This window comes from Python bivittatus, unplaced genomic scaffold, assembly GCF_059951505.1.
Source record: "Python bivittatus isolate LINGU-HERP-01145 unplaced genomic scaffold, Pbiv_v1 ctg000610_np1212, whole genome shotgun sequence".
Lineage (NCBI taxonomy): Eukaryota > Metazoa > Chordata > Lepidosauria > Squamata > Pythonidae > Python > Python bivittatus.
Genome location: NW_028277088.1, coordinates 20,307,505 through 20,451,683, shown reverse-complemented (window position 1 = coordinate 20,451,683; position 144,179 = coordinate 20,307,505). Strand labels below are relative to the sequence as shown.

General features: G+C 38.6%; 2 protein-coding genes across 3 annotated transcripts; one reads left to right on the top strand and one right to left on the bottom strand.

The window, feature by feature from the left end:
• The first annotated feature begins 74,640 nt into the window (after positions 1-74,640).
• Positions 74,641-109,062, top strand: PTER (phosphotriesterase related). Of its 2 annotated transcripts, none has more exons than XM_025166277.2 (5): positions 74,641-74,792; positions 95,891-96,352; positions 98,493-98,758; positions 104,458-104,598; positions 108,348-109,062. In XM_025166277.2, the coding sequence occupies exons 2-5, from the start codon at positions 95,921-95,923 to the stop codon at positions 108,556-108,558; spliced, it is 1,050 nt and encodes a 349-aa protein (XP_025022045.1). In that variant the 5' UTR covers positions 74,641-74,792; positions 95,891-95,920; the 3' UTR covers positions 108,559-109,062. The 2 variants fall into 2 exon arrangements, with proteins under 2 accessions (XP_025022045.1, XP_007427635.1); XM_007427573.4 differs by having other exon boundaries at positions 74,666-74,945.
• Positions 109,063-111,596: 2,534 nt separating this feature from the next.
• C1QL3 (complement C1q like 3) lies at positions 111,597-120,894 on the bottom strand. The gene is made up of 2 exons (XM_007427575.3): positions 120,286-120,894; positions 111,597-113,075 (listed from the first exon to the last, which is right to left on the bottom strand). The coding sequence occupies exons 1-2, from the start codon at positions 120,871-120,873 to the stop codon at positions 112,896-112,898; spliced, it is 768 nt and encodes a 255-aa protein (XP_007427637.2). The 5' UTR covers positions 120,874-120,894; the 3' UTR covers positions 111,597-112,895.
• Positions 120,895-144,179: the final 23,285 nt, after the last annotated feature.

Below are 144,179 nucleotides of genomic sequence, written 5' to 3'. Positions count from 1 at the left end.
TTTTTCCCCCTCTGTAATACGAGATGCTATAGTCAGTGAGCAATCAGTAACAGAGTAGAAAAGTGGTCAAGCATTGGACCAGAACCAGGAAGAGCCAGACTCAAAACCTCATTTGACTAGAACTTTATCAGTTGATCTTAGCCCATTACCCTTTCTCAAATTTAGTAAAATCATAGGGAGTGAGTACAGTCCTGTGAGAAAGAAGAGGTCCACTGTCATGATAATTTTCATCAAGAAAACTAGAATATATAGAAATATAGTTAATAAGCATAAGGATTATATCTGATGGTGACTTTCTGCTTCCAAGACTATGCACCCAATTTTTGTGAACCTCCTCCCATGTTATCTGTGCCATGACACTCTTTTTCAAAGGACCTCTCAGTGTTCTTTTTAGAGCTCATGAATAGTTATAGTGCTAGTCAGGGAAATTTAATAGAAATAAAGTGCCTTGCACAGACTGAAATAATTGTCTTAGACTCAAAGTTATCACTGTATAGAGCTCAGTTTTTGGTATGTATGTACATATGTATGCATGTACGTATTTCATTTGTATAGTATCAGATCAACTACATATTCACAGTGGTTTATAACAGTCTTAACAATAAAAGATCTGCAATCTACAATCAAAATTTAAAACTCCATGGTAAGAATATTGCTAAAAATAATAAAAAATAATCAGAGCAAGCTTAATGAATGCACAGTAAAAATACATATTATATTGGTAATAATACTTAAAGAGAAGAGAAGGCCATGACAAAATACCCACCAAATCCTTTGGAAAAGCTAAGTAGCTTCAGGAACATTAAAAGAGATGGGGCAAGACTTAATTCTAAGGAGAGATTATTCCCCAGGGCTGAGACTGAAAAATGGCACCTCCAGGCCTTAATTTCCCTACCTTCTCTGAAGTAGAGTATATCCAAGAGCTCCTCCTGGGAAGGATGTACTAGACATAGCAATTCAAGTAGAAGAAGGTAGTCCTGCAAGTACTTAAGCAACCATAAGATGTTCTGAAAGGTGTTTCACACTTTCTGTTAAGCTATGATTGTTTAATCATGGTTTGTTAACTATAGAATTGGTTGGGGCCACCCAAGATGCTAAGCCCTAAGTCAATATGGGGACAGTTTACAGACCATATTACTTGGATTTAAATGACACACTAAGCCACAACCAGACAAGTCGCATTATGGGTTGGTACAATGTGTAAAGCTTGTCTGTGTGTATGAACTAGTCTTTAATGTTTCCCTTTGCTTTAGAGGAAGACAGTCTTGAGGCTATTCTTGCTCCATACTCTACCAGAACTAGATCTATGGGACTGAGGGGAAACACACATTGCAAAATACTACAATGTGTTGCCTCCCAGCCAAGAATCTAAGTTAATGGCCTAACATAAAATGCTGACTGCAGGACTATTCTTCTCCACTAGTAATAGCAGCGACAGAAGGTCTGCTACCTATTTACCTAAAAGAGAAGTTATGAACCTCTGGCTTTTGTGGCTGAAACTTAGCAAATGCTGGAGGGGCAGCCCTGGATTTCTGATCTATTGTTCACACTGGATATATAGCACTCTGTTAAAAGTGCTATATATGCTCAGCCTTTCTGGATTTTATTCATGAATTATACAGGGCAGGGATAAGATTGGCAGTTAAAAATAATTGTATATGATGATCATGACGACTTTTTTTTTTATTTATTTATTTATTTTATTATCACCCTCATTTTCTGCAGTATCTCTTCCAAATAGGTTTAGAATCATCCTGTGGATTTGAGTGCTCCTGAGAGAATGGCCAGGAAAAACATACTGGCTAAAACAATTTAAGAATTTATTGACTTAGTGTGTTTTTATTTAACTAGTTTTAGTCATGAAGAGGCTTTTCAACCATACTGTAGCGTGTTGTGAACAAATGATACACTGAAACCACAAGCATGCAATTAAGTGTTGATATTATTCCCATAAAAACATGCCCCAGGAAAATGTAGTTAGGAGAGGAGTAAAAACAGGTCAAGAAAGAGGGCTGAATTTCCACATCTTTCCTCTTGCTCTTCAAAACCTTCTCAGCCCCAGCTGCTTTTAAAAATGCATTTACAATGCCCAGAGCTTTCAAAACCTGACCAACCACTAGATAGCAGCAGAGAAATACACAACCTCCCAACTCTGCAGCCACCTAGTGGCCATCTGTTGTTTTGCAGCCCAAATCCAAGAATATTTAATGTACTGTAGAGTATGACAAGGGGAAAATTGTAAGCATCTCAGAATCTATTGCCTCCAACTTTAGTGCAGTTTCCTATTTTCTTTTTAAAAAATACACCCCTAGGGTTCATTACATATATGGATATATGACAGAATTTTCTGCAATGTTTCCTCCCTATTACTAAAAATTGTATTCAGCAATACTTGGAATCTAATTAGATTGATATGGAAACTAAATTGAGCACTATTACACATAATTTAGCAACAAGACCTAGGTTGTCACTGATTGTACATATTAAGCATCCCAGTGACATAGTTTTCATGGATATGCTTGAGTGATATTTGTATTTTTCAAATGCATACCTGTCATTTTCATACTTCCTCTTTGAAAATGGACAGTGGGGACACATTGATTTTGCTTAATGTTATGTGTGAACCCCATCATTGTTGTTTATAAGCCATGCTGTATGGTTGAGTGTTATGGCTAAATAGCCTCTAGAATCTACTCACTAAATCATGATTAAAATAAATAATGGTTTAATTTTAGGAGTGTTTGAATACATGAGATTCTTGTGTGGAATGAATGTACCTAGTGATCCTCTCATTCAGTGATTTCTTAAAATTACTTCTTCAAGTCCTATAGGACAAAATTTATTAAGACAGAAATAATTAATTGGATTAGCTAGCAGAATCATGAATTAATGAAAGGTATGTGTTAGATTTTAATTAGAGATGATTCCTTATAAAGTATTGTTAGAATCTGATGGCATCCTATCTGGAATACAAAAGTGGTATATTTCATGATTCATTCATTGAATGTACTAAAAATAGTTTTTCATATTATATTCTATTTCCTGGATTTTATGAATCAAGAATAACACATGTCTTCATTAGATCTTCTTGGAGAAGCACACCTGTACTCAGGATCTAAGTATATATGATGGTGTCCACAAAACAATAATCTCTGGTACCCAATTACCTTTGGAAAATGGTTAGTCTAGACCTCTGTGCATTTGGCTCTTAGTTCATTCTGGAAGCAACAAATTAGGAAGACTTGGCAATGTGAAAAACTAAATTTGCAACGCTGATTTGGGTAGTCAACCAACTTGCTCATGGGATGAAGCCATGATAGAATTTCCCTTTGGCCACTACCCACCTGAATGCTAATGTGACCATGTGTGGTACTGTAGATCTCTAAATGATTGTTGTTGTTTTCTAGCTTCATCCTACCATTTTTGAGGACAGGCTTTACATTGCTTCAATAATGGTTACAAAGACACTGTCAGTTTTCTAGTGAGGAAGAATACTAAGACTGAGTCATTATTTCCAGCTCCTGTTAGCCACAATAGGCAAAGAAGCCCCTTTAACAGCTAATTGAGGCTTATTTCGTGACATTTGAAAATGCAGATATATAAGTTGGAATGGAAGTACTTCTTCAAGAGAATGGTTCCTTGTTACAAGAGTTACAACTTGAACAAGTTTGATCAACAAAAGATTGGCTCACAATCTTGCAAGAAGCCATTTAAAGTGACCGAAGTGCTTGTTCTATGGCTCTGAATTACTACATCACACATTCTCACTCTGTTTTGCTAGAATTAAGCTATCTTGGCCATTTCTGCTGGGACATCTGCTTTCAGAAAGCATGGAAATAAAAAAAGAAAACCCTAGATAAAGGTCTCAGAAACTTAAATGAAATGTAAATAAACACATTAATTAAAATTAATGGCAACATATTAACTTCCCAAAAGCAAAATTGATGAACTTGCTCTTCTCCCCTATTCTCCATTCTCACACAATAAGCTTGCTAAAACATATCTGGTGATATTTTGTTTAATTATCACAACAAATGAATGAAGCAGGGAGAATTGAAATATTTCAGAAGAGTCACCCAGAGAATTTTGCAGAAGGACAGAGGTGTGAATTTAGAACAATGGTCAGCTTCTCCACAGAATTAGGAGAACATAATTCTATCAATGCTGACAGGCCTCCTGAAGTAACAACACAGAGCTGGAGAGTTGCAGTAAGAATTAGTAATCTTTAATTTCAGATATAATTTCAGAATTGGGGATTAAAGTTGCCAGTTATAGAGCCAATTCAGAGAACCTCCATCTGTAAAATCTATATAAACCACCTTAAGGATGAGGTCCAGTATGAGGTCCATACAAATAAGAATAGTAAGCTGTCTACTTAGAGAGTGTATAAGGAATGAGATCCAAAGTAGCATCTACTGATATCCCTTTGTATCTGCTACTGACAGCCAGCTCAAAGTAGCTCTAAAGCTTAATGCACTGTACATACGGTCACCTACTTCATATCCTGCTAAAGAGGTTTGAACATATGGAGATTACCTATGCCTGATTAGTTTCAATAAAGACAGACTAGTTGCATGGTGCCTCCTACTAGTCAGTAGCAATTATAACACCCGTCTAACCTGTCATTCCATTTTCCTGAGTTTTGCCCAGTACGTTTGCTTGCAGTGAAATTGAATTATTGTAGACCTTCCTTTAAAGATATTTCCATGTTGTTCAAAGCAGAGGTGTTACAGCAGCATACCTTTATGAACTTTTAAAATGACATATAGTAACAGGAATATACTGTATATGTTGCCAATAATGTGGTTTGTGTGTGTGAAAAAGCATGGAATGCTTGTATCCAAGCGGCATGCTCTAGGACTCAGATTAATACACAGAAGGGCATCCCTTGTGCCTGTGAGCAACATGCCTTTAATTAGTGGCAGCTTTGGTCTGTCGGTCATTACCGTTATCAATTTGGGAATCTTGAATTGCAGTATAATTCCAAAGATCCCCAAGAAAATGTAGCAATGGGGAGAAGTTCTGGAAAGGACCTGTTCTTTTCATTAATCTAGAGCCAGACATGCTGCATAAAATGGCATTAAATTATAATAGACTTGTAGGAAAATTACTTACTTACACGTAGCTATGTGCAGGAATGATAAATGTGCACCAAAGGACAATGAACCAAGGACAAACACAGTATAGTGAATTAATGTAATTGAGCACTTCAGGACTGTTGGAATTTCATTGAGAGATACTGTATTGTGTCTAAACTGGCAACAGAGAACAAATGAGCAGAGAGGAAAGAGGAGAGGGAAATATACATGCCACATTGCCCTCACCTGCATTTGTTTTTCAGCTGCAGTTTTTGTTTAATATGACCACCACTTGATTTGTTCTTGCCACAACCACTGTCTAGTATACGAATCGTAAGTGTGAGAGAAATAAAACTGATATTGGTAAGCAAGAAGTGGGTATGATGGGGGGAAATCTCAGTTTAACCAACAGCCAGATCTTGTGCTCTTCTGCTATCAGGAAGAGAGAATAGGAAATGGTACAAGATGATACCCTCTTTCCCCAATCTGTTGCTCTCCAGATGTTTGGCAACTGTTGATCGTGGGACTGCAATCCCACACATATAGAGGACATGTCATTGTGGAAGGCTGCAGTACATCTTACTTAGACTACTATATTTTTGCCCTTTGTTCCTGGGCTGGGATCTGTAGAAGGTTTTCTTTTGGTAAGGTAGAGGAAGTAGAAAGGAAGAATAGCCAAAACTGCAGAAGATATTATTTAACTAGAACCACCTTTCTGAGGCCAATGGGTACATTTGGTCCCTGAATAGGTGATGGATATCATTTTCTCAAATATGGGGGGAGAAAGAATCTCATTTAAATTTAATTTTAAAATTAAAGTTGAGTTTTGGTGTTCTCTGAGTTTGGCTGTTTTCATGCAGGCATATTGTTACCAGACTAGGTAACATCCTCCGTGTACCACTGACGATGTTACTTAGCCTGTTAACAAACTGATGATGATACCTAGCTGGGTAATGAACTAAAATTAAATTAACAGCTAATGTCTGTTTAAGAAATTCCTATTTCTTTTGTGGAGGTAGCTCCTTTTCAGAGTGACTGACTGCAAAGTTAAAATAGATGGACACTGTCCATTCCTCTGTAGGCGTTCCTATTTATACTTATTGACATATTATCCATATATTTGTTTGCTTCAAACTACACAAGTCATGCTTTAATACCAATAAGTGTATTTTGAAGTCTGTTTTCTGTTTTCTTGAATGCCCATGTAGACCTAGACAACTGTGGAGCATAAGAGCTGCAGTTTGCCCTTAATTTCATACAGCTTTCTGTTAGTATCAGCTCAGATTCCTAGGAAGAAGAGTGATCAGGGAATGAAAAAAAGAAAAAGAGGAAGGAGAGAGAAGTTGGCATCCAGTGCAGACTTTAGCTCCACCTTCAGCAGATGACCCCAGATTTTTTTTTAAAGGGTCTCACTCCTTCATTAAAAAGGAAACACCATTTCCAAAGTGGTTGAGGTCGACTCATCTCAGACCGATGAATCTAGCCTGTCTAAATTTCCCCAACTAAAACAGAGTTTTGTGAAGCATTTTATTTATTTTTAATGATATTCTACCTTTTCTCTAGGACAGTGTTTCTCAACCTCAGCAACTTTAAGATGTGTGACTTCAATTTCCAGAATGGCTGGCTGAGGAATTCTGGGAGTTGAAGCCCACACATCTTAAAGTTGCTGAGGGTGAGAAACACTGCTCTAGGAGGTTAAGGAGGCATGTCCAATAATGAAAAGAAGAAACGGGCTGAAAATCCTATTCTCACAACAACAAACCTATGAAGGACATTGGGCAAAAGAATAATATCAGGCCCAGAGTTAAGTATTGAATTCCAAAGCGGAGTCCCTTGTTTTCTTTATATAGCAGGACAAACCACCTTCTCTGGATCAAAACCCGCCTCTGTATAGCCATTGCATTTGAAATGATTAAACATTTGGATGTCATTTTGCCCTAGGTTTACTTACTTTGTTTTAAAATGTCAGATGTTAACTACAATTCCCTGTGTATTCTGAAAGCTTTGCAGGAAGAGATTAATTCCCAGGGTCAAAACTGGGTGGCTTTTCCCCACCTTTTATTTTCATGAGTGAGGTCATCCTTACTTGAAAGATCAGCTTCACCTAACTTTACTTTGCGTGAGTATTTTCAGAAACTATGGAGTATAAAGGAGTAATTAAACCAGTCTGTTTCTACAGCACATTCTGTCTGTTTCTTCTTTTCATTATTAGATGTGATGTCACATTTGCCTGTGTGGCTTCCTGCAGATGGCACAGAAATTTTGCAGTCAACTGGAGAGAGTAAACTAACTGTCATTTCAGAACACAGCTTTGCAGTTTGTTTCTTTTTTCTAATGGATCCGATCCTACTTTTAAAAAAGGATTCTGTGCTTTTTTTCAACTGGCATTGTAACAGGGAAAGATATGAAGTTGGAAAATCATTTTAAAGAAAAATGGTGGCTGAGAAATTGATGCAATGTGGTCCTCTAGTTTGATCAGAGCAGAAGCAGGCCTACTGGGTGGCTAAAACTTTCAGAGCTAGCAAAGGTCCAGGGCAGATTCCAGCCTTTTATCCATCTGGATCAAGAGAGTTTGCTTTTCACATTATGGATGTGTAGCCCAGTAGAAATCTGGTATATCATTGTTGGTCACACAGTCAGCCGGATGTTTAGACTGGATTTGGCATTTTTATCCACCTATCGAGTCTTCCCCAAGGACCTGGAATAGGCAGATGTTGTCATCTGATGGTGTTAAAAGTATTATGGTTGGTCACACAGTCAGCCAGATGTTTAGACTGGATTTGGCATTTTTAAAAATTATTATTTTATTATAGTTATTATTAGTGTTAGCAGTACAACATTCTGCCCCACGGGTCTTTTTCCATTCAGCTTTTTCTAACATGTGGAGCTTCTGAATGCAACTTTCTCAAGTGTATTCAGTTGTTATGTAAATTCTTTGACAACTTTTTTTTAAAGCACACACATTTCCCTGATGCTTATCATCATACAGGAATCTGCAGTGTACACTTTTTAAAAATATTTTTTTTTCTAATGTCACCTATTTCACTGTATGTGTGTGTGTATAATGGGAGGGTTAAGGTTCCCTATTTATGCTGTTATTTTAGGGTAAGCATTGACTACCCCTCTGAAACCATTGCCACCTGCTAAGGAGCAGAAAGAAGACAGATCTAACAGTCAGAGAGGGCTCAGATGACAGAGGCTCCCCTCCTGTCAAATAACAGGGAATTACAATCAGTAGAAGGAAGAGGATGGGAAATGCCATTGCAGAAGAGGGTTCGTGGAGAGTAGGAGTAAAGAAAGCCACTGACATTGGTGATGTTTTTTTTAAGAATTATTCTACCCTTTCCATTCTGACATCATTGTCTTGGGCTCCACTTGTTTGCTCTCTTTCTGAACTGCTTTAGAAAATACAAATATAACATTTGTCTTACATTTTGCACATGAGGGGTTTGAAGGAACGTACAAGACCATTTCCAGTCCTCAATGCCTATCCGCTACAGCCTTTTTTTGTGTGTCTTATTTGAAGAGATGGGGTGTCCTGCATAAAGGATCAATAATACTTTCAGCATTGTAATCCCAACCAAGAGCCCCCGTGTTATAGCAGAAAGCTGATGCTCTTTTTTCTCTCCTACTTCAGAAAAATTAACTCTGTTGCTGAAGGCCAATTTGTTCACATCAGGCATGGTTAAGGCAGATCCTGCCGAAGGCTCAATCAAAATGGCACAAAAATAAAAGGTGAAATATTTACACAACCTGAAGGAACATTTTACCAGTTGTGGTGGACGTATAAAAAAGAACCCTCAAAAGTACTGGAAAGAAATACATTGCACAATTCAGAGAATTTTAGAAACCAAATTTGAATTGAAACCACATTTTTTAAATTAGGCATAATTTCAGGACATATCACAATTTACTAGATACATGTTGATGGTGGCAACGATAAACTTAGCACAACCTCGGAAGAGATACGTTGTGGATGAATTTAATTTGAATTTAAACATTTAGAGTATGTTTTTAAGAGGAAAAAGAATTGATTAAAAAACTGAAATTAGAAATATATGAAAATTTTAAATGTTTATAAATACTGTATATTAGTCAGAGGACAACAAAGGGGAAGTTAGAAACGAAGTATTTATTAAATAATATTTGTAGTAGTTTTTCTTTTTTAATCTTTTTTAATCTTTTTTTCCTGTTAGGTGTTTTATGTTTAAACAATAAAATAGTGGAGATTCTGATATCTTTAAAGCTCAGAGATGTAAAAAGAGCTTTACAATTCTTATCCTTTTTGTTAAAAATAACTTAATGCATTCTGTTTTTATGGTTAATTCTTATCAACGATACAGTATACTGAGCACTAACTATATAACTTCTGGAACTTCTCTATTCACTTATTGATATTATATCTTTGCATGATTTTTTCCTTGTTTCTGTTTGTTTGTTTTTTTGCTTGTCTGTTTTCTTTTCTTAAAAAAATATTAATTAAAAAAAAAACAAAATGGCATGAAAGAGTGTACAATATAAGCATTTCAACTGAACGTTTCATTAGGCAAGCTATAGCAAAAAGCAGGAAATGGAGAAGATCAGACTTTCCAAAATTGGTATGTCAGCCAGCCATGAGCTCTGCAATTTAAAATCAATCTCATGAAGGAGATTATAGATCTGGTGCATGAACCTCTGGTAGATACTGTCAGTGTTCGGGTTACAACTCATATTCAGGAACAAAAAATAATGGCTAACCCTCTAATCTTCCCTTCCTCTAATTCTGAAAAAAACCCAAAACCAAAGGCTGTTCATCCTCAGGGTGTCTCCTGAACTAACAAAGAGGATAGATAGATAGACAGATGATAGACAGACAGACACACAGATAGAATATAGTGTTGATATGAATAAAACTGCAGCACGGTTTTAGATTCAGAGATGTCTGGTCTCCTTATCACTAGCTCAATTAGGTTCCTATCTGATGGCTATTATTCTAATGTATTTCCATAGGTACATAAGCTTGTCCCCTTCTTCCTTTTTTCTTTCCAAACATTCCCAGGTTGTTCTACCCATTTCAAGGAGCCCTAGGTTCTCACCTTAGCCCAATAATTGCCAGTTCCCATTTGATTGCTATTCATGTGATAATTTATTCTATTTTTCCAGTAAACAGTATAATGTGAGTACTTTCAACACCCTGGTACCCACTTATTATTACTGTGTGCTCTGGGATTTAGTTAGCAATTATAACATGTGTTATTGAAGTAATAATGTATATGAAAATCTTCATGTAAATAAGCATGTGTGGTAGGAGGGTACTGATACAGGATGAGCAGAATCCCTTTGCTCTTTGGATCTGCTAGAAATTTTCCTTGTTATTTCAAGGTTCAAGCAGGGCTCAACAAACTTGTTGTGATTCATTCTTTGATATAATTCTTCCTGATTCTCCCACTTTTGCAGATGATCCACAGATAAACTCTGAATTTGACAAACATGTTTGATATTTTAAATGGTGCTCCACCATCCACCCAATCTGTGTTTTTGTGTTTTGTTTGCCAACTATTCCCTTGAGAAAATGGCACTTCTTAAAAGAGCACGTAAAACCTGCAACTGCACAGAAGCAAGGGGATCTTAATTCTTCCTTCTCAAATCCTCTCTTGACTAATATTAAGTCCTGAGATGAACCACTCTCTGGCTGCAATAATGGCTTAGATCAAGGAGTGGATTTGACACACGTATATATTACGCTCAAGCTGGAAGAATCGCTCCCTGCAAGTGTGCTTCCATTTTTATGAATTCTGCTTATTCAGACATCTGTGGATCTCCTGTTTTGGATTGTAGACTCCACAGTAGTTTGAGATGCTTTGGGATGATAGGAAATGTAGCCACCAAATCAGATTGCCTGTCCTTTTCCACTGTATAATATGTTACACCCATGCCCAATTACCAGGCACCAATACAGTTGTGGTGTTCATCTGATAGGCTATCTGATAATGTTATGACTCATAAATAGTATTCATCATGGATGTTTATAACCCACCTTTCTACTGAATGATCCTCAGACTGGTTTATAATCTAACGCTATAATACATGCAAACACCAGAGCCAGGTTGGTCCCTCTTATTACGGATGTTTTTCCTGGGAGGTGAGGTACGAAGGCAGATTTCCAGTTACTTTACTCCTCTTACTGGGGACAAAAAGCCTGAGAGTGCTTTCCTCCACCTCTGCAATCCCAGAGCAATGCTATTATGAAAACAGAGTTAGGAGAAAGAAAATATATAAGGTCCCCATATGGCCCACTGAGACCTTCATGGCAGTGAGCGAGTGCTTTCTTATCTCCCTAACCAAAAACTGATTAGAAGGAGAGGTAAGTCTGAACTCTTCTATTAGTTCATACATAAACTGACTTACTCCCACATTTTTTCATCCTTAGACCAAAAATGCTTTTTGTTGTTGTTGTTATCAGTTAACAGCTTTGAAACACAAACCACCACGCCACATTTGCTTGCCAAATTTGCACTCTCTTTGGATGGTGGGATTCTGCTGCAGGAAAAAGTGCAATATATACATATCTTAATTAAAGGTAATGAAGTTTAAAAAGGAGAACAGTCTGGAAAGAAAATATTAAAATTAAATATCTGCCCCATAATTTGAAGCAATGGTTTTGGTGTTTTGTTTTGTTTTTTTAAAAAAACATTGAAATAAACAGCTTGCTGCAAAATCAAATATGCTTCCCTGGGGTCTTGTTAAATTGCTGAATGTAAATTGCAATTGGAACTGACTATTAAAGATCTTGGTAGAGTAGGTTAAACATCTGCTCAATTTATTACAATTTTATTTGTACTTTAGCTGTAACTGGCGCAATTAAGCCAATCAGAGCAAGCGAATCAAATCTAATTTGCTCTCTAATGGACTAAAAAGGGAGGAATGAATACAGTCCTACTAGATCCAAATGATTAAATATGTCTCTAAGGGTATTCCCTCCCTTCATCTCAGTCAACAAAAATCAGGGAGCTTGTGTTATAATTAACCACTTAGGAGTGAGGTAAACTAGTTTGAGCAGGGATTCATTTTTCATAGGTTTTCAAAAAGATACACAGCAAAGACCTGTGAATATAATGAATTGGATTCTTGTGCAAAATTGGATAAGTTTACATTTCTTGTAAAATCATTTGCTCGCTATCCAGATTGCTAAGTGGCTGGGAAGGAAATAGGCATATGTTAATATACAGCTCCTTCTTTTCATTACTTCTGTCAATCATAAGGGCAGCCTGCGTACTGTAACAGGCTGGGGGGGGGGTTTCTCTTCAGGGATTCCAACACCCAGCCATGCCCTTTTCCCGAATACTCCATTTCCACTCTAACCCACTCTCTATTCTGGGGTCCTTATCTCCACTAATCTCAGAATTCTTTAGTCGCTGATTATGTTCAGCCTTCGTTTTGGATTTTTGGACTTTGCTCTTTCCTTTGGTTGTTTAATTGATTTTGTGTTTGTTCTATAAATAGGATCATTTCTCCAACTCTGCTGAAGCCTCCGACTTGGGTGTGCATGGTGCATTCTTGGTTGCATACGGATTGGCACTTGAGAAATAAAGTTATTAATAATAAGCGGCCTACCCTATTTAAGTGTACTCTAGATGGTGGTGTGTGTGTGACAGGCTGGAGAAGGCTGCTCAAAAGGATTCTTAAGTTTATTTGCAACTGAACTCAGTGTTGATCTAATAAGTTGTTTTAGATTGTCAAATGATAATGGAAAAGATTAAGGGAGATGAACGGGAGACGACCACCTAACTTAGAGAACAGAGTTTAATTAGTCACCCTTTATTTGACTCTGGGGAAGGCTTTCAGGAGTTTCTACTTTTGTTTTTGCTGACCACCCCATTAAAAAAAAAAAAAAAGATGGATTCTGGTCTCCCACACATTCCCAATAGGACTGAAGCGCGGGACAACAGATCTGGGGCCAGAGGGAAGGGGGTGGTCCTACAGAGGACCAGCAGAATCAATTGGAGCAATAGGTTTGCTGATATGGGGCTGCCTACTTCTGGCGCATTGACATTCCACCAGCTGGGGAATTCTGGGAGTTGAAGTCCGCATATCTTAAAGTTGCCAAGTGTGAGAAACACTGATCTAGAGGCTATATAGGTAAGATTGGAGGCTCACTTCTAGAGCAGACTACTTAAAGCTGGCCTTGGGCTGCCTTGCATGCAGACGCATCGTCTGAAAATCATTAGTGGGCTATGCTTGCACTGGAATAAAAAGACTGGGTGGATTTGCTTTATATTAAGACCTCTGTCAAACTGCCCATGTGTTTCCAGGGGGGAAAAATCCTACATATAATCTGGCATTGCTATTAAATGATAAATGTCAGTGCAAAGCCAAAGCATTTGTTAGAAACTGAATCATCCCGAAGAAAGAAAAATATGTAAGCATCCATGCTATTTTTTCAGGCCAAGCAGAAATGTAAAACAGTTGCCTTCATGTTCCCCCCACCCCCACCCCCGTTTCATTTTCTGCAACATTATAATTGGAAGCCAAGCATGGACAAATTGCCAAGGCAAAACCAAGATGTTTATTTTCAAAGTAGCAAAAACCAATTTGTAGTCACGATGCATAATTAGCTAACAAGAGAAATAATCCATGTTATCCTTCCAAGTGCACATTATGTGTGCGGCTTCAAAAACATAGCATATTTATTCTAGGATTTATTTGTTTATTTGAATTATATCTCGCTTTTCTATGCTGGCAAGTACTCAAGAGGGCTAAGACATTTTTTTAAAAACCGAAACAGAATAGAAAAAGCAGTATAATCATTCACTTGATACCGTACATAAAAATTTTAAACAACTTGGGGACAGTTGAAATAACAAATAGTAATGCTCTTTATTCACATGTACAGCTTCAAAGCAATGGGATATTTTTGCTTTCTTGTGAATTAAGTAGCTTGTTTTAATGACGTTTTAAAGAAAAAATGTGCTTCATTTGAAGTAAGCCTCATTCAATTCTATGAAACTTACTGCCAAGTAAATGTGCATGGACGGTTGCAGGTTAATGTGCACATTATAAAACTGCATTAACCTGCTGTATGTTTATCATTAATATTGTTTACTATACATTTTATAATTCTATAATATATTTACTGTTCATGATCCTGGATAGTGGAATGAGAGCTGTAGAAAAATGATTTAAATTAAAATAATTAATACGAGGGTCTTTATTATTGATACAGTTTTAAAATGTACATGCCTGATCTAAAATATGTTGGCCTTCAAAAGTCTATATTCTAAAACAGGATGAAAATGATTTCAATAAATAATGGCTAAATAAATAATGTTTGAAGGTACCAGCATACATTGCATATCCTACACATATGAACATCTAAGAGAAAAAGGTTGGACTAGGGTTTTCCCTGGGATACGTTTATTTCCCCCACATGCACAGAATTCTTTTTTAATTTATTTATTTGGTTAGGGACCATTCCACCACACTGGCCTTTTAAAGATTTTAAAAGCTATAAAATTGAGACATAGCAATATCCATGAGAGCCATTTAAAACCACTGCAGGCCTACACCCCATTAAAACCAACTTCAGAAATATTAAATTTCTAGAAAACTATCTCGCTCACCTGTAAACCTGAAAAGCTGGAGTAGTAAAGCTCAGGAAAAAAAGTCTTTCTGTCTGTCTGTCTGTCTCTTAGGCCTGCTAATACTTTTTTTTTTTTTGTCTGCGCTCAGTCATTACTGACCCTGCAATGACTGCCTGGACGAGTCCTGGCAGTTTTCAAGGCAATTGTTTCGGAAGTGGTTTGCCAGAGCCTCCTTCCTAGAGCAGAGCCCAGCTGGCAAGCGCAGGAGGCGGGGTTTCTGTTGCTTCGCGCTCTTTTCGGGCAAGCGTGGTTTTTCGCACTTACCGGCAACTGCTCCCTACTCCCGTGCAAGCGCCCCCAGCATTTTTCCTCCCACCAGAGTGAAAGTACCCATTTATCTACTCACGTGAGTTTTCGACCTGTTGGGTTGACAGGAACTGGGGAGGAAACAGGAGCTCACCCCATTTAGCGCAAAGCCTGGACTCGAACCGCCAAAGCGTCAGCCATTTCTGGCCGGCAACTTTCAGCGTCATTAAGCCGCTGCGCCACCGTGTCCCCCTCTGCTAATACTAGCCCTTGCTCAGTTATAAAATCATATTAATGAAGTTTTTTTAAAAAAAAAAAACTTGCAAGAACTATATTACTGTATTATAACATTTAAGAACAATTAAATTAAATACAGGTAGTCCTTGCTTACCTATGGTAACTGGGATCAGGAACTCCATCGCTAAGCGATGTGATTGTAAGGTAATTGCGACCTCACCTGACCGCGCCAACTTACAGTGGCAATTTCAGCAGTCCCAGTTGCCATCGTTAGGCGAATCCTATACAGTTGCAGAGTCCTGTGGTCAGGATAGTGACGGTTGTAAATGGCGATCACGTGACTATGGGAGGCTGTGATGTAGTTGCAAGCTGTTTGCCGAGCACCCAAATCACAATCACGTGACTGCAGGGACACTGCGGTGGTCACAACTACGAGGACCTGTCGTAAGTACCCCTCTTTCAGTGCCATCGTAACTTCAAACGGTCACTGAACAAGTGGACGTTAAATGAGGGCTACCTGCATATGAATAAGCATTTGGGCTTGGGGTTTTTTGAACAAATGGTTATTTGCATTTATCAGTTGTGACCCTACCTGGACAGCAGGACCTAGCTACTGTAACTCATGCTCTTATCACCACTTGGTTAGACTACTGTAACACACTCCACTTGGGGCCACCCTTAAAAACTACTCAGAAATTACAATTGGCCCAAAATACAGTGGATCACATACTTTCTGGCTTCTGTTGTTAGGAGCATACAACACCAATTTTGTGGACCTTGAATTGTTTATCAACTGGTTTTTGGATCCAGTTTAAGATGCTGGTTTTTGATTTGGCCAGCCCTCTTGACCAAAATGGAGGATATTGTTGTCATTGTGCTACATATGGCTTAGGTCAGTGTTGTCCAAACCTGGCCACTTTAAGATGAGTGGACTTCAACTCCCAGAATTCCCCAGCCAGCATGGCTGGCTGGGGAATTCTGGGAGTTGAAGTCCACTCATCTTAAAGTGGCCAAGTTTGGACAACACTGGCTTAGGTAGATAGACCTTCCTTTAGCAACACGTTAAAATCTGTTACAATCATGATTAGTTTTACCCATGGGAAGCTATTTACATTTTTTTTTTAAAAAAAGACCTACAAAAATGTAAGAAGTGGAACAATCTGCCAACAATTAAATTAAACATATTTCTACCTTTGGTTGGTAACACTCTATGTTGTTTCTCCTTTTTGCTGCTACTGTTTGCACTATTCAGAATTTTCATATTCTCTGTTAATGAATGAACAATCTGTCTGCTTGCTAAGTGCAGTCTCAGCTTTTGTTTTGACCATTCTTCCCCAGCTGTGCATCCTCCGGATGTGTTACAGTACAACTCCATTATCCTTGGATGGCTGTGCTAATGGGCATTGTAACATAACACACCTGCATACGGAGGCTACTTAGACCTTTATTTTTAAGACCAGGACTTTTAATGGCAAGGATGTTTGCATGGTGTGGCCAAAAAAGTGAAGACGGTGTCCACAATGGTGCCATTTTATGTGTGTTGCATATAAAAAACAGGCAGAGCTTTGACCACACTGTTGTGGCCACCATCTTCACTTTTTTTTAACCATATCCTGTGGATACCAGTATAGTGGCTGGTATTTTCAGGCCTCTTTTTTTCCCTGTATGGATCATTCTGCTTTTTTACTCTCATCCCAAATTACTCTGTTTAAACAATCCTGGATTCACACATAACACGAAGGGCCTTTCCCTACTATTGAGCTCTTCATCTACCTTTGAAATGGCTGAAAACCATCTTGGCATGAAATGTGTTGCCCTCTTGCCGATGCCTATCCTGCCTATATTGCCTCTGTTCCTAGTCACTGCCAGTCCTCTGACTTCTGTCCAAGTAGCAGGTAAGAAAGCCCAATGGATTTTATGCAACTTAAGGCTGCCTTTGGAAGGGAGAAAATATATCTTTAATCCTGGTCCAGCTAAGAATGGCTCAAGGCCTTCTCATTTGTGGGCTGAGGATGAGACAACAATAACACCATGACAGCATAATGAGATCATGCTATGGTTAGAGGCAAGTGGGGACATCATCTAAGCCAGAGACTAATATTGGTTTACAGTTCACACTAAGAGGAGACCTGACTTACTGCTTGTCCCATCACCAGTAGGGGTCACTCCCTACTTCCTTGACTGCAGGAAGAGATGTATCTTCCACCTTCTCCCATCCCATCACAAATGAACCCCCATGTTTTGAAGTTCTACTTCACTACCGCTGTCCTCTATCCTAAACTGTGTCAAACCCTTTGAAGCAGATGGCCTGCAATGTGTCCTTCTGATGTAGTGACAACCTCAGCTCTGGTTGGTTACATTACCTAGCATGCTCCTTCACCTCCAACACCTGATCACTGCTCTATGCAACCATTTTATCCTAAGCAGCCTGGCTGCTGTGCTTCATGCTGGTCAGCAGCTGCCATTTTTTATCTTGTGGTTGATCCAACAATGACTCAACTATTGAAATCCCCCCCATCCCAAGAAGCATCTCACTCCATTCAACCCTTACATGCTTTCATTTTCTGTCCAGGCTAGGTCAAGCATGCTCCCTTCACTTTTCGACCCCCTGCCCACAGTACTGCAAAGCTCCCTTTTCTTCCCCACTTCTTTCCTCCCTGCAACATGGGCATATTGGAATGAAGCTACATGAATGCTCCTTCGCTTCTTTGAGGCTGAATCTTCAGTTCTTTGCTTGAAAGTTTCCATGGATCTACAGTGAAACACAAGAGTGTAAGGACATTCTGTTCCCTTTGCTTTCATCATTACAGTATCAAAGCATTCATGATACAATAAAGGGAAAATAACGAAAGAACAGAGTTTGCATTACTGTCAAAGGAGAGACCCTGGGAAGGGTGTGTGAAGACATCCACTTGTGCAAACATCTAGGAAAGCAACAGAAAAGAACAGGACTAGGGAGAAGTGAACAGTCCCTAAAAGAAAAAGATGGACACTAGGATACCCACCCATACTGGTGTCAGCAAAGGATGGGAAAAGCAAGAAATGGGGGAATGACCTTCGGGTCCAGTGGTGGCCATAATCTGGACTGAGCGTCAGCCTGGTTCCATTGCCAAACCACTGCATTCAGCCAGGAGCAGCACAGGAGAGGAGCAGCTTTGGTGGCCATGTGGGATTGCCCTAAGCCAAGCCCACAAAATCATATTATGGCTTAGTATGATACAAATACCTAACACTGTCCCATTAAGACTTAAATATTCTCCTCTTCCACTCCTGTAAATTTATAACCTTCTTAAATGCATCATCAGCCTTCTTAGTTGTTGTTATTAACTGTATGTAAAATAACTCCTTGATTTTTCTTCTCAGATTTGTTTTCTATGAATATTCTATTCTTCTTATGGCTTCCTCCACCATCCTGCAGTTCTCTGATTCCTTCCCTCTCTGTTAATTAAAACAACCATGCCATTGGTTTGGGTTTTGTTTTTGTGTGTTGCCTGTTGTGGTATAGGACTAGGATCAGGGAGATCCAGAAACTGGCAGAGTAACTTTAGACTAGTTTCAGCCCAGCATGTATCCCAGGACTCAGGATGTCAGGGTGGGGTGGGGTAAGCTGTCCAAAAAGTCAAGATTGCAGTTGATTCCCCAGTTTTCTACATGCATCACATAAGCAGCAGTCTAGAAAATGGTGGGCTTTCAGTCTCATGGTTGCCGCCATCATCATGACATTTTTGACCTACCTTCTCCTGTTGGTTATCCCTGACAGAGTAGCTGTTGTGGGGGGGAAAGGAGAGGGCACTGTCTTGAGGTCTTCAGCTCCTGAAGGAAAGGCAGGAAATAAATCAAACATAAACTTAACTTGGAGTTTATATTTCAAAGGCAAAGGGGAAGTCAGGGTGCCCAAAGGGAGGGGAGACAAAAACATCAAGATGGCAGCCACAACTATGCAAAGCCACGCCCTTTTTTTACAGAATCATTAAAAAGGGTGGGGCTTCAATTGCATAGTTGTGGCTGCCAGCTTGACTTTTTTTACCCCCTCCCTGTGCACATCCCTGGGGAAAATATAATAGATGGCCATCTTACTAAGCCTTAGCAAAGGGACCTAATTCTGCAGCATAATTATAGAAAATAATAAAGGTATTCCCCCTCTGTTGCTGAGAATACTTATTTGATCACTCACAAGGTTTGGCAGCTAAGTACTTGGGTGTCTTTAGCAATGCATTTGCTTTTTCTAAGGCAGCACATGTTCTAGGAAACCTGTACAAATTAAGAATAATTTTTGCTCCTTCTTAAATACATGGGCCAGAATCAGTGGAATGCTGGAGCTGGCTCATTTCAGAGAGCAATGGCCATCGTTCCAGAGAATCAAACCAGGCATTAGGCTGTAAAATAGGCCTACTTATCTAGACTGCAATTGTCCTGTCCACCACTACATAGCTGCAAATGGATACCAAAAACTCTCTTTGCTCTCATGTAATACTCATCTGGATTTTTGCAGCTTCAATATGGTAGGCCCAGGACAAAGTGTTTGTAGGAAAGCAAAGCTAAAAGGGGCAGGGCCAGATATGCTGCATAAGTAATAAATGCAAACTTCCAGAACAAGAATGGAACTTCTTCATTAATTCATTAAATTTTACATGCTTGGGATGGCTAAGAATACTTTAAGAGTTGAAGATGAGGGTACAGTGTGAAAGTTAAGTGAAAAAATGTTCTGGAAGTTACTCTGCCATTTTTGATCTATGGAGTCTGCAATAATATATATTGTATATACAGTTTTTCTTCATTAAATGCTGGTGACATAGAACAGGAAATAAGCTGTCGCAACCTTTTTCTAAGCCTTTTCCATAAGCATCCTTTTGGACACTCGTGGAAATACAAAACTGGATAAGATGATCAATGAACAGCTAAAGATTATGATGGCTTTGGATAACCTACAGTATCAGAGACAGTATTCTCTGAATGCCAATTGCTGGAGAACATATCTGGAAGGGCTATATCACTTATGGGTGGTATTGGTGGTGATATTCCTATAGGCTGGTCACAATGGAAAAAGCCTTTCATCCAATTTATCAGGACATTATTTTATGCTCTTATGATTTTGGTTTGACTCAAGCAAAATGAGTGCCACAGTATGTCTTTTTAACACAATATGATTAAATATGCTCCCACTGAAGTTTAAGAAACATTAGCATGTGTATCAAAGCCTTAAGCTTTGATTGAAATAAGTTATTAAGCACATAAGGGAACCCTGCTGTGTTAGACCAAAGGCCTACTGAATCTAGCACCCAGTTTCCCACAGAGGCCAGAGGCTCTTGGAAGCCCAGCACAAACAGGATACAAGGACAACTAGTAATCTCCAGCAACTGCCTTTTGAGGCTTGATCATCATAGGTACCTCCAGATCCTGCCTTGTTGGATTAATCATAATTTTAAATCTATACAAATGTAATATGAAAATGCCAAAACAGTCTTCTAAAATGCTTAATGTATCAGATATTCCAATTAGTTATTTCATACCTCCTTATACCCCTGAACATCTAATTTACTGTATTCTAATAGCCATTTATAATGGCCATTATAGGCTTATTGTTTTTGCAAAAAGCACTTTAAATCCTCTAATGCTGGAGGGGGTTCTGAAACACTTTTGCCCATACCTAAACATCAAAAGGTGTTTTGCTTGATAAACTTGCACTTTTTGGCAAATAATACTTATACTGCCACCTCTAAAATAATAATTAAAAAATAATAATTTAAACCTATTAATCAAGCTACACTCTCTGCTCAAGATCTTCAACAGGATTGCTTTACTATTTTAAAGTTTTGATTAAACTTAATTTGATTTGGTCCTCCAGCATGAACACAAAGAATAAACTGAAGTTGCTTTCTTGTTGTATGCCATACGTTCTGCGTAGCTAATACTGTCAAGAAGGAATTTCGTATTTCCCAAGGTGGTTGGATTAGAGCACCATCCCATTTGTAAGGTATGCCAAATATGACAATTCCAATATGGTACATGAGAGCAGGTTGCCAGCTGACAAGATTTGTCATTTATTAACCTTAGAAAAAAGATGTGTTTTATGACTGAAATCTAAAAAATAAAGTTCTCCTCTACCCTGACAGTTGAAGCTTCCATTGAAACTATCCAGAGAAATCTGATTTTGACAACTTAGTAGCCCCCAAAGGCATCAGTTCAGATTAGACAGCTATATTCTACCTAGAGAAGACTCCAAATTCATCAATTAATTTTATTATTATTATTGGGATGATTCAGATTTATTAATATATACCAACATACCATATGTGATTCCTTATACTCCTTGCCTTCATGTATCAATACTATTTTGCCTAACTAGACTTCCATGATTTTCCCCTCCCATTTTTATAATAATTTTCAAAGTGGTATATAATGTCAGAATTCCATTCTGTACAGCCATATCAGTGATCTTATCTTTCAAAACAGTAACTCCTTATGAATGTTGTGAAATATCAAATATAATGGGCACATACTTAGGATCATAAATCAGGGAAATTATAATAGCAAAATAATTACTATTATTCCTATCCCAAACACTGAACTTACTTGCTTTAAAACTTCAGTTGTATTGTACATAGGAGAGGAAGACAGGAAGCAATTTACAATTCATTCTTATGGATTAATTGGACAAGCTAGAGATTCTTGCCTGGACAATTTTTCTTCCTGAGCCTACACATTCAAACCTGATAGAATATCTGAAACTCTGGTTGTCAATGGTTACTAGGCAGTTCTTTGATGATTTTGTATAAACAACAATATCACAATTAAAGATTACTGAAACTCACGCTGCACAGAATAGGTTAGACTTCTTAAACACGTTCAGTATGAAAAATGCACATCTGGGTTAAAAGAATGAAGTGCTGAAAAACCTGATGGTTTAAAGCAGCATTTCTCAACCTTGGCAACTTTAAGATGTGTGGACTTCAAGTCCCAGAAATGCAAGTATATCCAAGACTGAGAAAAGAGGATGAAGAACATCAATTTTATCAATGGTTGAAGTTGATAAAATAAAACTATTTTAATGTGTTCTGTTGTTTGTGCTCTTAAAGCATTCTTGATAGCAGTTACCTTATGCACAGCATATGAAGAAGATTACAGATCGGTCCCAAATCTTGCCAGAAAAAATTGGGAAAGACTTCCACCAGAAATTCTGGAGACCCAGTGCAATCTTCTCTGACCTAATGCCCTCTAGGTGCATTGGGATAAATTTTCCAGTCAACATGCAAAAGAACCTGCAAATTTGACATTATGAGAGTTGAAATCTAATGCCTCTGGAGGCAATATTAAGCTAGAGGGATCAACAGCCTGTCTTGCTATAAGCAGTTTCCCATGTTTCTATATCTGAAATAAATAAGGTCCTACATTTGGAGACCAGAAAGAACGAGATAAGAGTAGAGTAGAAATAACTGATTTCTTTAGTTTAAAAAAAGCTTTTTTTTTTTTTTTGGTGATTGGTAGGAAGGAGACATATTGATTAGAACCAATATTTTGAGATTAGCCAAGCATAGCTTGGTGCTACTATTATCTCCTTGCAGTTCTTCCCAAATTAACAAGTCCCTCCTGCATTCTTCCCTTTTGTGGGTGAAGAGACCTGCCTCCTTGCTGGTTCACTGGATGGCTTGTAAGACAGGAATCAGAAAGTCTCTGCTCTAATGTACACAGGGACATGTTGGTTCTAACTGAAAGTAGTTCGGTTGCTTGGAATTGTTATAACCTCATCCCATTCATCTCAATAAATCTTGTTTAGGAAAACAATCACTTTCAGTTTAGGTAGCTGCTAAAGCAGCTGACAACACATTGGAGCATCCCCTCTGCCTGTCTCTTCTATGCCATCTATCCATCAGCCACTTTGGCTTGGATGCACAGCTTCTCTCTAATATTCTGCATCCACCTATTCCTAGTCTTCTGGGAAAGGCGCATTAGGTGCTCTCTCCTCTGTTCTACACAAACTTTTATAGCCATTGAGGCTGTTTCTATAAGTATGCATGAGTGAAGTCCAAGGGTTAATGTCCCACCTTTTGAATGAGGGGACCCTGGGAAGCAATTCTGGGAAGCAGTTCCAAGAAGCCACGCAAGCTGGGGAGACAGTGCTGAGCTAGGTGAATCAGTGCTGTAGCTCACGATAAAGCAGCAGCATTGCTTATGAAATCATCATTCCTGCTACTTTGGGTGTTAAAAGGCTCTCTGAAGATCAATCTGAACAGCTTTTCGAGACACATGGATTCCAAATGTTCCCCATGAGGGGAAAATATCAATATAGCACACAACACCCTCAATGGCATTTGCAATAGTTGATCTTGCTAGCCTAGCTGTGAAGCTGCTGGTTTGAGGGAGAAGGGGGTGAGTGAGTGTGAGTGTCTGTGGAGAGAGGATATAACAAGAAATATTTTCTGTTATAAAAAATATAGCAAGGTGAATGGAAGCTAGACATTTCTTAAGCAGCTGTTTAAAATAGCAATGAGAAATTCATGGAATTCTTGGTGTAATTTTTAAATCATCCTTTTAATTAAGTTCTGAAGAACAGATGCAGGAAGGAAGAAAATCATTGCAGCTGTTGATGCTTTTTTTTTAAAAAAGCATACTCTCTTTATTGTAGCATTAACAGGTTAGATAAAATGTTGAGAATCAATAGAAAAGCATATCCCAGTGTTTTTCTTTCCTTCAGTTAATACCAGAGGAGGCTGCTTGGTGGATAGAATCCATTAGCACCTATGAAGTGCTCAGACACTCTAAAAGATCAGTAATAGCCTTATATACAGAACTGAAGAGGTGGTGACATGGGATACTGTTACCATGAAGCAACATGATCACATTCCATTAGGGAAACTATTTCACATCCCATCAGTTTTTCTGCGCATCTTCTTTTTTCAACAGAAGAGAATATAATGTAGCTCAGGGTTGAACTGTGGAGTCCTTGGTGGTCTCTGAGCTTGGCTGTTTGCTTGCAGATATTTCATTACTTGACTAGGTAACATCATCAGTGCTAGTGGGTGTGGGGTTTGTTCCCTGTTTCTATACAGTATTGCCCTGCCAGTGCTGGTGGGGGTGTGGTTTTGTCCTTGGTAGTTCCTTAATTAGGATGTTGTTTTCTGCTTGATTGTTTGTCTGGTGTTAATCCTGCTTATCTGGGTGTTGGTTGCTGGAGAGGATGTGTTCTGGTCTTTTTGTTTCCTTCTTAGCTTTTTTATTGTTTTTTTTTAATGGTGTGTAAATGTGGTTTATCTCTATGTGTCTATTGATGGCTGATCTTTTGATGGGTTGATCTTTTTTTAAAAAAACCAAGGAAATGCTTCAATCCAAAATGTGGGTACTATTTCATCTTTAAATAAACAATAGAACAAAGTGTTGCTGGGATGTTCCAAATAATTATTCTTCAGGATGATTAGTGATCCTGCCATCTCTTAAGGAACTTGTTACTAAAAACTAAGTCTCTAGTGGGTAAGCTGAATGCAAGAAAATTCATTCATTCATTCATTCATTCATTCATTCATTCATTCATTCATTCATTCTCTCTCTCTCTCTCCATATTTTGCTTTGATGGAAAAAGAAAGTGAAGATGCCACCAGACCCACACCCAAAGTGCCTATGAGATGGAGATAGTGTAAGACTAATATTCAGTAACTATAAGGAGGCATTTAGAGGGCATTCCTAAAGGTGTATTGGGGGCACTCTTACTATAATTCCTGAAACTATCACATCCTAATGTCATTGTTTTACCATGATGTTCCCAAGCTGGCAGAAGTTTATTTACTATTTACTGCCAAGAGTCCTTAGTATGAACAGTTATGGGACAATCAATTGCTTAATTATTTACAGACACATTTCAGGATTCAAATCACAAACCTCAGTATTAAATAAATAACTAACAAGTCCTTAATACAAATACAAATACAAAATACTTTAAGGACCAAGTATAAAATATATACATTTGGATAGCAACAGAAAAATAATAAACAGTAACAATAACACTACACAGTAAAATAACTTTTTCAAAGGGAAAAGCCACTGTCTAGCACATATCGACATGCTGATGGTATACGTTAGCTCCTAGTTATGTTGCTGCCTATATTAATAAGATACTTGATGAAAACGCCATTGTTGATACATTGTATAATAACGTACTATAGCCATTTATGTACCTTCATGACTATCATTTATATGCACATCTTGAGCCACTATATGCTTCTGACCCAAAGAGATGAGACATGAGATATTCTCTGTTTGCCTTTCCAAGTTTGCTATAAAACACGTATATTCATTTTACAGATGGGGAGCTAATATTAAACAACAGTAACTTGTCCAAAACCAGGATGATCAGAGATGAACCCATACCCCAAAGTTTCAAGTTCAATATATAAGCCCACAGTATCTGTCAGTGTATTACCAGACAAGATGATAAGAATGAGTATATAGCCCCTCTTTCTAAACTTAAAGCTATGAATAGTTTTATATTATAGTAACTATCCTTACATTTGCCAACTGTCATCACATTTTGATGACATAGCAAGCCAACACCTTAAAGCAGCCGCAACTCTTTTTAAGGCTCATGCAGAAAACTGAAAAAAGTCACACTGCTTTAGAGATTAGCAGAGTAGGGCTGAATGATGCTTGCATGTGGTCCAAAGGTCTCCTCCAAACCATTTCTGAACTACACACAACCCCAGGATACCCTAAAAGGAATTTGCATATTTCTTGGGAATACCAGAAATACAGCTTGTAGTTTCATTATGTACTACAGTAAAACAGTGTTGCCCACCATTCTTTAAATATTTTATTTATTTATTTATTTATATTTTAAATTTAGTCACCGCCCATCTCACTCAAGAGTGATTCTCAATATCCCACCCTTCTATCCAAGCAGGGTATCCATGACAGTGTAAGACAGTCACAAGAAATGCACAGATTAAACTTAATGAAATAAAACCCATACAATTTGAAACATAACTAAAAATGCTCTGAATACATAGAAAAAAAAAATTACAGATGAATGTGTATATAACAGCTGCATTGTCTAAAATTACCTTGTCTTCTCACGGTTTGAAAGCAATTGAAAGCTATCAGATCAGTGCTTCTGTGTTCTATGTATAGGTAGTAAAATATTTATGAAAAATTGGTCCTGTTTTATATATGTTAACTTGAAAAGAATGCATTTTTGTCTTTTTTCTGTAATGCATCTAGAAAAACCTACCACCTTCAAAGAAGTAGAATAAATTTTTCTAAGGCAGTAATGCAATTCAGAAAAGATATAAATGCTCCTCACAGCCAGATAGAACTGTTAAATAATGCCTATGATTCATATACAATATATTCATCACATATGGAAGGACCTCCATATTGCTCTGCCAAATGCATTTGGAGTGGAGGCAAATCAATTAATGGTTTATGACTCAATGTAGACTACAAGCAAAATTTTTTGATAATTAACACAAAATAATATTAACAATAAAACTCTCTGTAGGCATTTGAACCTCCGTCGTCACCCACTCATTCTGGCATAATTTCATCCATGAAATATTTGTGTCATTTGAGTTAGTAATATCTTCCCATATTTCCACTGCAGGCTTAACTTCAGTTTGTCATCCGGTAGCATTCATAGTTCATCTGTTTGTCAATTTTTAAACATTTCTTTTGCAAAGTAAGAAAATGCTTAGTTCTGAAAAGAGAGAATGCTTGGAAGTCAATCTACACATTATGCGGAGTCAGATGGTAGATTGCAATGGTAAAATTCTGGATTCTATCAGATGAAAAACATACAAGTATAAGATAGCTGTGTTGGATCAAATCAAAAGGCTCATGTTGCCCAGAAGTCTGTTTCTATAGCAGCCAACTAGAAGCCAAAAGGAAGGCAGCAAGACAAATCTGAAGGCAAGAACATTTTCTTATTAATGGCCTTCAATAATGGGGAATATGTTTTTTATAATAATTTTATTAAACATTACAGTTAAACAGATAAAAACTAATACAAACTACAAAAGAAAAAAGAAAAAAATAGAAAGTGCAGGAAAATAGTAATAATATAGAAAGAAAAATAGAAAAGAAAGAAAAAATAAGAATATAGCAAAGAAAATAAATATGTAAAGACGTGACTTCCCCCTTTGTCAAAACAAGTATAAACAATTTTAACAACTTACCACGTTCTCTTAAAATACAACAAATGATCTCTTCATCCCATATCTCATCTCTTATCTATAAAGAGATCCTTAAAATCTTGTTATTCAGTCCTGGTTAGCAAAAGTCCATTCATGGTTACCAGAAATAACAACATGTCTATTTTAACCGTGATTCAATAAATCCACTTTATATTCCTTCCTTTTAACAATCTTTAATCCCTTCAAATAATGTCCTAGAGCTTGTTTTCTTTTCATTTTTTCTTTGTCCCTTCTCACAAAACCCTTCAGAACTTTAACAGGTTTCTTTAGTAAATCCAATATAAGCAAGTTATCCAAGTTGTTCTTTTGGATTGCCATTTGTCTATCTCTTTTAATTATGAAGACATCAGCTGGTTTCATTTATATATCCAGTGTACCATCATTTTCCATACAATTTTTGTAGCTTATCATTTTTAAATCCATTTTCAGATTAGTCTCAGACTTGTCTGGCAAAATGTGTTCCTCTTCCTTAACATCTGAACACAGTCTATCTATAACAGCAGACACTTTTAAGATTTACTTCTGGACTCATTGCTCACAAATATCCTCTGATATGTTCAATGTTGAAGTATTTTGCTCCATTCTGTATTCATAAATCAAATTTAAGTGTTCTTTAATTGTAATCTTTAGTTCCTTCTGGTTCTCGCTAGTGTCCAACATTCAAATTCCCATCCTATCATGTTTTCTTTTATGAATTCAAAATAACAGCATTTTCCTACAGGAAGGATTCTTATGATTAATTTCAAAATCTGATTTCAAGTCCATCTGGACCCTTAGTCCATTTATAACTTTCCAAAATCACCTTTTTGCTGTTTATTCCAAAAAGAGAAGGTTTTAAAAATATCCTTAAACTTATCTTTAAAGCTTCTTTTGCTAAGGATTAAAGGAAACTCACCTTGTGCATATTATAAAACTTGTCAATCAAAAGGTTCTTAATAGTTGAAAAGCAGTTAAGAAGCAATTTCCAAAAGTGATTAAGAAATGAGGCTTGACAGAACTTTGTGTCCATAAGGCTACATTGTGGATGTGAGCTTGGTGGAAATCCCTCAATTCCCAGCCACTCAACTCACGAGCCAACTGCAGAAACCTCAGTTCCTGCAGTTTACTTACAAGGAGCAGCTGTCTGGAGTGCAAGTGGGTGATCTCACAATCTCTCCTTTATCTGGAAAGACTTGGCCAACCAGAAATCGCCAAGTGGCCTCCAGTCTCGCTGCAGTGCCATCTCCGCTCCTTCAGAGACGTCTAGTTCACCATGAATCCTCAACAGAAGTCCAAGGGAAGTATGTTTTTTGGATACTTCATCTATTAAATAGTGTCTTATATGTACAATTTAACCTCTCCTTGGAAGCTTGCTTAGACGTATGGCTGGTCTGCCTGACCAGCTTGCTCCAGCATGAATATGGGCCATGGAGTGCTTCTGAAGGGCAGGAATACACAACATTGCCCTCAACCTGCTTCCAGCTCATCAAGAAGGCACCCTCTGCCCTTCTTTTTCTGCCCTGCATCAAAAGTTTTGTTGTCTTAACATTGCTGCCTGCAATGTCTACAATGACCTCGCCCCTAGTTGGGTGCACTGTGACAGGAATGCCCCATCCTCTCCAGTATATGGACACTGCCATCCCCCTTTTTTTAGTTTTTGGCAAATTCATCAGTGGAACAGTTAGTGAAAAGCTGAGTCTCTTCTTCTTCCTCTTCTTTTCTTCCTACCCACACTCTCCTCCTTCTCCTCCTTTTCCTCTGGAACAGTGAAGTAGTGGGCCTTACCTTTTTTTTACCCAGGTGAAAGTATTGTTTCTTACTTTGTTTTGCCATAATCCTCTTTTAGCCTAAGAACTGGAAAAAGAGTAAAACTGTTGTCTTTCCTTTCTCTTTCTCTTTCCCTTCCTTTTTTTACCAGTCCACTTTTGGATGCACCAAGTGGAAAGTACAATGGAAACTATGCCCCCTAGACCCATCCACAAAAAGAAACTGATTGGTGCTTGCTTTCCTGCCATGAATGGGATATATAAAAAAACAGGGGAATCCACCAACAGGGGCCTATGGTAAACATAATCCGGATAGAACATCAGGCCATCCCTGTGGCCAAGGCAGAAGAAGGGATGGAAATCTGGAAAAGGATTTCTTAGGTCAGCTTATTTTCAAACTGGCTTAGGCCTAGGGGTCGAGCAGCTTAAGACTGCAGTACAGAAAATCTCTTTCTTTCTGGTGTGTTAGTTTAGTATACAAATGTGGTTTCTAAGATATAAAATCATTTTCAACTATAGAACTTCTCAGTCTATCATCTCATGTGTTGCTGGAGACTGTGATAACTTCTTCAGCTTGGTAGCTTTCAGATACACTGGCCTTTAACTCCCATCATTGGATAGCATAGGAAATCTGTTTGCTGGCAGACAGTCCAAAGGGAATACTTTAGTTGATATTATTAAAGGCTGCTAAAAGGTGTGCCAGGACAAAGATGGTTGCACTTCTTCCATGTCCTACTATAAGTCGCCCATGAGAGTGACCAATGCAATTTCTACTTCCAGGCCACTTTCTCCACAACCTTCCCCAAGAAGGAGAAGGTTAGAGATAGGATGGTAGTTATTCATGACTGGCCTCTTGAGGAATAGGTGGACCAGTGTCTCCTTCAAGGCAACCAGAACTTCCTTTTCCTCAGATAGGCATTGATTACTGCCTGAATCTAGCAGCTGGTCTCATTCCTGGATGTCTTAACTAGCCAGATGGGCTGTGTTTCACTCCACATGTGGTGCAGCTAACATACAGAGAACCTTGTCCACTCCCTCAAGCTCCACTGGCTCAAAGTCTTCCCAGATGACATTGCAAGATGTTGCTTTTGTTATCTCAGTAAGCTCTAACTATTCAGCTTACAACTTGGAGCACATGTGAGTGACCATGAAATATTTGGCCAGCCAACTGTAACTCAGACTAACTCTTCCAGTCAGTTCTTCCCTAAAAGGTTTTGGGACAGTTTGAATAGTGTTGTTGGTTGACATTCTGCATATGCAATAAGGTTAGAGAAGTAAGTTCACTTCACTGTCTTTATTGCCACAGAATAGATTTGGATTTGAGCTCACACCTATGCCCAGTTGTTTTTCTTCTTGTTTCTTCTTGTTTTCTGCAATGCCACTCCAGACATCTCTTCTCCATTTCCTTTTCCACAGCTTTTCAGAGAAACAAGGAGCCCCTGAAGATTGACAAGGCTCCATGCAAAAGCAATCTTTTCTAGTCAATAGAACTGCCCTCCAGATTATCAGAAAAGTCTAGTCTTTCCCATCTAAAGGGCACCTATTTGAACAAGGCCAAAGACTATGCTGGCTCAAAATTCTGCGAGTCATATGCCTATCAATATTGAAAGAACCAGTTTGGAGAAGGCTGTTTTATTCTATAGAAAAATCAATTACATTTTTCAAACAAGTCCAACTTTAGAAATAAAGTTTGAATTGCCTTTTTGTACCTATATTACAGGAATAGCCAACCCATGATCTGTCAGCCATTTGGTGAGCCCTGTACATAAATGTGGTCCTCCAGTTTGAGATTGTGCTGCTGAATTTTGGCAGAAAAATCATGGATTTTCAGCATTAAATTTGTATGTTTTTTAAAAAGACAAATTAAGGGTGAGAATGGGAGCAGAAAAGTGTTGGGAGGCAAATCACTCCTATTTCATTCTTAACTGTGCCTCCTCCACTGAAATCACAATGTTCAGCTGATTTCAGCCTGTTATCAGGTCCCATTCTCATCCTACCATCTCCATTCTCCAGAATCCCATTTCTGATCTCCAGCTGTCCCATTCCCACTTTTAAAAACCTAAAAAGGCCCCCCAGATTGGCTCTATACCTTTCAATGACATCATCACATAACTAGATCGTTCCACACAAACCCATGGAAGGTCTAGAGGCTGAACTGTGGCCCCAGTCCTTCAGCTTCTTCTTCCTTCAATTCCCAACATTGTCTTTTGTATTCTCAAAGACAATGGAGGCAGTAGACTTTATGCATATCTAGGTAGCTTATGCAAAGTCTTCAAGAGTCCAAAGCCCATGGTAGTAAAGGTAAGTAATTTTAGACCCTGGAAATATTGATTCATGGGCTGTGTTTTTCTTTTTTGTATGTTTTCTTTTTTCCCATAGCTATGTGCATTCCTTTACTGGTTGAAAAGCAAACAGCTGATATGTCTCTCCTCCCCACCTCTCCAACATTCCCTTTTTTCCACATGCTTCTTAATGATCATCTCTAACAAACAATTTAGAAAACAAGCTATGCACCAAACTTGTGGGAAAAAAGAACAAAGCTCTCTGAGCATGTGTAGTTTCCTATTTTAAATTCTCTTAATTCATACTACATCATGACTAAAAAATACCCTCCCATCCTTGGCCTGAAACTGTTCAATGACAAACAACATTTTGCTATTAAAAACTGTAATGTGTTTCTAAGATGAAAATAAGAAAACAAGGACATGGAATCATGAATGCAGATTGTTGCCCTGCTGCCTGATTACAATGTGTTTTTAATCTATGGAAAGAAAGTATACAGAGGTAGTGGAAGCTGGTTTTGAAGAGGTCAAGTACATGTGATACAGACCATGTGTCCCACTACTTTGTCCCTGCCTTATTGCCTGCCTCTTCTATTTGGCTTTGGGGATCCAGTAAACTCTGAACCCTGGACTTCAGCTTCAAGGTCCTATCCAGATTGCATCACTGGGCCCTGTTTGATCACCTAAATAATGCACAGCTTTCCTTTACTTCAGATGTATTAGAATTCATGATCTGGAAGGTAAAAGATGGCAGAGATGCTTGTTCAGTTTTTGAACATCTATGTTAGTAACTCTGCAGTACAAAACTTCTATTTCTTTTTATGAGCGTGGGAGAGTGTGAATATTTCTAGCTCTTAGAAGTGAATGTTTTGGCATGGATCAATGTATGAAGTGTTCCTTAATGTTATTCTGAAATGTTCAACTTTCCAGAGCTTATTACTGGACTCAGATTTAATTTTCATTGAGCATAGTTGCAAATTTAAAACAAGAGAACCTGTCCAAACTGCAGTCTCTCACATATTCAGATGGTAAATAATAACAGATTTCATAAATGCACAGAATGTGTGGAAGAACTTATGGGTCATCTAGTATAATTTTCTGCTCAGTGCGAAATTACCCCCAACAGGTGACATCCAGCCCCCTCTGAAATCCTCCAGAAAGGGAGAATCTACTATGGCTCTAGGTAGAGGCATGTTCCACTGCATAACAACTCTAGCTATCAGAAAATTTTGCCCAATATTCAGCCCATCAGTCCTTGTCCTTTATTCAGTTTCAGCATAGAAGTAGTCTTTGTCTTCTTGAACATGACATTTTAGATATTTCTAGCTACTTCCATAGCTCCTTTACCATTCTTCATAGGGCTTGGTTTCCAGAGCCTTTAATATCTTGATCACTTTCCTTTGAACCTGCTACAGTTTTGCCATATCCCTTTTCAAGTGAGATGCCCAGAATTGGATACTGTACTCCTAGGAAAATCAAGCCAGTGCAGAGTACAATGAAACTATTATCATCTATGATCTGGAGTAGTGTTTTTAACAATGTAGTGCAAGATTGCATTACCTTTTTACCTGCTACATCACAGCTCAACTGGTGATCAATAGTACTCCTAGATTCTTCTTGTGGGCACAGCTGCCAAGCCATGTCTTTGCCTAGGCACTTGATTTTTGTTAAACAGACGCAGAATTTTATTTTTATTACAGTTGAACATCATCTTGTGACAGAACACTGAAGCCTGTCAAGATAATTCTGAAGCATGATTTTTGGGCTCAAAAATATTAATCCATCCTCCAGGTTAGCATCTTCTACATATCTGATTTCCAACCCCCTTCCCCGCATGTTAAAAAAAAAAATAATATCACCAAGAAAAGTTGTTTGTGAGGACAGGCTCATAGGAGTTATGAGCTTATAGTAGGTAATCGGAAGTTTGCGGAGATGGTAGAGGTCTGGTGACTAGCTGGAAGTTTTTCGGGTTTGTTCAGAGTTGGAAGCCAGTACAAGAATTATCAAGAGTCAGCAAAATAAGAATTCCTTGAAAGTGGAGTTGCTTGACAGCCTGTGTTTGACTAAGAGCTAGCTGGGTTTGCACAACCAGGAGATGCAGTTGCAGAAACAGTGGTGGAGTCAGTGGCAGGGCGGAGGCTACACCAGCAATGCTCATCAGCCATGCTATGTTTGAAGCACTGTTACTTAGCTGCAGTTTTGATGGCACAGTGCCAGTAGTGGATCTGTTCTTTGCCCAGAGAGCAGTGTTGGCAATGTGGTGAAGTGTTCATTCAGTACTGGCTGCAAGGGACTCTTCTGAGCTGTGTGGTGAGGATGTTGGTGACTGGAGGAGAACTGACCTTGGGGTGCCAGAGGATAAGAACATCTGGAAGCCAGCACAAAATGGCAATGGGAGCTGAAGTGGATCAGGGGTCTGTTGTTTATGCCCATCCCACATGCTCCAATAGTGCATGTGGGCAAACTCCTGGCCCCTTCCCCAAAACAATGGCATCTGATGGGACCTCGGAGGTGTGACTTTTCAGATATGGTGCCTGCCCTATGGAATGATCTCCCCCCTGAGATTTGACTGACCCTGTCCCTGTTAGCCTTCAAAAAAGACTTTGAAGATCTGGATGATCCTTCAGGGTCAGGGCCAGAATGTTTGGTGAGCATGTTGTGGGCAGTGGGGTACATGTTGTTATGCCCTGTGTAATTTGTTCTTGTTACTGATTTTTATTGTTGTTATTGTTAGGACATTGTGATATGTTTTTATAGTTGTATACCATCTAGAGCTGCATTTTTATGAGTTATAAATCTTTAGATCAATAAATATTTCTCTTTTTCTTCTCAGTTTTTCAGGGAGCTTGCTAATCATCCATACATCCTCTTATTGCTGTTGCTATTTTAACTCATGTTTCTGCTGAGTTTCCTGTACATTTTCCAGGATCTCTGGTCTCTACTCAGCTTGCATATTCCTTAGGGCAGTGTTTTTCAACCTTAGCAGCTTTAAGATGGGTGGACTTTAACTCCCAGAATTCCCTAGCCGGCATGAAATGGCCAAAGTGATAAGTGGTTGATGTGGAGTACTTCCAGTTGACTTAACCAGCCAGTCTAAGCATCCACCTACACTTGCCCATCCCTGCTCCCCCCAACATTAAGGAGAGTGATTGTTGTATTGTCGAAGGCTTTCATGGCCGGCATACGATGGCTGGTGTGGGTCTTCCGGGCTGTGTGGCCGTGGTCTTGAATTTTTGTTTCCTAACGTTTCGCCAGCACCTGTGACCGGCATCTTCAGAGTGCAGGAGCACAGACAGGAGCAGTTCTCTCTGTGCCTCTCTGGGCACAGAGAGAACTGCTCCTGTCTGTGCTCCTGCACTCTGAAGATGCCGGTCACTGGTGCTGGCGAAACGTTAGGAAACAAAACTTCAAGACCACGGCCACACAGCCCGGAAGACCCACACCAGCCATCGAGAGTGATTGTGTTTGTTTTGCCCAGCAGCTGATGACACAGAGAAAGGGAAAACGAAGCTAGGAAAATCCATCACTTTTCTTAACTTGTTCCATATTAAAATGATACAGAGAGCATCAGCAGTCAAGAATGAAGTCAGTACAGTTTATGCCAGCATGATTTTCTGGTGACTTACAGACTGAAGGAAAGCACTTCCAACACAGACATTTGGCTGTGTCCATATATGCTGTCTCTCAGGGTGTCTGACATCTTCAGTCTATCAACTAATTCCCCTCTGTTGGTTAGAATTAGGCAGGGAAGTTTCTGGAGTGGGCTTGGAGGGGAATTGTCTGAATTTTAAAAAGGGGCTTCTTCTCAGTTTTCTCCCATCATGGCAGCTGATCAGCAACACCACCACAAGGCTTCAGCAAGCTGTGGCTGAGAGCAGGAAAGAAGATGGTGGAGAGCAGAAAGGAAGCCAAAGGTGATAGAAACTACTGACAAGAAGAAGAGATTTGGAGTAGTCGGGCCATGATATATAGGAAGCTGTTGCAGAGCTACAGAAGGAGAAAGCGGAAGAGAAGAGAAAAATGACAGCAGTGGCTGTTGTGAACAAAGAGGATGGACTTTGGCAGCAAAACAAACATGGAAGAAAAATGAAGAGAAGATGGAGAAAGAAGATGTTTGTAAGAGGACAAACATGGAATATGGTTTGGGAAGTTAGTTGGATTGTGGAAGGACAGGGAGAACAATTTGTTTTGTTAGACTTTGTGGTTTCAAAATGAGAAGACCAAAAACATTATTATAGTGAAGTAAATCAAAACTGACCAATCGATCACTGTCGAGCAGAGGGCTGGTTCATAGATGATGATGATAGATACAGAAAATTCACCCAGTACAACAAACAGCTCATTTGAAATTCCAGATTAAGGGTCTTGTTGGTGGGGGGGAAAGAGGCCCAGTATTTCAAGAGAAAATATGAATGGTTAGTTGTTAAAAACAAACAGGCTATAATGTATATTGAAACAGTTATAGTTGAAGTTAAGGAAAAAGCTAAGCAATCCTTGAGTACAAAAAATGAACAGACTACTGTATTTGGTGGGTGTAAATGGAAAATCCAGAGAAAGCCCCCAGGCCTCTCTAAAGAGAAAAATGGGGAGAAAAAAATCAGTCTCAACACACATTTTAAAATGAAAAATATTTTTAAAAACTCAAAAAAGAAGTTATTGGTTTCACTAATTGACAGCATTAACAGAATAGAGATGGACATTTTGATCTATATATTTAATGTAGTTTACAGTATAGTAAAGCAAAATATTTCAGATATTGATGCTGCTTTTGAATTGCAAAGACAAATAGAGTTGATAGCAGCAATTGTCTTCATTCAAGATTTCCAGCAACTCATCTTGAAATATATTGAGAAAGATTATGAACAAAAATGCAAAGATGTACATCAATGAAGCATCAGGCATAGCTAAAAAGTATGTTGGTAATAATTTTCCCGTGTGAATTTGATTCAGCAACTGAACCAATGATTACTTTTATTAATCTAGTTGAATTTTCTTCTACCACAGCTGAGAATATACTCAGCAGTTCAATTGAATGTTTAATGCTGCACTGTTTTGATGAGCAATATTTGTCAAAAAAACTCATTGCATTTGCTTCTGATAGTGTCACCACAATGCTGAGCAGAAAATCAGGTGTTTCCCAAAGCCATAGTGAACAATTTGCAAATTTCATCATATGGCACTGCTTAAAGCACTGCTTGCAATGACTCCAGATTATATGAGCAACATCGAGGAAGTAAATTACTTCTAATATTTTTGGAGAAAATCTACTCTATTTACTGTATCATCAATCTAATAAAGTGCAGACAGAACTCCATGAAATTGAGATTTAGAGAGAAAAATTATTAAATTTAGATGAAGCACCATGTAATTTAAGAACAATACTTGCCACCTGGACAGCATATCCAAGCAAGAAAAACATTCTGTAAAGCTAAAATGTGAGTTAGCTCTAACAATTGATAAGTTGTAAGACATTTCCATGCTTTGCAATCAAATCTTATAAATTTATATTTAAAAACCCACACTTTTAAGATGCACAATTAGAGTAATACAAGTCTAAAGGAAAGTACTGGTAAACACAAAGAGCATGTTTATCAGTTAGTCAAATGCAAAACTTTCAAGGGACTATCATTGAAAAATACTGTTCAAGGAAAACTCCATCTCTTTTGAGGAAAATAAACATATTCAATGTGCAATTGTCAATTTCATGGCCAGATTTTTAATCAACAAAACATTTTATTTTTAAACTAGAATCGATGAACATGAAAACCACAATGAAGAGCTTTTCATTCTTTTCAGATTGTTGGATCTAACTATATGGAAATTTGACCAAGTGCTTTCATTGTGGTTTGAAGATAAAAATAAATTAACACATTTGAAACAGCAATCAAAATTTGAAATCAATCTTAATGACTTTGGGGTTTAGTAGATATAAATCAGAAATCATAACTATATATTCTTATTTTTTTACCGACAATTGCTAAAGCAATTTTTTTTAAAATACAAAAGCTGTTAGCAGTACAGAAGCAGAACAATTATACCATGTGAAAGAAGTAAGTTAAACAGTTGGCTATATATCAGACTTAATGACCATCAAAATAATAGAAAAGCCTTGGCATTTTGGGATGCGGACCCTTTTGTCAAGACTGCACCAGCACCATCATTTAGCAACTAACAGAGTTTGTCCCAAAACATTTGAAGGACCATCAGATAGGCTTACTATACTGAACCTTTTTAACCAAAACAGTTCATATCTTTCAAAGTGCAATAGTTATGTGTGGTCTCATGTTACATATGTTTAATTTGTGAGACTGAATATTGTGTTTTATGCATTTTATATAGATCCTGCAAGCATGTAGAGAGCGAGAACCCTTTGTTTAACAAATTGGCAGCATACTCTTGAGAACAGGTCAATGATAGCCAGTGTACTTGATTCCCTTGTTTCTTCTTTCATCGTAAGAAACTTTTCATCATTGAAAAATGAAATGAATTTGTCAGAAAGGTTGATCAGAAGTCTGCTGGACTTCTTACTTCTAGCTGAGTTAATTTTGCAGCAGATATTGGAGCAAAGTTTCCCATTACCACTATAATTTGTCACTTGAGAAGCTGGTCAGGTGACTCAGAAAGGCATTGTCTATATCTTCTGCCTAGGCAGTGGCTGTAATATACTCTACAATGAATCAATGTTATTTCATACTATTTTTAAGCAAACCCAAATGCTTTCAAAAGGACTTCCATATTTAGGGATTTGAATGTCTTCATAATTATATAGCTTCTTTATACAGAAAGACAATCCACCTTCCTTTTGGCTGGATCTATTTTTTTTTTCCTTTTTAAAATAAATTAAGTGCAAGCAATAGAATAGATGCTTTTGGCTCATAGAAAAGAATTGGGTTTCTAAATAATAAGCCTATCTTAATATATATGTCATTCAATTATTAAGGTCTATACATTCAGATATATAGTCATGTATATGTGTATGTGTGTATGTGTGTGTGTGTGTGTGTGTGTATATATATATATATATATATATATATATATATATATATACATACACACTGTGCTGTATCTTTACCAAATACTTGAGAAAAAAATCTTTAATTGGTGGAAAATATCTTGCAATGGTTTACTGTGTGCAGCATAATTAAGTTACAAGGAGAGCATTCTTCCAAATAATAGAGTACATAATAAAACTGAATGGCTTTAGAATGTTAATTGCCTTCTCTCTTAGATTTCCAATGCCAGGGGTCTGAAACAAATAGTACTTAACCTTTTGAACCTTGGATGAAAAGAGAAGTAGATGTTTGCTTTTGACTGTCATGGTCTTTTCCTGAGCTGAATCAATAAATACACTCTTATAGCTTTAAGTCATGATTCTAATTAGTCAGCCTCTTGGGTCCCATTTACAATGTAAAATCTAAGTCCAATGTGGATTGAAAAGAATTCAACAAGCAGTCTGAACCAATGCCAGCTCAATAAAATAATTAAAACGCCATCAGGCTGTTAACATGCTCTCCTCTCTGCCTGCCTGCCTGCCTGCCTGCCTGCCTATATATATATATATATATTCTCACATACACACATATAATACACACACACACACACACGTTCATATGCATGTACATCCTCTCTATCTCAAATGTCAAGCTGAACTTGAATTTATAAAGAAAAATATATTTTGAAGTTCTGTTGGCTGAAATAAATTATCAGATTTAAAATACAGATGGAGATCCATGAGAAGCCTCATGAACAGCTCTGGAGACATGAAATTTTCATTCTTACAGAGCTGTGATGTGAGTGACATGAAGAATTAGACTTTTCTCTAGGCACTTCCTGGTGAAGCGGAAGAGAAGCCTGGGTGGAAGAAACATCTGTTAAGGATTAAAGCCATTGCGGCAAAGGATTTACTGATCTCTGAGAGGTTCCGAGCTGAAAATACAGAGCAGAGCAAGGAATGGAGAATTTGGAATATGAATGGAAAATCACCCATAATGTTTTCTTGCCTAAGGAGAAGAACACAAGGGGACTCTTCCCTCCCCCCACCTCCAGGCACTCTTTTCTCCAGAAATTAATCAAACAGGTCAGTTGTCTACTCAGAAAAGCCATGATCTCATAATCTGATTACAAAAAACTAACTCTAGTTAATACCTTGTGTAAGTGGGCAAACTATGGTCTGCATACACTTTCTGAACCTTTTTGGAAGGGGGATGAACTCATTGAAAAAATATTTTTTTAAATATTTTATGAATAGAAGAGAATATATGTAGCTCAGGGTGAACTGTGGAGTCTTTGGGGTTCTCTGAGCTTGGTTGTTTGATTGCAGATGTTTCATTACCCGACTAGGTAACATCTTCAGTGCTCGAAGGGAGTGTCCTTCAATGCCCTGGCACTGAAGATGTTACCTAGTTGGGTAACAAAACATCTGCAAGAAAATAACCAGCTCAGAGAACCCTAAGGACCCCACAAAACATTTTAAGCCTTAAAGAAGCTTAAAAAATGAACCTGTGTCCACCCAAGGCTAAAAAAACCCAGGAAAATTGTGAAAAGCTGTAGTCCCACCCAATGAAGTCCTTGTTGTTGGGGTAAAAAAAACCCAGAAAAATAAATGTATTTTCTGGCCAAATTTAGGCTGTTAGGAATCATTTACAAAATCCCTGTTTTATACATGTCTACAATATTTGCTAACACCCCCCCCCCTTTTCTGATGAAGAAGAGAACAGTAACCCTGAGAAACAGCAGTGATTGAGGAAACCAATGTTAGTACCATGTTTGAACAATGTGAACTGCTGATGGATGACTGTGGTGTACAGAAGTACAATTCCACAACTGAGATCAATGCCATGAGAAAGCAGTTCTATTGTTTTGCAGTAAATGTCATCTGTTTAAGATGTAAACTGAGTAGAACCTGAGACTTCACAAACCTTGCTTTGTTCCACCCTGTGGTGATTCTGCAGCTATTACAAATGTAGTGATAATAATGATGACAACTACAACCACCACAATAATAATATGAGGCCACAGATGAAGATTTAAATGAAGAGCCAGAAAAATGTTTAAGTATTCCTGGAAGGTAGCTTGCTTAATACTACCAGGATCACTGCAAATGAACAGGCTGAAGGCCTGCATCGACCTATAAACAAGACACTTTTGAGATTTATAGGCCATCCTAATCTGTTAGGGCTTTTAGGATGGGGGTGAGCAATGCAGTATTGCCCCATTGGTCAGTCCCAAGAGATGGAGGGAGCCGTATCTAGTATGGTTCAGAATCTGAAATAGATAGATAGATAGATAGATAGATAGATAGATAGATAGATAGATAGATAGATAGATAGATAGATACCAGCAGCTGCTGCAGGGGCAGAAAAGGGGGAGAGGATGAAAGAAGCATCATGCACCATCTTGATGCAAGCCCTGCCCCTTTTGTACATATATTGAGATGCTGCACTCATGTATGAAAGGCACAGAGCTTTCCCTTTGACAAAACCATGTCTGATACTTTTTATTCAAGGTAGTACAAATGGCCCACTTAGATTAAAAACAGTTCCTATTTACCAGGCTATTGACTTCAAGGAACAGGAGAGGGGGGAAAAATCTGCATAGGATGCAGTGAGAAGAAAGTAGAGATGGATTTTTAATCATTGAATCTGAAACTATGAAATACGCTTGGCATCACCCAGTCCAGCTCTGTATCTCACTGCACGGATCCTTCAGTTATATCCTGGGTGCCATATACATAGGTTGTTTTAAACCATGAAATGGCCCTTAGTTTGGTCTTCTTTTTAGATATTCACTGATCATAACAAACTTTTGTTGGATGTAGCACACCACATTGACACACTGCCAGGGTCAAGGATAATAGCAGCTGCTGTCGTAACCCAATGCTTTCAATCTTATGCTTGGGAGTACACCTATTAAGCTTCCCAAGCCTATAAATTGTCCTTATTGTTAGAACTCCAGCCAAGCACCCAAGAGTCCATCTGAAACAAGGACAAAGTAAATTGCAGATCTGAAAAACTTAAAGCAAGAGATGGCTCTTTATGCTATCATGCTGCAGCAAGCCCATTCTGTCCCCCAACAACCATAGCTGGATCGGAAGAAGCTTTGGCACTCTGTGTTTTGAAATAATTATAAAGACTTGATGTGTAATGTCAAAATGAATGAAATTTAGCAGAAAATGCAGTAGAAATGACCAGATCTCCCTATTAGCACTTGCTGTACATCTCAGAAGACAGCTGATTCCCAGTTCTATATGGGTTCCAGCATCCAGTGATTTATTGGGTAATTCAGCATTTGCCAGTATGTCTTGTGCTAATTAAATGCATCGCACTCTATTCAGAAATGTCACAATTGATTTGTCTTCTGCAAGCACTGACTTTATTTCAATCTTCTAAAAAAGATTTTATGAGCCCCAGATAACTTAACCTGGCACATTCATCTCCCAGGGAAGCTTCTCTGTGTAAGGTTAGCATGAGATGAAAAAACCAACAGCCAGTGTTGGACAGCTTGTTTATCGTCAAATGTTCTGCATCCAGCCCTACATAATGTATAGGCATTACCCATTTTATAATAATCTATAAAAACCTCCAAATGAAGCAGAAATGAACACGTGCTACTGGTAAATTGCATTGGCTGACAGAGCTGGCAAACAAGATAACTTACAGTCAGTTCAAAATACGTTGATTCACTGTGTTGCAGTTTAATGTGACGATTAATTAAACAATAAAAGTGGAAATAATCAGAGACAAAGGTTTGGATCTCAGCTTAGTCATAGTTATTTATTACAATTATTTATATCTTGCCTTTCAGTATAGCAATCCCATCAAAGCAGCTTACTGACAATAAAAACAATTCTAAATAAAAATGCAATCAATATTCTTTCATTCAGTAAATAATTATAATAAACAAATAAATAAGTTCTGCCTTTGCTCTGATTCCCTGGCGTAGGTGATCTTTTATTAACAACTGCTCCTCTAAATTAAAATGTACTTGGTGCATGAAGATCCATTATGTCATCACTCAGTTTCTTGTCCTTCTACTAAAAGCAGTTGTGTGAATCTGTCAGCCCTTCAAGGTAGACCAGACTAGGAAACCAAAGTCATGTAGACCAATACAACTGTTATTGTGAAGTAGTAACAGAATGTGTGAACTAGGGAGGGCTTGTTTGAGACATCTGCCTGTGTTACACTTCTGTCCTGGACTCTGGTTTCTTTTATCTGACTGTTGCCTTGGCAGCGGATCTTCCACCTATCCCTCATGGCCATTCCCTCTACCTTCTACATGATCCTAATTTGGAATGTGAAATCAGAACACAGGGAAAGGAGCATCTAATACTTTCCCCCTTTTCTGCCCCTGCAGCCCAGCCCAAGTCCATTCCTAGAGCAACCTTTATCCATGGAGAGAGCAAAGTAATAATGGAGGTGGGGGTAATTTAGATCAAAGATACTCTGAGCTGTCCTAATCAAATATGGCTCTTTGGGATATAAGGGAATCCAGTCAAGGCTTTCCTACATCTAAGCCACCATTAAACTGAGAGAGGCGATCACCTAAGGAGGAGATCTTGAGGAGCAGCTCTGTGTGCCCCATAACTTTTAAAAAGCTGCCTGCCCACAATGTTGACATCATCCAGCATCTGTTTGTGGATTAGAGGGGAAGGAGCTCCATCTTATTTTTCCCGTCAGGTAGCAAAATACAAAACATTTGTATTGTTTTATTTTAAAAAGTATTTTAAAAATTGTATTGTTAGGATGAAATTAAGTTTGTGTTAAGCCTCAGTGAAGTCAACGGTTCGATTTAGTGTCACAGTTAACAATAGTTTTTATGGTTAGCGGTGGGTAGAATTGCATTTATATTAAATCTAAGAATGATTACTAGAGTCAGGATAAATATTTGCATTGGTAATAAAGTAAATTTAGATTTAGAGTTGGGGTTCCACAAGGTCTGTGATGAGTGTTAGGGGGAGGGTTAGCTTTATGGTATGCTTTTATGGCTAGTCACGAAGGTGGGTTGCTATTGGGAGTGAGATCTGAGATAATGCTTAAGGTTAATATTTGTATTGGTATTAGAATGAAGTTAAGATTAGGGCAATGTTTCTCAATCTCAGTAACTTTAAGATGTGTGGACTTCCGGGAGTTGAAAGTTGCTGAGATTGAGAACGCTGGATTAGGGTTAGGCTTGCTTGAGGTTTATAGTGAATTTACTGTGAGGATTAGCATTCGGGTGACTTTTTGTGGTTATTTATGGTTATGTTATGCTTCAGAGTGAGTTCTGGGGTTCAGGTTATAATAAGTATTTCTATTGGCATTTGGGTGACATTAGGGCTAGGCTTTCTTGAGGTCAATGATCAAATTGATTGGGTTACCATTCTAGTACCAAACCATATATTTAATTGCTATTAATTAAACGAAATTGAAAAAGAAGGGTTACCTCTGCCTCAGGAGAGTGAGATGGCTGTCTCAAGGAACAGATTTGGAATCCCATGAAAGTGAAGCAGTTGTTAATTATTTTCTATATTTAATGTGTTTTATTACTGCTGCTAGGGATAGAAGGACATACTTGGAGGATTTATGTTTACGTGCACCTTGACCACTTGAAGGGTGATAGAAGGCTATTTGCTACTTCTCCTCAGACAACAAAATGTCTGGGGCCTGTGGTACACTATTTATTTTTTTAATTGTCTTTCATTGGAACGTGTACCTCAACTTTCCAATATCTTCTTTCCCAAATCCCCTGAAATAAAGCTGCATCAAGACATAGCTATTAGCCCTTCGAGGTAGGCCAGGTCAAGAGACAGACACTGCAGGGATTCTTGGAATGCTGCTTTTTTATAGCAGGGTATAATGATAGTATCTTGAAAATCTGCCCAAATATCTCTCTGCTTCTCTTGTACTAAAAAAAAAGCAAGGTAGGATTATTCTGAGTTTTTTTCTCTTGCTTGCTTCAACTTCTGGACTATGCAATTGTTTCTCCAAGTCCCCCCTTAACATTTCTTTCATAACAAAGTCATCTCTAAATGTCTTTACAGTATCAGGGCATTTGTCTGGAGTGGGATAACAACAATAATCCCCAGTGAGGCATTACCTTGACGTGGTTGTGGGGTTTGCATGCTCCAAGGAGGATGAGAGCTATGCCAGAGGTTCAACCATACTGGACAGGTCTCATCAGAGGAGCCAGATGAAGAACGTCTCTCCCATAAACAGTTTACCCAAATATATGAAGACTGAAAACAAAGAAATAATGATCTACTATTACAAATCAAGTCCAACGGGAAGAGAATATCTGAAAAGAATGCACCAGTTCTGGAAAGAACAACATCCAGAATCAGAAATAACAGAACAGAGGCTAGCAGATCAACGTTGATTTACTGTATAATACGAAATAAAGTATTCACAAAAGTAGAATTGGAAGAACTGCAAAGGTCTACCCAAGATAAAGAAATCAAAGCTTGCCAGAAGTAGCTCAGACTGTAGAGGCAAACCAAGGGGAGTTGGCAGTAGAGGAAACCAGCATTGAATCATTTTCATTCCCAAATTAGGCACCCTCTCCTCTGTCTTCTTCTCAGAAAGAACAAAGTCCACTAACTAAAAAACAAGAGGAATTGAAACAAAGAATAACTGAGCATCTAGAACAGCACAAAAACAACAGAATAAGATTGCTTGCATTGAAGCTTGTTACAAAGAAATAGCTAGCACAAGTTTCAAAAGATGCCAATATCGTAATATCAAATATAAGCACCAGCTCACTGCAGGAAACAAATTAACTAATGTACAGCACGGCTGCAGTTATAACTGAAGATCTTGGATGCAAAATCAACAAACAAGAAAAAAAGCCAAACAGTGCACCACCAAAACAGAAGATCAGGTTGGAAAATAAGATCAGCATGCTAAGATCAGATGCAAGCAAGCTGGAACAGATGAATGAAAAGAAGAACACCAAAGAATACCTGATCAAGAAATATCACCTAGAAACAAGGAAGATCAAAGAAGCACTGGAAATAATAAAGCAACAAATAACAGCCATAGCCAAGAAGTTCAGTAGATACAAATCTCCAATTTCAGTTGAATCAGAAACATTTCTACCAATTCATCAATGGAGAGTCTGCAATGAACCACTCAATACCTGACAAAGAAGAAACAGTACAGCTCTGGGCGTAGCTATGGGACAACCCAAAGAAATACAACAAGAATGCAGCTTGGATAAAGGAGGTGGATAAGAATAAAAAAGAAGCTGAAATGAAAGAACTTGTAATAACAGCAGAAATGGTGGAGGAAAGGGCAAGGAAGATCAAGAATTGGTCAGCGCCAGGTGAAGATGAATTACATGGTTTTTGGTTGAAACATCTGACTGGTCTGCACCCACTCATTGCCAAGCAGTTTAACAACATACTGCAAGGAGGTGAAATTGAAGATTGGTTAACGTCTGGCAAAACCTACCTGATAATGAAAGATCCAACAAAAGTGGCAGCAACAGGTAACTACAGGCCAATTATATGCTTACCAACAACTTTCAAATTGCTAACTGGTGTCGTAGCTGATGCAATCCAACAGCATCTAGTTAAAAACAAGCTCTGAGCAGAAAGGAAACCACCCAAACAGCAGAGGAACAAACAATCAGCTCTTAATTGACAAGATGATTTTGGAAAACTGCAAGAGAAGGAAGACCAACTTGAATGTAGCTTGGATTGATTACAAGAAGGCATTCGACTCCCTGCCACATGACTGGATAGTCAAGTGCCTAGAAATAACAGGAGTCAGTAGAAACATCAGAAGCTTTGTGCAAAGATCAATGGTGCAATGGAAGACATAGTTGCCAGTCAATGGTGATAGACTGGGAGAGGTTAACATCAAGAGGGGAATCTTTCAAGGAGACTCACTATCACCACTACTGTTTGTCATTCCATTAATTCGTCTGTCAACAATACAGAACAAGTCAGGCCATGGCTACCAAACATCAAAAACATCTGCCAGGCTATCCCACCTCCTTTACATGGATGATCTGAAGCTGTATGGAAAAACACCATCTGGAATGGAATTGCTGCTCAACACTGTCCGAATATACAGCCAAGATATTGCAGTGGAATTTGGACTGGACAAATGTGCAACAGGGGAAAGATGCCCTATAGAAATAATATTGAGAGTCTCAATGAAGAAGATGACAGCTGGAGAAGTGGACCATTTTTTAACTCTTTTCCTCTGTTGCGGTTGTGCCATTCCTATGACTGCCACTAGCCTCCTTGTTGTCTTTGGCAGTACCCCCTTATTGACTGCACCCAGGCAGACCACCATCCCCACCCTGCCCTTGGTACGCCTCTGGAAAGAGGGTCAAAAAAGTCAAGGTAATAGATTTGATTGCAAAGGCAGGGGCATAATCTTGCCTTTCTTGACCTCAGCCTGTGGACACCCCTGGATCTGTTCATCGAAATTAATATATATTTCCCCAAAGTGAAAAAAAAAAAGACTTTTATTTCTGTTATCCATGACAACACCAGACTCCTGTGGTGAGTGGTGGGAGCCTTGGGCAGGATTTTGCAAAGTCCTTTTGGGGGGGTATCAAATCGCAGATCCACTCTTTGGAACTACTCAGACCATTTCTGACTTAGCAGACTTCTGAGCTGAAAAGAAACCACAAAACATTAAATAAGAACTATTTTATATAAGACACAGAATAAAATGTTTTATTGACTAAGAGTCAAGAGGGGTTATATAATATAGCCTAGAAAAACAGTGCATGGTTGCAAATGTAGATTTTTACTGAAAGTTTAAAATGTGATGAAGAATGTGTGTGTGTGTTATTTTTTCAATCTGTAGTCTACAAATAACTGAAATCAAAGCCTGTTTGTTTAACCCAAATAAAATGTGGTCCACATAAGGCTTTTTTTCTTTTGCTCTCAGAATAGTTCCTGAAAATCCTGCTTATAGAAATAAATGTGTTTACTTGGATAATAGCCTCAGTACTGTTTCTATAGTAAGATCAGACAACTGCTGCATGTTTGATCAAATAAAATCCTACCTAGATATTATTTTTTTCAGGAGATAGTAAAGTTTACGGTAATGCAGTGATTCAGCTCACTGTTACCCTTTGCTTTCAACTGGTTTCACTTATGCAAAAGACTTTTAAGGTCATAGGCAGGGACAAAAGAGGAGGCAAGTGGTTTGACAGAAATAAGCCCTTGAGTTATTTTCTGTCCCCGCAGCAATAATAATGACAAAGCTCTGCTTTTTTTGAACTGGAGCATTGGATAAAAAAAAGAAGAAGCCAATAATAGTTGCCTCAGAAAAGATGCAGAGAACTTGAACCACTTAAGTTCCAAGCTGAAACATAAGGGCAGCACTTTGAAGAAAGAATCTCACATACACACATATACATATATACACACATACATACACACACACACACACATAAACACATACTGACACACAGAAATATATATAAACACACACACAGTGTTCAACGCATCAGAACATTTTTAAAAGCATGGATCCATTTAAAAGGCACCCCCATTAAAAGCTAGCCCATTTAATGATGTCCCTCTTTGTCCTTTCCAAAACTCCTTTTAAGGCCAGTCATTTACATACATAGAAGGAATAATATGCATAAAATGTGAATGTGTTGATTTATACATATGTATATACATTTAGAATAATCCCTATAATTTAAAAAAAGATGAAGAACAGAGTTTGAGTCACCTATTAAGTTATCTATTTAAGCCATCCTATTCAGTCTGCAATCCAGATGTGAACTGATGATGAGAAACCCAAAGCTTTCATTTGTACCTTGTGTGAATCTATTGGTATAGGACTTGGCGGGCTGTACAGTGGAAGGACTGAATTCTTAGGACTCAACCTAAGACTTAAACCAAGACTGGATCATAGAACCCTGCCAAGAGAGGGTATTTTCAAGCCAATTCCAATCCTTTCTGACAGGCTTTCCAAATAAAAAGCAGCTTGTTAAAATAGCCCATGAGCCAATGTAGTAACTCAGCACTAGACTCTTTGTGCTAAACAGTTTCTGGGGAAAGAAGGAAAACTCAGGTCACTAGAATGAAACTTCTGGTATTACTTCTACCTTTCTGCCTCCCTCTCTGTAGGAATATAAGGAAAGTCCACCATCAATTCTGCTGGAAGTGAGTCTGAGTGCTCTACTACCACAGAGTTACAGTGGATTGAACACTAATGTCAAATAATGTCTGGCTAAGATAAATCTTTTCCTACTCAACAATTTTAAAAAGCCTGAAACAAAAGGTACATTACTGAAAGTTGCATGTAGATAACAGTAGTTACATTTTAAAGAAGTTTATCATGGAGGAATGCTTACTGAAAAGTTTGCATCAAGGACATACATACTTCAAAGACTAAAAGCAGAGTAATTTGGCTAAATTAGGGGAGGATGGTTAGAAACTAGGGAAGAGGCTCACCAAGACTCCATATGGTACAAAATTACAAATGTAAATGGTTAGGAAATTTTCTACAATAAAAGAACAAAGCTATAGAAAAAATGATGATGATGGTGATGATTTAACAACAATGAAAAGAAATTGGAATTCTGGTCCCCTAATGCAAACAATAAAGCAGATGGGATTTTTAACAACTGCATATTCCTATTCTTGTGTCCCTTCACAGTTTGGTGGCAGACGGCCCATTGCATAGAAGGTGACAGTCCAGAAGCAAGAGGAATAGATGCCTACTGGACACTTTTTCATTCCTGAATTGCTTCTCATGGGGGACTTGATTTTATGTATCTCTCTGGAAGGGATTGTCTAACTGAGCAAGAGCCAGCAAGCTTTTGATGACTTTTTTCTCCCAGGTTTCTTCTATAATTTGTCTCTTGATATCATGCAATATCATCTCTAGATTGATTGATTAGTGTCAATCAATCAGTCAGTGTCGACTCTTAGCAACCACATAGATAGATTTTCTCCATGATGATCTGACCCTAACCTGGTCTTTCAGGTCTTCCAACAGTGCACCCATCGCCACTGTAATTGAGTCTATCCACCTTTCTGCTGGTCTTCTTCTCTTTCTTTCTACCTTTCCCAGCATTAGAGCCTTCTCCAGAGAGCTAGGACTTTTCCTAATGTGTATGAAGTAGAATAATTTGAGCCTGGTCATTTGTGCCTCACGGGGATGTGGTGGCGCAGCGGCTTAATGATGCTGAAAGTTGCTGGCCAGAAATGGTCAACGCTTCAGCGGTTCAAGTCCAGCCTTCGCATTAGCAGGGTGAGCTCCTGTTTCCTCCCCAGTTCCTGTAAACCCAACAGTTCGAAAACTCACGTGAGTAGATAAATGGGTACTCTCACTCCAGTGGGATGAAAAATGCTGGCGGCGCCTTGCACAAAGGAGTTGGGAGCAGTTGCTGGTAAGTGCGAAAAACCGTGCACGCCCAAAAAGGGCGCGAAGCAACGGAAACCCCACCTCCTGCGCTCGCCAGCTGGGGTCTGCTCTAGGAAGGAGGCACTGGCAAACCACTTCCGAAACACCTTGCCTTGAAAACTGCAAAGGACTCGTCCAAGCAGTCACTGCAGAGTCGGTAACGACTGGGCGCAGATAAAAAAATAAATAAATTGTGATAACTCTGTGTTGATTTGTTTAATGATCCATTTGTTTGTTTTCTTTGTTTTCTCAGGAGTCTTCTCCAACACCAAAGTTCAGAAGTGTCAATACTTTTCCTATCCTGCTTCTTCAAAATCCAACTTTCAAAATCCAACTTTCACTTCCATAGAGTGTCACAGGGAATACCATTCTGATTTTTGTAGATATAAGCACATCACGGCATCTGAATATCTTTCTAAGGCCTTCATGGCTGCTCTACCAAGTGCTGGTCTGTGGTGTATTTCTTGACTGCTTGTTCCTTTACTGTTGATGGTTGATCCTAAAAGACAGAAGCTACCCAGCACTTCTATATCTACATTACCAATTCTAAGGCTGGTGGGTGTACCTGTTGTCATTAGTATGGCCTTCTTTATATTTAACTTTAATCCCATTTAGTAGACCTTGCAGATCCTTTGCATTTTTGGCTATTAGAGTAGTGTCATCAGCACAGCACAGGTTAGAATCTCTAGACTAGAATATCAGAATTACAGCCGTATTGGAAATGAAAGTTGCTTATAGCAGTGTTTCTCAAACTTGGCAACTTTAAAATATGTGGACCAACTCCCACATTCCCCAACCAGCAAGTTGCCAAGGTTGAAAAACACTGGTTTATAGTGACAAAATATACAATCAGAAAACTCAGTTCCCAGTTAGAAAGTTCTAGTTGCAGTCAGCAGGTCATTGAAATAATTCCTGCAGCATTAGAGGATAGAGAATAGAACAGATTTTCCCTCAGTTGGGAGCCTGCAAAGGAAAGACAGTATGTACATATTTTTGCATGTCCAACTAGAGTTTCCAAATGCATATCCTGAAACAGAAGGCAAAGCAGTACTGCTGTTTCTCCTTTTCTATTTAATAACTAGTTGGTTTCTACTGGACAGAATATCTAAAATTTTGTCTTGGGCAATCTGAATTTTGGTCCATACTATCCCTGTTTTTTGGAGTGGAACACACTATTCAAAAGCTAAATGTCATCCTTGACCTGAAAAAGGTTCAGGAAAAATGAGAGAGAGAAGAAAATGAGTAGGCTGCAGCAAGACAGGGGTTTATGGAAATGATCTTGCCAACAGAAATGTACATTGTGACATCAGAATAGAAACTCTGCCCCTTACATATTTGGGTACGATGTCATGATGCACGTACAAAGGGGCAGCGTGTATATCATGACATTATAATTCATGTTTTGTTATTTTGCTGTCACTGAGGTTGGGGATAGACATCTATGCAGAGGGCTTCTTCAGAATCTTGAACCAGTACTAGGACAACTTTAGTATAATTCAAATCCTGATATACAAAGCAAATCAATAACTTATTCCCCACTGATCCTGAAAAAAAATGTTTATTTCGTGGGGAAATTCCTTATATAGCAGCAAGCACTGTCCCCATCATTTAATAGGCCTGTGGCTTTTGTCAATAGGGAGGAGGGAGAAAAAATCCACACTCCTTGTGATGGTCAGCAGTTGCCTGGAAGAAATATGAATGAGACTCGAGTTCTCCAGCCAGCTGGAAAACAGAAATAATTTCTTAGAATAAGGCCTGGTGTTTTTCCACTTGCTCTTGCAGGGAGTAATATGATAGACAGGATGAACAGAGGAAGGTCAAAAGTGATGCCGGAAGAGGCTAGAATGGATCCTAAAATGTTTGCATCAGGCAATAACGGAGGAGTGAATCAAAATAAGCAGAGGAAACATGGGGTTCCTGGGGCCATTGACTGCAACTGGTGAGGCACAGACCACTAGAAATCCCTGTCAGGTCCAGGAACTTGCCCTTTTTTTTCCACCTTAGAATTCTAGACTAGGCCTGATCTTGTGAGGCACCCACTCTGCTCTGTAGGTGCCTGTCCAGCTATCTCCTGCTGATTCAGCCACAGCAACAGTCAATTCCATGTCTAGTAGATGAGAAGGAGGCTACTATCACTATGTCTGTGTAGAGCGATGCTCTGCTTTCATGCAAACAAGTCTTCCTTGCAGGAAAAGCCTTGTGGCTACCAATTGGTCAATCTAAGAAGTTAGGCTGCAGAGAATTGTAGAACAGCACACCCAGTCATGCTGTACTTGCAGGACATCCAAGTAATGAATGTCCTGCAATGAGCAATGAGATTGCCCTCCAAGGCTCCTACCAGCTGTGATCCTATGATGTTTTAACTCTACCCTCTGGTCCTATCAGGTCCCTAGAAGCATGATCATGAATAAGAAAAATAAAATATATAATAGAAATAATTCTTATCCCATAAAAACAGAGCGAGGGAGGTTAGATGAGCTTTCTATGGAAGATCCAGAATTATGGCTGTGTCTGGGAAGCTGCATTTTGGAACTTGTTGTTTCTGGCCTAATCAGGATACATGAGCAGGGGGACAAAGACCAGAGCAAATGAGCATTTCCCCAGACAACTGCCATTCTTCCTTTAGTAGATGTACAGCAAATTTTGGAAACATATTATGTATGGTATTTCCACAGCGAATCGCCCATGTTAAATAAACCTGCGGTTTAAAATAGCTCCATTTGTGCTGCTGCTTCTCTTTCAACAGTGATTGCCCAGCATGTAGAAAATATTCAACGCAATTGAGGGGAAAAAAATACTATCGCTAAAGACAATCAAGAGAGAAAAATTATTTCTTTATTCTCATGGAAAGGCTACCCTGCCTCAGTAAGGTCAATGGATGACAGATAGACCTGTGTGACAGTTAAGACACAGACTAGCAGTTAGATTGCATCTCCTGGGAAGTTCACAGAATCAGCTCTGTGTCCTTTACACAGCCCTAATGAGCTTACCGTGAAATTTGCTGAACCCAAACATGCAGCAATTTCACAATTAGGAGCTGAAAATGTCAGATTGTCTTACATATTGTCACACGTTTGTTTTCATGATTTTGGGGTCCTCCTTAATTCTCTTTTTTAGTGTGTATACTCTCATTTCTTTTAGGCCAGAGGAAATAATAATTAACAGACAGGCAACATGTCACGGAAGGCCTCTAATCATAATTAATTAATTTGGAGTTGCATAAGTTCTTAAACACATGATGCATTAATTTAGCCTAATTATGTATCTAACTCAAGAGTCCCCAGATGGCAGCTATAACTGAGCATTAATTAATTTGCTTGCTATACTTATGGTTAACAAAACCTCGCTGAAAAGAAGAACTGTGGGGAAACTTTAAAAAACACCCTGACAGCTCTATCAAAATCCAAACCCACAAGAAAAAGAAAAAGTAAGAGCTTTTTGTAAAACTTACTAAGTATACTTGGTCTGGTCCCAGGAAAAGAAAGCATTTATTTTTAAAGAAGCTTGACTCTGAATTAATTCCTTGCCCTCAATTAGCTGAGTTTGGGAAAGTTGGGTATTCTCTGATTAAGACAATGATCTGAGGGCAAATACACTGTTGTGATATACAGGTAATTTCCTGGTTCTAGAATTCTCTGTTCTAGAAGCCTACCCAGTAAACAGGATGCCCTTGGTGGAGATATGGAAGATCCATTATCAAGGCAATGAATAGACAAACACTGCTTAAGCCCAGATGAGTGGGGAGGGTTATGAAAATGTCTCAGATGCCTCCTTTCTCCCACCTGCCCCCAAATTCACATGAATATAAAAGAAGGAGGAGAAGCACATTCAGCCTTGCAAGATTCTGTTACTATAGCCATTCTTAATCAAAGTAGTTTTAGGCACATGTAGCGTCTGTTTCTTGGCCTGGTCTACCTTGTAAGGCTGACAAGAGGCCAGATACCCTAGTGCTATCTCTACAACACCAGGCAAAAATGATTTTATTCCTCCGGGCTTTCAAGATTTTCATTGCTGTATGGTGAGTTGTATTTACTCATTCATTAGATTTACAGCTCACTTTTCTCCTATAACTATAGTTGATTATATGGCATCTCCTTTTCCAATTGCTGTCCACAATGGCAACCTTCTGGGGTACTGGTGGTGGGGGGACTCAAACCTGAAACTTCCCAGTTCTAATACAGCATCTTAACCCCTATACCACACTGATTATCACTGGTTTCCAACTGCCACTATCATTTTAATTGTGTTTAGTAGTCTATTATTTTGTTTTTTTAGGGCAGCAAGCAAAAAATGCCAATTGCTAGGGTGCAGTGGTGAACGAAGGCTATCCCTCCTTGCCCTATTTGCGACCTCCCTGGAGGCATCTAGTCAACCAATATGTGATGCAAAATGCTGGGTCAGATAGATCTTTGGTCAATGCAGCAGAGTTCTTCTTTTGTTCTATGCTGACATAAATTGCTTTGGGAATATGACAGGAGGACAGTAGAGGACATTTTTAATATAACATGAATACTATATAATCATGGGAAGGTAGAAATTTGCTCATGACAGTGACAATTGTTATGCATAGATACACATTTAGAAATACTACCAAACTGTTACTGACAATTAGGAGTCACCAACCTTTTCAGCTTCATCATGATCTTGTGCAATGGACTGAATGCCCAAATAAATAAAAGGAATAAGCCAAATTGCACAAAAACCCAGTGATTTCCCCTAGAGATCTAGTATAAGAATGCCAAAAGCTTGTGGGTCTAGTGACCTTGTGATTGTTTAGCTATTAAAAAAATAAATAAATTCAATAGTTATTATTAATGAGGAGGAGGTTATTGGTGCCATTTTAGGGTACAATGATTGTCAGTGCCCCACAGGTCATCTCTAAGCTAGCCCTTGCTTTTATTATTAAATGTGATTAAGCAACATATATCTATATCAAAATAAGTTTTATGCTACTCGCATTTTTCCTCTCACAGCATCTAAGGATTCTGAGTCTGTACCCACTACATTTAAGAATTGCCATTGGTCAGAGTACATAAGACTGGGCTGCAAGATGGACAAAGGGTCAGATCTATTAATATGTATATGGCAGTTTCTGTCAGCCTCACTAGGCAGCACAGACCAGAAAATCAACTCTGTAGGAAGACTAGAAATACTTTTATTGAGATTGACTATAATCTTGCAGGTCTAACCAATTGAACTGTGGCTAACCAATTGAACAGTTAGTTCACTCCTTAAAGATTAGCATCACTTTGCCTATAACCATCAAATCTAAGTAGGTCACTCTGCAACAAGTGAGAAGGCTTAATTATGCAATTGTTTCATCACTCCATTGTTCGGTACCTTGTCAGTTATCTGTCAATTACATCTTTTGTAAAGGACATGCTATTATACTCCATAATAGAATTCTTAATATCGTTGACCCACTAAAACAAGCACAAGATAATAAATAATTTACCATGACCAGAACTACCGGATCTCATTATAAGTTCAGCAAGAATTTACATGGTCCTCAGCCATGTAGAAAGAAAGAGTGGGATACCAGTAAACTTGGAATTCATGAGAGAAATCTTTTAATTTAGCATTTATTTGTTTCCAGTGCCATGCATCAAGGTAAGGTTGCTATATTTAATTGCTTGAAGCTTCACCCAGAACATCTATGAAGTTTTTTCCTACCTTGTCTTCAAATCTTTCTTCAAACTTTAATATTTCTAGAAAGTCTTATCTAGGAAGGCCAAAAGTCCAATTTATAGAAGAATGGAGCTCCATTTTAAGGTCCAATTCAGTTCAGTCCTGTGACTGAAGAGTTATTCTCTTACAATGAATTATAAGAAAGCTGAACAGGAGACTTGAAGTCCCCATAACAAGCCTTGCCACATTCTTCCTCAGTATAGTGAGATGAATTGTATTCTACTTAAAATATAGTAATTATATCTCAATTTACACCTCTATGCATATATCAGCATATGCACATTTTATGCAAGTCTACCTATTTCTTTTCTTTTTCATCTTAGCTGCACACACATCATTTAGTATTTCACTCTGGTTTTCTTTACCTGTGCTGAGTTTAGACTCTGTAAGATTCTATCTAAGATGTCTTCATGGGAAGTGCATCTCCTTGTTGCTGTATCCACTACCTGTTTGCTTGTACTTTTTTTCCTCTGTCCAATCTGAAAGGTAGAAACAAGGTGAGGGAAGCTATGATTCTCATCTTTGACTAGACTATGGTCTCTCCTTGAGGCTGTATTAATGTGCATTTCCCTAGCCCTTGAGTTGGCAAAAAATATGCCAGCTAAATTTGCACTGTCCCAGAGTATGCAGTTCATCCTTACTGTTTTACTGCAGGAAGATTTAAGGGCAGTGGTTGGTGGATTTCTCTGGCTTTGTTTCCCTCTCTCCCTGCATCACCAGCCAATGGTAAATGCATCACCAGTCACTTTCTTGATGTACTAAGTGATTAAAAATAGGTCTAATGCTCTTTCAGAAGAATGCTCTACCTGTATAGGTAAGGATGGCTCTATGGAAGCCAGGTGTGTGATCTCTCTGGCAGTCCAAACCAAAATAGCCATGGAGGACAATGGCCAGTGGGAAGAGACATGCCCACAGCAGCCAAGAGTAGTCAATGGGAGTTTGGCAGATCTCAGACCCTGTATCATCACCAGCACTGACAATGAACATTCATGTAGCAAGACTTATGTTTGGAGAAGAGGAAAAAATATAGCTAAAGCAGAACAGCTAAAGACAAATGTAAACTGTCTCTGTAGTGGGCTGGGAATAAAAAGAAGGCTGATCATGAGGACATATCTTGTAAAAACCCCATGGTTAGTGGGGTGTGAAGATGAGTCCTATAACTCATACATTATGTTTTCACAGGAACTGGCATACTCAAATCATCAATGAAGTGTAACACCAACAACAAAAACACAGGAAGATGAGTATTGTGTACAATCATTGTTTATCATAACACAAAGTAGCTGAGGTAACTTCTGAAGAAGACTACAGTATTGTTGAATATTAGAGGACCAACACTGGTGTTTGGCCTAAGGGCTTTGTTACTTGGCTGAGATAAATGCTTTGAAAATAACAGTGTATTTCAGCAAAATGAATTACTGAAAAAGCAGAGGGAAGGAGGTGGGTGGAGACCATTCCATCCGATGACTGAAATTTGTTCAATATGATATGAAACTGAGTGCATCTTGCCTATAGGGATAAAAATCACTGAAATATCTCTCTTTAAAAATTCATGCATGTTTGTGTCAGTATTCCTCTCAAGAAAACAAAGTTAATAATAAGGAGAGAAAAAATACACACGAGCCCATGTTGCAGTGTCTTTGAAACAAATCTTTGCGTAATGCATGCAAATCTAACATGTTGAAACTAAATAAATAGAAGTTATTTCCCACAGTGCAAGTGCTGCTGAAGTTTTCCCATTAAATGTGAACCAGATGATTTAAAGTTTTTTAAGAAGGATATACCTTCTGATTTAAGTCTCTCATTCCATGCTGCTGAGAATCTAAAATAATATGGGGCAAATTAAATGTTCTAGAAAGACAAGAGTCTTTGGAAATGGTATTACATCCAATTTAGTATCTGCCTGACCGGTTCGATCTGGCAGGCTTGGTATGCTCCAAGTTTCATCGATTAAACAATGCCACCTTTTGGGACCCCAGAAGCGCCTTCTCTGGAGCAGCGTCTGCCCTCTGGAATGAGGTTCCTCCCAGGATTCGAATGGCTCCCATGTTACTGGTATTTCAAAGGGCCTTAAAGGACTGGTTTTTCGCCCAGGCCTTTGGAGAGCATGACTGATGCCTCTTTCTTCCTTTCTGTTTCACTCTGGGTTTATTTTCTTTGCCATTGTTGTTCTTTTGTCTTGTGCTGTTTTTGTGATTTTTTTTTTGTATTGTTCTTTATTTTAAATGTTTTAACAGTTGTAAACTGCCCAGAGTCACTGAAGGTTGGGTGGCATATGATGATGATGATGATGATGATGATGGTGATGCGTGGAATGTTGCAAGTACACCAGACAGTTGAAGAAGAAAAAGGGGCATTAGAAGAATATCCGAAGGACAGTGAAGAAGATGCATTGAAGCTAGTACACCATGAAGGCTTACTGAATACCAAAGAGACCAAACTGGCCTATAAGAAAGACCAAACAAAGAATTGAAAAGAGACATGGCAAAGGAAAGTATTACATGGCCAGTACACAAAAAAACTAGCAGGCAAAGCAGATAATAAACAAGACCTGGCAATGGCTAAGAGCAGGAAAGTTGAAGAAAGAGACAGAGGGGCTAATTCTGGCTGCCCAAGATCAAGCCTTAAGAACAAATGCATATAAAGCCAGAATTGGGAAGACAGCAACAGACAGCAAATGCTGCCTCTGCAAAGAAGCTGAAGAAACAGTGGACCACCTAGTTAGCTGCTGCAAGAAGATCGCACAGACTGACTACAAACAATGGCATGACAAAGTAGCAACAATGGTGCACTGGAATAGCTGCAAAAAATACCATTTGCCTGCAAGCAAGAACTGGTGGGACCACAAAACAGACAAAGTAATAGAAAATGAAGAAGCTAAAGTGCTCTGGGACTTTAGAGTTCAAACAGACAAGCACCTGCCACACAATACCCCAGACTTAACAACTGTTGATAAGAAAGACAAAAAAATCTGAATAGTGGACATTGCAATACCTGGAGACAGCAGAAAGGAAGAGAAAGAACTGGAGAAAATCACAAAAGACCTGCAAAAAGAAGTAGAACAACTATGGAAAAAGAAAGTAAAGTTAGTACCAATAGGTGCCTTGGATGCAATCCCAAAACATCTGGAGCACCACTTGAAGACTATCGGCATTGATAAAATCACCATCAGTCAATTGCAAAAGGCAGCTTTACTTGGAACAGCTTACATCCTGCGACGATACCTTTAACACCATCAAACAACAACATCTGCCTATTCCAGGTCCTTGGGAAGGACTCAATAGGTGGATAAAAATGCCAAATCTGGTCTAAACATCTGGCTGACTGTGCGACCAATCGTAATAATAATTTAATATTTAGTACTGTTTATTCTGACCTGCAAAGGCTTTCAGTGTACCAGTGGCTACCTGATCACTAAAGCAGGGCACAATCTATATTGCATCCCCTTTTGTTCCTGATGCAGTGCCAGTTATTTTTTTAAAATACCATTGCTGTTCACTGGGCACACAGTCATGTGGGTAACACAGTGTCTGCTGTTTCTCATGCAAGCTACTGATGCACAGCAATTGTGGAAGCAGTAAGCAAGATTTTAAAAATTGCACGTGTTTTATCTTTTTGTTTACAGCATGACTGAATGCCAAAAGCTACATGTATCACTGCAACTGTAGGAGAAGTAGAAAATTCCACTGACAGTTCAGCCTGTGCAAGAATGTACAGTTGTCTCATCTGATTGCACCAGAGTACAAGAAGTTTCATTTTAGTAACCTTTTTCCAACTGAATTTAAAAAAAAAAAAATCAGAGTTTTAACTTCCTCTCTAATTGTGCTATTTCAGGTTGCCTTAAAAAAAATGTGGCAAGCACATGTGTTCCTTTGCAGTTCTGCAGGAATGTATGTGTAAAAGAAGGATTATGTAGTTTGCAGCTATGAAGTTGAATAGGTGCATAGCAGGCAAGAACTCGGGGGTGGGGGGGGGGGGATAATTGCTAATTTTCTGCTTGCAAAGGAGAAGGTGGGGCAAAATTTACAACACCTGAAATGGGGGGATTTTTCTGTCATTTTCCAGTGCTCTAGAATTTAACCCCCAGTTCCCATAGGTTTAATGACTCAGTATCCATGGTTTTGTTATGCATGTTTGAACATGGAATCATAACCCCACTGGATGAAGTCCACTTGTGACAGGTCCTAACATTACTGCATCCTTGGATATTACTTCATAAGGTTATATTGGTGTTGTTTGTTTCTATTTTAGGAGTGTGTGTAAGTTTACTTTGGAAGATAGCTAGTGGTTCCTGATCAATTCCTATATAAAAACTTTAAAGGGTTTCTGAAATGTTAACATATTGTGCTTGTGGCTTTCTTTTTTAGCGAGAATTCATGAAATACAGATTCATATTCCTGAAGATGAAGGATTCATCTCTGTATCTCTTTCTGAAAGGGTAGCAAGGCATGGAAGGCTGAATTGTACCAAAAGTTCAGATGCTCAGAGTCTGTGACATTTCCTGCCAGAATACATTGAATTTAATAGATCCCATGAAGCCATCGCCTGTGATCCAGTGAACATTTAGCATGCTGACATCTCTTGAAATAAAAATCTCCCTTGCCCACAAAAACAACTGTTATCTGCATCATGGAAATTGTTAAGGATGTTTAGAAAGTGAAAAGGTGCCATTTAAAAATCAAATACCCCTTCTAGACAGTGTACAACAGGGGTGAGAAACTTTGAGGGGTTCTGGGTCACACATTTTGTTGATGGGTATGAGGGTCAGAGCGGGCAGCATTAACAATTCAGAGTGGATGAGACAAATCATATCTGAAAACATAGTGGGATTTTCTACTCCATTGTATGGAGTGGGGGAAGGCTTGGCTTCCTTGTTTCTGTTTTTTAAAACTGTGTTAAGTCTTTTTTTGGAGTTGCACTACCCACGAAGAGTATAGGCAGGAAACAGCCACTGATTTTCAACAATCATGCTGCCCAAACTTCAGAAACTTTGGACATTTCAACAAACGGGAAATGTAGAATTTATGCCATGGGAGAGAACACTGGGCAAAGGGCAAAATGTAGTCTACTCTTATAAAGGCTGACTTTAACTTAATCCCTTTTAAATTCAAAGAAGTGACATTAGAGTGCCACCTGAACATCACATGCGTGTTAGAGAATTTGTACATTAGGCCTAAGTCTACTAATCATGAGTGCATGGGTGTCTGCAGGGCATGGTCAAAGAAGTCAAGATGGCGGCTGCAACAGTGCAATTAAAGCTCTGCCTGTTTTTTAATGTGTGATGCATATAAAAATAGGCAGAGCTTCACTCGCACTGTTGCAGCCATCATCTTGATTTTTTTGACCACATCCTGCAGATACCCCTGCGTGAGTGTCTGTCTGCAAATCAAAATGCTTCCATATAGGCGAGGCGATGCTCATGCCATGAGACCTGGACTTTAAAAAAGAGCCATCCCATTCTTTTAAAAACATGTTTAAATGGATACCAAATAAGATCATGCTGAGAATGTATGTCTTCTGATCCTAATACTAAAAGCTTTCAGGGAAAGCAGAAGTTCTCAGTAAGCCTTAGAGCAGGCATCTCTTACAGCCTTTTGTCACACCGTGTTCCCTAAAATCTGATTTATATTCCCAAAGGCATGACTACTCTCCCTAAGCAAAGTTGCCATCCGCATACTTTTTCTGAAATCAAATATAGATGATGACATTTTATTTAAGCAATTAAACGCTATTAATTGGTTTGGTATTCACAGGAACAATAATAATTAGCTCATCCAAATAGAAGACGTCCTTCCCCTGAAACACATGGATTGCCAGGCAGATTCCTAATCAGACTTGATAGAGAAGCAGATGAAATCTCCTGGGTCAAGCCTCCCAGGAATTTCATTTTTCCTTATGAAATTAAAGTGAGATAACTTTGAAATATAAAACCCCTTAAAAAATCTGCAGATTTTCCTTTGGATAAAAAAAGGCAGGCACCTTGATTTAATTGGTAAAAACAAAATTGTTTGCATTGAAGTTTGGGCAAGAGAACCTAAATTATGAAGCTAAGATGGATGTGTCATCCCATTTGTTTGTTTCATACCACTTGCCTACTATGTCTTTGGAAATCTGACAAATGTTGAATATAAGTGATATTTAATTAGCCAATTAATTTAATTATTCAGGTTCTACCCTTACTTTTCAGCTCAGTGGGAGTTATTCTCTGGGAAGCAGGCATTAGTGGAAAACCCTCTTGAAGAAGACACTCTGCTTTGTGTCTCTACTACGATCCCATTGATTGTAGGAGAAAATATAAGCAAATTCACTGGCATTGGGGAAAAAACATAGGAGGATTCTTGGATTAAAATAATGAATTCTTTCTCTCATCTGTCTGGTTGCCTTTGCCTCATGGAGGGGTATCACTTTGAATGCCAAAAGCTCGATTTTACAGTGGTATTACCACAATACAAGCAGCACTAGTAACAAATGTACTATCTTCACTAACAAGATCCCAGTTTGGCATTCAGATATGCTGTAGCCCAAGATGCTATTAACCAGAAGAGCCATATATTCACCTCTGAGCATATTTAGTCCTCATTAGGCTAGTTGTTTTTATAAGTATCTAATGAGCAAGTTTGCAAACCTTGGACTTTTCCTGAACATCCTGATGCCTCCCCCTGCCCCCCCCCCCAGTAGTACCTTTTTGGCTCCAACCCTACTGATATTTACCCCTGAGTTGGCTGTTAGAATTGCTGTTGTTTAATTATTTACTTACTTGGGGCCTGACACCTCTCTGTATCTATTTTCTTCTGCTATACTCCTTTTTTCCCCCGTACATCATTAATGTAGAGAAATCACAATATCTTTATATTATTATATAGTGATCAATATTACTGTTAACTTTTTAGAAGAAGAGTTGCTGTGCATTAGAGGACACGCCCTTCAGAGGCCAACGTCTAGAAAATGGCACGACTTCTATTTGCTAGAAAGCAGGAGTGAACACCTCGTTATGCTAATATTGCATGCTAGAGGTTTGTTGTACGGTCTTCTGATGCATCCATTCCTGGGCATTATTGGATATAGAATGACTGTGCAAGGTGAGCCTTTGATGTGACACACACTGGCATTTCATTTGCTCCATCAGTGTTACATGCAATTGCTATAGCAAAGTGCTAAACGCAGCCCTGCCACTGGTCATACTGTAGCTGCTCTTCAGATAAATAGAGTTAAATCTCTGGGGCAGTTAATCTGACACTTTTCATGAAAACTAAATTCACACCATAAAGAGGCAAACAGGAAAAATAACCCAGCCTGATTTTAAAAAATGATGCTGAGTTGTACAGAGCTGTAAGAAAGTAATAAAATTGGGGAAGCAGCTCTATTTTCAGAACTGCTGAAAAGATGTCAGACTAGCACTCTAAACAAAACTAATTTATTCTGCTAGTGTTCGTAGACGGACAAAGGCATTCTGAAAGGAAGCCCATTTAGATTTAGTGGTAAGCTTGCAAAGTCTTTGTGGAACTGGAAAACAAAGGGAGTGGTCTGCCTTTTGCAAATAATAGCAGAGATGGATATATATGTGTGTCTGTGTGTGTGTACATACACACACACATTCGTGCATACTGTTCTTGCTATATGTGCAATAATTGTGTTTCTGTATCAGCCGCATCCTTAATAAGACACAACAATGATTGTTACGTGGAGCTTTACTTCTTCGATCAATAAAATTAGAAGAGACAGGCAGCGTTTTAAGGCACTTGGTACAATTTACTTTGACATAATATGGCTTTTCTGGAAGACTGTGGATAAAAATACATGTCCTGCAACAAATTCCCATTTTATTTTGGTAAGTTGCCCCTACTGCTTTTCAAATTACTGATTTTGGAAACTTTACCCAGAAGAAATGTGGGTCAGCTTTACAGCACAGGATTCTAGTTATCATTGTATGTAGTTTTGGTTCAGTCCTTTCTCTCTGTTAGTCATCTCAGTATAACCCAATTAGATTTTCTTTAAACTCAGTATGTATCTTTTTCATCTGCTACTGTACATGGATGCCATAATGTGTTAAGCTCACAAATTATATTCATTTTTTAAAGCTGGTTGTACTGTTTTTGAGCATTAATTTGGTCTCAGAGGTTTGACAATCCCAGCTGAATGAAATATCACATACTCATGAAATAAACAGCACATCGGGCATTTGGTGTGTATTATGATTTAAAACAGTGGCTCTCCACCAGTGAAACATGTACCACAGAACCTCAGAAGCAGTCAGTTAATTAAAAATTAAATTAAGTCTTTAAACCATAACATACATCATAATTATATAATGACAGAATACTTGTAAACAGATAATACTTTCATAAAAAGTGAGCTTTTTGTTCCTATTGTAGGGGATAAAGTGAATAGTGGGAATCAGGGAAAACACTGATTTGAAAGATTTGAGGCAAAGTTTATCATTGTCTTCTGCTCTACTGGCATTATTATCCTCACCCACTTTCTCCAGATCAGCACCTAGCCAAACCACCTAAGAACATATATAAAGCTGCTTAGTGCAATGTCAGGCTATTTCTCTGGCTGGCAATAGCTCTCCGGAGTCACAAAGTATCATCTTTTATCTAATTATTTTTTACTGGATATGCCAGGGGTTGAACTTGGAATTTTCTACATATAAAATACATGCGCTACCACTGAGCTATTACCCTTTTGGACATTCCTGGGGTTAACAGACTATCTACTCATCACAGTTGTCCTGCAACTATCTCCATACTGGCAAGTCTGGGCAACAGCTACAGCTGAGGGAACAAAGGTTTTTTTGCTTGGTTCTTACTTGCAATAACTTTCACTTTAGAGTACTGCTTCAAAATAACAAAATATTGCAACCTTACTAGCATTACTACCAGGACTACTACTTATAAAAAGGATAGACAACCAGAAGCTTAGAAGCATATCCTGCACTTAATATATCCCTGATTTCTAGAATTCCCACCACCACACCTACCACATCACCAGGCACCTTTGCAACAATTTTCTAAGCAGAGACCTAGGAGAGCATTTTCTTTAGTTGAGCTGTTCATTGCTTTGGAAATAGTTTAGAAAAGGTATTTAGATCATGCAGGAATTTAAATGTAACTGCACAGATCTTTAAAGTAGCTGCATATTTTCCTAGGCTCATGCGGCTAACGTGTACTCCTGAGAAAAGATGCAGTTGCCTTAAAGAGTTGCAGAAGGTGGTACATTTGTTCTTGTAGGCCCTCCTAAGCATCTGTTTGGAATGAGAACTGAAACACTGCCCAGCCCCATTCTTTAGTTCTCCTTTCCTGGACAGAAAACAGTAATACGGGAGTGTCTCTCCCCAGTGGTGTCTACCCGTTCTGTAGGTCCAGCAGGAGAGGCATGCTCTGAGTCCCGTCTGCTAGAGAGCTACATCTGGTGGGACCCAGGAATAGAGCCTTTTCTGCCCTGGTGCCCACCCTCTGGAACATCATTCCTCCTAAGATTATGGTTCCCCAACTCTGCTAGCCTTTTGCAAGACATTAAAAATCTGGCTTTGCCATCTAGCCTGGGGCCCTGATAGTATGGGTGAGCCCATCTTATGGCTGATTTGAATGTGGGACATTATGAATGTTCTTAGCAGCTATTCTTTGCTTTTGGTATTGTTTTTTAAACTGTGATTGTTTTATCTTGTTTTATTTCACTTTTAATTGTTAGCCGCCCAGAGTCATGTATATGAGATGAGTGGCCATATAAATTTATTAAATAAATATAGAATTGAGCCTAATTCTTGTCTTTAGGAGGTCTGACAGCTACCTAGCAGTGGGCATGATGATGTAAGAGAAGGATAGTGTATATTTGAGAATGGAATCACTGAATGAAGGGATCTGTCAAAGGCTTTGGTAAGTGCATTTCATACTGCGGGAGAAGAGTTAAACAGGCCTTTAGTTGAATTTCAACCCAGGTAGGAATGAGCCAACTGGTGAAACCAAAGTTGCTGGCCCTTCAACCCTTGCTCAGTTGAAAGGTACATGTTTACTGTTAAAAATATGTTGATGGCTCCTATTTATATCATTCATTTGTTGCCAAAACTCATGCTCCTATTGACCAATGTCACATGTGAAATTTGTGATAGGCAGTGCCTAGAATATTTCTTATTGGCCGCTTTGTCTAACAACAAAGGAACAGAGTCACTTAGTTGAGATGGGTGGCTATAGAAATTTAATAAATAAACAAATAAATAATAAATATACTTGCTATCCTGAATCCAGGATCTATCTTCCAAGTAGTGCATGGTACAGGGTGCTGAAGACCATGCTTCTTTATTCCAATCAAACCGCCAGATTCCTTGTGCAGTCTTAGCCACTTGCTACAATTTACCTGTCTGCAGTCATCAGTACATAGAGCAGCACAGTATAGATTTCATCCTTAAAATACAACAACCATCATACTGTTTCCTTTTGGAGTAAGCAGTGTTGTGCAAAATGTAGAAAAGGTGTTAAAAAAACCCCACAAGAATAAACAAAAGAAATTACAGACATGCAATAAGAAAAAAAGAAAGAAAATATAACTACTGGAAATCTAGTTTACCCCAACATAATTCACTATATTTCTCCATATATTTCTCTCTTTGCAAACCATCCTTTCCTCCTAGGACCATATTTATACGTATACTACTCCATACATTATCTTTTGTTCTTTAAATTTCTTGACTTTTTTTTTTTTTTGAGGATCTCATAAATTACATTATATTGACCTCAACCACACATTCTGGTTGTGGTCAACTGAGGCTTTCACAAAACAACTGCTAATAAGACAGTGAAGGTGTAGTTACCAGTTTTAGTCATATCCATGCCATATGCAGCATTTCCCTGCTAACTGTAAAAACGGTGTTTTGGCACAATTTTGGCAAGAAGCCACAAGTGCAGCCAAAATCCATTTGTCTTCCAAGCATGCTTATTCCATACGGGTAGTACGACCACAAGTGGGACTTGAATTTCTGTCGCTAAGTGATGAGGTTGTAAAGTGAGATATCACATGACTACATCGCTTAGCAACAGAAATCCTGGTAGTCCCAGTTGCCATTGTTAACCGAGAATTGCAGGTCGTTAAGTGAGTACCCTCCCTTTGTGAGAAGCCCAGGAGTGTGGCAGAAAGGGGTTTTTTGGGCACTGCAGCTCTGGGGATGCTTTTTGATTTTTTTTTCTTTTTCGCAGTGCAAAGCCGAGCCCAGCCTGGCCCAGCAGGGCCTCGTCAGCAGCAGGAGCAAGAAGATGGCGAAGGTCAGCTGGGGTGGCGGAGTACAGGGTGACAGGGGACCAAAAGGCATAGGTGGGGAGAGATAAGTGAGTGGGAGGGAGGTGATGTGCCCCTGCGGTTGTAAGTGTGGGCAGGCTGCCATGTGCCCAAATTTTGATCACATGACCGCAGGGGTGCTGCAATGGCCATAACTTGGGCACGGGGCCATAAGTCCCTTCATTTAGCACCACTGTAACTTTGAACAGTCACTGAACGAATGGTCGTAAATTGAGAACTACCTGTACTGAGCAAACTAGGACTTGCTTTGCAAGCCAACCTACTGTTGCCTCTATCTCACCAACTAGGAGATATATGCTGCGTATTGACACACTCAAGATGCACAGAAACAAAGAACATCACAATTAGAACAGAAACAAAAATCTTATTTTCTTTGTTTCCCAAGGGAACCGATAGGTAATAAATCACAGCAATGGAGCAGCTGTATGGGTGATTGTTTTCAATTAAAAGAAAATAGACCTTGCCTTTCCTTGTCTGAATGTACATCTAACACATTAAATAATCAAGTTAGAACTCCTACTTCCAAACAAAGTTAGAAAAAAAAATGGAAAACTCTCCATGAATATAAAATAGAGGGATGAAATATTTTATGTATAACAATATCTGAAATCAGATATTTATTAGCAACAAATTGCAATGTAAACATATCTAAATGACATATAGCCCAATCCTATGCATGCTTACTCAGAAGTAAACAAAAGGATTTTTTAAAGAAATGTTTTAAAATAAAATAGATATAAATATATCACAAGAAATACAAGTGGACTTACTCCAAAGTAAACAGAAGTGCAGCCCAAATTTACATATTCTCACGGATACTATCAACTTGCAATGCTAATAAGTTAAACACATGAAGAAAGCCACCCAATTCAACAGATGCTCTTGAGAGCCCTGCCAATTTTTGTAGTTCCTCATGTTATTTCAATATATTTTTCCCACAAGATGAATATTCTGATTTTCTCTGGATAGGTTTTACACAAATATTAGACCCCCCCCTCTTTCTCTTTCATGATCTATCAGACTATATTACTGAACATTTTCTAAAACATACAGTCAGTACTTTACTGAATTTAGTGCTGTGGAGTTCCTTTAGTTATATGATTTAAAAGTAATTTACAATGTATTAGTCACAAAATGGCACTAGAGTTCTTTGTAGTTTAATGTCAAAAAAATATTTTCTTTTGAAGTTGTTGAATCAACTACATGTGATATTAGGCACTTGATAATCCTAAATAGAACTGGATACATGATACATGTACAAGTATCTTCCTACAGTGCATTCCGTCCCCTCCCCCAAAAAAGAAATAATAATGAAATTACTGTTTGTTCCAGGAGAGAGGCTTTCGTCCTGGAATACCACAGATTTATATATAGGAATACATTTGCTTCATTTGAACAGGAACAAACAATCTGTGCTAAGTGGTAACTGTATGCATATGCATCTCATATGTTTGTCATCTGTTTTCTCTTATCAAGACCTAAAGATATCACTTTTAAAATTTTTGGTTCTTTCTTACTGAAGAATGAAAAGGTACTAGGCGTATCTGTTAATATTCTTAATAAGAAACTTATCTGGAGATTTTTATATTAGTTCTATTTTTGACAGTATGCACTTTAATCCAACTGCTGGGAATACATTTCTCCCTATCATCCATGTTAAATCCAACAAACCTTAGACTGTTCAATGAACATCTAAAGGTCAATCATTCTCTCTTCCCTTGCCTCAAAGCAAACTTAGTGTGTTAAATCTTAACTTTGTCGATCTCCTTGGATTACATTTTATAGGAACAAGGTACAAAATTTTAAGTTATTCGCTCAACTTCTCTGGAATAATTAACTACAATTTACCACAGTCCTAGAATACCATCTAGAGAGGTTTTACATTCTAGTTTACTTACTGAATCATTTACATCATTTTTGAAATTTTGCATATTAAACATTAATTATATTGAAAGGCTGACAACAGTATTTATAAGTTTAATTTATGCTGCATATTTAATTAGTGCATGAAGGTTCTAACTAACCTCACAAGATTGAGATGAAGATTTGAACATAGGAAAAAGTGTTGCACAAAATAAGATGGAATCCATCAAACCCCTCTTTGGATTTTTTCACCCCTCTTCATTCTAGAGAATGCCATTGAGTTAAAAGATTTGCATTAACTCAGTAGTTAATTCTTGATCTTATAGTATTAAAGATCGCCTATTCAGATTCCTCTTTCAAATTTAACATTTACTCCCTCACTTTTGTGGGTCTATTATAAAGTGGAACTACTGGAGGAGAAATGTATAGAGGAAGAAATCAAAGCAGCTTCTTCTAAGGGAGCAAGCATTGTCCAGTATACACAGTCTGGTATCAGAATGCAGGAGAATACAAGAATGGTGAAATCCACATTGATAATTGTGCAGTAGTTATAATTACACTGATGAGTGTCTATAATTATGCCATCATATAGTTGGGCGATAGAAGGATGGGAAAGAAAGCAAATTGACAGGTTGGAGTGCAATTGTTTACCCTTGCTTCTCTAACTATAGTATCACTTTCAGGTAGTCCTCAACTTATGACCATTTGTTTAGCAACTGTTCAAAGTTATGACAGCACTGAAAAAAGTGACTTACACCAGTCCTCGCACTTACTACCACTGCGGCATCCCCATGGTTACATGATCAAAATTCGGGTGCTTGGCAATTGGCATGTATTTGCGACAGTTGCAGTGTCTCAGGGTCACGTGATCATCAATTGCAACCTTCCCAGCCGGCTTCCAACAAACAAAATCAATTGGGAACCGCATGATGCATTAACAACCATGTGATTTGCTTAACGACCACATGATTCACTTAATAATCACCACAAAAATGTTGTAAAATTGGGTGTGGTCATGTGATGCCTTGCTTAACGACCGCACCACTTAACAACAAATTTTCCAGTCCCTATTGTGGTTGTAAGTCAAGAACTACCTGTATGAGCTCAGTGGCTTCTGTAGGGATCAAAACAGAGCAGATGGTGGTTGCAGCATCATGGTCATAGTCCTGTGCCTTTGTATATGCATGCAACTTCAATATGTATACAAAAAAGTCAGGGCTTCAATTGCAATGTCACAAATGCCATTATACCTGTTTTGACCTCTCCCCCACCAGATGCCACTGTACAAGATGCTATCAATTACTAGATAATTGTAATTACCTCAAGTGAGACTATTTCTGTCCACATAATTTCACTCTAAATTGGGAAGAACAACTTAGAGAATGGGCTAATGCAAAAAGTTTTAGTTTTATTTTCTATCTTTAATGCAATGAGGGGAAGGTGTCTTAAATTTAGGATTACTTTCCTTCAAGTAAATATTGGTACACAAAACAGAGTCTGTAAGATTACAGTTACAACTGCACCAAAGCTTCAATGATTGTGCATGCATAACTTTGGGTTTTTCAGACAGAGGGATAAAGTAAATGCAAAATTGTGTTGCTTTACCTACAAGGTCCCCACCTACCCTCACCCAAAAGGAAGTCACCTGCATATAAGCAAATGTGTTTGCAAAATTACATCATTATGTCTGAATAATGCCCTCTTGTATGTAATGAGCTCTTTTTCAAACTGATCTGGGGATACTTAAAAGAAGAAATTATGATGTAGGCAGTGACAACTTCCCTTTTCCCAAACTTGGAGATGTTTTCAGGATTCCAAAGCTACAAGGTCATTTCACAAATCCTAATGGTGCAACCAGTTCACATACTGAACATCTGCATTACAGCCTAATGGGTACATCTGGCACTGAATACAAAATGTACAGATCTGTCATATGTCTCTAAAGATTCTCTAATGCTAGGATGGACATCTCTGCTCACAGACAAATTTCCTTAAGCCAAACTGGGTCAGCCTGGCTTGTGGGAACTTGTCTCTGAATGTTTAGAGGTATGGATTTGCCCTTTATCTGTTATGCATTTACTATGGGGAAATAGAAGTAACCCAGACAAAAAGAGCAACATAAATTGTTGATATTTTTAGATATCTACTCAAAGTTGCTGAATGCTAAACATTTATGTAGAAGCGACTTTACAAGACTGGATAGTGTCTTAGAGTAAATGTGACTGCAACTGCAAGGATTATGGAATGAGCTCACTCCCTATTTATGTAGTATGTAGTCAAATCTGCCAAGCATACCTACATATTTCAGACCGCTTTGAGTGCTCCCTGAATAGAAAGGCAGGATATAAATCAAATTAAAAAGGCAGGATATAAATCAAATTAATTAAGAGGGGAATTCTGGGAGTTGAAGTCCACACACTTAAAGTTGCCAAGCTTGAAAAACACTGGGCTATAAAATGGAAATAATTGGAAACATGCTTCTAGTTCTTCATTCCAAGATTCCAAAAGCAAAGAAATATCTCCATTCATGTCTCTTATTCATGGGTTACTTCATTATCCCAATTTTCTGGGTTTGCACGATAAGCTGAACTATAACCATGCAGGATCCATACTATGCCAAATTACAATTGGCAGGTTTATGGTTCAGTATATTATGCAAACACAGGTAGTAGCTGTCAAAACATGGGATAATCAAAGCCAAAAGACCTTCACATAAGCTTTACACTGTGGTGGAAGGAAGTATTAATAAAAGGAGTATTTATATTACTTTGGAAGCCTTTGAGATAAAACACAGTACCTAAATAAATGTTTATTTGAGTCTTTTACTTTTGCTGCTTAATAAAGAAAAGAAACCCATGCAGAACCTGTTGTAAATACTAAGATAATATAGGCATTACTTTGAACAGATTGACGGTGTATATTTCCCAGTATTTCAACCCCACATTAGGTCTTAGTAGGAAAAATATTTAAGTAACATAGTTTTGAAACTATAGTATGTGAAACAAAATGACAAGTGAAATGGGGCAATTAAGCACAAGTGGCGGTATCCTTATTTACTGTGTGCAGGGAAGTTTAAGAAAAGGGATACATGGATGCCCTTGGCTTGACTTGCCTGTCCACTCAACAAACTTCACCATCAAGCAGGAAAACATCTACCAAACACTTGTCTTACCATGGAATGGGGATGGAGAAGAGGCAAGTTTTGACCAATGGCTAAACCTGCAGTTTTAACCACCTGTCAAAACAAGCTTCTAGCCTTTGAACCCCAAACTGGGAGAAGAGGCAGAATAGGGGGGACTAACTGGCTCCCTCAAAATCCCTAAGTCTCCAATCCTACAAAATCATCCACTGGAATAGAAGTCTGATAGGTAAACATTTGGCCCTCCTGCCATTTCTCCCCAGTAGGTGATTTGTTCCCTAGGCCTGGCAAGGTGGCAAGTTGAAAGAGCTGAGGATTGCAGAATGCAGCAGAGAGACCCACCACACCACACAACCTTCCAACATGTTAGTCTCCTAACGCTGATAGGTACAGGGTACACATTGTGATGATAGCTATTCTATTAACAGCTGACAGTCTATTTTTATTTTTAACATCTTTGCTTATTATTTTTTGTTTTAGTTTTGCTTCATACTTTTTAAATGTATTTATTGTTTTTTAACCCTGTTGTATGCCGCTCAGAGTCACTTGGAAAAAATGAGATGGGTGGCTAATACATTGTGCAAATAAATAAATAAATAATATAAGGTTGTGCCTTTTGCATCCCCGCATGCCTCCATACAGCTGATAGTTACAAGGGTTGGAGTGTAGGTAATGTTGTGTGCCTCCCAGTGAACTATGCAATATTCCTCCATGACTGTCAGCTGTTAAGTAATTTTTTAACATGGGTTTGGTGCTCTTCTGAAATAGCATTAAACTCATGTTTAAAAGAAGAGCAAATAATAGCTGACGGGTATGAGGATGCATGGTAAGTGGGAGAGAAAGAGCACCTGATGTCTGTCAGCTGTTGTTCTGGTTCCTTTTGAACATGGGTTTAGTGCTAAGCCTGTATTTGAAAGCATTCTGACAACAGCTGTTTGGCAGGGTGTATGTGTTGAGCCCTAAAGTGGCAGAAAGAAAGCTGATTCTCTCTCTTGCTTCAGTGCTCAGTCCCCTACCAGCATTGCTGGTCATGGCTATTCAGAATTTTCAAGACTGGCTCAGAGAGTTTGCAAGTAAATGGGGAGAGCCTAGTTTTTTAAAAAATGGACTCCCCCCCCCCACTGCCCCATGGAGACAGTGTCCAGAAATCAGAGGGGACTGGGCATGCCTGCACTGGGCTAAAATGGACAATAGATGCTGGGCTATCCCACCTCTAGGAGTCAACTGACAGTACCACCAACCAAAAGATCAGTGAGGTATGTCAGACTGTACCCATAGTAAAAGCTGTTGTGACTTGCTACCTACTTATGCAGAAAAACACTATTTTAAAAACAGAATGTATACAGACTACTAAGATTAGGTTGGGATGAAAGTGACATCATGAGAACATGTCAGAAATGGTAAGTTGCCAGGGTATGCTTGTGCCATGGTTAGATGAAACTGGACAAATGTGCCAAATTTATACAAGGCACCAATCCAAAACAAAACAAATCATATTATGTCTTAGGATCAGGTCAGTGAGGGTGCTTCCAGACTGCTTTTAATCCTACCAGTCAGAAGAGATTGTGCAGTTGTCTGACCTTCCTCTAGAAGTTCACAGATGAAGAATCACAACATCTGGGGACACAACTGTTTCTGTTGCAACCTAAGTGTCTGGAAATGGAATAGTATATAACCAAAGTCAACAGACAATACATTGAACGATAAAAGCTTCATCTGAAAGGATGTCAACTTTCCAGAGTGAGATGAAGTGATTGCACTTGAAATGCATCTCCAAAATGGAATTTCAAAATAATTCAATTGAGCACATGCCTGCATCACCGACAACATATGATGGAACTGAAACTATACATTAGATTTGTAATCTAATACTGATTTACCTAGAAATAAATCTCAGTGAACTCAGTGGGATTTAGTGCAGAATTTTTAACACTATAAGGGCCCAAAAGCAGAGCAGTCTCGCTGCTTTTCTTCTCACCGCATCTGCAGCAACATAATGTTTTGAACACTGTTTTCTTCTCCAGTGAAATTAGCAGTCCAGTAAGCAGGTGCGTGTGGGAAAATGGAAAGTATTGAAACAGTTTGGGGGCTTATGTTAATTTACTAGTTTTATTGCCTTGAGCAAAAAAATACATCTGATAATTTCAAACACTGAAGCATCTTTTGGATGGAACTCTGCCCTCCACAGGCTTGACCAGTTGCCCCTCCTTTCCTGTAAAGGATCTGGACATAGTGTTGAAAATGCCACTGGCAAAAATGAGTCCTAAAGGTCCTAAGTGTAACCCTAGGTACACTTGGCACACTTACTAGGAAGTAAGCCACTTTAAAATCAGTCCCTCTTAAGTCCTGAGTAAGCATATAGAAGTCATAACGTTAAAGACTCCCTTGAATTGGGGTGACTTCTTGGAAAGGCCATGCAGCTTTCTTGGCAGCAATGGAAAAGTAATTGTTTTGTTGTTGTTGTCTGGATTTCCCAAATCTAGCTTAAGAGTCCTGGGATTTCCCACCCGTCTCTCATCCAGCCCTGTTAAATTTTTCGATTAGTCAGAGTGATTAGACTGCAAATCCTACAGGCCACTGGGACTTCTGCAGGGACATTTCTCCAGAGAATAAGCTTTCTAGACTAGTGTTTCTCAACCTCAGCAACGTTAAGAGGGATGGACTTCAACTCCCAGAATTCCCCAGCCAGCATGCTGGCTGGGGAATTCTGGGAGTTGAAGTCCGCACCTCTTAACGTTGCTGAGGTTGAGAAACACTGGTCTAGACAAAGATAATATTGAGTCTGAAAATAAATTCAGAGCGGGTTAAAGTTTCCCTCATTTATCGAGCATACCCGAAGGACGGATGGACACATACCGCCCTTCGCTTTCTGGCAGGCCTCTCATATTCCGCCTCATCTTTAATCCAGTGAAATGCCAGCCAAACGAAGCGCAACGCCGCGCCACCTGGGCCCGGCCTAGACAGGAGGCGGGGTTGCATAGGCGCTCCGAGGCCCCCTTCCGCGGGAGGGACGCTGAGTCCGCGGTGAGAGGCGGGGGAGCAGCGATCGTCTCCTCCGACGCCCTTGGTAAGAGCGAAACTAACCGGGCGGCCGACTAACGGGGGACGCGGCCTCCTTCCGAACCACCAGCGGGGCCTCGAGAAGGTCTTGAGAAGGCTTGAAGAGCCCACGGCCTAGCCCCGACGAGTCGCCGACCGGCGCCCGCTTCCTCGCCGCTTGGTAAGGCAGTGACTCCCCCGAAGTCCCTGGAGCGAGGCCTTGGGCTATTCGCGGCAGGAAATAGCTGGGTCAACGCAGGCAAGAGCTTTCGACGTCGCAGAAGCAAGTTGTTTCGAAGTTAATCGCTGGATTGTGCTTTTCACTGCCCTTTTCTGTGCCTTTAACTCCAGAATGCTTAATCTGAATTAATGAAAATCCCGAGTTCTGGGTTTGCAGATATTCATCATCATCATCATGTGTTATCTTAGTTATAACTTATATAACTCGTAAGTTATATAACGAAGAGTGCTTATGTATATATACTTGATGTATCTTTAGCAAATTTATCATTGAAATTTCTGCTGTACTTCAGAAAGGCTGGGCAGTTAATTTTCAGGACTTTGCCCACTGTTTTCCAAATGGGTGATGAAAGTATGTTAATATTAGTAACTCACACTGAATACTTTTTTATTTTTTAAGCCTTCAAGTCAGTGTTGTCTCTTGGCAACTGCCTGGACTAGTCCCTGCAGTTTTCTTGACAAGATCTTTGGAAGTGGCTTGCCATTGCCATCCTCCTAGGGCTGAGAGAGTGTGACTGGCTCAAGGTCACCCAGCTGGCTTCTTGCCTAAGGTGGGACTAGAGCTCATGGTCTCCCCGTTTCTAGCCTGCACCAAACTGGCTCTCACTTTTAATTTACAAATGGGGTAAATACAGATCAACTTTTGCAGAGAGGTAAATTTAGGGTGGAGAAATTTGAGCTACAAATATCTAGACAGCAAAGTGGCAGCAAAGAGATACAGAAAACCTCATGTTTCTCAAAACATCTTGCAGCTCTGGTCCGCTAATATTCAGAAAATGCAGGGAGCACCCAATTAAACACACATCCCTCCCTACATGTTCATTTTAAGAGCATGGGAATTCATTCTCAGTTTTGGCAAATTATAAGGTAATGTAGGTGCCTTTGTGAATGTCTTATTCTCCCCATTTTTGAAGGCCTTACTTAACTACATGTTATACTGGAAATTTTAATCCAAAATTAGTAATTATTTACTGCTTGAATTATTCTATATATCCTACACTGTAATAACAATTCTTAGCATGAAGTTCTGGTCACGCAGTGGTGTCTGCAGGGTTGGAGGGGCAAAAAAGGCAAGATGGTGGATGCAGTGTCTGCCATCTTGACTTTTTTACCCTCCTTTCATGTAAACACTGCTGTGGTCAAGAATATTCTTCAGTAGAAATCTAGTGGTAAGAGACTAGGGACAAGTGGATCTCCAGCCCAGCAAAATCCCATTTTTAGATATAGACCTTTATCCTTGTCTTTCCTATTTGAACTTTTTTTTTTAATTGCTTGTGCAAGATCACAGTTCTAGTTACCACATTTTACATGTATTCACAGTTGGTAACTACACTAGTGTCGGTTTTCTGAATTAGTACTTGTGTTGATACTTGGTTTATCACATGAATGCTTCAGTCATTGACCCATTCTTACAAACCAGCTGTGTCTTACCTCTTATTGCTTGGAGATTTCTACTGAATAATTTTGACCACTGCAGTATTTATGGGAGAGGAAGGGGAAGGATAGGATTAAAAAAGGCAAGATGGTAGGTACTGCATCTGCCATCTTGTCCTTTTTGACAGCTTGCAGGAAGGGAGGCTGAGGCAATAGGTAGATTTTCATCAACTCACTCTTGGCCTGTGGGGGTGAGGTGGTGAGTGGGTCTTCTAACCTAATTGTTAATGTACAGCAAGCTTAAGTAATCTGAGGCTGTTTGATGGACCACCTTTTGAGAATCACTGCTCTAACCCTTTGCTGCCATCTAATGGTTATCCAGACTTTTGCAGCTCAGATATAGTAGTCCTAGTGGAATGCTGCTTGGTAAAATGGCAGGCTATTTAGTATACCAAATGAGAAATGAAGCATTTATTAAGTTTTGCAGAACTGATAAGAAATCTAGAGGAACAGTGAATGGTAGAAGTTTGCACATAATTTGCCAGGGTACTACATCTGGATATAAGCACATTGGTAAATTGCCATTTGGCAAATTATCTTATATTGATCCACTGCTTCTTACGTATAGGTAGTCCTTGACTTATGACCACAATTGGGACTGGAACTTATGTCGCTAAGCGATGCAGTTGTTGAGTGAGTCATGCCCAATTTTATGACCTTTTTTGCTGTGATTGTGAAGCAAATCACACAGTTGTTAAGTGAATCTGGCTTCCCCATTGACTTTGCTTGTCAGAAGCCCCCTGGGAAGGTTGCAAATTGCAATCATGTGACCCTGGGATGCTGCAGCTGTCGTTAATACATGCTGATTGCCAAGTGCCTGAATTTTGATCACACAACCACAGGGATGCTGCAACAGTTGTAAGTGCGAGGATTGGTCGTAAGTCACTTTTTTCAGCGTCATTGTAACTTCAAACTGTCGTTAAATGTATGGTTGTAAGTTGGGGACTACCTGATTAATTTTTGCTGCTGCATTGTTTGCCTTCTGACACATTCATTGCATTTTATCTCTACTACTACTATATAATATGGCTATGTTGATTTCTGATCAAATTTGATAAATAAGTACACATTTGATAAACAAATAAATGAATAAATCTGAGTGATCGTTACTGGATTATGATCCTGGAGTGAGGGAAGAGCTACCAGAACTAAGCTGAAAGAATCTGAATGACCACAATATGTATTGCTTTGCTACTGCATTTTGCAATCCAATTCTAGTAGTATTAGTGAAGCTGTATAACTCTTAATTATATGAAAATGAATTATCTTGTAAGCTAAGAGGAATTAGTGCAGACAACTTTCATCACAAGAGGACTTAATATTCATCAACAGGAAATATTTAGATAGGTATATTGGCAGTGACAGCTGATGGAAGGCAAAGGAGGGAAGGTGCTTGAAGAGGGGTAGTTGGGTCTGTGCACTGGACGTGTGGCAAAAGAGGGGGGCATTGTCCACCCACCTTGTCCTATTTGGTCTATAAAATCATTCTGGGATCTGTTTTGTTTTGGTCAAAATCCAAACAAACAAAATGTTTAGGGCTTTGTTTCTCCACTGATCTCAAACAATTCTGGCGGAACCTTTAGACATGATAGCTTATGTTCCACTCAAAAGATCTATTCCATTTCGCACATAGTCCTACAGAATGCTATGGTAAGAGAAGCTAATGGGAAAAGGAGCTCCAGATAGGTGGGAGTTCCTAAGAAAGGAAATACTATAAACACAGTTGCAGTTTCCATGAAAAAGGAAAAAAATGGAGGATAGCAGAAGCAGCTATTGAGCTTAGTGAAGGACGTATCTAGGAGATGATACCAGATCACCAAGAAAGAGTAGACACGGGTAGTCTGGATTTGTAGAAATAATATTGGCAAACTAAATCTCAGAGTAGGCTGAGGTTAACAAATGATGCTAACAGCAACAAAAGATTTCCTTTAGCTGTGTTCAAAATAAAAGGAAAAGAGAAGTATCTGCTTAGTGAGGAGTGAACAGGTAGTAAAGGAGGAACTGCTGTATAGCGATTCCACTATTTCAGTGTTTCTCAATCTCAGCAACTTTAAGATGTATGGACTTCAGCTCCCAGAATTCCCTGGCCAGCATGGTGTGATACTGATGGGGTAAAACAGACTGAGACTGAATCCTGGCAAGATGGAGTTACTGTTGGCAGAGAAATTCTGAGTAGTTCAGCTATTGCTCTGGACAGGGCTGCACTGCTCTAAAAAAGCTCGCGTGCAGCTCTAGGATTCCAGTTTCTTGCTGGAACAGCAAGTAAAAGCTATGCTTCCCAGAAGGACCTTTGGCCACCTTCAGCAGTTATGCCCATTTCTGGAGTAGGAAATGCTGAAAACAGTGACTTAAGTTTTTGTCTCTTTCAGTTAGACTATCGCAACACACTCAAAGTAGGGCTGCTCTTCAAGGTAACCTAGAAGCTGCAGCTGGCCCAAAATGCAGCTGCTTGTTTGCTGTCCGGCTCTAACTGGTTTAGCAGAACAACACCTATGTTGCAAGAGCTGCATTGGTTGCCAGTAGGCTTCTGGGCTGAATTCAAAGTGCTGGTTGTAACCTGTAAGATCCTGTATGACTTGGGGCCTTGCTACTTTGGGGGCAGCCTACTCCAAGTAGAATCTTCCTGCTCCGCTGAGCAATCTAGCTGAGAGAGGATGCTGTGGATCAAGCGGCCAGGATCCGGAGAATGGCATTCTTGGTGGCACCCCTACCCATTGTGGAACAGCTTGTCCAAAAAGTTAGCTCCTGACCTTTTTATCTTTTCAGAAGCCAGTTGAAAGTGTCTTCTTCCACAGGGCATTTGGTGAGGGAGATTTTAGGTGAAGATAAGTTTTAAGGCTTTAATGTGATTCTGGTGTTATGAATGTTTTTAATTTATGCACATTCTAAGCTGTCTAGAGTTCCTTGAGAAGGCAGCCTACAACTAATGAGAGATAGGGGAAAGCTACCTGCATTTTTGTTCAACCTCTCTCCACAAAAAAGTAGGCATTCCACTGGGAAATTGTAAACACTACAAAAGGACAGGATTGAAGCTTGAGACTGGTAGAGAGATTGTCAGGGAATGTTTACTTTAAATGAATTTAAGTCTCCAGATCAAATCAACTGCATCATATGATACTCAAGGAATTAGCTGATGGCTGAACATTCTCTTATGTATGAATGAATACATTCTCATATTCTCTTTAAGAAATCATGGATTACTAGTGAAGTACCAGATGACTGAAGGAGCACAAACATCCTTATCTTCTAAATGGGGAAAAGCAGAATCCAGGCAACTGCAGATCAATCAGTCTGACATTGATACCTGGCAAGGTTCTAGAGTAGATCACAAAGAGATTGTTTTGATTGATCAGTGTGGCAGTTACCAGAGCTCAATTTGGATTTGTCAAGAATGAGTCTTCCTAGAGTAACCTCATCTTATTTTCTTAATCAGGAAACAACCTTATGGGCATTAAATGGGTGTGAAAAATGACAGAGTAATCATCAATGGTTAAGAGCCAGTTTGGTGTAGTGGTTAAGGCACCAGACTAGAAATGGGGAGACTGTGAACTTTAGTTCTGCCTTAGGCACAAAGCCAGCCTAAATTACCACTCAGCAAAAGTTGATCTGTATTTACCCCATTTGTAAATTAAAAGTGAGAGCCAGTTGTAATGGTTAAGGCACCAGGCTAGAAACCAGGAGACCTTGAGTTCTAGTCCCACCTTAGGCACAAAGCCAGCTGGGTGATCCTGGGCCAGTCACTCTCTCTTAGCCATAGGAAGGAGACAATGACAAGCCACTTCTGAAGTCTTGCCAAGAAAATTGCAGGGACTTGTCCAGGCAGATCCTCTGGGTGCCACAAGATTCAGTTCTGAGCCTCTGCAGTTCAGCATTTGTATTAATGATTGGGATGAAGAGATGGAGAGAATCTGAGAACATTCACCAAATCTGAAATGACACAAAATTGGATGGGATAGCTAGTATCACAAAAGAGAGACATACAATTCAAAGTGATCTCACAAGGTTAGGAAATAACAGAATGAAATATAATAGACAAATGCAGTGTTCTTCACTTAAGAATGATAGCACTCTTTATATACTTAAAAGGATGTCATAAACCTATTCTCTTTTGTTGAAGAGCGCAAGACATGGAATAGTGAATTTAAGTTACAGGAAGGCAGATTTGAATTAAACGTAAGGAAAAAAAATACTAACATTAAGAGCGGTTTGACAGTGGAACCAATTTCCCAGTGAGGTGATATCCTCTTCCCCTTCACAGGATGCATTCAGGCAGAGGCTAGATCACCATCTGCTGGGGATGCTTCATTTGGAATCCTGCATTGAGTGGAAGGTTAGACTTGCTGGCTTAAGTGCCCCTTTAAACTCTGAAATCCCAGATGTAGATTTAGAGAATAATTTGAGATGTACTGATTAAACATCAGGATGATCTATTGCTTTTCTTTTGTTACTAAAGTGGGAAAAGAAGTGAAAAAAAGAAGAACCTCATAAAATAGCAACATGTGATTCTGGATGTGAATGAGTTTGTCAGTTGTAGATAGCCATACACCAATACGACAATCACCGCTATAAGGTGTTGACAGTAGCAGTGTGTGTATATAGTTTTTTTGGGACAGGAGAACATTGATCGTACTTGATGGGCTAGGGTTCATGTTTCACAGCTTTACAAAATAGAAGGAATTGGGTTAAAAAAGCTGCATTTGCTGCCAACCATAGCATCTTAATTGATTTAAAATAGATGACTACCCCTCTGTACTGGAAAAAGTGACGTTTGAGGGTTTGACAGCTTTGTTGCAGAATATAAGTCTGGTAGGTGAATTATGGACAAACTCTGAGTCACCCAAAGATGAATGGTAGCATGATGAGCAAAGTTGTTTGCCATTATTAATGATTTGGTAAGTATATAGCCATATGTCAAAAACGTCGTGTTTTAAGACCAGTGCTTCCATTCTAGCCAGCGTTCAGTTTCAGGCACCATGAGAGTTGGTGATGCAGATAAATTGAAAAGTTACAGCCTTGACTCTTTGATTGAATACTGTCCTTGTGGATAACATTGGAAAATAAGTGTCATGACTAGACTAGATATATACCATTCTAATTTAAATGTGTATAGAGAACTAGGCATTTAAAATCAATATGCCATGACATCAGATTAAGAGCTGTTCTGATATAACTTTATTCTCTATACCTTGCTTTGGCAAGAAACTTAGAGGAAATGATATTTTAGAATTGGAAATCCATGAGGAGGAGGAGGAGGAGGAGGAGGAGGAGGAGTTGTTGTTGTTGTTCATATTTTCCATAAGGGCAGTCTAAAAACATGTTCCTGTAAAGCAGGAATTCCAGAGTTTCTAAACTTGGGGGAGGCTAGAACTGCTGAAAATATGCTTATAAATAAAATACTGTTGGATGGTTTGACATTCTGTAATTAAGGTATAATGTGTCTTTGAAAAGAATTAACAATTTTACAGTGTTAGTATTGAATGTATCAGATTAAGTGTCCAGTTGTCACCTTGCATTGATTTGTATAGCAACATTTAGAAATACAAAAGAAAGTGGATTGTGCTGATAAAAATATGGATAGGAACATTTTTTTAAAAATCCTAGGAATAAATGACACAGGATTTAATTTACATGCAAGATTTTGAAAAAAAAAATCCTAGGTGCATCATCCTTTACAGAAAATAGAAGCAAAAGGTAGGTCCTTCTTTAAGTTTGAAGTCTTACAGTTTAAGCAAGGAAGTATTTGTTTTCCTTTTTACAGATACAAATACATCTACCTTAAAATGCAGTTAGTTTACTTATTTATTTAATTACTTTTTTTCTTCCCTTTTTCTGGTGAGTATTCAAGGAGGATACAATTTAAAATTTTAAAAACAAAAATAGAATGCAAACATTTAAAACCTCAGATTATATTAATATCAAGAAAATATTTAAAGTTTAAAAGCCTGGCAAAATAGAGTTATCCATATTTTCTAAACATGTAGAAGGCAGGGATTGAATGTACTCCTGAGGAAATGCTGCCCATAATTTGGGAGCCACACAGGACCTCCCCTACATGCAAGAAAGATGGGCCTTTGACAGTGTTGAAACCTTCAAAATGGCCTCTCCAGCAGAGGTTAGCAGCTGAACAGATTTATAATGGGAGTGGTCCATTGGATGGTTTTATCTTAAGCCATTTAGGGATTTGAAGTTAATACCAAACTAAATTGTGTCCAATAACCAAATGGCAACTATTAAAGGTCTTTCAGTATAGACATTGTATGATCCTTGTACCTTGAACTCATTAGCAGTCTGACTGCCACAATTTGCACTAATTGCAACTTCTGGACCACTTTTCAAGACTAGCCTCCCATAGAATGCATTGCAGTGGTCAGGATGGGATGTAACTGAGGAATGGATAATTGCCCAATCTGACCTGCTTCAGAAGGATTGCAACAGAAGCTTTAGGTGAAATTATGCAAAGGTGATTCTGGCCACAGCCTCCATCTATGAATGCATTGACAGCTGAAATTTAAGCAGATTGGAATGTGTCCTTTCAGAGAGAGTACTACTTTGTCAAAAGCAGAACCTCAGTTTAGTTTTATATCTATCAGCACTGTGCTTCTTTTGTTGGATTTAACAACTTCTTCTATTTCATCCTGCCCATTAACAAATTCAGGCAATTTTCAAAGGTACTGATTGCTTCCTTGGAGGTGATGACATAATTGTATTGCTGAGTACCATTGTTCAACAAGAAATTATTTTTGGCTAAACAGTAAAATGTTCTTTCTAACTTTAGATTATGGATGGCTTACTGCACTTTTTGTAAAGGAATCTGTGATAGTCTTAACTAAAACTTTGCCATAGAGTTTGATTTCATTCTTCTGATTGGTGCTCTCTTCCCCTTTTTTGAACCTATTTGATTATCTTCTAATTTTGTCCTTAATTGTTGTTAAAAGTTGTTGCTCTTTTGCTATTTAATTGTATTAGATGAAGTAAACCTCGTATCAATGACTTTTACATTTTCCTGTGAAGTATTTTAGGACTGTTGCACTGAAGCACTATATAAATAGCAATTGTTGTTATTAATGCATTCGCTGCAATTGGAAATCTAACAGATATTCTCCATAGGGACACCATAGTCACTGTCAGTTCTGTTGCTATAATAGAAGGTGGCACAGTCACATGCAGAAGTTTAACCACATTTTTAAAAGTGAATGTATCTAATTTAATAAAAATCAGTAATTGACTTGCACAAAAATCCTTATTTTGAGCTTATTAAATAAAGTTTTATTATTTTTATTATTTTTATTATTTTATTATTGTTTTATTTGATTAAAGGAAATGATTTTAATAACTGTTAAATTTTAAAAAACAAAGATAAAAACTAACAAGAATTAATAAGAAAGAGAATAGAAGAAAAGAAAGAAAAAAGAAAAAGTGCAGAAAAATAAAACAGAAACAAATACAAAAAAAGAATGATTTCCGACTTCTTTTATAGCAGCTGCAAGTAAAACATACATTAAACTCTTACTCTAAGAGTTCAACTTAACATCCATTTTTTCTATAATCTATTAATTTTACTAATCATCAAATCCATATATCATAATTTCATTTTTTTTCTGTTTCCCACAAAAAGTCCAAAAGGGGCTTCCAATTAGCATTGAAATTAGCCAATGTCAATTTCGCCATCTTGGCTAGCTCCATCAACTTTACAATCCATTCTTCCATTGTAGATAATATTGAGTCTTTCACCTTTGAGCATATACAAGACTTGCTGCAGTTATCATATATAAAAACAAAGGTCTGTAAGACTTTTCCAATTGTTCATCCATCAGCCCCAAAAGAAATGTGTCTGCTTTTGTCTGTATATTAATCTTCAATATCTCCTGAATTAATATATATATTTGAGTCCAAAATTTTTTAGCTTTATTACACATCCACCAAAGATGATAAAAAGTCCCTTCTTGTTGTTCACATTTCCAACATATATTTGAAGTCCCTTTATACGTGTTTGACAATCTTTCCAATGACAGATACCATCAATACATCATTTTATAAAAATTCTCTTTAAGATTATAACATAATGTAAATTTCAGCCCTTTCATCCACATATTTTCCCATTATTCCATTTGTATATCATATCCAAAATTTTAGCCCATTTTCACCATACAATCTTTAGCTTGTTCATCTTCTGTTTCAGATCTCAACAAAAGTTTATATACAAGATCAAACAGAACATATTTCAAGATTGAGAAAAAAGTAAAATACTTCAGTGTTAATCTGACAAATACGAACTGTATGTTGTTTCATAATTATATTAAGACATGGAATGAAGTTAAAAAAGACATGTTAAGATGGGAGAAACTACAACGAGTATTGTTGGGAAGAATTTCTGTGATAAAAATGAATGTTTTGCTTAGAATGTTATTTTTGTTTCAGACAGTAGCAGTTGTGACTACTGACTTATCATTTAAACAATGGCAGAAGGATATATCTAAATTTGTGTGGCAAGGCAAAAAACCGTGAGTTAAATACAAGGTGTTGCAAGATGCCACAGAAAGAGGAGGTTTAGCTTTACCTGATTTGAAATGGGATTTTGAAGCTTTCTGTTTAGTCCGGATGAAAGAGTGGGTGACACTAAGAAACAGAAGGCTATTGCATTTAGAAGGACATGATTTGAGCTCTGAATGACACAGCTATTTATGGTATGACAAAGTTAAGGTTAATGTAGATTTCAAAAATCATTTTATTAGATGTGCCATTTTGAGAATTTGGAATAGATATAAATCTAGATTGTGTCCAAAAATCACCACAAGAAGCATATTATAGAAGAGAAATGGTAATTAAGCAGAAATGGCTAACTTATGGTGACATTTTAGATTTCTACCAGGTTGAATTTAAAGTACAATCAAGAGAAAACTTGATAGCAGAAGGATATATGTGTCAATGGTTTTCACATGTTCAAATAGTAGCAAGATTTAAAGTTGATAAAAAGACATATGGTTTTGAACGTGATAAAGCTGTATTTGAAATTGAGTTATGTACTAACAATGAACATCTTATTGCTAAAGTGTATAATTAATGGAAACCATGACTGAGGCTGTTTCATCATTAATTAGTTATAAATAACTGCTTCATGGAAGTGGACCTATTTTTTTTATTATGACTCCTTGTAAACCTAATTGTTAACCTAAACAACCAGCAATTAGCATCAGTCAAGCCAAAGATTACATGTGCGTATCATGCTGAACCGTAAAAGGGCTATGGTAAATGTGTTGTATTAGCACCCTATGTGTAGCCAGGACCATCTCTCAGTGATTTTGCCATGGCTAAGTGTATTGCCTGAGTGGAAGATTTATGTGATTTCTGCAGACAAAGTATCAGTATGGTTTTCAGTTGGTTACTTTAGAATAAAACCAGAGCAGCCTATTGGAAATAATGTCACCCTCCTTTCACTTTTAGCTTTTTGCCAAAATATGACTGCCCTTGTCTTCTGATGCCCATAGGAGGAACTGAAATAAGCAAGCAGTCACCACATAATAATTTTATGGCCTAAAATGATGTCCAAATAGACTTGAAGTATTGTTTACTGAAATTAAATTTCAAGCCAGGAGAAAATAATTGGGCATTCCAGGAACTTCTAGATCTATGTTCTGTTAGGATTTCAGAGAGAGATTTTTCAGTTGTAATGCCAGATCAGTTAAAGCCAACCCATCCCTCCAGGCAAGTTAAATAAATTAAGCCATCTTGTTTTCAGCTGTGTTGAATAGTAGTAAAAATTTTCAACTATTAAATATCAACTTAGACCGAGAATAAATTACTGCTTCCATTATTGCTATTTATGCTGGAAAGCTACAATCTCTTTGGACTGAAATATTTCAGTTGTTAAATTGCTTTATTTCTACTAAAGAGAAATTTAAATAAATAGTTCTAATTAAAATGGTAAACACTTAGTCTAAAAGATCTGTAGGTATTTAAGAAAAAGTTGAATGTTGAATGAAAAAGAAATGTATTGGCTGTATTAAAAACAAAAATCCAAATTCTTTATTAGGGATAATACCTTGATAAGGTCAATTGTAAATGGTGGGCATGCTTCCAAATGTTCATATTTACTTTTATGTGTTGTTCAGTGGTAGAAGCAATTTTGAATAAAAACTGGGTTTTACATTTTAAAAAATTGAATAGTCAAGGATTATTTTTTCATCCCTGCAATCCTGAAAAGGCCAAGGTAGAACCTGATACCATCATACACTCTTAACAGAGACCAAGTTGAATACAGTATAATGCAATTGCTTTCTACTCGTCATCTTAAATCAGTGACCGAATTCATTCTCCATGGCTTTATGGCCTGTCCATGGCTTGCAACCTCCCAGTTCTTTTTGCCTTTAAAGAAAAACAGTTGAAGTATTACTCTTTCAAATGATACAGTCTAGTAGTAGCTATTTAACAATCTGCAAATATTCTACAAATATTTGGCAATAAATTCCAGTACATTCCACTGGACTCAGTAAAATTTGCATCCGAATAAGTACATATAGGATTGTGTTGCTCTTGTTATTCCAGGTCATTATTGCATCTGACTTACGTAAGCCTAAATATAATGTAAATAAAATGGCCTGAAATTTCATGGCAACCTCTGTTTTTCCTCTTTACCCAGGAAAAAAATCACCAGAACACTAAGGACAAAAATTCTTAGTACTAGAGATATGCTAATGTTTTATATTATTGTTGTATAACTATCTTTGTTAAAAGTTCAGTGAGGCATTGAGGCCAAAAGATATTTCCAAAGGAGCAACGGGTGCAATCTTACTCTTCTCTGAAATGTAAAGAATTAGCAACTAAGGTTTATCTGCAACTTAACATTGTAGATCAAGCAATTTTGATTTAGAATTGTTACAATTTTGTATTGCACTGACAACATAATGCATTTTTAGTATACTTTAGTAGAGAATCCAAGCTAATAGTATTAAAACACACTTACCAAGTCAAAATTACTATAGAAATTGTATATGTGATTATCATAGTGTAACAACAAGTACATAGGAAATCAACCTTACAAATAGTAGCATTTCTTCCAAACAGTGTTTTAAAGATTCTAGGCTGATATGTGAAATATTCTGCTGGTACAATCCTTATTCAGAACAATGACATCTATGCTGTGTAGTATCTCAAACAATTCTGATGGCATTTTTTTGTATGTGGATATTAAGATGCCTGTTTGAAAATAAAAAGCAAGTTACTCAAACAACATGGTCCTTGTGTTTTATAGATTGATATTATATTAATTAATGATTCTGAAAACTGTGCTGTATGGACCATTAACTTTCCACAGGTCACATTCAGAGTCATTTGGTTCAAATGATAAATTCTAAATTAAAATCTTTTCTGTTTGATTCCATAGCAGTTTGATCTCCCTCTCCCTCATCTCCCTTTGTATTGGAATATAGAAAAAAATAATAAAATTAATATAAGAAAATGTGCTGATCTGCTATTTTGAAATACTGTAATAGAATCTTACAGCATCTTGAGGATATACAAAATATGTTGTATATCTTTGATGGACCAGTCTGCTTCATTAGTTAGATGCATGGAGTATTTTTTCAGGAAAAGGAATAATATATATTCACATGTTTGCTGGGGGCAGGTGTAATAGTAAACAGTGGAGAAATATGTCCCAGACAGACCCAGTGCATAATCTGGGGGTCCTCCTAGACTCACAGCTCCTGCTTGGAGAGCAGGTGGCAGCCGTGGCAAGGAGGGCCTTTGCACAACTTCGGGTTGTGCATTAGTTACGCCCTTTCCTGGATCGGGATGCCCTTCGAACAGTCACTCATGCCCTTGTTATCTCCCAGATAGACTACTGCAATGCGCTCTACATTGGGGCTACCCTTGAAGAGTATCCAGAAGCTACAGCTGGTCCAGAATGCAGCCGCGCGGGCTATTTTTGGAGCCCAAGGAGGGCCCATGTAATGCCACTGCTCCGCGAGCTGCATTGGGTACCAGTTTGCTTCTGGGTCCAGTTCAAGGTGTTGGTTATCACCTTTAAAGCCCTACATGACATGTGACCAGGTTACCCCAGGGACCGCCTCTCCCCATGACTTCAACCCGTCCCGATCACACACAGAGGGTGTGCTTTGGCCCCCCTCAGTAAAAGAACTTCAATTAGCGGGGTCCAGAAGGCGGGCCTTCTCTGCAGTAGCCCCCGCTTTTTGGAACATTCTGCCCCCGGAGGTGCGATTGGCCCCCTCACTCCTGGCCTTCTGTAAGGCTTTGAAGACCTGGTTCTGCCACTTGGCCTTGGGTGGGAGGGAATACCTCAAGCATGGGGATGGCTAGCCCCATAGAGGCCTCCTGTCTTCAGCCCCAGATTTTTCATTTTCTTGGACTCTCCTTTTCCTTTTTTAGAAATGTTTTTAAATTGATGTTTTATGTATTTATATATATTTATGGTTTTAATGTTCTGTGTGAGTCACCTAGAGTTCCCCCATTGGGGGGAGATGGGCAGGGGAGAAATTAAATTAATTAATTAATTAATTAAAATGCAAGAGGTGTAGATAGTGATCATCATCTGTTTGTACTTTCCAGAGAAGTAAAGTTCTTCTATACAACAAAAGGATATATGGTACCTTAAAGCCTAACAGTGATTGTGCAGACTAATACACAGAAGCTTATATTATAATGAAACTGTTAACTGAGAGTCTTGTGGCACTCAAAGACTCTGTTGAAAATGGCTGTTTCTAAAAATATATTTGGACATGGCATATACATTCTTGCATTGCTTAGCTGGATAACATATGTAGTGTGATAAGAAAATAAGTACGGTTGCATAATTCTCTGAAATTATATTACAGTCTATGAATCTGTGTGACCAAAAAGGGGATATGGAAACTGATTTATACTGTCACTATTTTTCTACTAAAAAAAGTGTCAAAAGTCTGAGAAGTTGATGGAAGCCTTAAGGAAATTGGGTTTATTAAATTTATGCTGATATAGTACGTAAGACCTGCTATATGCAGCTAAAATAGCATGCACCTTTCCAGATTGAAATAACATGGGACAGATGTTGACTTACTTGTTACAAAGAAATAGTTCAAATAGTACATGAATCTACCCTAGCATTTTGCACAGTTGATTTATACAGCTGTATATTTATTTACAGTGTAGCAGTTCCATGCCTTTAAGGAACTTTAGGCTGATAAATAATAATCTTTTTAACAATATACATCTATGAGCATTAACATAGCTTTCAGATATTTCAACATTGTTTTTTAGATTATACTTATTTTATAGTATACTTGCTCACTGTTAGCAAGATAGTCATGTCTGTTGGATTTCTGTTTTATTTGCAATGCATTGGCCAGAAGCTTGAGTGCAGACAGTACATGTGAAGTTGCATTATATTCTGTTAATTTTAATGTAGAACTCAGTAGGAACAAGACTTCTGCCAAAAAACTAGTTTTGGAATTCTAATACCGTGTTGCTTTTCAGTTATTATACTTCATTGTTAGCTGCAATAAACACAACTGTTTAGTAAAACGGTAAGCTATAAATTTAATAAACTTATGACAACTTAGTCCCTAAGGTGTGGATGTTAAATGATTTTAAACCTAGAATGACAATTTATATTTATTTTGTCAATAAAAATTGTAGATATGAATTGTGTGGAATCTGGATTTGAAACTGCAGTGCAAGTCAAAGGGTTAAAAGCACCCCATCCCCCTTTGCTAATACTGTATCTCAATCAGATACTCTTTGCTTACTTAGGAGTAAAAAAAAAAAAAAGTAACCAAATAACTTGTTACTGTACTTTAAAAATATAGCTCAGCCTTCTGGCAACCTGGTACGGTACTCTCTAGAAGTGCTTGGATTATGTATTGTTACTTGTAAGCCGCTTGATGTCTTCAAAACTGGAGCAGCATATTAGCTGAAGTAATAAATAAGATAAATGATAGCTTTGAGAATTTCTACCTATTGTGGACAAGAACTCTAATGGTTATCCCAATCCAGATGGAAGGCACTAGTTTGGGGAAAGCTGAGCTACAACTTCAAAAAAAGATATTGTTTGGTTTTCATGTTGTTGAACTGATCTTGGGAGCCTCAGATTGCAGAATCTTCTATATACTACTAAAATTCTCGTATCTGTAAACTTCAGCTGTGTGAAACACTGTGTCATAGGGCAAGAGTTTTTGAACCAAGGACTCAAATGGGCTAACTTACAGAATGTATCCAAAATCCGGACCCATTACGCCTGTGAGATGGAAATTTGTGGCAGCCCAGGTCATGGGACCGTCATGGATGTATCCCTGACCTCTTTCCCACCTCCTCCTGTCCCCTGCACCCAATCAGCTGGTGACAGGGCCTGACAGGTGAGCAACGACTGGCTACTTTGGAAATGAGGCAGAAATTTCAAATCTCAATGGCAATGGGCTTTGAGGGAAGGATGAGGCAGCAACCTGGATGCCTGCTGATGAGGTAGGGCTGGTGAGGGGGCACCAGTGGTCAATGGGTGAGCCCTTTTCCTCCCTCAAGGGAGAGGGCTCTTGGGGACACACCTGGAATGGGGAGTGGGAGTGCAGTTTTCCTCACAGTTTGTGGCTCCCTTTGTTCCACCTCCCACCAGCAAAGTGGCAGGCAGTTCCAAGGGTCAGCTGAGGAGGAGGAGGAGGCACCTTCACCGGGACTGTCGTGAGGGGAGGGCAAACAGTGCAAGCCTATATTATACGTGGGGAAGGAGGGAGATTTTTGACGCTCCCTGCCAACTTCCTCACTGAGTTTTCTTGTAGGTAACGAGAGGTAAGGTTTAGGTAAGGAAATATCTTTGAAACTATAACCCAAAGGGTCACAGGTTGTCTAGTGTCTCCTAAATATAGTTTTATACAAGAATTAGACCACATTACTGTAATCAATGGCAAAATTAAAGGAATTGATGACAGAAATAAATCAGTGTCCATTTCATCTTGAAAGTCAAAGCCGGAAATGTTTTTAAAGAAAATAGCAGCTTCCATAGTAAATCACTCTCGTTGAGTAACACATTTTTGCATCAGTATAAATTCGTAAGATGTTTTCCCATTTAGAATCAGATGGAGAGCCAATAGAAGGGTTTTGTTGAGATTGAGTTTAGATTGATATTTAAAATGTGGTTTAGACTGATGTTAAAATGCTGTCTGATGAACAATGGCAACATACTTTTTAAGGAGATGAGCCAGAATAGAATTAGCCTCTTTCCCCTTTTGTCTTGACTCTAAACATGCATCAGACCACTGAACCTTTCTCAGATTTTTAGGCTGCTCTACCTAGAGGCTGGATCTCGTCAAGAGTAGTCAATTAATGGCTGGGTTGGGCAACTTGAGCTTAATTAAAATGAACAGTGGTTGCCCAAAAGAAGCATTTTGCTTTTAATGACTCACACTAGAAAAATCCCCTTAGAGATATTAGGCATTGTTGTGTTAAATAGGAAATAGATTCTAGTGAAAGAAGTATTATTGTATCTTCAATAAGCAAGATAACATTTTGTCCCATATTCTATGATCTCATTTTGGTGTTATTCTTCACTGGTACTTCTCATTAGAATAGGAGAGTCGCACCTCACCGCATTCATTTTTTCATTCCCAATCAAGTTTTTTCTAACTTTGTCAAAGGTAAGAGTAGTAGACAGCATATATAAGTCATGGCAGATTGAAAAACATACATCCTTATGCATAATGCTTTTTTGCAAAGCAATCCAGTCAGTCACTGCTTGCTTTGTGATGTGGACTCTACTTGATTTGTTGTTGTTCTCTTTTTGTAACAGCATGTTTTACATACGGTGCCAGTTAAATGGTTTGTTAATTTCCTGTAGAAGAAATGGACTTCTTGGGCACTCTGCCCTCTTGATTTATCTGTTGCATTTATAAACAAAAGGAGGATGCTGAAAATCTGCTCTGAGAGCTTTTTGCAAGTAACCAAGAAATGTTTATGCTATTATGCACTAAAAGGCAGTCAGAAAGGGCTTCTGTTTGATCAATAATGTATGCTCCAGTTAGTCCTATCCTCTGGACATCATTAAATAGTAGTTTGTTTCATAACTGATCATTTTGGCTGACTAGAATTTATAACTATCTCCTCAAGCTTTTGCATCTTCCAACAGGCAAATATGAATCGAAATCATCAGTTATACTTAGTGATAATATGGAAAATAAAGTTGAAAAGTGAGAGTTGGAATTAATTATTAACTGTTGAAAGAATGGGGTTGCAAAAGCTGATCTCTTGCCTTTGTTTGTACTACGATGATAACCTTTGTTTTTAAATATTTTGAACTTCCCCTAAGGCTTAGGAAAACTTATTAACAAACTTAAAACTTTGTGTATAACACATCAAATTAAACTGTACATTTAAAAAAAAAGATAAGCCTTTTAGATTTACTTAATAATTTTAATAGTTAAGGCTGATTTTTAAGTACAGAATATTAAATCATCAAACCATGCAAGGATTCACCATAATTATATTTTATTGGCATTGAAAGATCTACATTTGTTTCTGGCTTGTTTCCAGGCTCTATTCAGCAAAATGCAGGATAGAACTTATAATTTCTTTAAGACTCTGAGTCCAGATAATTTGCTTACCTGTTTACATCTGGTTACTTTCATCATCAGCAAGAGGTTTTTCTCTTGTATTGCTATCTGTGGAAGTAAGGGATTTTCTTGTAGGGCAGTGTGGATAGAATTTCTTACATGATGAAGGTGTACTTTCTCCCATTTATACGTAGTACAATCCTGTGATACCTGGTCAGAAGTAAGACCCATTGAGTTTAATGGGGCACCCCAAGGTAACTCTGTAAGACTGCATTTTCAAGCACACTGTAAAGGTCATTTCAGCTATTTTATACCTTTAAACAATATCATTGTTTACTATTGTTTTTCTTAGTGTTCTTGTTGAATTGCTATATTATTAAATATTATTTGGTTCTCTAATATTACTCATTTTATAAATGTGTAAATTGCCTTGAAGGAAAGTCATTTAAAAACACCTTTTAGTCATCATGTATGAGTGACTAAAATATGCAGGGAAGTAAGCAATCTGATGCATGTTAGATTTTTTTTAAGCAATGATATTTAATTTACTAACTTCCTGCCATCAGACTCTGCAATACTTCCATGGAGAAACTGGTAGATCTGAGCATACTTATCACTATAACTGGCTGCTTATTCTCAATACTGTGTTGTTGGTCTCTTTTTATTTTGGCCTAAGATAATATAAAAATATTTTTTATGGTAAAAGAACAGGCCATTTTGGACACCTATTGCACTATCCCTAAATTTCCCTGTTTAGGAAAAATCTTGGAGGATTAAAGAGAATCCTGGATAAAACTGATATTTTGACTGTTTACGGTCTGGTTGCCGACTTACGTATGGGATTGAAGTAGAATTGATCACTCTTATGTATGACCTTTGTTGGGACCTGTCCTAGTCCTGTTGAAAATGTCAGCAAGATATGATACCACCAACTGTGGTACCTTCTAGACTGCCTACAAGGGTAGGAGGAGGGAGTTACTGTTTTCATTGTCGTCAGACTGTTATGGATTGGATGGAATGATGCAGATTCAGACTGAATTGTACCGAGATGGAATTACTGTTTGTCCGGAAACCATTGGAACTGATTGCCAGCTCCAGTGTTAGCTTTAGATAGAATCACACTCATAATCTGTTTCTGGATTCATGGCTTCTGCTTGTTTCTAATGCAAGATGTTATGGCAAGAAGGGCGGCCATATAAAAAGAACAAATAAAACAAACAGGTTTAGCTCATGGCTAGGGAAGCCTTTGCCCAGGTTTGTCTGACAATTGCCACTGGACCCCAGCAACAACTCATGCCTTTATTACCTCTAGACTAGATTACTGCAACACGCTGTACTTGCGGTTGTTTTTGAAATTCAGAAATTTCAGCTAGTGCAGAATGTGGAAGCACAGAAGGTGACAAATGAAGTTCAAAATGTTGGTAATTGTCTACAAAGATCTTCACAGCTTTGTAAAAGTTACCTTCAGGTCCATCTGAGTAGAATCTACCCACCCAGTACAGTTAAATCAGGAAGGGAGGCTCTGCATCCTTGCCCCCCCCATCCACCCATGATTTTGGGATAAGAAGGAGGAAGCAGCCCTTTTCTGTGGCTCCCCCAGTCCTGTGGAACAGCTTGCCAGTCAAGATTTAGATCACCCCCTCTTTCCTTGTGCTGTTTTTTTTAGTTCTGCTTTACCTAATGACATTTCTGCTGTAAAACTTTAGTTTTTAATTTGTTTTAATTGCTATTTAATATTACTATAAGCCCCCTAGAGACTTTGATTTGGCAGGATAGAAATGAAATGAAATAGATATAAAAAATTTCTAGACTTTGCAGAAAGGAAGCCACTTTTTGCTATAATTTATACTGTGGATAACATTCATCCTTTATCCACATCTGGATTATTGCTGAAAGCAGCTGTATCTGTCTTGGAAAGATCTCCTGCATAGAAGAAAAGTGCAGTTTTTTTTCTTGCTGAATATTCTCTCTGCTGTTCAACTCCCCTTAATTATTGCAGCCATTTTGTCTTCCTGAACTGCACAGATCCTCCTGTGTCCCTTTATGACAACATTTTTTGTTATCTCTTCATTCATTTGCCACGCCAAAGATAGCTGGTCAATTATTCTAGCATATGATATCATTGCTTCTGGTTTGAAAAAAAGTCTTGAAGCTGTGTTTCTCTACACTGCTCTTACGTATTCCTTCTATCCCCTTCGAAATGCATTATTTCTGATGGTCTCGCATCCCCATTTATATTCCTTGTTTCTCTCTCTCTCTGCTGTGGTTCCTTTCCCAGTTGGACAATTGTGCAGTTGCAGTTATAAGTTAACTACTTAGGCCTTTTAAAGACCTGTGGTTTATTTGATTGATTAGTGTAAGCTTCTGGGAATTTTGAATTCAAGAAGCAATGACTGGAAAAAAATCAGTATCATTCTCACCATTTGTTTCTTTTCATGAACTTAAAGCTTTGCTGTTTTTATGCCTCAGAGAAAAGGTTCTGTTCTCCCCTCAGTTATGCCACTGAAACAGCCAGCAAGTACTTTAAATAGCAGGACAGATGTGTAGGCAATAAGTGTGAAGGAAATTTCAGCCTACTTAGATCTATTTATTAGCAGCTGTTATCTCCCCTAATTGTAATTTGTCTTTCAGCCTTCAAAAGATTCCAGAAACCTTATCAAAATACTTTAAAACCATATTTGGGACTGCATATGACAAAATAGTTTTAGAAGCCCTAGTATACACAATGAAGCTTAGGCTCAATAGAATAAAATAAAATAAAATTCATAATTCCTTTTATAAAAGCCCAAGATTCTTTTTCGCTTAATGGCAAAGCAGAAGAAAAGTATTTAAAATAAGTGCTTACTTGTTTCTACAGTGTCTTTGTTAGTTTAAATGTTACTCTGTACAACATAGTAATTTTTTTTCCAATCCTTTCCCATAGAAAACATATTTGAAGACTATAAAGCAAGAAATGTCTTCATTGAAGGGTAAAGTTCAGACTGTGTTGGGCCTTATAGAGCCTAGCCAGCTGGGATACACTATGACCCATGAACACTTGACAATGGGCTTCAGCTGCTGTTACTACCCACCACCTCCAGGTCAAGAAGCTCTCTCTGAAAAACCCATTGAGATGAAGAACTTGTTTTGGCTTAAACAGAATCCATATAGCCACAAAGAGAATCTTCTGCTGTATGAAGAGATTGATGCTGTGAGAGAAGAACTTCTGCATTACAAGGCTGCAGGTGGTGGGAGCATCGTGGAAAATACAACCACTGGGATCATGCGGGATGTGAAGATGCTAAAACAGCTTGCAGAAGAAACTGGTGTCCATGTTATTGCTGGGGCAGGTTTTTATGTAGATGCCACTCATTCCTGTGAGACAAAAGCAATGTCTGTGGAACAGGTAGGTATCAAAATTATGTCAGAAACTGTGTGTCCATTTTGGATACTCCTGAATAAACCCCATGTATGGTACTGTGGTTGCATTCACACATAATGAATGGTTTAACTATGGGTGGAAGGATATTTCTAGATCACTGCATGAGAACAGGAATGCAAATCCATTGGAGTACTCTGGTTAGCACAAGCAAAGCATTGAACACACTTTTGACACATGTTTGCATTAAGTTTTATTGTGCAAAGTCTAGTAATTCTTTCACATATATCTCAGGAGTTAAGTCGTTGTTCCTTCCATCAGTTTAGGCAAAAACTAAATGTCAAGCATAAACTGATTTAATTGTGATTTTTCTGTCAGCAAGACACTAACAACTTTTAATTCAGCATGTAGCTTACATGCTTTTTAATATACAGGATTGCTTTCCAGATAAGTATATTTTTTGTTGCAAATCACTCTTCATTCAGGACTGAATCTGTACATTCCTGAAATATTTATTATGTACCTGTCTAATATAAGTAGTGGTTATTTGTTGTTCAATGAGAAGAAAAGATATTTTTTCTCCCTAACATAATTATGTTGATCCTGTTGATTCTGTCAGTACGTACAGGATTACACCCTTGTTTAGCAACCAAGTTCTGTTCCAACACTTTGGTCATTAATTGAAATGGTTAAGTGAACATGATAGAGAGAGAGACACGAAGATCACTGGTTGCTGCCGTCTCATTCTCTTGTACAGCTATGCCAGCATTACTGTCACTCCAGTGTTCATTGTTGTCAGGTGCACAACATGTGGTTGTAAATGTGCGCATTGGTCAGAAAATGATTTTTTTACTACTGTCGTATTTGCAAATGGTTGCTAACCAAGGTAGTTGCTAAACAAGAAGTGGGTGTATTTAACATTTTGTTATCTATAAAACTATGGTAGAAATATGCCCAAACCTGTCAAAGATACATTGTGGGAAATATTCAAGATCAATCTATGCAAAACGACTTTTATCTGGAAAGATATATTGTTACTTTATTAAGAAAATATTAAGGCTACATTTTGTGATTTTGCATGTACCACCACAGTTGCCGGGGATGATCGTTCCATGTTTACCAGCTTGTGCATATCCGTTAATTCATTACAACATATCAGGAAGAAAAAAGCTTTAAGGTCAAAAGTCAATATCTTCAAAACAAATTGTGAAATATTCTTGCTATGATACTGTTTATTCTGAATTCCCCTATTTAAAAAATTTCTATATCAAGAGTTTTCAAATCAAATCTTTATTATGGTCATAGACCAGCATACCAAGAGTTTTCACTAAGAATTAGTGTAAGATTATGAAAAGTCACAATTTTTCTTTCAAATACCTTCCACATTTGCAAAACAAAGTTCGCTGGTTGGTTGATTTATCATAATTATACATCCTTTCAGGTGTATAAAAATAATGTAAAATAATTCAATTCGGAAGGAAATTGGATTTTTCCCATGGGGAGTGAGAAATCTTTCTCTTCAGGAGCACATTTTCTCAAGGCTAATCTGTTGATTTTGGGCTGGTGGTGAGCGGGGTCAGAACCAAAAGTGGTGGAGCCCTGCTTTTGACACTCTGTTTTCTTTGTCCCTCATTTTTGCCAGCACAAAGACACACTGCTGTTGCTGGAGGCCTGACTGATTCATTATCAGCAGTTAGAACAATTTAATGTGGATCTATTCAAAGCCACATACATTGTGTATAATTATTTATTTAAAGTTATTTGTTTCAGGGAAGAATACTGTATTGGTATCTTTGGGATGTGACTTCATGAAAATGTGATTTTGCTAATTACAAGGAACTTAGCAAAAATGAAAGGAGTTTGCTTTAAGATTAGGTTCCAGTGCATTTTTATTTTTGGATTGCTTAAAATTATACTTCATCTTATTTTAATAAATAACAGCATTTGTTTTTTGCAACTTTCGTTTTCCTTCCCCTTGATAACATAACAGATATGTCATCTTTATTTGGAATAGCAATGGGCTCTGTATTATAGCTTTTGGTTTGGAAAATGAAGTCTTCATTTGACTGGTGGGAGGAAAAGGATGAAATTTCCTTCTTGTCTCTTCTCAGCACAAGTTATACAGACCAAAGAGAACATTTACCAAAATAACATTCATTTTCTTTAGTTGACAGAAGTTATTGTTAATGAAGTTCTCAATGGAGCTGATGGAAGCAACATCAAGTGTGGTGTAATAGGGGAAATTGGCTGCTCTTGGCCTCTGACTGAAAGCGAAACCAGAGTCCTTAAGGCAACAGCACATGCCCAGTCCCAGCTTGGCTGCCCAGTCATTGTCCATCCAGGCCGAAAGGATGATTCACCTTTCCAGATCATTCGAATTTTGCAGGAAGCTGGGGCTGACATCTCAAAAACTGTGATGTCTCATTTGGACAGGTAAATTGGCTATTTGGGGACTGAGTTCATACTTACGTATGTGTGTATTTATTTTTGCTTCTAGAGAGTGGAATTTTAAATTCATTAAATCTGGATAGGCACCATGTTGTGATGTGTCATTTAGACAGAGGATTGCTTAAATTTTACTGGCAGTTGTAGAGGTAATGCTTAGGTACTGGCACTGGCAGATCAGCTATCCAGAAGTTAGTGACAGATCCTTTGAAATTACTCAAACTATAATACTAACAAAAGAGTACCTAATTATGCTAAAATCTAAATAATTTTTTAAAAGTATGCCTGCCTAACTGCTTTGTAGACTGTAATATTCATTTAAATATGAGTGTCTCCTTAGTCCTTGCTTGGTTACCTTAAATAAATTATGTTTCTCAAGTAAAGTAGGCTTGAAGTCTACTTTACATTATCAGGTTCTGTTTATGTCAGGGAACTGTTCAGCATCATAACTCAAACAAAACATTTTACTGATCTATAAATCTTACAGCAATGTTTAAATTTTATAAAGCTGCACTTACCTCATCTAGATACTTGTGCCATTCTTCCAACTTCACAGAGTAGATTGGTAGATTTTTCTAATCCTTTTTGTTGCACTTTTCCAGCCTAAGTACACCCCCATCCTTCATCTGTATATACTACTTACACAGTATGCCTAAGAAACTATGATACTCCTCATTCTAATTCCCATACTTCTGCTTCATGGGTTACTTTGTCTCTTGGTTATTAATTATGATTCCATTTTTTAAATGAAATACTTTAGAGTAGGCCCAATGATGCTCTGGAGCAAACCAGCTATGGCCAGGTATAGACACTGGGAAAAAGAAATGATTCCTATACAGAGACATCTGTGATGGAATGGAATTATGAAGGCCAGACTCAGGAAGAAAAACATTTTCTTTCACCTCCTGAGGCGAGAAGGAGAGATGAGGATGCGACTGGCACCTCCCTGAGGAATTCACAATGTTGTGGCTGGCATTACTTGGGAACTGGGGTTTCAGTCTGGGAAGATTCTTGCTAGAGGTTGTAGCTAATAAACATTGCTGGACTGAATTTACATGGTCTCTTGGAGTTCCTTGGGCTAGGCCTGACATCAATCTTGCCAATGTTTTTCTCCCTGAGTCTGGCCTTCATAATTCCATTCCATCACAACATCCTTCCTAATGTCTCCTAGTTTTACTAGTCTGTGATATACAGTATTTTTCACATAAAACTGCTTGTTCTGAACACAAATCTTTGCCTTCTTATTAATCTACCTAGATGTTTTCAATTAATGCAGACTTTTGTAGCAAGATTACAGTATATTCGATGAGAAGCTGGGTGGCCTAGCAATTTTTCCACTGGGATATAGAAATACAGTGTTGAAGTCATCAGCCAAGACAGCCTAACAACCAGGCAAGTTCTGTTGAGTTATCTCGAGTAAATATGCACCGGGCCATGGGATAAGCCAATTTATGACCATGTGTACTGGCTTCATGGTACATCCATGTGTACTGATGTATCGAAATTCATGCTCCTTCTCCAAATTCTACAGAGAAGCAATAGCTTAAGTGGTAGAGGGTACATTTTGCATGCAGAAAAGTTCTAAATTGAATCCATGATAGCTCTAGATAAAATTTAGAAAGAATGCCACATGAATTCTAGATAATTGTCCACCAGTCAGTGTTGACAAGTGCCTCTGCTTGTGAGTTGACTCGTGAAAACACAGCTGCTGCGGTTTTTTGGTAGCTTCTGAAAAGGCAGGCCCATCTTCCGGTTGGCCTTCCCTGAATCAACTGGCAGAGTCCTGAACACTTTTAAAACACATATATTAGAAATATATCTGCAGAGCAAGTAACCTTCAGTAGCTCAAAAGCTATCTTTCGGAGGACAATGCTGGATTTTTATCTTTTTCCATATTTTTTAACATTTGTCACAACCAAACCAAGCACACAACAAATAATCTATGTAACATTAAAAAAAACAGTGGGATATGTGAGATGACTCCTTTTGTACTAGAACAGCAAGGTATTGCTTCTGAAAACAAAAACAGTAGTGCACTTATCAAGAGTACAGCAGTGAATGTCCCTTTTCTTCAAATGAGAAAAATGATCTGTATGTCCGAGCCTCTGTGACCTTGTGTGGCTGGGAATTGGCAGCTTGACAATTATTTATTAGCATTACTGACAGATTGAAGCTGTGTTGAACATAGTTATTTTCATGATAGTTATATGTGGGATGCACTATTCTTCCTGTAGGACTTCCATAATAGCACTGCCCTTGCATAAGAAGGAACGATTGGCACCCTTGGTAGAGTTTTTCAGATTTGTCGAAAATTCTGGAGAAGAGGGTCTAAAAAGTAAGGAGAGTCCCATGCATTGCAAGAGAAATGGAGACATAGGCCAGGAGGGAGAACAGAATGGCATGTTCTAGAGCAGCGTTTCTTAAACTTTTTGCTCTCAGGGCCCACTTTTAAAAATTATGGAGGACCCCAAAAGAGCTTTTATTTGTATAATTTCATGGACCCCTGAGAGGGTCTTGGGGGATCCCCAGGAGTCCTAGGACTACACTTTAAGAAACGCTGTTCTAGAGTCATTGCTGGCTAAAACAATAAGCACAAGTAGAGGTCATGATAATGCAACTTTTTATTGTAGATCCTTAAAGGAAAGTAAATATGCTACCAACTTGTTTTCCATTCTGCTCATCTGCGAGGCATTGGGAGAAAAATAAACTTTTTTCCAGATTGCAAATATTTCTCTGTCTGATTGCCTAGAGGTGAACCTTGATTGCCTCAGGTAATCAGGCTGGTGGTTATTAACAGGCCTGATTTAAATGAATTCCCTTTTCCTTTGTATGTTAACTAAAAGATCGCCGGTATAATTCTTTCATTTGTGATATAAAATAAAGACAAAATATGCTGTGGCTCTTCAGTATAGATATTCATCATTATAATATTTTTGCCCACTACATAAGAGAGCTGTGTCTATAGTAAATGAGAGCCAAAAAAGTGCACGGCACTTTGAAAAACCTATTTGTTAACTTTTCTGATTTGTGTAAACTATGAAGATTACTGAAAAAAGAATTTCATTAGTTAGAGTTGGCAGGAGTGAGATTCCCGCTGTTAGCAGTTATTTTTGAACAAGGGATTTCTTTCATCCTACCTGTTCCTCCTCCTCAATCCTGTTGTTAAGTCAAAAGATTGCATTTGTGTCACCAGTCATTTTCAGAATAATATATATGATACAATTGAAAGAACACTAAGAACTTTATGACATTAGTACAAGGGTCACCAAAGTAGCATGGATAAGGATTTCTGTTCAATATTAGAAGTGTGTGAATTTGTACTCTTGCATTTTTAGGAGAAAGAGGTAGATTTGAAGGTGCAGCTAGTTTTTGCATATTGTTTTATGCCTGTTTGGTATGATTCTTTCCTGGATCTGCAGTTTAGTACCACTCTTACACAAATCATAGGAATAGGGACTTTCTTACATTAGCTACTTGCCTCAATATTATCATGCAGCCAGAAATACTTAATTATATGTCATATTTGGCCTATGGAACACTTCTTTTCTCTGCTTTTGGATGAATGCTTAGAAGATGAATCAAATCAGTTACCAAAATATGGAGAGAGAGTGTTGCCCTTTTTTTGCTCCAGGGTAGGCCTATTTCAAACCAAATGTGCACATTAAAGCCCAGACCAGTGTTTCTCAAAGCATGCTCCGAGGACTCCTAGGGGAGTCCTTTGTGGCTTTCATGGGTCTACAAAGGCAAAATTATTTGCCAGCCATGTTGAAAAATAATACAATACAGGTAGTCCTTGACTTATGACCACATTTGGGACCAGAACGTTCATCGCTAAGCAATGCAGTTAAGTGAGTTGTGCCCGATTTTACAACCTTTTTTGCTGCCGTCATTAAGCAAATCCAGCTTCCCCCATTAACTTTACTTGTTGGAAGCCCCCTGGAAAGGTGCAAATGGCGATCACGTGCCCCTGGGTCGCTGCAACTATTGTAAATGCATGCCAGTTGCCAAGCACTCGAATTTTGATCATGTGATCGCAGGGACGCTGCAACGGTCGTTAAACAAATGGTTGTAAGTCAAGGACTACCTGTATTAAAATCCCATCAAACAATTGTGAGAAGTGGTAGTGGCAGCAAATGTGTCAGATTTAATTTTTTATACTGTAAATATCAATAAATATAACCCATACAAACAAAAGCTCTTTTGGGGTCCTCCATAATTTTTAAAAGTGGGAAGGGGTCCTCAGAGAAAAAAGTTTAAGAAATACCGTCCTAGAGGAGCTATTAGTAAATAAAACTATTTCTGTTATAGGCAGCTCAAAGTTGATCAAAAATCAGATTCTCAGCCAAATAATGTACTGGAAGGTTTTATTTATCTGAATAATGAAAGATAAAACATAAGTTTCTCTTTTCATTCTTTATGGCATAAATATAGTGGAAGAACACTAACGTAATATCGACCCCCAAAGAAGAAAATGAGCATCATTTGTTCCTAATGGCAATGCAGTGTTTCTTAGGGTTAGCTCTTGCCTTAAAGATAGATAAACAGATAGAAAAACCTTCCCAACTAGTCCATTAGCTAGTCATTAATGGGTCATCAACTTTACGTTCACAAAAAATAAAACAGAATCATAGTTTTAATATACAATCACTTTTAAGTCTCCCTGCTTCCCAAATATTAACTGCGCAATTTTTATTTAGTGAAATTACATGTTTCTTTATTTCATATATATGTTAGGGGGAATAGAAGCACTGGTTTCTTTTTATTATTGTAGCTTAAAATTATCCATGGCTATAAATTTTTTTTTGATGTATATACTATACACGTTTTTGTTAGGTATTATTAATTCTGTCTGTTGCTTGTATTGAAAGTCAACTGGAACTCTCCTTGCTCACACAACTGAGAAATTTTATCTCCCCTGCTTTTTTTTTTTTTTTTTAAGAGTCAAACAAGCCTCAGATATTAGCTTGGAATTATATTTTAAAAGATATGCCTGAGTATATTTTTTAATTTTTCTTTGCTAATATTGTTTTTTAATTAATTAATTGGTTGAGGAATATCTTTGTACACATACATATACGCATAATTGGTTTTGTACATCTTTATTATTAAGCTTGCCTACTCTGCCTAATATTTCATAATATTGAACAATACAGTGTGGTAGTTTTTTGGGTGTGTGTGAATATAACCAGATGTTTAAATATTCTAGATATTTATGAATTGATTACAGCTGAAAATGATCTGATGATTGTAGTTTACTTTGAAGATATATGCCTCCCCCCACTCCACCCAAGGCAATTCGTTTTTATTTAGGAATTCCAAGTCCTGATGGTGACAAAAGTGAAAATATACTGAATAGGCATAAAGTAACAATACAAGAGAGCAGTGCATGAAGATTTATTTATTGTTTGGAGTACTTAGTTTTGTCTATGGCATATATTGCTAAAGAGTTGAAAAGATAAACACCTCAAGTGATGACCAGTTACTCTACTGATAAACAAAATGTGCATAAAATAGCAATATTTATAAATACAACTAGCTCAGAACTTCTACATGTTTTTAATTCATTTTGGATTGATTTGAGAGGGATTTATTAATTATATATGCTATATTTGTAGAGTTATTAAATGACATAAAACATTTCAGTTGATTGTGAAACAAATTTATGGTGTGCATTGGGCTTTATGCAGGACTATATTTGATGAGAAGAAACTATTAGAGTTTGCCAAACTTGGATGCTACTTAGAATATGATCTTTTTGGAACAGAATTTATTTCCTATCACATGAATCCTGATATTGACATGCCAAGTGACAATGAAAGAATTCTAAGGTATGTATTACAATGCCATAACGCTTTTAGACCGGAACATCTGTTGGTGATAGAAATGTCATTGGTATCCAGGTTTTAAAAAGGCCACAAGATTAGCCCACCTGCCACTTGCATCATCATGACATGTGTGCTTTTCATAAATTGCATTATAGGTTACTTGAAGTATCTTTTTTTAATTCATGAAAGACCATGGCCCATCTATATCTTTATCTCTTTCTAAACTGGAATGCTCAAGGATTTTGTTCACTCCCTGAGACCTCCTAAACAAGCATGTAGCTTGGGAGCATAACATACCTTTGCCATTTCATATTTATCCAAATCTGTGATACAGCTGTCCACTTTAAAACATATAAAATTTGTATTTTATTATAAATGTGTTTGCAGGAGAACACATTTATTACTCTTAAGATTTTTGTGCTTATTTTTTCACATATATACCCATGGTAAATTAATGCAAACACAGAACAGAACAGACTTACGAATGAGCACATACAAAATGGACCTGAATCAAAAATAATCTGATCAGTACAGTCCTTCTGCAATCATGGTTCAGAGACGGGAATTTGGGAGGCTTTCTCATGTGAAAGTTTCTTCTCTCCTTTTGTAGACACTCTTAATCATGGGGTAGAAAGGGATTATTCTTTCCAAGGACAGAAGACCACCACCCCCTTCCCAAAAATCTGGAAGGAAAACAACTATTGTGCGAAATCTAGCATTAATCCTTCCTACTAATACATGCTGCCCTTTATATCATTTATTTAGAAAATGGGTATGATTCATGTTGGTACTTCTAGTTTGACTTCTTAGTTATGTGTTAATGCTAGACAGTTTCCTTCTTAACTATAGTTCACAAACCTGCTCATCATCTGCTCATAATAGGAGCTCTAGTTAGTATCAGTCATAGTTAAGCCATAATTCTTGGGGGAAAAGGAAAAATGAGTGCCTGAGTAAATGGAATATGGAGTCTTGAACTCAAAACTCGAATTCCTACAAGAATATTATATTTGTATTAGATGCCATTGTAGAAAACTCTGTGTCTCCCTATCCAAAATATGGGACACCCACAGAGAACATTGGTATGCACATATTTACATACCCATCACACTGTTCCCCTCAGATTAAGCACCATTTTGCAAAGTGCGGGGGACAAAGTAAGTCGTAGTAAGGGAAAGAAAATAAAAATGAGATAAAAGAGAAGAGAGTCTAATTAAACATACTAATACCATATTTTTATGTACTTTAACAAAATAAATGCCAATGTGGAAGTTGTTGAACAAGCCGATTTCTTAGTTCTGGGACAATTTTAGAACCAGGTAGCTGGGTCATACAAAAAACTATCTCAGGTTGATACCATTTTGCTTAATTTTTTTTGGAAAGGAAGTTAAAATAGGTACAGATGGTATGGCCTCTGGTTCTGTTTCTTGTCAACCTGTCCTATAATTAACATGAAATCATTCCTACATCATCTGCTACTTGCTCTCTGATATCTGATAGAAAATACTCTTACAACAATTTTAAGTCATGAGAGTCAGTGTTGCAATTGCACTCTCAGCCACAGAAGCTCAGAATTATTTTGAGCCAATGATGGTCAGCCTAGCCTACTCCACAGGGTTATTGGAGAGAAAAATTGGAGGCAGGAGTGCTATATGTACCACTTTGTGCTCCTGAAAGAAAAGTGGGATATAAATCTAACAAATTGAATAAATGCATGATGCATCTAGATATTCTGGTATCAATCATCCTGCTGCAGTCAGTTATGAGAGCATTTTTAATCCATTCCCAGGCAGTCCTCAGAATGGTCCTGATTGAAAGTGCCAAAAGGACTATATAGGGAGACAAAATGGCTTTTATGTGCTCATTTATGCTAGAACTGTCCCTGAATGGCTTTCTGGGACTTCCGTTATTTGTTGCAGAAAACGCTGGTAGCTGCCCGACTCCTGTTATTTCAATATTGTTTCAGATGGCCTCATCATAGTCATGCAAATCAAATTGACCTATGTGTGTGTATAAAATTGGAGGGGGGGTATTTTTTCAAATGTAACTCCCATTCAGCTTTGCTAATTCAGAAGTGCAGGTGGGGAATAACAATCTATTTTGCGTGCAGATCATTTCAAGGTGTGTCTTGAGATAGTATAGATTTGTACAAGGACTCTTCTTTTACAAATGTCACTGAGGAACTGAGATGATAATTCTGTTATCATCTCTGTTATATGAAGAGAAACTTGTTTCTCCTTGATCATGATAATTAGAACCAGATTGCTTTAATTACTTTAGTTATCCAAGGATGTTCAACATAAGTCAACCTACTACCTTCTGCAATACTACATTAATATTTGTAATGTTTCATAGCTCACTTGTGATTTTAATGGTTGCATGGAGCTCAGTCTCATCCATCAGTAGGCAAGATGGCAACTCCTATTGCTTGAAGTCAAATAGTATGACTTCATTTATCTCACTGTGATCATGGGGTTTCTTCTAATGAGGAGCTGGCTATTCCAGAGCCATCCAATTATCTGAAGTTCAATGATTTCAGTGCAGAAAATTGGTCATGTTCCAGTTACTGAACCGTGTAAACATTCCAGTATTTATTTGTTTACATACTTTCATACTGCATTTGTAGAGGGAAAAAATCCCCAAGTGTAGTGGTTTAACAAAAGAAAAATACAAACCATTATTGAACTTTTTTTTGTTAACCCGACTCCTCAGCTGCACAGATAATAAAAGACCTTGACCTCTTATTCAAAAGTGTAAGAAGCAATATTTCTCATAATGGCTGTCATCGCATCTGTGGTGTTCAGTGTTGTATGGCTGTGTGGGATATCTGAGATGGAGTGCATTTAGATAAATTGTTCATGTGCTAGTCTCATGCACCAGGAAATTCAAAGGTGTGTTAATGCACAGTAAAAGTTGTATACCTGAAGCCCAAGCTTCTTGCTTAATAATCATAGAACTGAGATATGGCAGATTTTGTTTGTTTTGTTAAACTGTTTTGCCTTATGATTTAAGTTGTCCTGCCCATTAGACCAGTCCCTCTTCCCATTCAGCTATTGGCCTTCACTAGTATATGCCACTTTATCTAGATATTTTCAGCCAAACTGAATTTAATTTCCCTCACAGAAATGGCATTATTTGAAAAAAAATTCTGTTACTCTTGGGCCAGAAGAATACCTATAAATACTACATTAGCTAATAGTAACACTCGGGAAAGAAAAGCTTTGCGGGGATTTCCACTCTATAGCTGTTCACACATGATAACCCAGAATTCTTGAAAACTCTGGCTTAACCATGAACAAGCAGATGCTGGTGTTTTGTTCAGCTCATCTTGCTAGCAGGAATGCATGATTTGCTTACTCCTTTCTCTGAAGCAATATTTCTCCTTGCTTCTCTAAGAAGGAAGACTCATGAGCCAAGAATACATTTATTCCAGCTTGATAGCAAAGAAATAACTCAGAGTTCTCAGTTCATGTATAGTGCTAATTGAATCACAGAGTTGTCCAGTTTTTTCTGTCATCGTTGAAGTGAGAAGGGTTGCAGTGTGTATTACCAGAACAGTAGTAATTCATGATTAACCCAGAATTCACAAATCCTCTGTTTTGTATAAATGCAAGTCTCATTCCTTTTAAACATATGAAAATAGGTGGTTTCAGTAAAAATACTGTTGAAATCTGTTTCCAGAAATTATTTCTTTAGTAGCATAAATTATTATGAAGTATTTATTCAGAATTGTGTCCTTTTTTTTTTTTTTCCAGAGTTCGGATGTTGATTGAAGAAGGTTACGATGACAGAATTGTAATTGCTCATGACATACACACAAAACATAGATTAAAGAAATATGGTGGCCATGGCTATTCTCATATTCTTGAAAATATTGTCCCAAAAATGCTCACAAGAGGAATATCTCAAAATAAAATCAATAAGCTATTGCTAGAAAATCCCAAACAGTGGCTAACTTTTAAATAAGAAAATGTAAGTATGGCTGTGATCATGTTTGCTTCAGTGAAAGTGAAAAATTGAAATAGAAATTCTTTTTGGGTTGGGAAAATGAAATTGTACTTTTGGGGTACAGTACAAGAAAATAACATTTTTCATGTCTGAGCCCCGACTTTTTGATTGTGTGGTGGCAACTAAAACAGCTGCAGAATGTGTATCTTTTTTCAAAAAAATATGTTTAACATCACATCTATAAAAGGAAAATGGAGGATATCAGATGAATGAATCAAAATATTTTTAAATGGCTTTGTATGGAATTAATTGGGTGTAAAACATCCCTTTGAATTAATCAGGATGAGAGGCTTCAATCATGCACTGGCCACAGCTGAATATAAGCGCCATTGTTTTGTGTGTGGTCTGTGACAGAGATACCGATTTTCTCCAAAAAAAAAATTGTTTAAAAATGACATCCTAACATGAAATGCATTGTATTTTAAGTATGTCCAGCAATAAAGCCTTACTTGCCTGATTTCATACTGCCTGTGTGTATCTAGTTATAGGCTCAAATGAGCAAACCACATATATAAAAAATTCCAGACGTGTAGTGGGACTTTCCTTTTCCAAAGTACTATAGCAACACTCTGCCTTGCATTTGAAGGTGCAGTTGAAACTTTGGCTTTCCTGAAAAGTAGCCCCTCTGCATAGATCTATCTACTTCTTTGAAACTATTCTTCGGTTGCTTGAAACGTGCATTTTGACAATTTGGAGAAAATCTCCCAAAGTTTTGCTGTCAGTAAGTGTAAACTGCGTATCTTCTCCAACAAATGGAGTTATGAGATCCATAGCAGAATGTCAGAAGCATTTTCATAAAAAAAAAAAAAAGTTCTAGGTATGCTTAAGGTAAATGGAAATAAAAATAATCTATCAGCTTACAAACTGGTGGCATCAAGAGAATTTAGATAGGATCATCAAAGGTAGGCATATTTTAAGATACATTGATATGCTATGAGATATTTTTAATGCAACACAGAGTGGATAATGACAGAATTTATTAGCTCCTTTTAGAAAGTAGACTTTGCCAAGAAAACTGCAGGGACTTGTCCAGGCAGTCACCAGAAGTCAAGACTGATTTGAAGGGAGGGAGGGAGGGAGGGAGGTTTATTTTGTTTGTTTTGGGAACCTATAAACCTAATTTTCAAGCTGAAGTTAGGAGAAGCTATTAATGAGATTAATCTAGGTTACTCCTCTGTATTATATATATATGGGATTGCAATGTAAATGTATGTTTATGAACAGAAAGTGAATTCAACTTCTGAAAATAGATATAGATAGGATTGGATTGTAAATAAGTAAATTCCATTTCACTGATGATGTTCTCAACGTGTTGATCCTAAATACATTAACTGGACAGATTTTTAATTGATTTTGGCAGAAAGTACTTTCCTGTGTTTAAGAATGGATGTAAGAAGAATATCAGGAATCTCAAGGTGCACTTTCACGGTACAAATAAAGATCCTCGAGCCAGTTTGGTTTAGTGGATAAAGGCACTAGGCTAGAAACTGGGAGACTGTGAGTTCTAATCCCGCCTTAGGTTCAAAGCCAGCTGGGTGACCTTGGGCCAGTCCTCTCTCAGCCCTAGGAAGGAGGCAAGGACAAACCACTTCTGAAACCTTGCCATGAAAACAGCAGGGACTTGTTACCAGGAGTCAAAATGGATTCAAAGGCACACACATAATTTAAAAACAGATGTATAGTAGCTATTTGTTCAGTTGTAGCAGCACCTGGCCAGGCTTGTCTGGGCCTGGAAGGTAAGTAGGGTCAGATCTCTTTAGCACTCGGATGGGAGACCACAAAGGAATTCCAGGGCTGCTGGAAAAAAAATCTGGGAAGAAGGTAAGACTGCCATGCTCTTGCTAAGAAAATTGCATGGATGGAGGAGTCAATCTCGGAGTATCAATTTTTAACTTTTTCAGTTATTTCAAATCAGATTCTCTATAAAATCATTAAATATATGGAGAAAACATTTATGGAGGTATAACTGAAACAGTTCCATTGGGCCTCTTGATCTCACAAAAATAGGCTTAAACGTACCATATTTGAAAATCTCTTTATACATATTTTACACAATCCTATTATTTCACATTCTCTGAACACCTCTTTGCATTGGACTAATAATGAGACAGACCACATTTACAAGTTTAGCACCTTAAAATATGCACTCCTGTACATGAATACTCAGAAGTAAGTCCTACTGGAATCACTCGGGTTAATTTGTGGTTAAGTTGGTAAACATATTCAAGTCTAGAAGTCTCATAACTGGTTTAGGACCTAATTATAGGCAATGAGTTTTTTAATATATAAAATCTTAGCATTTACATTAAACAAAACAGAAAATAACTAGAAACGTACAAGATTATTTGCTGGAGGCTATTCATTTTTAGGTGAATTTACTCTATTAAAATTAATTTATTTTTTAATATTAATGTAGATTGGGATCAAGAAAGAAACAGTAAAAATTATGTAATGAATTCAGGCCTGGATATTCCAGCATTCAGATGTGGATTCTAATATACCTTAGATATATAGCTCTGAACTTTAATTCCACAATTGTGAAACTAAGCTAATAGTGTCTCCTCTACAGGATTATTACAGAAATAATAATTGACACGTGTTCTGGTCACAGTCCTAAATGTACTTGATAGCATATCTGATCATGGAGATTATATGGCATATTCTTTTGATGCAATAAACAACAAAACACTACATCTTACATATATAGTGGATTAGCGTATGAAGTGGTTTACTTCTGAGTAGATATGCATAGGATTGTGCTGTAAGCACCCACCCACCCAAAGTTTATACAGCTAACTGTAGGAAAGATGCTTCCTGAAGTGTTAAGCTGTGCAGAATTAGCCTGTGCGAATTAGATAAGAAAGCCTATCTAATCAGTTCTACCTATAACTATCTACATTATGTCACTGCTCCACCACTGGGGTGAAGTTTGCATACAGCTGTAATTGTAAATTGAATGCAACAAATGGCACGCCAGATGAAATATGTGGAAAAGAGCAAGCTTAAAAACGTCGAAGGATGCTACTGAATTCTTTAGTAATTGGCAAAAAGGTAGAGCCAGAAGAACTGAAACCTTTTTCCACTGTGGTAAATATGAAGCTGCCCCACAAAGATGATTCAACCGTTGACTCATACCGAACTGCTGCTCCCGAGTATCCACACCATGAGTTCTATCCCTTCTCTCCACCCCTCCATAAAAGTCAAGGGTCGCCATTCAATTATGTGGGAAAACTTGCTGTTTGGAGCCACTGTAACAGCAAGGGCAAAACATGCGCGTGACGCTGCACGATGCCGATGACCTTCCCCATAGAGGGACTAAAAGGCATACATTTAAGTAATTTCTTAAAAAGAGTAAACACCAAATTATATTCTTAATAAACATTAGAAGCAGTACCTCCAGCACTCCTAGTCCCAGAATACAGGGTTTTGTTTTGTTTTTTTAATTTCACATTTTATTTTCACGGAACGCAATTGTGTCATTATTTCCTGTCTCTTGCTGAAGCTTAACATACAGAGTCAGAGCACTGCGTGTCATTCAGAGTGCATGTGGCCCTCTGGCTTGTACAAATGCCCACACTCATATTCATGGATTGTTCTTCCTCTGTTACACTAAATGGGACAATCCTCCTGGTTCTAGAGGGGGTCCCATGCCTGTAAATAATTACTGGGCTGAAGCAATAACAGAAAGTGAGATAATTGTGCTGTAGTCGTATTCTCATCTAAGTACAATAACATTAGAGCTAAGCCTTGAAGGAGGTCGGTTTTCTATTTCTAGGTAGCAAAGGAATGGAAAGATTAGGCAAATATATCCTTTGGAGGGAATAGCAGAATTTCTGTTACATCTTCCTTTTATTGAAAAACCATTCTTCACCATATACTGGGAATTGGCTCCACACTCATCACAGTTAGCAGATAAGTCACAAGCATCAAAGCTGATGGATCGAGAAAAGCAGCATGAAATCATAGCACACCAAGGGTATTATATATGCTGAAGAAGTAATTCAGTGCCTTTTTTTTTCTTTCTCTCTATAAAAATTGTGATTTATATAGGACTTCATTCACATGAACATTAACAACAAGGACTATTTTGCTTTGGCGATAGTGGACCACACATCTGTTACACTTGCTCTATTTTTTTAAACACATCTTTCTCTGGGTTGTACAGATGTGAGTCAGGTAGCATTTGGCCTCACTACTGAAGTGTCTACGAGCAGTATCCTCTGCGATTTCTTGATTCTTTCATTTTTGCCACGAGAATCCATCATTTAGAAGGTCATTTAGTTTGTGTTTTAGTATCAGTCAGCATAAATTATAAATCCAGAAAATGTGCTGTATTTGTTGTTGTTTCCTCCATGTGCTTTTCCGCCATCTAATTTTATATAGACTTCATCTCCTGGTTCCAAATGTAGGACTACGCTGTTGCTGGCGTAATCGTAGTTTTGATCTGCATCTTGTGCAATGGCACTAGCTCGCACCTAAATAAAATACAGAAAAAAGACTGTTCACAATTTTAGTACTTGTCAACACTCAGGAATGAAACTACGTTCCGTTACAAGTTCCAACTTGCGCTTATATTTTTGCGGGGTTTTTTCCCTTTACCACTGCAATCAACATTTCACAGAAAAGCCAGTTCTAGCTGTAGTAACACTGAACTCCCTTCAAACCAGCAATTTAACATATTCCTTGTTTAGGTTTCACATTCATATACTAGCTTCTTAGAAGTTTGTGTTAGTCTACCTGGAGGTTACTCCATTTACTTCCATATGACATGCTGAGAAACAGTGAGTTGTGATGATGAGTTGGGTTCAGAATATTACTCCACATCATTAATGACCTACTTCAGTGAACTGCCACCCTAGACCTCCTTTCCCAATCTGGCATTCTTTAAATATATTTGGACTTGCAAACTCACACCTCTACAAGTTTCACTGGAATTTTCCTGGAACTACAAAATGATTAAGAGCCAGTTTGGTGTTGTGGTTAAGGCATCAGGCTAGAAACCAGGAGACCATGAGTTCTAGGCACAAAGCCAGCTGGGTGACCTTGGGCCAACCACTTTCTCTCAGCCCTAGGAAGGAGGCCATGGCAAACCACTTCTGAAAAACCTTGTCAAGAAAACTGCAGGGACTTGTCCAGGCAGTCTCTGAGAAATGGACATGACTGAATGGATAAAAACAAAACAAAACCAAAATGATGTGTGATAAATGGCTTTTGAAACTGGGAAAAGTTTCAAAAATAGCTTCTGATATGATATGGGGAACATAACAATGCAATAAGAAAAGACAAAAAAAACCCCAAATATTTCACTAGGCTAGTGTAATCCCACTGTTGAGCCTAAACTGATTTTCTTCACCAGGTGAAACTAGAGGTGTATCACTCTGACATTGTATATGATTCCTATCAATTCGGGATCAGAATCAGGCCTTAGTGATAAGAGAAAGGATATGAGGTGATTATAGAAGTATGAAGGCAATCAGCATGTAATCCCTTGACGCTCTTAGATCTGAGTCAATAAACTTTTCACCCTCTTCAAGAAAAAAGATCAAATTGAAACACAGTATGAAAATGCAATGTTATCAGTGTTGAAATCACAACGTAACTATCACTATACTCATTAATATTTAACACTAATTTTAAAAGACTTTCATAGAATTAATATACGGAATAAATATGACATGGTCTTGAGATCCTAGTCATATACAGTTCTTTAAGGCATCAGGTGTGAGATTTGTTTTAAAATGTAAGCTATACTGAATCAACTATAATTGACAAATGGGCTATTTGAAAACTGCCAGTGCTCCTGATATGAGTTCAGCATGTAATCAAACAAGAATCTCATCAGATCATTTATATGCATTTTGGAACCACAGGTAAAACATCTAACCTCTTATCTGTCCATGATGTACACTATTGCAATGAATCTTTGTAACTTTTTCCCATTCTAGCACAGATCTGTGATTTAATGGCTTTGAGTGCCTGAACTAAGTAATAATGCAAGACTTGGCATACGATCTTCTGGATTTTTAAAATAGTTTTGGAACAGGAAGAAGTACAATAAGTCAAAAAATGTCCACGCATGCCTTTCAAAACGTATAAATGATAGGTTTCCAAATTAAATTTTCATATGTGGCCCCATATTAGTACAGAAATGTTAACAATGGATAAGACTTTCCACCATGCTAGATCTCACAGGGGATTAGAAAGCTTAGAAACCACAGCAGCGGGAAAAAACCTCTTCCCCTGCATTATATAGCAAGCTTCAAGAAGGCTTATAAGATTTGTAATTACTTTGAAAATGTTCCAGTTTAAGCTGCCACACTGTACAGTAATAGCCCAAGCATTGGGATTCATTGCTTCAGAAATATTTTACTATTTATTGAAGTGATCTATCTTGACCACTCTTCAAGCAATAAATTTCAAATAGGATATTTCCTCAGAACGAGGAAGCTGAGAGTAGCTGAGGGAGTAGCTAAGGCCCTTAGAGTATCAGTGTCTGAAATATCCATCCTTTGGAATTGGGCTGTTCTGAGATAATTCCAAATAACAAAGAGAAAGATATATTTTAGTGTATATGAACGATTATTGCAGCATGAGGTAAAATGATTAATGTCTGTCTTTCATTAGGTTTGACTATTTAAATTATATTCAAATTCCATGTGTGCTTCATTTAAATAGTATTTGTTGAAATTACATAACACTTGATAGTACAGCTGATAATATTGGTGCTTCTACCATGTGACATAAACTCTACCTTTAGCATTAAATGCTGTAGACTTTGTACATTATGAACGTGTATCGAGAAAATGGACAGATACCACAGAAATGCATATTACTTACACTACCAAAGAATAGAAACTGTAGTGGGCAAACTCAAAAAAGAGTTTGCACAATGTGGTAGTTTTGTATTTAGCTACTGGGCCTTGCATCTGCATTAACCTGAATCCCATACTCAGTGTACTACCTTTATAGCTCTCTCTCTCTCTCTCTCTCTCTCTCTTTTGTTGTGGGTAGACAGTGTAATCTCTTTTTAAAGTCTATAAGGACAGCCTCAGAAGAATATTCTGTACTGCTATCCATGATAAAGGTGTCTCCAAATTAAAACAATGTGGTGTACATTACGTAAGTTTCATGACTGCTCACCTCATTGGGCTATAAAGGTATACAGGGACAGTCAAACTGCAAACAAACCAATTATGTTGTAGTCTCAGCAGTTCTATATTTATGCTAACTATTAAGGAAAGCAATGAGCTACACGGGAATCCTTTAGATATTCAATATGTTTCTCTTAAATGTTTTTCCCCCTCACAAGCCACATTGCCGTGCTGAATCTATAACCCTCTGCTCTCTTTTTAAAAGACAATTTGTCCACCCTACCAATAATTTGTATGGAAAATTCAGTTCTCACAGTTCATTAGCTATCAATGCTGTAAGATCAAATCATTGCCCTCAGAACATCAAAGCATTACAGCCACTCACCAATATAAAAAATTGGCTTGCTTATGCCTGCATAAATATGAAGTGAGTTCAGTACTGACACGATCAATATTTGCCTGTTGGTATAGTGACTGAATTAATTTATAAATGTCTGGAGCTATGTACTAAGTCTATCTTCAAGCTAATCTAACATTTGTTATCATAAAACATGCCATGTACTAGGTTTTGTTCGACTTTTATTTCAATCAAATTTGAAGAGAAAAAAGTTTCCTTGTAATCAGATTTAAGTGTGAGACATGTACATTAACTGCTCTAATTGTTTACCAGTATAAATACAGTATTTATCACTGGGACATTGGTTTATTTGATTAATTACTACTTATGGTTCCATAATTTTATTTTTCAAGTACTAGTGAGAAACCATAAACACAAGGTTAAGAGCCATGTATGATTAATTTATCATCCCCTGATTATCCCATCTGCAATACTGCATTCAACCCAAAGTTGAAATGACTAAAAAGTTCTCTTCTGGTTACAGCACCCTGGTATTCTGCAGAAAAATTTCAGTAATTTCAGATTTCATTATTCTTCTTTTCAGGAAAAGGAAACTTTCCAATTCTCGTATTTTGGCTTTTGCAAGATATTGGTCAAAATACAGGAAAGCCATGCTCTTTGTTCTATCTGCAGTTTTAGCACAAATGTATAAATAAAAAGCAAATATTAAATATTTCTAGTTTCTGTAAATCTAGAAGCAGTAATGAGCAAGCCCTCAAGAGAAAAAAGTAGAAATTTATATTTTCAGTACAGCAACTGACACAGTTTGCACACACAGTGCTTATCTGTAAATGTAAAACTCTGAAGTACTTCCTGACATGGATTGTGAAGTTAACATATTTAGCAGATATAGACAAGTCTTACAAGTTAGTATACTGTCATCAGATTATAATTTTATTTCCATTTTAATGGAATTATTTGTGCATTCACCTTGCATGCTTTATTTTTACTCATAAACCACTGAACCTTTGTGGGAACAATCCTATCTAGGCATGAGTACTAATTTTTTCTTACCCATACAATGATCAATCTTGCTTATACAGACATTAATGAATACAAACAATTAGCATATAGACGACATCTATACAGTTGTATGCATTCATTATTGTCCAAGCAAGCAAGATATGTAGAGACAGAACTATTTTAGAATAATTAAAATTTATGATTGCTAGGATGTTCCATTTTCTAAGCTTTAATATCAGGAAAGAGAAGTTCTGCTTTGACTGTTTGCCAGAAACTTTGGGGGAAAGCAGGACAGTTATGCTGCTTCTTTAAAAAGTAAAGTCACAAGAAGGGAGCAACACAACCTGCCTTCTGAGAAAACTTTACCCTGAGGCCAACAGATAGATTCAATAAATCAAACAGAGTTGGTTCATTAAAAACAACCGGGCCTAAGTTAATTACACCTTAACACTGATTTCACTGCATCCATTCCAAGCCTTGTATAGCTAAATAGTTATAGTTAGAATTAAACTCACAGAAGCTAATTCTGAATGCACTTATTTGTAATCCCAATAGGAACTACTGCTCAATGAGCACGCACAGGTATTGCAGTATGGGATCTTAACGTGCTGGCTTAATTTCGTGCTTATAAAACCGGGAATAGTTCGCCCATCTTTCCAAGCTCCTCCAGAATTCCCTTTCCTAATTTTCCCCCCTCTACCATTTCTTTCCCACTTGCTCGGCCACTCCTTTAGACTAGATCTCCGCAAAAGAGCGCTGAAGCTGGGGCGCCGGCGGAACATCCCCCGCTCGCTTCCCACCCTCGCCCTTTGCTCTCCTAAGGAAGCGCCCGCAGATTTACTGGAGATCCCTTCGAAACCGCTCGACTTTTAGCGGAGTGAGCCCCACCAGAAGCGGGGCTTCGAAGGAGAGGGGCTTGCATGGTTGGGCAGCCGACTCAAAAAGTCTGCTCCTCCCCGGTAAATGAGTACCGGGTTAAACGCCCCCGGGAACATTTGGGGCTCATATGCTGAAAGGTTTCGAGTCCAGGCTCCCTCTTCCCAGTCCAGGAGGCCCTTCGCCAAAGCTCGCGCCCTCCTCCTCCTCCTCTCCTCGCCAGACGCGGCTGAAAGAAGCCGCCCACCCCGAAAAGGGCGGCCTTTTGCGCCCCACCGCTCAGCCTAAGCCTCCTTTGAGGCGCCGGGGCTGCCAGCCCAGCTTCGGTAGCGCCCTGGGGAGCCGCGGGGAAAAGGCGGCCCCTCGGTCAGCCAAAGCGGTCTTCAGTCGGATGCCAACGCTCTTAAGGAAGAGGAGGAGGGCGCTCCCGAAGAGGCCCAGTTGAACCAGGGGCGCCTGGCTTCCTTCTCCCCTCACAGCTGCCTCTGAAGCAACTTCTCCGAGGCGCTTTTTCCTGAGTGCGCTGACACTTCTGAAGGTCACAGCCCCCGCGCCTAGACTTTTACGGATTTTCTCCTTTATTTCTCCCTTCCTTCCTATGAAAGGGGGGGGGGTCGCCCACTTGCCCGCTCAGCCTTTCCCGCGGGTACTGGAGGGTCGTCTCCTCTCCAGTGGCCCGCTCCTTCCTGCACCCATCTGGGGACTCCTGTCCGCGCTCCAGCAAATGCCACGGCCGCCTTACCCCAACCTCACCTGAACGCTTGGCACGCTACTTGTCCTCCCCCCGCCCCACCCCGCAGTCCCTAAATCTCTTGAGATTGATTGCCCATTCCCGCCTCCCCATCTCCCCGTGCGCAGTTTAAGCCCTTGGCCCAGGATCGTCACACTGCCTTCGCCGCCCCCCCCCCCCCGGCCAGGGGTCCAAGAGCCTGCTGGCCTCTTCCACCAGAAAAAGGCGGGTGCTGAAAGAGTGAGGACCCGCTGCCTTTGGCAGTTCTCGGCCCACTTGCTGGGGGGCGTAATGCCAGGTGACTCACCGAAGAACGCGGAGTTCCCCAACCGATGCCCTCCGGATGCCTTGGGCTATATCCCCCGTAACTCCTAGCGTGGGCAACGGGCACCCTGCTTTGGGAACGGGTGTGTGTGTGTGTGTGTGAGAGAGAGAGAGAGAGAGCGAGAGAGAGAGAGAGAGAGAGAGAGATGGTTGCCTACCACTTCCGCGCTTGGAGATCTCGAAGCCAGCTGGAAGGGACTAGGTTGGGGGAAGCTCAAGTCGTCTCAAGTAGGCAGCAAACTTTCCCCCGTTGTTCAAACACATCCAGTGAAGCCCGATTAAAGTCCTCGATTTATCCCCGTGTACACGACCATTACCGATAGTCTGCGCAGTGTTCGCACAAACCGTTAACTCCCGGTTACCCAAATAAGGGTATACTGAACTAACCCATTCCTCTTGCTTCGCACAACACTGATTTTTTTAAAATTGTGTATGTGGGGGGGGGGGCGCTTTTCCAAAGAAAAAGGATACATCCCGGTGTCCAAGATAACCAGCACTCAACAATCAAGAAGCCTCAAGCATTCACTGCCTTCAAAGGCTACCTTGTTGATAGACTCTGCTGTTCTGAACCGAGCAATCAAAAGCAACAGCAGATACAATCGAGGCAGGCAAGGTTTTTTCCCGCCTTGGTCCCCGTTGAATGAACGTAAATTAACATTTTCACTGAGCCACTGCCTAGGCCTGCCCTGATCGTCTTACTCGGGGTGTGCACCTGGGTTGGATCGAGGGCGCACCGTCTCCCCAGTTGCACCTCGCCAGCCTGAACTCCCACCAAGATGCTGCCTTCTAGCGTGCCCGCAGCGCCCAGGCGGCGCTCCTCTCTTCAGTTTCCTCACAGCCCAGAGCCCTGTTAGCAATGCCAGGGTCTCTCCCAGGACCTTCTCTTCAAGGGTTCAGACTCATCTCCTTAAAGGTGCGCAAAAATCCCCAAAGGCTGCAGCGTTCCGGTTCCTGAAGGGAGGAACGTACTTTCGCTCCTAGTGGATCTTCAACTTTCTAAGCTATTTTTATAGCCCCGGGGGATCTGCCAACACTTACCGGTCGTACTCAGTGTCCCTTTCCCCTTATTTATTTCTTTTTTTTCTGCCCGCTTTCTCTTTCACTCGGCGCTCTCCCTGTGCCAAACTTTTTCTGGACCGAGGCTGCTGCTGGCGAGGCGAAAATTCAACCAGGGCAGCTCTGCCCCGCGCGCGCATGCGGCAGCAGCTGAATTTTTGCCTCTCCGGGAAGAGCCACCCGAGGACGTACAGCCGCCCCCTCCGCCTGGGCTGCCCCCGCGCCCCCGGGCCTTTCCCGGGCCCCACCTGGTTATTCTTGCAGAGGTCAGCCCACATGCTGGTGCCGTCGCCGCCCCGCATGAGCACGTGGTAGGTGAAGAAGTAGATGCCCGGGATGGAGCAGGTGAACTTGCCCGTCGTCGGATCGTAATGGTTCCCCAGGTTGGTGACGACGTCGTCGAACTTCAGGACCTCGTAGCCCTCGTGCTGGCGCTTGAGGCCCGCGTAGAAGGCGATCTTGGGCACGGTGCTGTAGGTGGCGGCGCTGATCGCCCCGGCCGCGTTCAGGCCCGGCGCCCCCGGCGGGCCGGGTAGACCCTGACGCCCGGGCTCGCCTTTCTCGCCCGGCGGGCCCACAGGCCCCGGCGGGCCGGGTTCCCCCGGGGGCCCCCGCGGCCCGGCTTTGCCCGGCCGTCCGGCCTCGCCCTTGGGGCCTTGGATGAAGGTGGGCAGCGACTGCATGAGGCCGCGATCGGGCGTGGCCACCGTGCTGGGCGCCTTGGTGCCGCCGTAGGGGTCGCAGACCATGCGGCAGGTGCCCAACATTTCGTAGTGCGCCGAGGTGCCCGCCGAACTCACCAGCACCGGGATGAGGATGACCAGCAGCAGCACCATGACCACCCCCAGCGCGCCGGCCGCGATCAGCCGGCGCCTGCTGCCCACCAGGCGGCTCAGCGCAGGGCGATCCTCCTGCCTGCTTTTGGACAAAATCTTGATGGTGGGTCGGGAACCTCTTCCAGCCGAAATCACCGCGGGGTAGCCTCCCCGCGTTCGTGGGGCCTTCTCGCCCTCTTCCTCCCGGCGGCGGGGAGGGGCACGCGGGCAGGTCTCCTTCGCCAGGTCCCGAGACCCCGGGAGCCTCGCTCCGCGCCGCTCTCGTGGATGGCTCGGCTGCCCGTCTGGGGCACCTGTGGCTGCCGCTGCTGTTCCGCTGAGAGGAGTCGCTCACACTTTTATGCTGCAGCTGGCGATCGACTTTTTTTTCCGTCCGTGCCAGCTCGAATCAACTTCCCTTCTGCTCCTCGCGGTCGCCTCTTTTGCGGTCTTCTCGCGGGTCCCCCCTTCCCTCCCTTTCCTTCCTTCCTTCCTTCTTTTTTTTTCTTTCCTCTTTCATTCATCCATTCATTCATTCATTCCTACTCTTCTGCAGCGACACCAAATCTCCGAGGGCAGCGGGGGAGAGCGCGGGGGCGCCTGGGAGATTCCTGCTCGCCACTCGCGCGGGGAGAGGGAATGAGACGAGGTTCCTGGCCAGCCCTGGCTGGCTCCTTCGCCGCTGCTGCCGGAGGGTCCCCAGCCGCGAAGCCCGCTCGCCGGAACGGAGCACAGGCGCTGAGCGCACGTAGCCCGCTGGCGCGACAGGAGGAGGCTGCTGAAGGCGCGGGGGTAATTTATAAGCACCCAAAGGCGCAGGGGAAAGAGGAGCTGCTTTGGCATCTCATCCCGGCATCTGCTGCGCTCATCCCACTCACCAAGAGTTTGGCATCTCTCTGACAAGTGTGGGGAAATGTTTTCCTCCCCTCTTCTCTTTCTCTGCCTCCCCTCCCTCTTTATCCTTTCTTATGGAACTGTGAGCATCATCTCTCTTGCCAGTCCCTGAGTCTTCTTGCTGGAATAGCTCATGGAAGGCAGAGAGATCTACTTAGGACCATCTTCCAGTCTCTGATCCTGAATATAAAGGTCAACGCTGCTCCTTATTTAATGGTTCCCCCAGTGGCCTCTGTCTGTCATGTGAAATATCACTTTGAATACAAGGGTAGTGTATTACAATTCACCTGACAACCCAGCTTGCGCGCGTGCACGCACACACACACACACACACACACACACGCTGCATCTTGAAGGAACCCATAATTTAAAGCACACAAAAATCTCATTTCTTGATTTCTTGCTCTTTTTCTAGAAATCACAGCCAGAGAAAGATATGGCTACCACCTCCTGAGATTCAATAAATTTTTGAAGCCCTGACAGGTGTTGCTTCCTGGATTCCTCTTTACTTAAACAGCTTTCTAGCCCCGCCCTGCACTTTCAGTGGTGGAGTTGAGTGCCCTTCCGGGCATGGTGAACCCTTCCACGCCACTTCTGCCTTTTGAACAGCATTTCTCTGAAGCAGAGAGCAGCAAGCACCGCTCCTTCCAGATGCAAGGCAGACAAGGCCACATTAAACTGCACAACCCTTTGATTCCAAATTATACTTCTGCACTGAGGAGCAATTGGATGTCAATCAAATGTGGGGTGACATTTGCCTGTCAATACAGGGATGATGGTTGAAAAGAGTGTGAGTTATTAGAAGCAGGGCATGAATGTAAAATGAGCAAAAGTGGGCAGTGGGGAAGCCACCCAGTAATATCACACCTGGTGAGTGTTGACCAGGAAGCTGTGATCTTGTCCAAGTCGTTGCCTTGCACAAATCTCTTCTTTACAACCTCCTTACACTTCAACTCCCCATTCTCCCTTTTCTGTTCCACAACACAATAAGGTCAAAGAGGCAGACAGCGGGAAACATTTATTGATTCTTCCTTTTAAGCAGAAATGTCAGGAGCTTCTTGGTGTTTTTCCTTCAGAGAATCAAAAGGCAAAGGAGTGTGTGGCCATTTGCAGGCCATAGAGATGGGCTGACCCAGCTCCTTATCTCTTCAACAGGCTGCTGATAAAAATAAAAAAATAAAAGGCCTGATTTCTTGGACTTGTAAATATTCTCACCACCTCTCTTTTTCTGATTTTTGTCAGAGTTCAACCTTTTGTAAAGTCCGTATCTCACAAACACACAACTCAGTTGGCAGCTCCCTTGGCCTTCAACCCCCTGGCACATCTTGAAAGAATGGGGGGGAGGGTGTTGTTTATGCTATACCAGTTTCTCCCAAGAGGAAAACATTCTGAAACATTTCGTCTTTGTAAGAGGAAAAACATAATACATCTTGAAAAGTCAAACACACATTCAGTTTTCCAGAGCCCTCACATAAACATGGTGTTTTCATAGCATTCACGTTGGCTATAACCCCTTTACCTTCTGTGCTGAGATGAATATGTCCTGTGAATGTGGATTTCTGGGTAGCTAAAAGGCAGCACTTCCTTACTGGAGGGATTGATCCACACCTTCCAGGAAGAAGATTTCATAAATGCAAAGAAATAGGGATAGAAAAAGGAAACCCTACAAGGAAATGCGCCCCAGAAAGGAGAGAAATTAATAAGGACAGGTGGAATAGGTGATTGGATGGGGGAGGAAAAGAATGGAATACCCTGGAAAAGGGGATGACTGGCGGACTAACCCTGGTTACACTGCGCTGCAACATTTTGCTGCAGCTCTTATTTGTCTTCTTTAATACCAATCTGTAACTCTTGGAATAGCCCTCTATGCATCATTCCCATGTTGTCTCAGGAAACTTTAATGAAGCTCAGACAATCAGATGCCTGTGCTTACACGCTGGTCCATAACCTACTTGTTTGGTTAAACAGAGAGAAACTCTCTACCAGTATTGCTCCCTATTAATCCTGCCTGGGTTTGCAATAATAAACCCTGTTTAGGCTATTACAAATTCTCGACTCTTCTTTGATTCTCCTGCCAGTGGGAATGACTAAAGAAACCGCACAAGCAGGTTTTATGGTATATGTAAAGCGAAGCACAAAACTCAGGGTTTGTTCACCTTTTTGCTAGAACAAACAATGACTTCCAAATCTAACTTTAATTAGCAAGCCAGAATGGCTAGTTAACACGTAAACATGAACAATCTATAAAGGGACCTCGGTAGTCTGCTTAGTCATGGACACAAGAAGCTAAGCAGGAGTGATTTGTGTTAAGTCATCATTTAAAATGAGCATTTAGTTGTGTAAATGCAGCTAATCTTTAAAAACATGACGACAATGATGATGATGATGATGATGTAGATGAAGATAAACTAAGTGAGAACATCAGGCAACAGTTTTTCCTCCTGTGAATAAAATTTCCCACTTTAAGGTCATATTTTCCAGCAGTTCCAGTACAGATTCAGCTCTCAGTCCAGCTATGCCTCCAGGTTTCAAATGGATGCCCCAAGTTTTTTCAATTGCTTTATTACCACGGTGGGAAATGCACACAGCGCAGGGTGTTTTGAAGTCTTTCCAATCTGTTTACCGGCAGTGGCTGTAGAAGTTGTTTGTATTTTCTTCTGCATAATGGAGTAAAGTGTGGGTGTGTTTCTGCTCATCCTTCATCTTGAAATTTCAAGGTTTTGCTTCTGTATGCCCTGGCAAGCAATACCTTTCCAAGCCACTGCCCCACTGTTCTCCCATAAGGATGCTTTAGGGAACATTTTGGGGAAATGTTTCCCTCTCCAGTCTTCACCAGATCAGACCATTTTCAAACCTGATCTTTCTTTTCCCAGCTTCTCCATGCACACTGAATTTATCTCATTCTGCTTAGTGTTGTGAGTTAATCTGTTGATGGACAAAGAAATGGAGACCTGGCCCCTTCACATAATTTCTTTCCAACATCCTGTTGGATTAGAAAGAATAAGAAGCATAATCTATTAAGAGGTGTTAATGTACCACCTTGAAAGGTTAATAAACCCGGGTATACCTCACACATATGTGTCAGAACAGTGTTTCTCAAACTTGGCAACTTTAAGATGTGTGGACTTCAACTCCCAGAATTCCCCAGCCAGCATGCTGGGAGTTGAAGTCTACACATTTTAAAGTTGCCAAGTTTGAGAAACAGTGTGTTAGATCCTGATCTGGGGTGTGCTGTATGACTTCTCTTGCTCTTTGTAACCATTCTTTCCCCCACCACGTGGTGCATAGGGAGGCAGCCTTTTCTAACCATTGCTTGCTTCTCCCTTAAGAGCTACCAGATCTTGGCTGCAAATATCCACACAGCCACTAGATGGAGGCAAATAAAGTGAGATGTTTTTACCTCTCTCCTGCCACCTAGGGGTCATCCAGATTTTTGCAGCTTGTATCTCAGCCCTGCTTTCCCTCTAAGTACGCTTATGTGTACAGGTACAGGAGAGCAGGGCACACACATATGCATGTCCAGGGAGAATCTCAAGCCCCTACTATAAAGGAGGTAGCCCCCAAAACTGGGAGCAGAGAACCTGAGAGAGAGTCATCCTTCTACTTCCCTGACTCTTCTTTCCTTTTCTCCTTTTCAGATTACCTCTGCCTGCTTTGTCCCATTCGTTGCTCCATTCTCCCCATTCCTCTGGTCCTAATTTCCCTTTTCTTTCTATGCTTGTTGCCTTTGGCCAGAGGCATCTGCAAGGTCTGGTAATAAAGTCAAGATGGTGGCCATATTGATGGGATTGAAGCTCTGCTCATTTTGTGTGTGTGTATTGCATGTATATTGACTTTTTTTTTTTTTACCATAATCTGTGGATACCTCTTTTCCTTTATTCAACCCGCTAGTGATGGTTCACTTGCTCTCCTCCCCAAATGGAATTGTTCACAGCTTCAGTTTCATTTTGCATTTAATTGATTCTTGAATGGTGTAAGTAAGGAAAAGGGAATTGGGCAATTAGATGACTCCCTAATTGGCTTCTGGCTTAATTTTTGATCAGTAGTCTAATAACTTTTGCAACACGCATTATTGTGCAAAGGTTTCCATGAGTTCATGAAAGATTTAGCTATTAAGTAATGCTTTTTGTTCATTTTCTCCTGATATTTGTTTTGAACTGGAAACATTAATTGGCTAGATTTGAAAAAAAAAGTAGGGTGGTGGTATGCAGACTAATTAAATAATTATTTGCAGTGATTTTGATGGAAAAAGTATTTGCTTCTTTTGCCTTTGGTGAAATTTAAATAAATCTTTGTAATTTCTAAATTATAGTTAAAAATCAGTGTAGCCAATTTTAAGAAAGTTTGTATCATATAGGCCATATTCCAAAACATTTAAATCCCTTGTAACTATCTGGAAAGGAGTTTGGTAAATTAGAACATGAGAATGAAATGAAATGCAAAAGATGAATGAAATGCTGATAATTGTGAATGAATTGACCAATCCATTCACAAAAAGATGGTTGGGTGATAAAGGCCGATGTTCTTGCACCCAGTTAACCAATTTGCATATGTAAGGTGATTAAAAACCAAATATTTGATTTTGTCAAGATATGGAGCTGAATCTCTTGGTGAATTGTAGTTCACTTATTTCATGTTGAATTTTGTCTCTGAAATTTCTGTATTTCATTTCACTCTGATCAGATCAATTTGTTCCTCAACCTCCAGTCATGGGTGTCTATGTGTATCTTTTCTCTGTGTCTACAACTTAGGATAACTCGAAGCATCTGATAAAGTGGGTTGTAGTCCACAGCTAATGTGACAATTAATCTTGGGTTTTGAGGGATTTTTGCTGCCAATAGCTATTGCTGCCATTTTTTTTTGGTAGTTTCAATATCCTCCCCCGCCCAAAAGACCATTGCATGCATCCATGGAGAGAGAGAGAGAGAGAGAGAGAGAGAGAGAATGAGTTAAAAAGCTGCTTTACTTTACATCTTTCATGTAAGGAAAGAAGATGCACATTTACTTTTTTATTTTACATTTATACCTTTCAACTTGGACCCCAAAGCGGTGCATGTTGATCTCCTTCCTCCCTATTTAATTCTTACAACAATCCTCTGAGGTAGGGTTTATTTGATGACAGCAGGAATACATAAATTTATTCTGCTATAGATATTGGAGAAATACTTCAAATCTGACTTTGAAGCTGTCATATATATTAAATTCTTTGTAACCTCTTTTGCATTTATCTTCTGATCTCATCTCTACGAGTCCTTTCACTTTCCTTGATATCCATAATCTTTGTTCTTAACCTTTGATAAAATACTTCATTTATTAGGAAATGTTTCACCTTGCACATCAGTTCTGGACATCTATGGGGTGATTTCCCTTTCAAGGGCCTTTTGTCTTTCAAATTTGGACATGCTAATTATCAGTATTCAAAGAAATCAGTCATACCTTACAATAATTTCTTGTTTTAGTGTGCTGTAAAGGACCAAGATAAAATTATCACAAATCAGCTTTAGGGCTGATGGGAAATCTGTGATCCTACACATGTTGCTGTACTCTTATTTTCAGAATCCCTTTTCTTTGATCTTGCTTCCAAAGGTGCTGGGCATTATAGTTTCATCAACATGAGAATTACAGATTCTCCATGTTTGTTTTGTGGAAGATTGTTTATTTTAAATAAGTGTTGTTATTCACCATTTTTTCCTCCTCTTCCCTGTTTTTTTCAGAGTCTATGACTACTATTTCTACTGCAATAATTTGTGTCCATGTGGGGGCAAGGCAGGCGAATGACTAAATGTGCATCATGACTTTACATTGCAAATCACATGATTTACCGACTCCTGGAGGAAGAAAGGGTGGACTGAAGATGGCTTCACAAAAAGTAGAGCCAATGACTGTGGCGAAGAACAAAGAGCCAATGAGTAGATCGGCTGTTTGGAACCTCTCTGGACAAAGAGAAGATGGGAGATTTCCCACATGCACTCTGAACAGTTGCAACAGTTGGAGGTCTTGAGCACTGGAAGATAATGGGAATAGTCATCTTGCTCACAACCATACTCAGAGCCTTTTAAAGAACACCACTTTTGCAAACTTCCTTTTCTAATCATGTTCGGAAATTCTTTGTTAAATACTTTTAAGCTATTAGAGACCTTCATTTTGACAAGACTGAAAATGCTGGGCGAGTTTTCCTTCAATCCTTAATGAAAGAAAAAATTAATCATAAGTTTAAGAATTAAAAAAAAATTAAAATAAACAACAAAAAGCTAAATAAGAATTTGATCTTAGAAAGTTATAAATGGATTAAGGGTCCATATAAATTTGGAATAAGATTTTGGAATTAATTATAAAGAATCCTTCCCATGGGAAATAGGTTTGTTTGGACTTTTGCAAGACAAAACAAAGATAAGGAATTTTAAAAATTGGACACTAGAGGGAACTAAAAAATTTAGTTAAAGGAGAAAAATACACAAGGCTGATTAATGGCTAATTAACTGGGATGTATAAAATGATGTAAAACATTTTAACATTGAAAATACTGAAGGGCACTTTTGAAAAATGGAATCAGAAGTCAGTATCAACAGTGTCAATAGCGAATATTTGCTTCTATAGACTGTCCAAAAGATGTTATGGAAGGAATAGCTGATGAGGAACAAGTTTTATTTGACAAGACAGAGATGGCATTAAAAATGGATCTACAAATGACAGGCTACCAGAATGATATGGAAAAGGATGTCTCACTGGATATACAAAAGAAACCAGTTGATATTTTAAAAATCAAAAGGGAAATACAAATAATAAACCAAGAGAGTGACCTGGATAATTCTTTTATATTGGAATTATAAAAGAGGCTTGTTAAAGCTTTGAAGAATCTTGTGAGAAGGAACAAAGAAAAAAAGGAAAAGAAATCAAATTCTACAACATTGTTTGAATGGACTAAAGATTAAGACTGTTAGATGTAAAAGAAAGGAATATAAAGTTGGTTTATTTGATTGAGGTTAAAATAAGATATGTTGTTATTTCTGGTAACCCTTAATGGACTTTCTGCTGACACTAGGACTGAAAAGATGATGCTTTATGGATTTGTCTGTAGATAAGAGATGGGATATGGGAAGAAATCATTGGTTGTAAACTAAGAGGGGGTGAATTGTTTATACTTATTGTGATGAAGGTTGGAAGTCACTTCTTTATATATATTTTTTCTCTCTCTTCACTATATTCTTCTTTTTCTTTTTTCTTTTCTATGTTTTTTCCTTCTTTGCATCTTTCACTCTTTCTATTCTTCTTTCTTTCTTTTAGTTTGTATTCTATTTTGCTATTCTAATTAAAATCCTTAATAAAAATTATATATAAAAAGCAAACCACATGATTTACATGATGGGACACCAGTAGGAAAGCCCAGTGTGTATATCATGATGTTGTGATGCAGATTTCATCATTTTTCATCACTGTGGTTTGTAGACTATCACTATTATTGTCCTAATCCAGTACCCTCTTTTTTAAAAAAACATGTTGCCTTCTTGATTCTTCATACTCTATGGCATATTTACAACTATACGCTACTTGTGGGTTCTTTCCCTCTTTTTGTCTGCCTTTGTTTTGAATCTCCATCAGGTCAAACTCAACTATCGGTGACTCTGTGAACACGACGTTTATATCGTTTTGTTTTTGTTTTTTGATGACTGGAAATGGTTTGCCATTATTTTCTTCCAGATTTTTTGGAAATCTAATTTACAACCCAGGCATTTCCTTGTGATTCCCCATCCAAAGAGTAACCAGACCTGACCTTCCTTAGCTTTCTGAGATCAATTAAAGATCAGCCAGTAACTTTATCCTAAGTAAAAAAATCTGGGTTTGGGTTTTAGTTTTGTTTTTTTGGGTTCTTATATAACTCTCTCCTCCTCTTTTAAGTTCATGAGTGTATCAGTTTTATTTTGGGGGTTTTTTATCCTTTTTTAAAAAGAAGGTTCTTATATAACTCTTTCCTTTTTCGGTTCTTATATAACTCTCTCCTTCTCTTCTAAGTTCATGAGTGTATCAGTTTTATTTTGTTTTTTTATCCTTCTTTTTTTAAAAGAAAAGACTTATCTTCCATTTATTCATTATGAAGACCTTTTCACATAATGGCAGTAAGGAGCTTTTAGGATCTTCATATCATTTGTATCCACATGTGAATGCTATTAATCTGAAAAAAAAAATGAGTCATCTTTAAATTAAAAAATATTCTAGTCAACAGATAGAGAGGAATGGAAGGGAGCTTTTAAAACCAATGCTAGGGGTTCAGTAGTTTCTGATTTTCATTGGAGGGGGATCCAGGAGAAGTGATCCTGAAGAATCTTGGCCCAAACCACGCTGCCTTTAGCCTCCTGCGGGTATTCCCATTCCAAATCTCCCTCTCTAAAATGTGTTTGTGCTTTATGAAAAGACAGAAACATAACTACAATGTCATATAACTAAAATAATTAAGAAGAAAAAAGTATATAATATGTAATAAGTATCTAATAATCAAATTTAAAAAATCAGAAAAATTGACCAGATTAGATGAAAATCTTCCTTATTCCATGGTCAAAAAAGGAAGGAAGGGAGGGAGAGGGGGAAGGAAGGAAGATAATCAGCAAATAAAGTATAGATTTATCCTTCCAATGTTGTATAATAATTCTTTTGGCTACTTTTTAACTGCTGTATTACATTAGTCTATGCACAAAGAGCAAATTTTCTTTTTCAGACTTTCCTTCGTTACCGTATAGAGCATAGCTGGACAATACAGCTGTGATAGAGAGGGTGGGTACTCCATTCAGACAGGAAAAATCCAGATCAAGGTAGAACAATCAGCAAAACTAGAGCAGATGGTCTTGGATAAAAAGACCAGGGAAAGGACTTTGAGAATCGAAATCTAGTCCTGACTCTTTCCTTGAAAAAACTGGTAGACCCTCATTGTTTTCAAGAACTTCTTCACATGCACAATTATGAGGGCAAGAGTTCTTGAGACCCAGACAGGGAGCATGGTGACTTCTTATATGATGGTACACAAACAGGCTTGTAGTCTGGGAGACCTATTTCCACAAAAATGTTTTAAATGTTCTTTTAAAGATGAACAGCTTGACTATACAGGGCAGAAAGAGGAAGTAGGGTCTCAAGCTAGGACAAAAGTTGCCTGTCCCACTGCCTTTTTGATTGCTCTGTTCAAAAAAATTAGAATCTTTCAAAAAACGATTGGCAACATTGAATGTCTGAGGGTTCTTCTGTTGTTGTTATAATTTATTTATTAAAACATTTAAAGGAACAGAATAAATAGCTACGTAAAAGAAAAAGAAGATAGAAACATATCTTCTTGAATAAAATATCAATAACTAAATTAAGAGTTTACAATTATAATAAAATTTCATTATTTCATTCATTCATTAAATGTATAGAACTAAGTTTATTAAGTCATCTTAAAAAATAACTAGAAATCTCTATAAAACTCTGAACAAGACAGTAATATTGATATCACCACTATTTGTCATTGTTCCAAGGATGAATGTGTGTAATCATGTAAAGGGGAAAAAAGGCGGGGGGGGGGAGGTAAAAAATTAAAAGAACAAAATTTAAAAAGAGAGCAAAATCAGTAAAAACAATATTGGGAAACTACATAGTTTTAAATTTCCTCCCATTGTACCCAGCTGATGATTGCATCAATAGATTTATACACATTGAAATTGTTTCTAATTACTACATTTATCTCAATTATTTTCCCCTTAAAAACCGTACTGTAAGTGTCTGAGTTTGCCTTGAATTGTGACAGATATAGGGGAGCCATTCTTGCTTAAATTCAGTCAAACTTCTGTTCTGAATGTATACAGTTAATTTTGTCATTGTTGCATATTCCCCAAGTTTGTTTTTCCAGTCTGATATTGTCAGCAAAATGATTCTTTTCCAATGTTGAATCAAGTTTGTCCTTGGGGTCTTATATCTTAATAGACTGTGATGCTTTTTATTCATTTGTTCTGGAACAATTCCTGGTAGCCAAAAGTAAGTTTTCAATTCAAACTTTGTTTTTAAATTTTTTTGGATAATGCTTTGTATTTCTTTCCAGTACTTTTGAGTTTTTTTTACATGATCACCACATATGACAAAATGTTCCTTCTGTATCACAACCTTTCCAGCATTATTTATTATATGATTTATCTATTTTTGCAATTATGGACAGAATTATGTACCATCTGTAAAACGCTATGTGCCCATTTCCCCTTAAGTTACAGCATGGAGTAAGTTTTATTGAATTTTCCATAAATCCTCCCACTGTTGCATTATAATTATTTCTTTAAAATTTTGCATTCATTTTATCATACAACTCTTTTACTGAAAAAGCTTCCATCAGCTGCCACCATTGGCCCACCTCTCAATGCCTCAAGAACTCAATTAAGGGTTCTCGAATGCTGGGTTTTTGGGGAAGAGGGTATCTCTTTTCTTGTGAAAGTGCACTTTTAAACATTGAGTGTGCAAACTAGATGCTTTGACATTCCTAGGAAACCTCCTGAATATGCAGAAAACACGTCCTCTAACTTTGGGTGGTGGTCTTTCACTCCCAGACTAATTGGCGCTCTACCACCTAAGGCTGGTAGGAGTGCACGGATTGCCTGTGATTCATCTTGACAAAGTGCTTCCTTTCCTGAATGCAAGTTGCTCATTCTTGATGGGCTTCACGCAAACATGTCAACCAGCCTTGATGAACACATAAGCCGAGGCTGCTTTATCACAGCCGCTCCACTCCACTAATATGCCCTTTATTAATACAATTTCTGTGCATGCCAAAACTTTGCTGTTTGTGGCCAGTTTGTTCCTTGACAAAGAGTAGGGGGAGGTCTTACAGCTTCACAAGTTCACTTCAAAGTTGCGATTAAAGCTGAAAGCATCATTAACGACCTGCACAGCCCTAGAGTTTGGTGTTAAAGAGGAAGAAATAGGAGGACTTGCCCCAGTGGGTCACCACAAGTGGCAGGGTTTAATCTTTTTTGGTTCTTGCTGCCAGAAAAGTAGTAGCTTGGACTTAGGGTGGGATGGGGGTATATTTTTGCTGTCCTGGATTTTGTCACTATTGATCCTTCTGTGTAGGCAGCGTTAGGGAGGTTGGTTGGGAGTAGTACTATGACTAGACATTTGTGCTGGTGGTGCATTACGCAATAGACCCAGCATCCTATATATTCTATATGTTTTCCTTTCTTCACATAAAAGTAGAAATGCAAACATTTCACATAGTTTTAATGCTTTGGGGGGGAGGCTCTTGTGGTTTTTGCCTTATCCTTCTTTGTTCTGCAAATGTGATGTTTTCCACGTCTGATTAAATCAGGCATGCACAATTTTCCAGGCCAAAGGCTAGATTTAGCCTTTGAGTATTAGGGATTATGCTCCAAAAATAATGGGAAGGATCAGGGAGGGGAATGGTTTTGTCTTCATTGAAATTCGTTGAAATTATTCATAGTTAATAAGATTAGTTTCTGGTTATATATTTAATAATTTTTCTGCAGTGTCATCTTGAACATTACGTTTGGGCAATAACTTCTGGAGGTTCCTGGGCCCACACTCAAGGCTTGCAAAGGTAATTCTGAATAAATAGGGCAAACATTACTGTGATGTTTTGAAGAATTTTACTGATTTTTCAGATGCATGTATATTTGCCATATGTAATTATGGTTTTTAAGGACAAGTCATTAAATAATTAAAGAAAATAATTTTTAAGTGTGTTATATGCTATTTAATGATTAACAGAGCTGGCCAGGATTTATTTTTTAGCAAATCCATCACCCTTCATTTCTGTTCAGCTTCAAATCTGATTATTATTCAGTTATGGAATAAGATTTTTAAAAAGTCAAACCATCTATAATCAAAATCTATGGCTTTGATGGCTGAATTACCACCGATGTAAGATATTTAATAGCTATACACATAAGACCAGGCTTAAGCAGTTAATATTTAAAGAGTATATGTTTAATATATCAGGTTTAATAATGTAAACTTATTCTATAATCAAGATATAATAGCCCACCACTGTTTACAGAATAAATTCCAATTAAAATGAAACACAGCAAAATAAAAGGCTACTATGTAGCCAACACTAATAATTGGAATATATGTGATTTTTTTCATACTTTAATTTAATTTTCTTATTAAAACTTCATTAGTTTAATTGTTCAGTTGCTCAGAATATTGTTTTCTCATTCTTCTGTTTAAGTTATCTTTATTACTGTTATTTATATTTGTTTCATTCTCTATTTTTCTGTTTGTGACTTCCCATCCCTTTCCTCTATGCAGCCATCGCAACTGAGGGGTCATCTGCTGGCAGCTGCCATTTTGCCTTCCCACACTGTCTAGGAACATTGCATTGTCCCAAGGAATTCTGGAATGAAAATAGGAACCATTGTTTTTCCTCTGGATGCTTTCAAAAGACATAACACCTAGCATATTCTTGCTAAATAACGTGGCTACACACAGACACTGCCATTGAAGTCATCTTCTTGTACCAGAAAAAAATATTCCTGTTCCCAGTGGAGTGATTTCATATCGGGTCATGGAAACGAACTTATCCATACCCATATCTATTTGTTAAGCATTTTATATCAGAAATGCATCCGTAACACATCATAAACAGTCAATAAAACCAAAGAGGCAGGGCTAATAAAAAAGTATTTCTGTCTCCCAACACTGTCATGTTGGCCACTAACATCTTCTTAAAAACACCACACATTCTAAGCTGTTGCTTCAATTCATACTTCATCCTTGCTAGCCTACATCTCAGACTCCGTACGTCATTGCTGGAAAGAACACAACACAATGTCTGTAGTCATTATCCAGGGTCTGAGGACGTTAGCCTAGGAAAATTTATTCAAACAGCAATAAACGGCTTGCTTGCAGTGAAAAGGCTTATTCTTTCCTCTTCTTATTTAAACTAAGAAGCAAATAATAAACCTGAAATGTATGTGAAGGGGAGAAGTTTGGCTGAAGACAAATGCTTTTTATGAAGGGCTGAAATTAAACAGGCATCCGAAATGTATGAAAAAGCTGTAGTATAAATCATGCAGAATTTTTATTAAAAGCTTTGTCACTTGTTAAAGTCAGTCATAGGGAGATGTTGGCCATGAAAAAGGGATTTGAGAAACTTTGAAATTGAGATCTAGATGCCAGAGATGATGGTGATGTGACATGGGAAGCTCGTGAAACAAACACATCTCTAGTATCTTCTGCATTTCTCTTCTGTCTCCTTAAAACCTGCTAGATTCTCATTTCTCTAAACCTGCAATGTTATGGCATGATATACTGTGGTCCTTTATATTCATCAGGAGTTTGATGGATGTGCAATAAGAATGGATAGCTGGGAGTGGAGAACTCAAAATTAAAATCCTAAGAGTGGTGAATTGCCAGGAGATTTATTTTTTTCCCTTGTCATCCTTGCAATATATTATTCTCTTTGTTCTCTGCTTATTAATTCTTGAGTCGTTAATGGCGTAATTTACTTTGCAAATTGCAATCATTTTAATTATTCATTTGTAAAACTTAAAATGATAATAAAGCAGAGAGTATTTCAAACCAGGGAATCCTCTTTCCAGATAAAGAACAGCCAATGGCCATGCAGTTGGCATCTGGAAAATGTTGAGGGATTTTAATACGTGTCCAGAATATTCTGAAGTTTTGCAAAGTCTTCTTGGGAACAATTTCACAGAACAAACCCTGTCTTCCTAAAGTGTCCTGCAGGATTGGCAGAACATTGTTTTACTAAATATGTGCTTGTATGCCTGGTCTGTTCGATACACTAGAAGAGAATATCTGCAGCTCAGGGCTGAGCCATGGAGTCCTTGGTGCTCTCTGAACTTGGTTGTTTGCTTGCAGACATTTCATTGCCTGACTAGGTAACATCATCAGTGCACTTGCAGGACTGACCTGAAATAAAGTTGATTGTTGGTGTTATCTTGTTTTTCTGTAAACAAGCAAAGCAAGCAAACAAATACAATTTTAACACTTAGACACCAATGAAAACCAGGAAGTAAAGAACACTACACTTAAAACTCTAAAACAATTGAAGTTATAGAAGAGCAATGTGAGACTAAAAAAGGAATTCAACTATTTTCAGGAGAAGAGCCACACTTTTTTTCAGGGTCATACTGAGGATTGCATTCACAACAGTGGCTGGGGCCAGGACAAAACCAAATTTTATTTAAAGAAGATTATAACTTTATTTATTGACTTACTATAAATGTACTTCATAAACCTATTCCCTGCATATGTAATAATGTTCTTATGTCATATTAAAGATTACAAATCCTTTGGAGGAACTCTGAGAGCTGTACACGAGGCTTTGGGGGACAGATATGGCCTTGAGATTGCAGACTGGCCACCCATCAACTTCAATTTTTCTAAAAAGAACAGGCCACTAAATTGTAACAACTAGTTTGAATAGATGAAGTCAATATATGTCTAAATTGAAAATATGATATTCAACAAGTTTGGAAAGGAAATGCAGGGTCAAGAACAGATATTATTACTTGCTGTATGAATCACCAGAATGCTCCATTCTCACTTCCTACACAGGAAGTGAGAACATCTGTTCTTGACTCTGCATTGGATTTCTTTTTTCTTCTTTAATAAGGGCAAATTCAACCTCCAAAGTTGTTAAGTGTAGTCCTACCTCGCCTGGATTGGTGAGGAGTTCCAATTATGGCAGTCCCAAGGAACATAAAGTCCTGCTGGGCCCATGCCATTAGGAGAGAAGGACGGGAAGAACAGCATTTCTACATTAATTTCCCCTAGTCCTTTAAAAAAAAAAGTATTAACACAACCCCTTCCATTGAAACAAATGGAAGAAATTCATCTATGCAACTGTTGACCTAGCTTAGACTAGAAGCCACTTGGGGAAGTATTACTAGGTCAGAAAAATCCGTGCCATGGTCTAACTCATGACTAATCTGCCCTCTTTTTTCCTTTTCTCAGGTCTGCTGAGAAATTTCTCCAGGAGGTAGGATTGAGATCTTAGAGTAGATCTCCCCCCTCAGAGATCAAGGCTGTGTGTCTGTAATTGACATGGGAAGATTCTAGACTGTAGTCTGAAAGTTCTTTAAAAAATCACCAAATTTTGGCAGATTCAGTCATGGATCTCCTGTATCACACCTATTTTTACCTATAAATTTCAATGGGCCTAGTTAGCACTGGTCTGTGTAACAAGAGGATTGCTCAAGTAAAGCCTCCATTTGCATACAATGGAAGTTTCCAGTGGTTGTAACTTTGCTTCCTTGTAATTTCAGCCATGGTGGTAACATATTCAGATTTTAGAAAGAATGAGTTGTATAGATCCTTGAAGGCACATGAGCATGATCACCAGTGAGAGCTTTCATTACATGTTCAAACAGCTTTCTTTGACAAGACTTAATATATACAGATACATACTAGGCAAGTAATAGAAACAGCAACAATAGGCTTTATATATTCCATCCTCTTTTGATCCAGACCCCTGGAATTGAGGTCTATTTCCTTAAGCTATAAAAAGTGTATAATTGACAAAGAGTAGTGTGATCCATTGTACTAGCATCGTAGTAGCAGGACTAATACTAGCGGTAATAAACCTGAACTTGCTACAGAAGGTATGCTCTGTCAGTAACTTCATTCAGTTTAATCTTACAAGTGGGGCTGTATAAATCACACATCATCAAGTACTCATACTTTGGTTCCTTGTTATATTTTGTGTTAGATGTGCTCGTAAAAATCCTAGTGATGCCCTTTAAAAATGCAGACTATTGAGAGGCAAGGTAACAGTCCAATTTGCCCTGTTATAAAGAGGAGGCAATTGTCTTTCCTTGTGCTTAGCTGTGCCAATTTCAGTAAAGTCAGATTTGTGCCTGTGCCCATCTTCTGGAGTTTTCTTTTAAATGGGTATGTTTGCAGACTTACACGTGGGAATCGTAGGAGGCAGAACGGAGAGCAAAAATTCCAAAGCCAATCGTTCTGAATGGGACAGATGGCAACTCTAGCCCAAAATAGCTTTTCAAGAAGTAGAACACATGGTAAATTGCATTAATTTTAATAATTGCTTTTGTATGCTTTGATTAAAAACTGGCAAGGACCTCTACCCAAGATAATTTACATACTTCCCTGTTGGTGCTTTGCATGTTGCTGTTTTTTAAAAAAATATTATTATTGCAAACTTTCGGTTACTGAATGCTGCCCACATGTGACAGAAGGGACCAGGGTTCTTTAGTAAATTTTTGTGAAAGGTGCAGGGTATCTGCAGGCAGGGGGTAAAAAAGTCAAGATGGTGGCCATAATCATGCCATCCAAGACCCGCCCAATTTTTATGTGTGGTGTGATATAAAGGTGGGGATTTTAGGAACCAAGTGGCTATGAAGTTGGTTGATCACAACCGTTACTCCCCCCCATGGAGTATCTCCCGCCAGAGATAAGATCCATGCCCTCTATTTTAATATTTAAGAAGCTTTTTAAAAGATGGCATTTTCCACAGGCGTTTGGGGACCGAGGCACGTGCAAGCAGAGCTTCCTAAGAATGTGACGTATTTTCTTTTTGTGTGACAATTTATGGGGCTTTGGTTTTAAAATAATAGAATGTGATTGCATTTTATTCTTTATATGTAGCTAACTTGGATTATTGTACAATTAGGTGTGTGTGTCAGCCCCACTGTGTAGCCCAGATCAGGAAATCAACCCCACGGGAAGGCTAAAACTACTCTTATTGAGATTGGCTATAATGACAGAACCTTCCAAGTCTGATTGTCCTGGACCTCCTCCTCCTTCTTATAGTCCGGTGACTTAGGGAGGCGTCTGTCTGAGCATCTTCTGAACGTTATCTGGATGTTCCGGACTTAAAAAAATGTTTCAGCCCCCTTTGCCTAGGCCCCCTCAGCCTAGCTTCCACATACCTCCCTGAAGGCCATCTTCCTTACAGTTTGTATGTTGCTGCTTGTGAGCCACTTAGAGTTGAAATGATAAAAGTAGCATAAAACACACACATAATCAATGAATATTCCACTGAAACTGCAATCCTGGTCCACTCTTTATTTCAAGATGAGAGAGAAATTAGCCTATCTGCTTCTGCCTCTGAACACTATGACCGAACTGCAAATTCCCAGTTTAAATGTTGTGTCTTCCATAAGTCAAGAGCGCACCTTCACCTGCCATTTTCTTTTGAAAGGAGTGAGGAAATGGCCACGTGGGTGTGCCTATGTGTCTTTATTTCCTAAATTGGTTGATTTCCCAGAACCTCAAATCTGATAGCAAAGCTGATTCAACAGACAGTCCAGTCAATCTGTATACAACATAGAGGAGGCACTAAAGTGTCTTGCAAAATCACTGACCCCTATAACGGCAATATGGCAATAACTTTAATATTGACTTCTTCACTGGGTTCCTATAAGGATTCCAACAATAATAAATGGTCATGTTCATATTAAGCCCAAACCAAACAAACCATATTTTGGCCTTGTGTGTTGTATGAACCCAGGCATTATAGCTTATTTAAGCAAATTATGATTAAGCAAAACGTTATTTACTGTAAAGTGTGAATCCAATCTTTAAAAACTGAAACAGTACAACTGCAAAGTATATTAACATTATTCCCTTTTGAAATAATGATAATATGCAATCTGAGTTTATGGTCAACGATTTGTATCGAAGGATAACCAGTTGTGTAAAGAGGCCATTTTTCTCTCTTGGCTTCATTGCAGCAACATTATCTCCATGAACGTTATTAACCTTGGAAGATTTTTAATATATCTATTGCCAATAAATTATCTTCTTCTACACACAAGTGTACGATTGTGGCCTTGAAACTCTTGTGGTTCCTGAAATCCCTCCGAAAAATGCCTGCCAAATCATAATTCTTAATAGGATAGAAGAGGAAAATTATTAAATGCTTGGGTAACAACCATATTTGTTGCATTAATCTAATTTAAATCAAACGGAGAGGTTTTTTAAAAAAAATTTTTGGCTTCACCCAGGTCTTTATGACCTGGTCTGTGCTATAGAAAACCAGCATGGTGTCGTGGAGTGACCACTTTCTCCTGACTTAGTCTACGTCACAGGGTGATTATTGTGAGGAGAAAACAAGAGAACTTTGTATTTCAGATTGAGCTCCCATATGAAATGAAGGCTCTGAATCTATCAACTATTTAAAGACCAAGTAAGGCCCTTAACCTGAAGAAAAATCCACATCCTGATCAACATATTTCTTTCGCTAAGCTGATGGAGAGTCTTTGCTTCTTGTCTTGGTTGTAGTAATCAGCCTCAGCTTCTGGTACTTCAAGTTGTATATATGTTGCTAGGCTCTCGGTATCTTGTTTTCTCTTCTCCTGTAGCTACTAGATTCTTCTACAAGCTCTCATTGTTATGTATGAGGAGCACATTATATTACTGTACATTGGCAAATACATCATAAAATCCTCTTTGGACAGAGTCATTCTTAGTCTTCTTGAAGGAGAAAGCAGGAGAGAAACACTGTCAAGTGGATACTTCTAGTTAACTCAGCAAGAGGAGCGCAGTATTTGTTTGGGTGTCTGGACTGAAATACCCAATAGCAGGTGGGAATGAATATGTGCCTTTTGTAGAAATCTATGGTTTTGATTTTTGCCTGAGATGGATGCTCCAGCAGGGTGAGACTTAAGAAAGCCAGCAGAATATAAAAATAGGTGAGTGGGGATTGGGAAGGAAAGTGGACTGTTGCTGTTAGCCCTTGATGCTGCATATGACAGGATAGCCAGTGAGCCATGATTTATGATATTTTCATAGTGTTTATCCTGCAATATTAGGTTTATTGTGTGCATTGCGTTCATCCTGAGGTGAGTATTCAATGAGATAGGAAGGCTCAGAAGAAAAAACACAGACACACGTACACCCATACATCATCTTACCAGAAAGATATGGGATGCCAGAAAATTGATTGATTTGTTTATTTATTTATTCAATGGATATCCCATCACAGGCAAATTACTCTTGTCAGTTAACATGATATAGAAAAAAAGTTTAAAACATCTGTGATAAGACTCAAATCAGCATAAAATCAAAACAATGTAACAATAAAATAACAGTTCAGAAATTAACTCAAAAAATACATCAGAGATGGTCCAATCTAATTAGAATACCTTCTGGGATAGTTCTATTTTCAGCTTCTTTCTGAAGGCAATCAGAGAAGGATCCAGACTGATTTCCACAGAACTAGCATTGCTACTGAGAAGAAGCACCTCCTGGCCTCAGCGACTTCTACCTCCTGAAAGTCAGGCACCAGGAGCAGTTTCTCCCTAAATGACCTAATTGGGTGCTCTGACTCTGGTTGGACCAAGGGGCCAAGCCATAAAGGCTTTATAGGCCAAACCCAGCACTTTAAATTGCCCTTCAAAGCTCCATGGAATCCAGCGCGGGGCCCGTAGCAACAGTGTGATGTGCTCCAGTGGCAGACGCCAGCTAATACGTATGCTGCTAAACTTTAGACTAACTACAGCTTTAAAGGCAGTCCCATGTAAAGTGCACTGCAGTAGTCTACTAAGGTGGTAAGAAAGGATTTTATTTATTTATTTATTTATTTTAAAATTTATATGCTGATATAAATTTATATGACGAGTTACACTAGCAAGGTAAGGCTGCAGTTGGTGCACCAGCAAAGGCCCCTCTAGCTACAGCTTCCATCTGCTGTACAAGCAGGATCTGTGAGTCTAGATCAGTGTTTTTCAAACTTGGCAATGTCTAAGATGTGGACTTCAACTCCCAGTTTATCCTAATGTTGCCAAGTTTGAAAAACACTGGTCTAGAAAGACTTGCAAGTTACAAATCTGCTCCTTAGGGGGAATTGTGTCTGCCTGCCCAGAGATAACGCTGGTGTTGATGGAGAACCTTGATGGATAAGCAGCATTTCTGTCTTGTTTGGGTTCAGCTTCTGTCCCATCCAGACCCTTATAGCTGCCAAGTGCTGAGAACGGACATCAATACTGTCTTCCCTGCAGCCCAGAATGGCAGTATAAAGTTGAGTATCAGGAGCATACTGATGATACCATACCTTGAACCTCACCAAATGGCTCACCCAGACAATGTTACTCTGACATGTAATATTTGGAATAGCAACTGCGGAGATGCCATTTTACATTGGAAAAGTATTGGAAATTATGGTCTGGGCTGAATTCTGGGGTGAGTTTCCTATCCTTTTGCCTAAGAAACAACTGCAATACTCTTTTAGGGTAAATCCTCATATGGACACCTCTTGCTCTACAGCAGTGTTTTTCAAAGTTGGCCACTTTAAGATGCATGGATTTCAACTCCCAGAATTACCCACCCAGCATGGCATGGCTGGTTGGGGAATTCTGGGAGTTGAAGTCCACGCATCTTAAAGTGGCCAACTTTGAAAAACACTGCTCTACAGAGTCTCCAGATATCAACCTATTCCTCAATGGACCCTGTATTAATAGCTCGTCTGAGTAGGCATTTGGGGTATTCCAAGAGCACAAAGGAGACAAGTATTGCATGTAATTATTTCATTTTTTCATAGTGAGGCATTTCAATTGTTTGTTGCCATCATCAAGATGTCTTGCATCATCTTATGATGCCAGAGGATCTGCCAGAGCATAAGTAGGAGATCCGTGGTAAGCACTACAAAAGTTGGGAGGATTAGCTTCATCAGTGAAATCCACCAATGTATAAGCTACAACTATATCTTAAGAGTAGCCCCAGGTTATCTAACTTTTTATGTTTATCTTGTGATTTCTTAGGGAAAAACAAAGCTGCAGTCTATACAGGAAATAAATGCTGTGTTGGTAATTTATGCAAAGTCATCTTGGGTGTAATGGTTTCTTAGGTCCCCTGCTTGAGATTATATCTGCCCCCTAAATGAGCATCAGACCTTTAAATGACTTTCTATGTAAGTTTGAACACACAGAGTGATGTTGAAAAGGCATCCATCCAGAGTGATGGATCCTGAAAAGGAACACTTAGAGATGGGATTGGACCATTTTTTAAAAATTCAGATGAAAAGAGACTACAGGTAGTCCTCGACTTACGACGACAATTGGGAACAGAGTTTCCATCGCTAAGTGATGCAGTCGTAAAGCACAACTGCATTGCTTAGTGATGGCAATCCTTCAGTCCTGGTTGCTGTCATTAACTGAATCCCACAGTCGTTAGGTGAGGCAACTTCCTGCTGGCTTCCCACAACCAAAGTCAGTGGGGAAGCTGGCAGGAAGTTGCAAATCCAAGGCTGGCAGACAAATAAGTGGCTGCTGCTGGGTGGGGGAGGGAGTGAGGGGGAGCAAGGGGGTGCACAAGAGGTGCTGCACAGGTCAGGGAGGGTATGCAGGGGTGCATAAGTGGCCTGTGTGGTGAAGCACAGAAGGGCTGGGGAGGGTGTGTGAGTGGGAGAGACTTACCCCAGCAACTTGCGACCTTCCCTGCCAGCTTCCTTGTTGACTTTCTGGGGAAGCCGGCAGGGAAGTTTGCAAATATGATCACATGAACGTGCGGTGCTTGGCAACCGATCATAAGTGCGAACGAGGTGCCAAGCACCCAGATCGTGATCATGTGACCACAGAGGTGCTGGGATGACCATAACTCTGAGGACCAGTTGTAACTACCATTCATTCAGCACCATCACAACTTTGAACACTTGCTGAATGAATGGTCGTAAGTTGAGGACTACCTAGTGTCTCTCAGTGAGGCATTCATGGAATTGGCTGTAATACAAAAATTACATTAGAGTTATTTTCTACTGTTCGATGTTTTACAGAAGTTTTCCCCAACCTGGAGAGTTTAGTTTAAGCCAACTCTAGCCAGGAAAACCAACATTCCTCATTCTGGCTGACTGGGAGTGATGAATTGTATTCAAACCCATTTTGGGGAAGGCTGCTTTATGACATGAACATTACTTTAAAATAACTGATATATCATCTCCAAAGTTTATTTTGATTGTATATTTAACACAGCACTGAACTTTAGACAGGACAAACTTATACCTGCTATAAGCTTGCAGGCAATAACAGAAAGATAAAAAGCTGTAGGGAAAATAAGCTTACCTTTGTCTATTTATAATGCCTTTTAATATGCATTGTTATGTTTAAGGATTTCTGTATGCTCAGAAAGCTTTTAATTCTATTTTTTTTAATTGTTATGTCACACTTTGATGTTAACAGAAATGGGGTCTATGTGATAAAAATAGACCCTGCTTAACATTTTGGGACAGGAAGTGAAGGGTGTTTTATGCCTCCAAGTGTCATGAAAACACATCTGCATTAGTGGTGGAAGTGTATTTTGAAACTATGATTTATCATCTGAACTTTCTAAGCCTGGGAATCACAATCCCATTGTGACTGTAATGGTATGTAGGAATGACCTTGGGAGACAGGAGGAAGAGCCAAAGACTAGACAGTGGTCAGACAAGTGGTAGCTAAGTCTGCAGAAGGAATGGGGCCACGGCAAATTCTGTCCCAGCTGTTGTG

Coding starts and splice junctions, on each gene's coding strand:
- PTER (XM_025166277.2), top strand. CDS start 95,921: ATGTCTTCATTGAAGGGTAAAGTTCAGACTGTGTTGGGCCTTATAGAG. Junction 96,353..98,492: donor AAGCAATGTCTGTGGAACAG/GTAGGTATCAAA, acceptor CATTTTCTTTAG/TTGACAGAAGTTATTGTTAA. Junction 98,759..104,457: donor GTGATGTCTCATTTGGACAG/GTAAATTGGCTA, acceptor GGCTTTATGCAG/GACTATATTTGATGAGAAGA.
- C1QL3 (XM_007427575.3), bottom strand. CDS start 120,873: ATGGTGCTGCTGCTGGTCATCCTCATCCCGGTGCTGGTGAGTTCGGCG. Junction 113,076..120,285: donor ACCTCTGCAAGAATAACCAG/GTGGGGCCCGGG, acceptor TATTTTATTTAG/GTGCGAGCTAGTGCCATTGC.